This window comes from Siphateles boraxobius, unplaced genomic scaffold, assembly GCF_051911475.1.
Source record: "Siphateles boraxobius isolate OS27281-9 unplaced genomic scaffold, OSU_SipBor_1 19, whole genome shotgun sequence".
In the NCBI taxonomy this organism is placed as follows: Eukaryota; Metazoa; Chordata; class Actinopteri; order Cypriniformes; family Leuciscidae; genus Siphateles; species Siphateles boraxobius.
Window position 1 is genome coordinate 32,038,069 of NW_027508799.1, and position 101,932 is coordinate 32,140,000.

The 101,932-nt window shown below is 39.8% G+C and overlaps 2 protein-coding genes across 6 annotated transcripts; both read left to right on the plus strand.

The window, feature by feature from the left end:
- The first annotated feature begins 4,652 nt into the window (after window positions 1–4,652).
- mdfic (MyoD family inhibitor domain containing) lies at window positions 4,653–34,528 on the plus strand. Of its 5 annotated transcripts, none has more exons than XR_013205402.1 (6): window positions 4,653–4,969; window positions 5,236–5,392; window positions 7,237–7,371; window positions 24,007–24,300; window positions 30,759–31,080; window positions 31,690–34,528. XR_013205402.1 is itself a non-coding variant. In XM_077235029.1 (5 exons), exons 2-5 carry the CDS (start codon window positions 5,302–5,304, stop codon window positions 31,007–31,009), a joined length of 771 nt encoding a protein of 256 aa, XP_077091144.1. In that variant the 5' UTR covers window positions 4,653–4,969; window positions 5,236–5,301; the 3' UTR covers window positions 31,010–34,528. The 5 variants fall into 5 exon arrangements, 1 of the variants encoding a protein (XP_077091144.1); XR_013205404.1 differs by having other exon boundaries at window positions 4,679–4,969; window positions 31,686–34,528; XR_013205403.1 differs by having other exon boundaries at window positions 4,679–4,969; window positions 31,694–34,528.
- Window positions 34,529–49,686: 15,158 nt separating this feature from the next.
- LOC143742257 (uncharacterized) lies at window positions 49,687–87,860 on the plus strand. The gene is made up of 11 exons (XM_077235030.1): window positions 49,687–49,780; window positions 56,254–56,349; window positions 57,833–57,992; window positions 58,389–58,425; window positions 60,441–60,542; window positions 66,431–66,480; window positions 66,544–66,629; window positions 72,108–72,188; window positions 78,126–78,231; window positions 87,501–87,615; window positions 87,761–87,860. The coding sequence occupies exons 5-10, from the start codon at window positions 60,507–60,509 to the stop codon at window positions 87,610–87,612; spliced, it is 471 nt and encodes a 156-aa protein (XP_077091145.1). The 5' UTR covers window positions 49,687–49,780; window positions 56,254–56,349; window positions 57,833–57,992; window positions 58,389–58,425; window positions 60,441–60,506; the 3' UTR covers window positions 87,613–87,615; window positions 87,761–87,860.
- Window positions 87,861–101,932: the final 14,072 nt, after the last annotated feature.

Consider the following 101,932-nt stretch of genomic DNA (forward strand, 5'->3'; position numbering starts at 1 on the left):
ATGATTGATAAACAAGGTTTGTTACTACCATAATTAATATAATTATGCATAACTATGCATAATGCATAGTTTATTGCACTAAATATGTGCAAAGTGACAGCACGCTTGTGATGTGTTCGCCAAGCATTCACATTTGCTTATGTGCATAGAGCATTTTTCTACTCGTAGGGACTATTCACAGAACACATTTTTGCATTTAAAAACACGATCACAGGGCAGTGGGTGTTTTTTTATGTTCTTTTAACTTGAGCGCTGCATTTTTTGAATTCTATATCTTGAGTGAGACACTGCAAAAGACGTGAGATGCTTACACAGAAAAGCAATGGAAAAGCAGTGCAAAATATCATTATGAAGTCATTGTGAAGTAAAGCTGCATGTGTGCAAGTTGAGAGTGTTTTTGATTCACATTTTGAAGTATAGAGTTTTATTAGGATTTGATTCTGCATGAACTTGCTAAAATAAATTACTTAAAGTATAAATGTTAAATGGGATAATGTGTACTGATAAATCTGGTCCAGTAAGGTCAGGAATGTGTATTAAGAAAGTAAATGGGATGGTTTTAGATTTCTTTACAGACTTTACAGAAAGTGTATCTTCCTTTCCAAGATTTCTCTCTTTAAATATACATGAACACCCACGTCCTTAAAAGTAAACCTGCGGTATTGCGACAGACTGGATAATTTGACATATATTTTAGGTTGTTAGTTCATACTTTGATCACAAGTTATTTTGCAGCTGTTCACGTGTACGGCTGCGCGACTGCACGCTCCGGTCTTCCCAGCAGACACTGCGATGGCCTTTTACTTCACAATATGTTATTAGTTATCTAATAACTCCCAGGCCCAGAGAAAACAACATTCCTTTTATTTGAAAGATACATATTTATGAACGTGAAACATGTCAGTGTGGACATTTGCTACTGATTATACCTGCATATTTCAGAGGTTGAACAGTTCCTTCCAGATGTGCATTAGTGTATATAAGCCGCCCCACTGTTCTCGGCCTCTGACTCTCTCTCTCTTTCTCTCACCGTGCTATAAATGATGTTTGTTTTCATTTCTATCAAAGCAATTACACATCGTTAATCACGAGGCCTGTTGTTTTAATGAGTTTATTTATCCGTGCCACCTTCGCGCTGCCCTGATAATGTCCCTTGACTTAGCACGACTGAAACAACTTCTCCCTGCTGATAAAACAGACGACAAGTGCCGTTAGCATGTTGATCAGAGAGTGAGCTAAAAAAGAAGTATGAATCTGAAAAGAAATCGTCAAAAATAACCCAAACGCCATTAATCATCCAGGTCGCCAGGGTTCGTCCAGTTTTCATGGTCCGCTTGAGAAGTAGGGGGGCTTTCTCTCGGCTTCAAAGAGGGACTTATTAAGTTTTTTATATTCAGCTGAGACTGCTGCAAGCTTTCTTTGAAGATTTGATCAGTTACTGATGTGCATTGTGGCTGCGCCGTGGTTCAAAGTGACACCTTTCTTTTGCTGGCCATTAAAGTCGAGATGGGAAAAGAATCAGTAAGTCTCCCATTTTTATTCCAATCACAGACCCCAAGAATAAGCTCATTAGTGCTAATTACAGGTTTCCTATTCCACCACGTTTCCTTCTACCCATTTGGTGTGAAATTTTAATTCCATAACAAAAACCAAATGGTAAGAACACAGAGAGCCGAGTCGCGGCGCTCCACAAGGGGCCTTCTGCGCCTTTTTGTTAGCTACAGGTAACCCTCCCTCCCTGCCCGCTCGCCTGCTTCCAGCAATTTGTTCTCCTTGATGAATAACAGGTATAATTGAGTGGCACAGTTTTCTCTGCAAAGCCAATCTAGAAGTTGAGGAAATCGCCAACTTCAAAGTGGGTACCTTACATCGACACTGAAGAGACTTCAGTAGGCGGATCTCTGAGCGAATGCATATCACTTCTCGTACTCGTAGGATCTCTGAGTTATTCATATGCTAATTACTTTGCAGTGTGAGAATTACTCAAAGAACAATTTTAAGTTGGCTTGGGTCAGTGTAGCTTCCTAAAAAATGGTCAAGTTTAGAATTCTTGTTTGTTTTTCCTTGCTGATTGTTCCTCCTCTACGCCTGCTGTGATAGCCCAAATATTTACTACATCACGGTAGGTGGCTTTTTGTCAGCAATGTTGTTGTGGTGACAGGCGGTTTTCTTGCATGCATGCACTGTGAACCCCAGCGTTCGGTGGGACTCCATCGAGCGGGATTACCCAGGGTGATTTGGCAGTGTTTCAGCATCAGGCATCCTGCCACACAAACAGATGAAGTCAATAGAGACGTTTCCCCTTTCCTCTGAAATGTGACTCTGACAGATGCTTTGCTGACACAACAGTGACACGACATGACGGCTTCACGCACTCTCTGTGACTTCAGTTACTTATTCCGGCTCAGAAGCGCATGATTTACCACAAGATAAATGTTTGTCAGCGGTGTCACCATGGAATACACAGGAAATCATAGAACCACTGTCCCGTGTGAACAAAACACAATGAAATATTTAAATGGTAATGTCTGGTTTTGCCTTTCAGGAACTACACAGGTTCCAAAAGGTAGTTTTCACAGTAAATGCCACAGAAGAATCATTCTTGGTTCCAAAAGAACTTCTTTTTCTAAGTGTGAAGAACATTTTAATAATCTAAAGAACCTTTTCTTCTATAAAGAACCTTTTGTGCGATGGAAAGCCTCCATGGATGTTAAAGGTTATTCATGGAAACATAGAGTGTTTTACTTTCTTTTGATATATTAAATGAATTGTTCGCACCCAAAAAATAAAATTCTGCCATTATTTTATCATGTCTCAAGGCAGTACGGTGCATCTTTCCATCATGAAAGATTATGAAAGTAGTCCTTATAACTTAGATTTGGAGAATATTGTAAGGAAATAACGATTTCACATTCATCTTCTGTTTCTCAGACGATTATATGCTTAAGTCAAATTGAATACTTTCTTGGTTTACATAATGACATTATTTTACAGTCAACTATTCCTTAAAAATAGTTGCAACTTTTAAAGTAATAACTTTGAAAGCAAGGGTCAACTAAGCCCTGCTGATACCGAGTTTTACCTTTAGTGCCGGGTCTCAAAGAGCACCAGTATCAGAGTAATCACTGTCTAAGGGGCGCAAAGGCCGAAAGTTATTACCAATCAGTGGGGTAATAGATTCAACACTTATAAATGGAGAATGCAGCATTTCTTCACAGCGAGGAGGGTCTTTGCAAGATGGATTAGGTGGGGTTTGTGAGTTCAACATTGACACAGATTCATCGTAAATCATTATGCCACAGACCTAGAGTGATTTCTGTATTAGGAGCAGAAAATGGAGTTCACCCAGTCAATGAGGAGGGCATATTTCACATCAATCACTTCCATGCTCATAGGCTTTATCCACCAGCAAGGCCACCACGAGAATGGACTGAATCAGTTGAGCACTCTTTGTGTATGTATGCGTGCAGATTTCAGACAGCTGAAAATGTAAAGAGTTTAAAGACACTGAGTAAGCATTGATGCAATCGCAGAAGAAAGTATATATATAACTAATTCATATGAATTGGGCGGTTAAGTACAAATGTTCTGAAGAGACATGATCACTTCTTTATATGATGATCAGATTGAATTAAGGCTTTTATCCACATATAAACACTGATCAGAGAACATAAACAGAAATTCAACCGAAGTTGAGCACGAGAACAAACCTCTTGCTGAAGCTCAAAGTGCTGCGTAACATGGGAATGAACGTCATTGGTTCTTGCGGAAGCGTAAATATGCTGTGTAACACGAGAATGAACCTCATTGTCGCACTTAAAGCAAACATTTACTTCTGTTTAACTGATTGGTAAGTTGATGAATAAAATCATGTTCATCACATGGTCTCTTCAGAAAATTTATACTAAACTGCTCAATTCATGTGGGTTAGTTTCACAGTCTCTTTATGAACGTTTTGAAGAGTCAAAGTGGTTGTTGCGTAGCTGTCAATGCGGGACAGAAAGCTCTTAGATTTCATCAAAAAGATCTTCATTTGTGTTCTGAAGATGAACGAAAGTCTTAGGGTTTGGAACGACATGAGGGTGAGTAATTAATGACAGCATTTTATTTTTTTATTTTTGGGTGAACTATCCCTTTAAGTTTACAGACATTTCCCTTAACCATAAAACACAAGGCAATGTAATGCATAATAATAAAAAATGGCACACTGTGTATTTTCTGTGTGAACTTTTCTTTGAGTGTTGATTTATTAAAAATAGGCTACTGTTAATATTTACCATATATTTATCATAAATAAGGAGTCATTTTCATAAATGATTCGACCCAATAGAAAACTTTCCAATACAAGAAGCGATTTATGCATGTAGGCACGCTATGTAGGCATAGGCCCTATTTATTAATTTGATAGCAGGCAATTGCCGAGGCTGGTAATATTTTTCATAGCAAAAAAAAAAAAAAACGAAATCAAGAAGTTTCAATGTTATAAATATTTAGTCTAGCTACATCAACAACTGACGCTTTCAAAAGCACATTTTTGGGAACAACAGAAGTCAATCTGACGTGGTCCTTCAGATCGCTAGGTAAACAACACCCCTGCATGTCTGAGAGACAGACATACTCTTTTATAAACAGTCTCACTTCACGAACAATTCACACAGTCTCCGCTGGAACAGCTGAATGTGTGCATGCAGCTGGTTGTGATCATCGGAATCCGGATGTGATGAAAATGTTTCAGCTCAAAGTTTCTCCAGGAGCAGGAGCTCGAGCGCGCGGGACTCTCGCGCACAAACTCATTATCCAACGTCTACTTGACAGGGATTTTTTGTACTATTTTGGGGGAGGTATCTGATAGTTTTTACGGAGTTTTGATTCTAAGCAGGGTATTAAGGAAACTTTTCCTAACGGCACGCCGGTTTTGCCCGAAGAAAAGATGCGAATAAAGGAGTTGCTCAGTTGACATGTTTGAAAGGTAATCAAACAACTTTGAAATGATCTGTTACATGGTTGGCAAACAAATAATATTGATTTAACAAGTTGATAAGACATTTAGGAGTGTGTTTGCGACATTTTGAGTTCCGTTAGAGAAGAACAAACCTAAGAAAAACTTTCCACTGAGTTTTAAGACATTTCGCTGGATGACGTCACTACATAGGAAAGATATTGGTCGCGTTTGTTTACTTTGACGCAGTGAATCAGCGATTGATATTATAATAATATTTTGTTATTATCTTACAGGTTTGAGGGCTAATTGCGTGGGGCAGTGTTGTTTTTGGGTGTGTTTAGTATCTAAACATCTGGCTCATGTCCTCGGAGACTATTTTACCTCCGGAGGGGCCTGAAGGGCCAAAAAAGCAGCTTCGTGAGGAGACAACCCAACTTCTGTCAAAAAGAGGTAAGAGATTGATTTTCTATATGTGAGATTCGGATTCAGTTGTACCTTGGATGCACTGACTAATATGTGTTTAATGCATATTTTGTAGCATAAAATAGTTATTTGTATGTTTGTATTGGCTAGTAGTCGGATGGTCTATGAAAAAAGTGGGATTTTTTGCACAATAAAGCAACATAGAGGCTCTTCACTCTTGAGTTTTTATTTATATTAATGCCATGACTGACAGTATTGCTTGTGTGTGCCTCTGAACAATTAATAATATAGCTCAGTTTGATAATTTTAGGTCTTTGAAAACAGTTAGTCATTGCGCTTGACTTAAAACTGTGACATATCATCTGCAAAAATTTGACACTGATTTTGAATGTATAGCAAATATGTTTGCTGCATTTAAAATCTTTAGAGCAGGAAAGCAGGGATTTTTTAATTCTTTTTTAACATGTTAAATCTCTTGACCAAATCCACTGTGATTATTTCAGGCAATTGAAAATATTTGCTGAATGACCTTATTGGCAATCATTAATAATGTTGACTTTTTTGATTTATCTCCTGATTTTTACCTGGTGTCCCACCAGTAACTGACTTGCATAAATGGCAACTTGCAAACAGATTACCCATATGTATGTTGCGCCAGTAGGCATGATAATGTTTTCATTATTTTCCAATAAAGATTGAAGGAGCGCCTTGGTAACTATTAGCAGGAACCACTGCCAATTATAGTTTTTAATTAACTTTCTAGTTGCTTGTGAGATTATCACATGTAAAATAAGCTTGGCCCCCCTCTTCTTCTTTTTTTTTCTTAGCCACTGAACCGTTAGCCATCCTATTTATACCAAGCATCATTATAGCACTGTCAAAAAATGGCAAAGTAGGACAAAGTAAGCAATCACAGGCTCCGGTGACAAATGGATTTTTGTAGGGCCTTCAAAGTCTCTCCGTTAAGACTGGATTTCCCTCCCCGGGGACTGTGTATGCTTAGAGAATAGAGCAATTTATTTCAAACTGTAATCACTAAATACAGCGATGCATCACAAGGCTGCTGGTACTGTATGTGCATTTGAGGAGTCATGGCTGGAATAAAGGGTTTCCATTCATCAGCCTCAAGCCCAGATGAAGTGATATCAATCTCTGTATCTAGAGCTACTGTATTGTATTGATCTTGTCCCATAATACGCTGTAACGAGGGCTGTAGGAAAAAAAAACCTAACTAAACCAAACACTCTATGCTCGCCAAAAGTGAAAACAAGCTTCTGTTTGCTGAGTCACATGCTTTTTTCCCAGAATGCACTTGAGTGATGGAAAAGTACAGGTTTGTGCAACAGAACTGCTTTGACAATACTAAATAAATGAGCAGTTGCCTGCTGCCTCTGTACGTGTGTGGCCACATCGAGGGCCGCCACAAATAGCATGAATCTGAGAAGCGTACCGTCTCGTTTACTCTATGGAATTGGGAGCTGAATAAGTTTAAGTGCAGCGTTTAAATGTTGCCTATCTCTTTGTATGCCTATCAGGCAGGTTTTGCCCACATCCATTTTCCAATTTAGATGAATGCGCTCTTTATAGCTGTAAAAACCTTGGCAGGTGTTGTGTACCCGGGAGCAAAATCGAGAAAATGAGATCCAGAGTTCTGGCCTGGGCCTACCTGATCCGCCCACACGGTTCTGCAACTGTTCACCAAAGGAATCTGTTTTATCTGGCAAATTAGAGCTCGTCTTTCTGTTCTTGAGGCTTAGGCGAGTCAATATTGGCCTTTTGCATGCTTGGCTTCTGGCAGCTACGAAGTAACGCAAAACTCAGAGATTTAAAATACGACTCTTTTTTTTGTTCATTTTTTTTCTTTTGTCCAGATAAATGCAACAGCTGCTCTGATGAATCCTCAGATGCTACGGAAACATCCCAAACTCCGAGACCAGGAGATCACACTTCAGACGAGCAGGGACACATGACAGGGGAGAACCACACCCATGATGGTCTTGTTAGAAGTAAGTCCTGACAAATATGTTAATCATGTCTACAAACACGCTTGACATAATTGGCTAGACTCCAGTAACTTTTTTTTTTGTGCATATTTTTGGCAAATGTTGCCCGCAAGTTTCATCTTCACTCGACTGAGTATGAGACATAGCTTTCACTTTCTATAACTAATGCAGTGTAGCAGATACCATGTCGACAGAAAAAACGGTTCTCTTAACTGTTTTATCCAATCAGAATTTTTTTTTTTTTTTCAGTCAGTGATGTATATGTGAAATTGATCTGTTTCCATATAAAGCATTTCATTTGTTACCAGTCTATACTTTACCATAAACTTCAAAGATCCAATCTCATTTGGATTATCAACTGACATCAACCTTTGTCAGCATTTTCTACAATTCTGCCATACGGAAAACTGAAGCTTAGATCTGGAAAACACTGATGTGATTTTAAAACGTTTACTGAGAGGATAATTGATTTCATTATTTACTGGTGCGCTATAATCTTTGCCTTTGGGTGTAGCTTTGATTTGAGATTATGATAATGCGTAATCTATATGTACAGTATGTAAGCGCTTTGCTCTGTTATTTTTTTGGTAAGATAATGCTATAGGTGCAGTAGCACGGAGTCTTAAGCATTAGGTTTAGTGAAGTGTTGATTAAAAGAAAAAGTACTGGATTTGAACCAGCGTCTTTCTGTTGCAGTGAAGTTGTTACTTTCAGTTATTCTCCTGCCAAAGTCTTGAAAGCTTAGTGAGCAAGGATATCCCATTGAGGTTTGGCCTTGGTTGGCCTGGATCTGGAAAACACGGCTGAGCACTAGAATGTACTGAAATAGTATCTCTCTTACCTGGTAAAGCATGGAGTTGCATCATAGAGACTTTTCTTGTTCTGCTCATATGGGTTTATGTACCCTAAAAATGTTGAGCTTGATAACATCTTGGAGGTTGTTCCTCCGCATGTAAAATCAATGCTGGATCAGCTCAGTTGTTGAACTAAGTCAGGGCATTGTTTTAGGCAAGTTATGTCAAATGAATGAGGAGTGATGGAAAATCTCACTCATCACTACTAGGTCGGTTGGAAATAATTAGGGAAACAAAGATTTGAAACAAAGGATGTGTTTGGAAAATTCTCACCACTTGTTTTTGGAGGGGGAAAAAGTCCTGACACACCCACTTCCCACAGTCTGTTTGTGTAGAAATCTGGTGGACTGTGCAAGAAACTCTGAAGATGCAAGTTTGCCACAAAATAATTCTCCCCTATCAACTTTTTATTTAATACATTTATTCAGCTAGAAAACACATTCAATTGATCAAAAGTAACAGTAAAGACATTTATAATGTTACATTTCTATTTCAAATTAAAGGGTTAGTTCACCCAAAAATGAAAATTCTATTTACTCACCCTCATGTCTTTCCAAACCCTTAAGACCTTCGTTCGTCTTCGGAACACAAATTAAGATATATTTGATAAAATCCGAGAGCTTTCTGACTGCAACGTCATAACCACTTTCAAGACCCAGAAAGTTAGTAAAGACATTGTTAGTCCACGTGACTACTGTTGTTCAACCTTAATGTTACGAAGCGACGAGAATACTTTTTGTGCACAAAAATAACGACTTTATTCAACAATTTCTTCTCTTCCTTGTGAGTCTCCAACGCTGTTCACGTGAGCACTATGACGTCTGTGGTGCTTACGCAGGAGCCGGCCAATACGGAGTCCGCGTTCTGACGTAGAACCGGGAAGCGCTGGACTGTGTTTACAAAATTAACCTCGTCAGAGAAAGCTGAAATATCTGATTTACCAGCACATGAATAAGTTCTATTTTAAAATATATTAAAATAGAAAAAGGTTATTTTAAACTCTATTAATATTTCACCACAGTACTTTTTGTTCAAATAAATGCAGCCTTGGTGAGTATAATAGGCTTAAAAAATTTTACCGAACCGGAGTAGTTTGGTCCATATTTGACTTGTTTTAAATCTCAAATAATTATAAGTGATACTAGGATATCTACATACGGCTCTAGAATATGCGACTATACCATGTACAGTATAAGGGGCTGTCTGGACAAGTATGGATAGAGCAGGGCTGTAAGGCAGTGCACTAATTGGATTGGGAAGTATGATGTGATATTTAGAGTCTAGAGAGGGAAATCGATAGGAAATCAACTTGACTGGCCACTTTACTACAGTTTCTCTTTTTTATTATTTTTTATCATATTTCCATTTTAATTTGCTAGCAGAATTCACTGTCTAAAGATGAATCGCACTTATTCAGCACTGTCCGTTGACTTACATGGGCAGATAAAAATGGACTATGGTTGAATATACTCTGCTTGAGTTATCGGTGTCATTTTTAATCACATACTTCTCTATTAGGCTGCAAAAAGAGTCCAGTAGAGACACAAAGAACAAACGCATTGCACATTCAGTCTCATATGTGTGGGATGTGGCAAGTCTCACAGCTGAACGACAGAATAACTTGTTCTGGCCTGTAAGAATTTCAGGGTAATGATGTAATGATCAAGAGGTGTTTAATATTTCTCCTGAATATTTCACTTGAATGTTAGTCAGGTTTTATGTATATCATTCTGTACGATGACAACGCCTCTGCGTTATGTCTGGAATTTTTGTGCTCTCACTTAGGGGTTCAGGATCAGGTATTTATTGTTGACGTTCATAATTTAGCTTTGCTTTTAATCCTCAAAATCAAATCAGTGCCTTTATTTCGATCATTTTGGCCGGAAAGAGTTGATTGATTCAAGATGCTAATTTTTCAGAGCACGTGTTCCTCCGAAGCAAGAGCCCATTAGAACTCAGGAGTAATTTTCAAGTGATTACTTAGCCATGGGTCATCGAATCAAAACTTGAATAAATAGGGTGAAATGCTAGCGCAGGGGTTGATTAAAATGGCCATTGTGATTCTACCTCTGTGCTAATTATTTCCTCATTGTCTTGGTGTAGACATATTTCATATGTAAAAATTCCCAGCATTTCAATTAGCGTCCTCGCAAAGTGCCGAAGCCCTTTTAGAGCTCTGCAGATTTATGAGTGTAAAATTGATTTAAATTACCTCAGATAAGAGGTGATCTACACATCTGTGAGCTATAGGTTTAGCAAACCATTAGCATTTCTGATTGTACTCATTGACCATCAGCTCGGTGTTATTTCTTTCGCAGGGTGGGCATTGTGTGAAACGGCGCTTGGGGTTTGAACTATGCAAGGAATAATAGATTGGAAAGTGGAGTCTGTCTGTTAATAAGATGTAGATTTGAGGCCCACGCTTTGATTAACAGCACAGCGCTGCATCTTCGAGAGCGTGAAAGCTCCCGCTGCAGCAACCCCAACACAACGCTGCCTTTTCCAGCCAGAAAAGCACTTGAAATTAGAGTTGAGCGGGAGGGATTACTGGCCCTCTAACAGGGTTTTGGCTTCAACATTAAGGTTAAACCCCTTTTCTATTACAGTGATCTCTCGTGATGTGCTCCCATCCTGCCCTGCATGTTTGCAGGTTCACCGCACCTCTGCTAGGTCATTCCGTCAGGCCTCTGATCACTGGGGGGTGACCGGGGAGCAACCGATTGACTCCATTCAGACAGTGCTCCCTGCCACGGCTAAAATCAATATGGCCATCTCCCTTTAAAAAGCCTCTCAGAAACAAGCGAGCACCCCTGTCCTTAAGCCTGATTCCCGGGCTTAAGGTCTTGATTGGCACCCCGAAGACAGAGTCCAGTGACCCACAGCTGTCACATTAGTGCAGTTAATGCTGAGATTGAAACGGAGCAAATAAAGGAACCTTGTCCATAGATATATATTTTTTAATAAACTCTTCTGGCTGGCTGTAGTTGCCCCTGGAGTCCCTCTGTAAGGCCTCGTTCTTTAAGGCCTCCTCCAAGAGATGCCTGCTGCCTCTTGATCCTTATGCAAGGATTATTTTTCTGTGCTTGATGTATTTTTTTTTTTTTGAGATTGGTGGAATCATTGAGTCATCGATGTAACTGAAACAGAAAATGCACCCCCAGCCTCCTCACATCTGTGTTACTGGGGTTTTTTTTTGTTTGCAGTTGTCGGGAGGGAGGGAGGGAGGGTGGAGCACTCGACGTATAAAGTCTGGCAGCTCCCTCAGGCTCGGTCTGAGTCACGTCATAATTGATCTTTTGAGAAAATGTGGTAGCTGTGTAAAACGGCTAAATCTGTGCAAGATGTGCGTTTTATAACCGCGTTTGAGTAGAACTTCTGCGTTTATGGGATTCTTCCATTCCAGCGTGATGGAAACGGATGGAAGGGAAGGAGGTGCAGATATGGATTGCTTGAATGTTGTTTCAGGTTTCGAAACAAGGTAAAAGTATGAAAGCAACAACCGCAAGCTCCTGTAGCTCAATCAGTAGAGCATTGTGCTTGCAACGGCAACTTCATGGGTCCTATTTTCAGAGATAAGTTGTTTTGGATAAAAACGTCTGCCAAATTCATGCATATAAATGGAAACAAAAAATACCTTCATTCTAGGGATGGTCACAGTGGTTGACTAATTGATCATTTTGAATAGTTTATCCAGGTTATGTAGATCAAACTCTTAAAAAGTGCATCTTGATATGTTTCTATGTTGTGTTTGAGCACAAAATGTGCCTAATGTTGGAAATCCATTTGAAGTGTATGGTGAAATTTCTAATTAGTCAGTGTAATCCAAAAGCCAACTTAAAGGGATAGTTCACCCAAAAATGAAAATTCTGTCAGTATTTACTCACCCTCATGTTCTCCAACCCCGTAAGACCTTCGTTCATCTTCGGAACACGAATTAAGATATTTTTGATTAAATCTGAGAGCTGGATCACTCCTCCATAGGCTTCTAAGAGATTGACACTTGCCAGACCCGAAAAGTTATTAAAGACATTGTTAGCATAGTCCAAGTGACTACAGTGGCTTAATCTTAAGTTTATCAAGCGACGAGAATACTTTTTGTGCGCAAAAATAACGACTTTATTTTAACTATTAATTTCCTTCTCTGTGGGCCTCGAGTCAGTTTACTAGTATAATAGCGTAAGCTTCTGTGTTGTACGTCAAACGCATCACCCACATGACCAGCGTCGGCCAATAGTGAGCCTACGTGTGACGTAGCTCTACGCAATCACACTACGTGAACTGACTAGAAGCCCACAGAGAAGGAAATTAATAGTTGAAACAAAGTTGTTATTTTTGTTTGTTTTTGCGCACAAAAAGTATTCTCGTCATTTGATAAACTTAGGATTGAGCCACTGTAGTCACTATTAAGTGTATGTGCACATTGTAGTGGACAATTTTAACGATGTCTTAAATAACTTTTTGGGGCTGGCAAGTGTCAATCCCTTAGAAGCCTATGGAGGAGTGATCCAGCTCTCAGATTTAATCAAAAATATCTTAATTCGTGTTCCGAAGATGAACGAAGGTCTTGCGGGGTTGGAACAACATGAGGGTGAGTAAATACTGACAGAACTTTAATTTTTGGGTGAACTATCCCTTTAATGCGAAACATCCTTAATATTACTTAATCGATTAGGATCAATTTAAAAAAAAATGTAGTTTGGCATATCCCCACTTCAGATGGATTGTGTCTGCTCCACACTATCATAAGGTTTTCTGGTGAGTTTTAATGATTTTGATGGCTAGCATGCCACATACTGCAAATGCAGATTTGAAATAGGAGTATAATAGATGAAAAGCTTAAGCCTTTACAATCTCTCTCCTTGTCTTTGGAGTTGCCGGCTGCCTTATAAAATGTAATTAAGCAGAACAAGGTCCGAAGGGGTTATTTTTTTTCCCACTCAATCAGCAGCCAAATTACTAAATTTGAAATTAGTAAATCCTAGACGCCTGGCTCGGCTTGTCATTGTTACAGAGAGATGGAGTAAAAGAATAGCCGAGTGAGAGCGGGACAGACAGTGAATGACTGCGAAAGAGGGTAGCCCTGGAATATTAAACGCCTTCTCAGGTGTCACATCTCTACGGCAGGTTTCATTCGAACAGCCGAATTTAAATGATTGTCAGAAAGAATTAAAAGTGTGCTGTAGCACAAAAAAAGCTGAATAATAGTGACTACCTATTCATCTTCTGCTAGAAATGAGTATAAAATAAGATGTGAGCTACGGTGTCTCTCAGAAATTAGATATTGTAGGGTGCCAGCAAACCGGAGGAGGTGCTGTAATGGAGTTAAAATAGTTCTGGCATGTGACATTTGGGGCGGCTTGAAAGAACAGGGCAATTACTGTGATCAAGAGACACAGTAGTCTCAAATAAATGTATTAAAGACACAATTGGGTAAAAGTTTAAATAAGCTAACTAAAAAATGCACAACAGCTATGTATATTAAGACAATATCAAGAAAGTTCTGGGTGTACCAGACACCTTTGTGCAATTTGCACCTTTCGATTTACACTTTATTTGGTAGGTTCAGATTCATTTTATGTACATAATGGATCCAGCTCAGGCAATAGATCACCTAAGTGAAAATTTTAATTCTTTACTTCTCTTCTCGGGAAGTAAGACCTTGCCACAGAGTCGGAAGGTCAAGCAGTAAACGATTTCTAAAATGCTGAAGGTTTTTTTTTCTGTCACGGCCCCCTTTTTAATAATATTCATTCTACTTCCTTCCCTCCAACCAAATTCCCATGGTTTTGTTTCTATAAATATGGGGACATCATTTCAACTGAAAGAGTATATTGCTTTGCATTGAAAGGTGTAAGCTTGCCATAGGTGTTTGTTAGGAGAAATGCCACCCCGGGCTGTTTTGGGAGATGGTGGGAACTCTCCTGGTAGGTCAGTGCACATTTGCAAATTAGCATTTCAATCAGAGAGACTGGCCCACGGAGCATTAAACAGTTATTTGTGTTGCATTCATATTATATTCACAAAGCTAAACAAATTCAAATTCTGCAGCCCTAGCCTGGATTATTTTAAAATCTTTTTTATTAGGGGTTTTCAAAGAATGTTTTTATTTTTCTGTTATTTTTTGCTTAGTCTTTTATTCATAGTAATATTATTGAAAAATTTAAAAAGTAAATTAAAATATAAATGTAATTTATCATTTTCAAAATGTACTTTTGAAAGACATCCTTTATTCGTATATTGATGTCCATACACACACACACACACACACACACACACACACACACACACACACACACACACACACACACACACACACACACACACACACACATATATATATAAAATTACTCGTACTGTGTGTATACTGTGTAGGTTCAGTATGAGGTTCAAAATGAGCTGTCCACAGATTTTATAATTTGTAATAAAACGGTATCCATGTAACTTTTCCCCTACGTCAAGTAAACCTACAAAAGATCAAGCCGTTTAAAGAGAAATTTCCACTAACCTGACCATTTTAACTTAAAATAGCGGTTTTTCACCATCACAGTACTTTGCATATTTTCACCGGGCAACTCTTTTGTACAGGTAATGATTGTTAGCCATTAGCAGATGATGATAAGAAATGGATGGGGGCTGTTTAGCTGGATGACATGAGTTGACAAGTGAATTAATGCATGTTCCGTTTGATGGGCGTCCTAATGGGGCACAGCAAACAGCTCCACTCTCAGGATGAAATATTAAAAGGCCTCGAGCCGCAAAAATACAGGGACCTACTTTTCTGTCTTTCTTTCTTTCTCTCTCTCTCTCTCTCTCTCTCTCTCTCTCTCTCTCTCTCTCTCTCTCTCTCTCTCTCTCCGACATCTCTCCTGCTTGACCGAATTTTCGCCGTCTTGTTTATGCCGCTCCATGCCATTGACGTTCATACATATTCGTTCTTGGGAGGTCCGCCATGCTCTGCTTCCATGTCTTTGGGGTACAATTTCGAATTCTTCCAGCGGAGCTATTTTCTGTGACACCGAGGCAAAGGGGTGTTTATCCACAGTTTTACATAGAGAGCGACTCCACGGTGGCACGGCGTCTCTCCTGGGCGTCCCAGCCCGCCGTCCCCGCGTGGGGCGTGCGCCAAACGTGCGGTGACAAATGGCAATTATATTTGTGTGTTCTTCATGAATCCATCAAACACTGGCCTTTTAAAAATGCTCCCAGGATATTTGAGGCTGTCAGATCTAGGGGACCAAATTGGGATGCTGCTTAGACAGTCAAGAAGCACTCACCCCCTGTTTGCCTGTGATGTGTTTGACAGCGTGTGTAGAGGAATACCATGTATTATTCAACTACAAATGTACACTCTCAACAGTTGTTGATATGTTGGAAGCAGAGCGGTTAGAAGACCAATTTGAACTGTTTTCGTTTCCCCCCTCCTTCCATTCTGCACCATAACATGGTGTTTTAATGCGACCTGTCAGCTTGTGTACAATCACCATTTGCAAGACAATGCTTGTTTTTACGCTTAGTGTGGGTATTCAATTTTTATCACCTATCATGCCTTGTGTTGAAAGGCACATTTATATTTTATGGAGGGGTAACTTTTCTTTTGGGTTGCGTTGGCCTTTGGGCTTTCGTCAATGTGTACCAAATCCCCGCAACATTCTCTGTTCTGTTGTTCTGGCAATGTATTGCAAGATGCATGTGCAACGTGTTCCTTGACTGGGCCACTTTTGAGGCGGTCCAGCGAAGCAGAAGGCAAGTGGAGTGATGTGGTTAAAGATCAGGTCTGGTTCAAAACACTTCAAGGGGGGGGGGGGATCTAAACCATCACCGTTGTGCCCTAGAGCTGTGCGTAAGGTAGTTACTAAGCAGGCAGTGACAATGCAAAGCTATTGTATTGAGGATTTTGTGACTTTGAAGGCTGTTGTGCAAAAAAATTTAAAAAGTTGAATAATTTTTAATCTTACTGAAAATTCATGGAGTGGCGACTCCGGGAGTAACATCAGAACATTATTGAAACTGAGCTGCAAAAACTACTTGTTTTGAACTTCCACTACTTGCGCTCAGATTATTGTATCAACATTTTTACTTTAAGTTTGTATTTTAATTTTAGCTGGTTTTAGTAGTTTTATGCGCTTTTTTTCTTAGCGTATATTTATTTTTATATCAGCTTTAGTACTTAACGAAAACTAGAAATGTTGCCTAACTAACTAAAATAAGTTTTTCATCTAACATTTATATTCCACTTTATTTCAGCTTCATTTCAATTAACCAAAAACGTTTTTTAATTGGTTTTACTTAACAATAATAACATCACTGACCAACAAGCTTCTAGTCACCAGCCCTGAGCTTTGCTGACAACTACAATTTGTGGGATATACGATATTGTAAAATTTGCTCAAAATAATTTAATCATAATTAAACAAAGGTAGCCAATAGAGTATCCTCTTGACTCCTTACATGTGTTTGACAATTGGCCATGACCTGTTATTAATTGTTGTAATTTTATATTTGTGTCAGCATCCTCCCAGGGTGATATGATGTTATAAAGAGGTCTTTTGTTCACCAAAAGAACAAAGTAATTAAGAGAACTAATTTCATTGAGATTTCATTGGGAAATTCAGGCTCTCTACCTTACAATACACCAGACAAAATGCAGGGATCTCTGCAAAAAACAAGAATAATTTGAAAAAAAATCTTTTCAAAAAATGCAGGAAAATGATGAATAATTCAAAGGAGCCCAATAAACATGAAATGCATATCCTGAAAGAGAGTACAATAAGACTCCCAGCAGAGCTGAATGCACACTAGTGTCACTTTCTCACTTTGCCATCACTACTGTTGCATCATATAGAGCCTCTCGGTTCAGGCCATGACCAACTCCTCACGTTTGATTGGCTGACCAGCGGCAACATCAGCAGCCTATCGAGAGAGGCCCCGCCAGGATAGCCGTGGCCTTGGCGTATAAATATAGCTCGATAGGCTGATACAAACTGGTTTTCATCGCCGAAGCAAACCAGAGCGTGTTGTTCGCACGGCAAGATACACAGTACTCGTTCCCTCTGTAGAGAGAACCGAGGTTACGTTAGTAACCGAGTACGTTCTCTTACGAGAGTATCTCTCGTACTGCGTAATATCTTACACCATGGGGAACACAGTGTAACAAGCCATGCGTACCGGGATCCAACACCAAAGTCCCAAGGGCAGAAGTCCGGGGCTCATATAGTGCATAATCACCATAGACTCACAGAGAGTCAAGGAAGAGAGGCTAGAAGCGTCATTCCCTATAAATGGCATCCCACGGGAGCTAACCATATTAATAGTGCACCACGCAGCCAGGGTGAAAGCTTTCAGCCTGAACTGGGTGGCAGTACGGGTTTTTAACACCCATGGAGCTGTTCTATCGATCAGATATCTTGCAAGGTAATCCCGCTAGACCACGCCCACGATGAGGCCACGCCTCTCGTGGAGTGCGCTCTGACACCCAAAGGACATTGCAGGCCCTTAGAAGTGTACGCCAGCGCTATGGCATCGACTATCCATCTGGATAGGCTCTGTTTTGATGCGGCCAGTCCCCTGTTTTTAGAATGTCCGCCAAACAAAACAAAGAGCTGCTCAGTCTGTCTAAAAAACACACATGACACATGAGCTCTTAGTGCCCTGACGGGGCAAAGGAGACTCGCGTCCTTCTCCTCATTGTGAACCGGAAGGGCGGACAGGGTAATAACCTGGGCCCTGAATGTTGTGTTGAGGGATTTAGGCACGTACCAATGTCTTGGTTTGAGTATGACTTTTGAGTCTTTAGGCCCAAACTCCATACACAACGCGCTTACGAACGCGCTTGTAAGTCCCCTATGCGCTTCACTGAAGCGAGAGCCATAAGAAACACTGTTTTGAAAGACAGATGTTTCATGTCTGACAAATGAATTGGCTCGAATGGGGCACCTTTCATGGCTTCCAAAACCGTAGAAAGGTCCCACACAGGGACTGAGGGGGGTCTGGGAGGGTTCAGCCTCTGAGCTCCCCTGAGGAATCGCACGACCAGGTCGTTTTTCCCCAGTGACTGTCCAGATGTCGGTTTTGTAAACGCCGCTATGGCCGCCACATATACTTTGAGCGTGGATGGGGTTCTGCCCTTATCCAGCAGCTCTTGAAGGAAGGAGAGTACTTTTGTAACCCCACAGTCTACGGGTGAAAAGCCCTGAGCTTGACACCAGGCAGAGAACACAGACCATTTCGAGGAATAGAGCCGTCTAGTAGACGGGGCCTTAGCCTGCGTGATCGTGTTTAACACTCCCTCCGGCAGGTTAGCGAGTACCCGTTGATGGCCCATGCATGTAGGGACCTTAGATCCGGGCGAGGATGCCAGATCAAGCCCTTTGCCTGAGAGAGGAGGTCTTTCCACAACGGTATAGGCCACGGGGCAGTGATGGTCAGCTGCATCAGGACTGGGAACCAAGTCTGGTTTGTCCAGAGCGGAGTCACGAGCAGCACTGGGCATCCGTTTTCCCTGATTCGTTCCAACCACCTTCACACTCGAGGAAGTCCCCAGACTCACACCTGACTGATACCAGTCGGTTACTTTCCAAGGTTCCAGAGCTGAGACGCATTTTAGATCGACCTTGAGGCGAAACAGACCAGAGGTCCATGCCCGGGGTGGAACTCGCGCATTCAGCCACAACTGCAGTGGGCGCATGCGAATCAGACCCAGCTGGAGTACCGAAGATGCTGAGGCCATGAGGCCCAGCATTTTCTGAAACCTTTTGAGCGGGACTATAGAGCCGCGGCGGAAGGATTTCGCGGCACGCTGAATGTCAAGACCACGCTCCGGCGACAGACGTGCTGTCATGGACAGTGAGTCCAGCACTGTTCCCAGAAAAGAAATTTTCTGACTGGGAGACAGCGAAACCTTCGCCCAATTGACTGTGAGACCCAGATTCTCGAGATGCTCGAGTAATTTGATCCTGTGTTCTATGAGCTCTGAGTGTGATCAAGCTAGAATCAGCCAATCGTCCAAGTAGTTCAAAACTCGCATGCCCCAAAGTCTCAGAGGTGCGAGAGCCGCATCCATGCACGTCGTAAATGTACGGGGTGCCAGGGACAGGCCGAACGGTAGGACTGTGTATTGATATGCCTGGCCCTCGAAGGCAAATCTCAAGAATCGCCTGTGACGTGACGCTATTTGTATTTGGAAATAGGCGTCTTTCAGATCTATTGACATAACCCAGTCCTCCTGGCGAACTTGCGCGAGGATTTTCCTGGTTGTTAGCATTCTGAACTGGCGCTTCACAAGCACTCTGTTCACCTGTCGCAGATCTAGAATGTACCCGTCTTTTTCGGTACCAAAAAATATCTGCTGTATAGACCCCCTTCGCTCTGAGTCTGAGATAAAGGTTCTATGGCCCCTTTGCTCAGTAGTTTCGCTATTTCGGTTCGAAGTAGATGAGATACTTCGTTTTTTACCGTAGTTTCGACTCGCGCCGTGTAACGTTCGAGTGAACTGCAGCGAATAGCCTCTTTTTATAGTGTTCAGCACCCATTTTGATACCCCGGGAAGCTTTGCCCACGCATCTGCATGAATAGCTAGAGTTAGAATGAAATCTGGGCTCTGGCCGCGGCATAGCGGCGGCCGGAGAGCTCCGGTGTGCTGAGAAATAAACACTGTGTTTGCAGTGTACGAGGCGGGGGCGCGCCGATCACGGCGGGCAGCCTGGCCGTGCTCGACTTCTCTATGACAGATTGTGGAGAGAGGGCGAGCGGGACGAACCCCGTGGGGTTCAGCATGTCTGTGAGGGAATGTGGGCAGCGGACAGTGGGCACACTCACTGCACTGAGAACACCGTCGGCTTGCACTGACTGAATGTGTGCTGGTTTCGTTTTTGCAGAAACCGTGGGACACGCATTGTGTAGTGTTTGTGGGCACTGTGTCGTGGGCACATTCACTACATTTATTGCACAGTCGACATGAGTCGATTGTATTCGTGCTAGCCCTGTACTGTGGCGGGCTGTGTCTGTGTGTAGGAATGGACACTGAGACGTGGGCATTCTTACAACACTCATAACACCATCGGCCATGGCCGGAACACCAGAAAATACACTCTTTATTGGATTTATCTGGGTAGCCGTGAAAACGGCTTTTGTGTGCAGGCAAGCGGGCTGTAGAACCGGCTTGTTTACTGCGAAATACACTGGAACAGTCACATTGCTTGGAACTGAACGAGTGAAAATCCGGCCGCAGCGGGATTTGAACACCGTCGTTTTGCAAGGGAGGCTAGGAAGACTTTGAGACCTTGGGCTTAATCTCGATCCTTAGCCGGGGCCCGTGCTGAGGGGGGCGGGGTCCAGCAGAGCGAGAGCACGGTCTCTGGTCTCGGGCCTGGCGGCACTGAAAAGCGGCGGCGGGGGATGCAGGCTGCGGGCCGACGGCTGTTTTGAGCGACCTGCTGCGGAGATAGAGCGCTTCGGTAGGTAGTGCTTCATTGACTGTAATATCTTCTGAACCTTGAGGAATCTGTCCGCAAAATCTTTGACGGCAGATCTGAAGAGGCCAGCTGAGGAGATGGGCGCGTCGAGGAACACAGAGCGCTCCGATTCCATCATCTCAGACAACGTTAGCCATAGGTGTCTCTCAGCCACGGTGAGAGAAGCCATGTTCTGCCCAACGGCCTGTGCAGCAGATTTCGCAGCGCGTAGAGCCAGATCTGTTGCGCTCCTCATCTGCCACGCTGATCGCTTCCGGTCCTTCCTCGTCCATTTTACGGAGAAGGTCGGCTTGGAAGATCTGCAGTATAGCCATTGTGTGCAGCACTGACACAGCATGCCCGGCAGCGGTGTAAGCGCGACCGTGCATGGCTGACGTCACTCGGCAGGCTTTCGAGGGCAGCACCGTCTGAGCACGCCGTCCAGCAGAGGGCGGGCAGAGATGGGATGCTGCCGCTGCTTCCACTGGAGGAAGAGAAAGGTACCCTCTAGCTTTCGGACCGTCCACAGTGGAGAATGTTGCAGAGACAGAGGTACGCATCCTGGCTGAGAAGGGGGCGTTCCAAGACTTCGCGACTTCCTCGTGAAGCTCAGGAAGGAAAGGTGCGGGTCTAGACTGTGACGGGGCGTGGTCCTTCTTGAGGAAGCATCCGTCCAGCCGGTTGCATGCGGGCGGTTTGCAGTCGAGGCCGAGGTTGTCGACGGCTTGAGAGAGCAGACGCATCAACTCTGATTCAATGCCAGCCCATCTCCTAGAAGGCTTGCGGGCAGTGGGGGGGGAGGTCCACGGAGCTCGCCCAATCCTCACTGTCTGATGCCAGGATAGAACAGGCCTCGGCTGCTTCGTCGATCTCAATGGCGGAAGCGGCAGCAGACAGCGGCCGTTGTCCGTCGGTGAGCGACTCGAGCTATGCCGGCGAAGCTGGCGGGCGAACCGGTTTAGCTTTGGTGGGCAGGAGAAGGCTCGGGGGTGCGCACGGCGCTTCTTACGGCGCGTCACTACAGCGGGCAGAAGTGCGGGCTCCCCAGGATGCCAGGCGAGTCCTCAGAATCACCATAGGCATCATGTCACAGTGAGGGCATCCGCCGTCAACGAGCGCGAGAGCCACATGATCCTCACCCAGGCAGGAAACGCAGATCATGTGGCGGTTCCCGTCGCTGAGTGTGGCTCGACACGAGCCGCAGAAACTTGCCATTTTTAAAAAGACGCTTGCTCAGCATAGGTAAAAGGATATATATGCTGGAAAGCGTAGCAGGTACGGCGACTGAAGCCGGCGAGGTGAAGGCCACCGCCTTCAGGTTCAAGGCTCGTCCCGCAGAAGGCTTGTCTCAACGGCGCGGCTTCTCGCTCCGGATCAAGCGATGCGTGAGCTTCGCTGAAGAGATGAAAATCAGTTTGTATCAGCCTATCGAGCTATATTTATAGGCCAAGGCCACGCCTATCCTGGCAGGGCGTGACGTAATGGGGGCAAAGCGCCCCCATTGGATATGGCGTCACGCAGGGCCTCTCTCGATGTTGCTGCTGTTGCCGCTGGTCAGCCAATAGGCACAAGAGCCGTCTTGCCTATGTCTGCATGCTGCCGCAACGCGTTTTACATTGATTCAAAATTAAGGATAATTTTTGGGTTCAATATCTTGTGGAAAAGATATACGTTTTCCCCATAGCGTAAGATATTACGCAGTACGAGAGTTACTCTCTAGAGAGAACTAGTTGCATTACGCACAGCCTCAAGGGATAACATGTTTACCGTTGTTTGGCAACACCGTCAGCATGTTAGCTTATAGCGCTATCAGTTTTCTACACTTACACAGTATGTTCAAATCGGACACGATTTCCCAGCTCTTCTCTTTGTCCATAGAAGACACATTATACAGGCAGTCGTTTCGTTGCCACTCTTCCACAAGCCATCTCTTCTGTCCAACAGAACCATAAAGCAGCTTGTTTCACAGTCGCCTTTTCTCGCATTCACCTCCATCTCCTTGCAAACTTGTTTCTCATTGGCTATTGTAAAAGTACTGATGTAATCGTAGTCATAATCATCCTGGTTTAAAATCCTAAATATCAAACATGTTTGATATTTTCGGGGCAGCCCGAGATGTGTCTGTGAGCAGATTGGGAGGTTTAAAGCCTGGGACACACCAAGCCGATGATCGGCTGTTGGGCAACATCGGACCGTTTTTGAGCGTCGGCTCAACATGTTGAATCGGCGTCTGGCCGTCTGTGAAAGAGGGAACTCTGATGGGCTGTTCAGCTTAGTGATAGAGTCAGTGCACGAGAAAAATAGCAAAACAGCGAGCAAAGAAGTCAAAACGGTACAGATAGAAGGCTCTGTTACGTCATCTTACCGGAGTGTTCCTTGGCGAATATCTCAATTTTAACGTGAGCGGAGTGGAATAAAGAAAGTGGTTAGCAGGATTGATATTCAAAACGGTAAGCACTCACTGCTTTTGTTTATGGTTTGTGTATCTGCAGCCTGCAGCGTCGGTTTCCCTTTTTGAATGACGAATCTAGATGAATATATCTGCAGAAATAGACAGTTGTCTCATTTACACGCAGGCGCAGAACGCGCATTCTAGCTTACAGTCGCCTGTAGTTCTCTCGTGTGTTCAAGTGCAGCTTTCCCCCCCGACGCAGGCGACTCGAGGCGACAACACAGTCGGCTTTCATCAGCACTAGTTCTTAGCCGTCGGTTTGGTGTGTCCCGGGCTTAAGATTTGGTCTGGAAGTGCCTCACATTAGGGCCAAACATCGTAGCCAACCAAGGTCCTGGAGAAGAATTTTTTTTTTCTCAGATTGTCGGTAGGGGTAAATTCGGATAAAACGCCTTTAGTAGTCTGAGCCAGCTTAAATGTGAATGGGTAATTGCATGTCCCCCAATCCCCTCCCCAATTCTTTCTTCCTTAAAATGACTTAAAAATATTGATAATTGGATGATTAATAAACCATAATCGTTAACTGGAATTGGAATAGGAGCCAGAATCTTTTTTTCAATTTTTACAGGGCATGATGTAACAACATGTGTCACTCGTACCGTTGTGTAAACTTGACGTTTAAAATGTGGTGAATATTTGCTAAACACACATTTTTCTTGGTTTGAAAATGTACTAAAATAAAACTTTTCCTGTTTTGCATTTTATATTTAAATAAATGCTATAAATTTTATTCATTTCGTCCAGGTTAGTAATAACGTCCAGACACCTTGAAGTCTTTCTGGTCGAAAACAGTTGATTATTCTGATTGAAATTCTGTCCGTCTCTCTCTCTCTCTCTCTCTCTCTCTCTCTCTCTCTCTCTCTCTCTCTCTCTCTCTGTGTAGCTCAACCTCAGCCTCTGCCCCATCCAGCAACGTCCCTGCAGAATGCCATTGATGGAGAGCCTGGCAGGCAGCAGAACGGTGTGCACACAGTGCTAAGTAATGGCCATGGCACGCCCCGCGGGGTCACACAACCTCCCTCCGCCTGCCACACCTCCGAGCCCAAGAAGCACCCATCGCCTGTCTCACACCGTGTGCAGAGAAAGCTTCGCTCTAGCCTGTCGGTGAACAGCAACAGCAGCAGAAGGAGCAAAAGCAGCTCGACGAGTTCCCATAAACCCGGCTCTACTCCAGAGGGTACATGACTTCACACACGCAAATATACACTCGCACACAAACTCGTATGTGCTTGCAGATTTCCTCTGTTGTGAATCTCTGGTCTTCCCCTCCCTCCGCTTAACAGCAACTAATCTGTGACTTTTCTGTTCTCTGTCCTGTAAATGCACTGCTTTATTTAATCTTTCATAACTCCTAACTAGATTGATCTCTTTATTTCTGTGGTGTTGTATTGTCTCGCAAATGGGTAGGAAAAACAGAAGGCCGATCTGAAAAAAGCAGCTTACACATTGTCAGGTGTGATGGTAAGGAGAGGGCAGTAATGAAGGAGATCGCTGGTGCATTAGTAATGGTCACCAAGGTGTGACCTTTTAACAAGACTGTGGAGAGCGGGGGTCTGCCATGTGTCAACCCCACCTCAGCAGGGTATCGCTAGCCTCTCTCACAGTGTCCTCTCATTAAGACCGGCTCTCTGCCTTGCTTCTGTGTACCAGCGCCACTTTCCTGGCTCACGTATTGCGTTTTCTTTACTGCGTGATGTTCAATCATGCTTGTCTGATACCATAACCCTTTAAATCAAGCAGAGTCTTGCACTCGCTGAGAACTTCAGATTCTCTATAAAGCAGTTTGTATGTTTTGTATGTTTCATACAAAATGCCCGGGCATTTAGCTAAATTAGAAAGGATAATTTGGGAATTATAATTCTCAAATTCATGGGATTCCACAAGTGACTTGGCCCAAATGTGTTTTCATGAAATAGCTTCAGGAAGTTTGGAAACAGGAAGTTAGAACTTGATAGATATATATGTGTGTGTGTGTGTATATATATATATATATATAATATATATGTATATGTATGTATAATTTTTTAAATTTTATTTTTATTTTATTCATTTATTTGTTAAAAATGTAATGCTCTATACAGAAAACATCATTGGTGTTTGCAGTTGCTACAATTGTTGGTTTAAAGGGATAGTTCGGCCAAAAATGATATTTAACCCATGCATTACTCACCCTCAAGCCGTTCGAGATGCATATGTCAATCTTGTTTCAGGCGAACACATTTCCAGTTATTTTAGAAAATGTCTTAGACCCTTCAGTGGATATAATGTGAAGCAACGGGGTCCACCTCCTTCAAGTCCCAAAATGTGCATACATCCTTCACAAAAGTAATCCATCCGGCTCCAGGGGGATAAACGAAGGCCTTCTGAGGGTAATCCGTGCGGTTTTGTCGTAAAAATATACATATTTAAAACTTTATAAATGAAAATATCTGACTTCCGGCAACGATCGACGCGCGCCACGGGTGAAGGAAGCCGGGGTACGAGGTATGACGTAGTTTTGTTTTGCTCTGCTCTCTGGCTGCGCAGGCGCGTTCGTTCTACGTCACGACGGTTCCTACGCTACGTCATACCTCATACGCCGACTTCCATCACCCGTGAACGCGCATCGATCGTTTCCGGAAGTCAGATATTTTCATTTATAAAGTTTTATATATGTATATTTTTACAACAAAACCGCACGGATTACCCTCAGAAGGCCTTCGTTTATCCCCCTGGAGCCGGATGGACATTTTCTAAAATAACTGAAAATGTGTTCGTCTGAAACAAGATTGACATATGCATCTCGAACGGCTTGAGGGTGAGTAATGCATGGGTTAAATATCATTTTTGGCCGAACTATCCCTTAAGTAAGAGGGGATTTTCTTGTACTATATTAATTGGAAACGTTTTTATGCATTTATAAATAATCATTTGAATAATACAGCCTTGCATGCAGGATTTATTTAGTTGCTTGGTTTGTTGGTTAGTTTTATTTTAAGATTAATTTGCACAAAGGTAACCATAGGCCGGCACTTATTAGGGACACTTGATACTGTGTGTGAAAGAATGTGAACATTTTCCAACACTGGAAAGTTTTAATCAGATTTATCACTCAGGTGATTTGCGAGTAGGAGCCTACTATGAGGTGGATGTAACAAACACTATCATCTCCCTACGGATTTAACGGAAATGTGTATCTTAAAAGGCGTCATAGTTTTCACATCTTAATTGGAGAGGGGGGGGTTGCGTGAACAGTTCAATAAGTCTGTCTCATTACAGCTTGTGTGCGTGCGTGTGTTATTTGTAGAACTGTGTTTTGAATCAATATGTTCTCTCTCAAGTAGTAATTTCCCCCTGGAAAACAGCAAGCTGTTGTGTTTTAATGTTTACACGGATTACCATAATCTGTTTGCCTGTGAAATTAGCCTCTAAACAGCCTGGGAAGCTGAAGAATAAAGCTTTACAAGATCTCTGCTCAGGGGATTGTGATTCCTCGTGTTCTTGGCTGCCGTCGCAAGCTGCGATAACAGCAACCCCAGCAGAAAACCAACTAATTGAGAGATCTTTTGTTCCGGTGCGGGTGGGTTAGGACCTTGAGTGATGGCGTGTTTGTGATTGTGTTGTGTTGCAAGTACGCAGTAGTCTAAAATCCCTCTGACAAATTCAATTAAGGCTGCGGGATGTACGGTGAAAGCTAGCGCGGTCATTAGCGTTGCATCGTAATGGCATGTTTTTCCCATCTTTGCAGATACCCCAGCGTATCCAGAGTTCTCTTTCAGAAAGTTTACAGCACTCACTTCCTTATTGACTGCAAATTAACTGCTCAATGCCAACTTTTTTTTATTTTATTTTATCTCCCTCTCATTTGGTCTCTAAAGCTGCAATGAACAACCCATGCGCACCAGTCAGTCTTTCTTCATTTGAACGTTCCTGCACCGCTCACTTGTTTTATGTCACGCTGCCTTTCTTTTTGATGTTAGCCTTTGGAGTTTTCCGGATGTCTCAAACTATTTCCTCCAAGGCGTTGGGGCTGTTTTTGGCCTCGCAGAATCTGGGCATACTCCGCCCGGGCTGACATTAAACATGAACCCTCTCATTTGGGCGATGCCGGTTTTTGTGGCTGAGATAAGGCAGCCTTTCTCCTGTGCACATTACACAGACTCTCATTCCTTAAGATTCACACTAATCGCTGCTGATAAATTATACATCCAAGGGAATTCATTATGTACTGTTGCTTTTAAATCCGTTTCTAGAAAGAAATTGTTAGTTAAAAAAAGGGCAAGAAAAATAGAGCGAAAGAATCGGTGTGTGGACACGTGTAATTTTTTACACTTGTTTAAAAGGATGACCGAAAACAAATCATTATTAAATGAATTGGTAATCATGTAGCAAGTATGCGTTTTTGATTAGCATGTATTATATATGAGTACTTTAAGCAGATGAATTAAGCAAACAGTTGATGTAGCTGATGTAGTCGGTACAGGCGAAATCTAAAAGTACGCCCGTTTGACCTTTCAGAAAGCTGATGTTTTAAGCCTTTGGTGGGCCTGCATGCAAACTTGTTTCATGTTCAAACACTGTCCAGGCTGCACAGCACCACCGCTGGTCAGCTTCACCGCCTACAAAAAAATCACTTTGATCAAACAAACATGAACATCCAGTGGTCTTCAGGCCTCGTCCTTGGGTCCCCCCCCCCCCCCCCCCTTCCCCACCACCAGAGCCCCAATCAAACCCAGCAATCCCTCTGACAGCTCACCCTGGACTGATGAAAGCCATGCAAATTTACATTTTAAACTGATAACGATACACACCACATTGCAGTGATTTCTCCAATGCACCGCGGTTTGGGTTCTACAGTTGATTAGAGGTCCGAGCGGCACGTCCGGCTGGAAGGGGTTCACTGTTATTCTCTACGGCACTGTTTATGCAGGAGCACAGTGTGAGCGCCATGCCGATTATTGAAGCTTAGTTTGAGTGAAAAATGTCCTCTTTTCACGATGGTCATGTTTGTTATAGTTGCATTTCTTTCTGTAATAGATTTTGTAATCCTTGTATCTATTAGCACACTGCAGTCTGGTTGTATTCTATTAATTAAATATGAGTTGTATGTATCATATTGCACTTTACTGAGCGATTTGAGGATTCAGCTCTTGATAAGTCAATTATCTACCAGAATTTAGCTTGATGTAATATTTCCATGCACAAACAGGTTACTTTTGGTTTGGTTATGCTAATATTAATTTGATTTATTTGATTGATTTATTTGCATTTAAATATCTCAACCGATGGCTGAACAGTAGTCTGACAAATAATTTTATTTTAATAATTTATTTCGCTATAATTTCAGGTCTTTTATTGTTTTAATACTGATGCTTTTGGCATACAGCTCATGAAAACCCAAAATTCCTATCTCAAAAAATTAGCATATCATGAAAAGGGTCTCTAAACGAGCTATTAACCTAATCATCAAAATCAACTAATTAACTCTAAACACCTGCGAAAGATTCCTGAGGCTTTTAAAAACTCCCAGCCTGTTTCATAACTCAAAACCGCAATCATGGGTAAGACTGCCGACCTGACTGCTGTCCAGAAGGCCATCATTGACACCCTCAAGCAAGAGGGTAAGACACAGAAAGAAATTTCTGAACAAATAAGCTGTTCCCAGAGTGCTGTATCAAGGCACCTCAGTGGGAAGTCTGTGGGAAGGAAAAAGTGTGGCAAAAAACGCTGCACAACGAGAAGAGGTGACCGGACCCTGAGGAAGATTGTGGAGAAGGACCGATTCCAGACCTTGGGGGATCTGCGGAAGCAGTGGACTGAGTCTGGAGTAGAAACATCCAGAGCCACCGTGCACAGGCGTGTGCAGGAAATGGGCTACAGGTGCCGCATTCCCCAGGTCAAGCCACTTTTGAACCAGAAACAGCGGCAGAAGCGCCTGACCTGGCCTACAGAGAAGCAGCACTGGACTGTTGCTCAGTGGTCCAAAGTACTTTTTTCGGATGAAAGCAAATTTTACGTGTCATTCAGAAATCAAGGTGCCAGAGTCTGGAGGAAGACTGGGGAGAAGGAAATGCCAAAATGCCTGAAGTCCAGTGTCAAGTACCCACAGTCAGTGATGGTCTGGGGTGCCATGTCAGCTGCTGGTGTTGGTCCACTGTGTTTTATCAAGGGCAGGGTCAATGCAGCTAGCTATCAGGAGATTTTGGAGCACTTCATGCTTCCATCTGCTGAAAAGCTTTATGGAGTTGAAGATTTCATTTTTCAGCACGACCTGGCACCTGCTCACAGTGCCAAAACCACTGGTAAATGGTTTAGTGACCATGGTATTACTGTGCTCAATTGGCCTGCCAACTCTCCTGACCTGAACCCCATAGAGAATCTGTGGGATATTGTGAAGAGAAAGTTGAGAGACGCAAGACCCAACACTCTGGATGAGCTTAAGGGCCGCTATCGAAGCATCCTGGGCCTCCATAACACCTCAGCAGTGCCACAGGCTGATTGCCTCCATGCCACGCCGCATTGAAGCAGTCATTTCTGCAAAAGGATTCCCGACCAAGTATTGAGTGCATAACTGAACATAATTATTTGAAGGTTGACTTTTTTTTGTATTAAAAACACTTCTTTTATTGGTCGGATGAAATATGCTAATTTTTTGAGATTCATGAGCTATATGCCAAAATCATCAGTATTAAAACAATAAAATACCTGAAATATTTCAGTTGGTGTGCAATGAATCTAAAATATATGAAAGTTTAATTTTTATCATTACAAAATAATGAACTTTATCACAATATGCTAATTTTTTGAGAAGGACCTGTATATACATATATATATATATATATATATATATATATATATATATATATATATATAAATAGAGAGAGAGAGAAAGATATCAATGTAGATAACAGATTACCTGTTGTCCTGTCAATGCTATTGTAAAACTGTGTATCCATGTCACCTTAAACAACTGTAATTTGGCATCGTATGTGGCGTACCTGCGAGAGGAAGGTTAAATGTTAATCAGAGATAAGAGAAACGACAGCATTAACACGCCAATTTGCTGGTGAAAATGTTGGACGCTGTTAATCAGCTTTACGTGACCGACCCTGTGCTTTTGCATGATAATAACCCCATTATTCACAAAGCTACTAATCAACCCAAAAGTGGAATTTGTTCCTTTTGAATTTCTCTGATTCCTCTTTTACTCTCACCGCTGCTGAACCACCGTCTAACCCACACACACACACACACACACACACACACACACACACACACACACACACACACACACACACACACACACACACACGCACGGACGCGCGCTCATATAGACAAACGTACGCTATCTTGTCAGCCAGTATGATCAAAACAAACAAATAAAATGTTGTAAAACACATAGACTATATAAATATTTAAAAGTTTGTTTCTATTATTTTTATATATTTCATATTAAGCTAAATTTTGTTTTTAAGCCTAAATTTGATTTTAAAGGTGAAGTGCGTAATGTTTGAGCCACTGGCAACATCAAACAAAATAGCAAAAATGATCACACAAAAAAAGTGACACTACTTTTTATACTTCAAAATCATTTTGTATGTTTATTCAATGTTTTTGTTTTGTTTTGTTCTGCCTGCTGCAATTCTCTGAGAGCAGACTGCTGTGTCCACTGCATCCTGGCCTGCCTGTTTTGTGAATTTGTCACTCTGTGCAATATGGTGGTGGCTCAGGCCTCGTGCGGCACCTGCACGTCTGAAGCCTGCTGCTGCTGCTGCTGCACAGACGACCTGGGAGATGACTGCAACTGCCCCTGTGACATGGACTGTGGCATTATGGATGCGTGCTGTGAGTCCTCGGACTGCCTGGAGATCTGCATGGAGTGCTGCGGGATCTGTTTCCCAACATAAAAGCCCAGATGCATGCAGGCGACAGCCAGGATCAATGTTGAGCAGGAGTGAGAGAGTGAGAGAGTGAGAGAGTGAGAGAGTGAGTGAGAGAGAGAGTGAGTGAGAGAGAGAGAGAGTGAGTGAGTGAGTGAGTGAGTGAGTGAGTGAGTGAGTGAGTGAGTGAGTGAGTGAGTGAGTGAGTGAGTGAGTGAGTGAGTGAGTGAGTGAGTGAGTGAGTGAGTGAGTGAGTGAGTGAGTGAGTGAGTGAGTGAGTGAGTGAGTGAGTGAGTGAGTGAGTGAGTGAGTGAGTGAGTGAGTGAGTGAGTGAGTGAGTGAGTGAGTGAGTGAGTGAGTGAGTGAGTGAGTGAGTGAGTGAGTGAGTGAGTGAGTGAGTGAGTGAGTGAGTGAGTGAGTGAGTGAGTGAGTGAGTGAGTGAGTGAGTGAGTGAGTGAGTGAGTGAGTGAGTGAGTGAGTGAGTGAGTGAGTGAGTGAGTGAGTGAGTGAGTGAGTGAGTGAGTGAGTGAGTGAGTGAGTGAGTGAGTGAGTGAGTGAGTGAGTGAGTGAGTGAGTGAGTGAGTGAGTGAGTGAGTGAGTGAGTGAGTGAGTGAGTGAGTGAGTGAGTGAGTGAGTGAGTGAGTGAGTGAGTGAGTGAGTGAGTGAGTGAGTGAGTGAGTGAGTGAGTGAGTGAGTGAGTGAGTGAGTGAGTGAGTGAGTGAGTGAGTGAGTGAGTGAGTGAGTGAGTGAGTGAGTGAGTGAGTGAGTGAGTGAGTGAGTGAGTGAGTGAGTGAGTGAGTGAGTGAGTGAGTGAGTGAGTGAGTGAGTGAGTGAGTGAGTGAGTGAGTGAGTGAGTGAGTGAGTGTTACCCCTTTTCCACCAAAAAAGAACGGGTTCGGAACTGGTGCTGGTTCAAAGTTGGTTCGGAGTTGGTTCAACTTGCGAACCTCCTCAGAACCTGTTTGTTTTTCCACTTCTAGAGCGCCCAGCGAACGACGTCGTTACGTCACTGTGTACGTCGCTTTACGTCTCAGCTAGAAACGCTTGCAAGTACAACATTACTTTGGGATTATCTCTAACTCGTGAACCAAGAAGGCTTTAAAAACAATTGAAATATGTAAGTCTTTTAATCTTTTCCTTTGATATGTAATCTTTTCTGATTAGTTATGTACACCTGTCTTGTCTTTTTTCTCTCCGTTTATTTGTTCTATTTTGTGACTGTTTTCTTCTTTGCTTACATAATGTTTTCAATAAATTTTTTTAAAAAAAAGCTAGAAACGCTTGCGCCAACTTCAAGCATAACAATTACAATGGCGGACTACATCGTGTTTCTGCAAATGTTTCTCCTGGCTTTGCGGTCAGAAAAGATGTTTAGGACACATCTAAACCCGCCCCCAGCCCCCGACGTAAGCATGACGTGGTAAAAGAACGGTTCTCTGGTTCTAGTCCAGCAAAGAGTTGGTGCCGCTTTGGAACCAGTTTTCCTGGCCGAGAACCGGTTCTTTGGCTGTCGAAACACAAAGAACTGGTTCGCGCGCAGGCACCGGCTCCGAACCGGCTCTCAAAACGCTTTGGTGGAAAAGGGGTATGAGAGAGTGAGTGTGAGAGAGAGAGTGAGTGAGAGAGAGTGAGTGAGTGAGAGAGAGAGTGAGTGAGAGAGAGTGAGAGAGAGAGTGAGTGTGAGAGAGAGAGTGAGTGTGAGAGAGTGAGTGAGTGAGTGAGTGAGTGAGTGAGTGAGTGAGTGAGTGAGTGAGTGAGTGAGTGAGAGTGAGAGTGAGAGTGAGAGTGAGAGTGAGAGTGAGAGTGTGAGTGTGAGTGTGAGTGAGAGAGTGTGAGTGAGAGAGAGTGAGTGTGAGTGAGAGAGAGAGAGAGTGAGAGCTACTGTGTTCTTTTCACACTTGTGAAAAATCTGTTCCTGAGCTCAAAATGATCATAAAGGTCATACAAAAGGACAAAAATACATTATGTACTTCACATATCCTCGTAGACTAAAAGTGCACAAAAGCATGTTCAGCGCTTTATATTCAATGCTTTAATGTATCAGAGCTTGTTCTATTGACTGTTTTAACTAAATTTCATCTCTTTGCAGAGGTTTTGTACATTGTTTCTTTTGTTTCCAAAGACATTTCACTCTTTATAATTTTAAAACTTGCAGATGGTGGAATTAAAACAGTAGACGTCACATGACTTGATGTCGCACTGCACATCACTGTAATTTGAGTGGAAACCGCTTTCACACTGTCAGAGGTCAAGTCTTTGTGGGTGTTAAGTGGAATTGTTATTTTGAACTGTTTCTGAAAACAGAGAGGGCTGTTTAAATGATAGCCAATTTTGTAAGTCTTTATTTAAACTGTCTACTGTAGCTCATTTAATTAAATGTCCCGAAGTTCTTGAAACGACATTAGCAGTTAGCTTGCTGGTGATTTAAAGATACACAAAAGAACTGGATACACAGAATAGTGTAGAATACAGATGCAGAAATTCACTTTATGCATCTTGCGAATTACGTGTAAACTTGACTTTGTTTTTCTTTTATTAAGCCTCTGCTAAATATACTCTATAAAAGCATCTTTTTGCTTTAGTTACATTGTTATATGTAGTTCAGATTGCATTGTCTGAGACCTTCTTGTGAATTGTACAAAGCTGGCATTTGTCGGCATTACGTAAGCTTATGTTAGCATCATAACATTAACACAGTTGTTTTTTGTTCAAAGTGCGTAAAGCCTTCGGTACATCGTGTGTATGTGATTCGTCTGACTCATCTCGTCAAAACTGCTTACGGCATACTTGCCAAACTGGACTTCAGAAACACAGTGTGACAGAACTGACCTGAAACATTCAACTGAACCCGGTTCAAAACAAACAACTTTACCTCTACAGACTTTACCTCTCCAGAAAGTGTGTGTCTTTTGACGAGACCCACTTTAAGACCAAACTGACTAGGACTGACTCTCTAACACTGAAAATCTGGAAAAAAGTGTAGTTGATTTAAGATACTATAGAAGTTTGTTGTTACTGTAAAAGCTTATTAAATGAATCAAACGCATTTTAAAAGTAAACAAACTAAAACTCAAGTCATTTTCTTGAGATTTTCAAATTAATTTGAATGAAAATGCACATAAATACATTGATACAAAATATATACATTGACAAATACAATGAGGTACAAACTGAGAAAAATAAACTAATTAAAAATTAGACCGTTTTAGAGACCGGTGTTTAAATTTAATTGCAAATCTGTAGCTATTTGCAATGTCAGAGGACCAGACAAAGATGTAATAGTCTATAAAAAAATCATGCTTTCCACATTCAAAAATGCAGGTTCCATGATTATGAAACATTGAAAAAAGGAATGTGAATAGAGCTTAGCAAATTAGTATTTTTATCTGTCCAGCATACTTTAACCAGCACAGTTTGATGTTTTTATGTTTCTTCTTTGTCCTCAAATCACTTTTTAAATATCTGCATTATGTACCAAGCGTTGTTTTGTTAATGGACCATCAACATTACAATTTTCTAAAAATAAAATCTTAAACTGAAGACTAAGACATCTGTACCTGTTTTGTGATGCAGAATTGTGTGATTATTAACTGAAAATCGTCTACATGGGTGTTTTTTTTCCCCTCAGAAAGCCGCCCGTGGTCTGAATGTTTATCAGGTGCATGTCATGCATCAGTGCAGCTGGGCTGTTTCCCATCGCATTCAGGCATGCGGTAATTGACTCACCTGTACAAGGTTCAGAGATGGATATAATGTAAATCGTTAGCATCATAGTCGGCGTATCAAATTGTAACGTCTCCAGAGAGATTTTGAAGATTTGTGATAGATTCAGGACGGTATTTCACACTGAATTAAAGGTTGGAGGATTTGTACGTTATATTAAATTGGCTGAGGAGTTTTGGAAGGTGACTGATAATGCTTCCAAAAGACGTGACTTTGTCCCCTTTTGTCAATTTACAGAATTGTTTCCCTTTCGTCAGTTATATAATATACCATAATTATTTGCAATTAAACTTTTCTTGGATCATTTTAAATAAGTAGTATTGGCCCTGGGTAAAAATAACCTTCGCTTTTGCTAACATTTAATTTGTGTGCATATTTATGTTTATATTTACGCTACTGTTAATTCTGGTAAGATTTTTTTTATGTTTTTGAAAGAAGTCTCTGTCTTTCTTTGATCAAAAATTCAGGTAAACCATAATATTACAGTATATTACAGTGGCACACTAATATTACAGTTGGGTTTAATGGGTTTAAAAAAATAATTTATTCAAGTGATGGAAAAGCTGAATTTTCAGCAGCCATTACTCCAGTTTTCAATGTCATCCAGAAATCATTCTGATGCTGATTTGGTGGTCAACAATATTTCTTTTTATTATCAATGTTGAAAACTAATATTTCTGGGAAAAACGTGATAATTTTTTCATGATTATTTGATGAATAGAAAGTTCAAAAGAACATCATTTATTTTAGTTAGATTTTATATTTAGATCAATTTAATTTGACTTTTCTGAATGAAAGTATTTCTTTCTTGAATTAAATCTTACTGGCCCCAAACTTTTGAGCAGTAGTGTATATACTGGACATTTTATTATTATATTAGCCATCAGCCACCTTGCTTTCTAGATATTGAAATCTGCCTTTGATAAAACTCATTCTCTAAACAATCTCACATAGGGATACATCAGGAACATGCATAAGTCAGGAGGAACCTGTGCCTTTCCCTCTGGATGGTGGTCTTCCCTGACCTTTGACAAACCTTTGTCCCTGTTAACCTCTCAATTAACCTCGACACCACCCCACCTGTGCTGCCTTCTGTTCCCCCCCCCACAACCTGCTGCCTCCCCCTCACTTCCTTCTGTCGTTTCTGCCCAGATACCGCCTGCCAGAAAATTACCATCTTATTTCACTAATGGCATTGCTGGAAATATTGGAAGTCGTCTCTAATCACATGGGAGATTTTTTTTTCTTTTCTTTCTCCATATTCTTCCACTTTTTTTCTTGTTCAGAAAGAGGGGGAGTTGAGAAGTCCAGGTAAGTGTGCAGTGACCTTTTCACAAAGTCACCCACCTCTTCTCCTTTTAATCAAACCCCCTCTGTTCCTCGCTGTGCCACTGCTTGTAATGTCACAATTAAGGTGGCTCCATTGTTTCTGTTTTCAGGCTGGAGAGACGTAGCGCTTCTTGGACCCTGGGTCATTTCTCTTGCAATATTAAATAAGTCATTAGAGACCCGTGACCACCACCCCCACCTTAGATTGTGGAAAATGACTATCTGCTGTTACCCGCCACCTTATGTAGCACATATTCAAAGTTCGAGTTGCATCGGGCTTGCATCATAAGAGGACACAAATATGCGGTTTGATTTGTGCAAGTGTGTATTATGATACTGAATGATAAAGAACAAAGATAAAGGGGACATATTGTGCCCTTTTTTACAGTCTTGATTTTGTTTTTAGGGTTTACTATAATAAGTTTTCATGCTTGAATGTTCCAAAAACACTATTTTTCACATATTTTACATTGCAGCATCTCTGTTTAGTTTCTGTTTCTATGAATCCCCTCCTTCTGAAAAGCACAGCGTGCTCTGATTGGTCGGCTGGATGAGTGTGTTGTGATTGGTCAACAGTTTTGAGTGTGCTTGGGAAATGTCACTCCCCTTTCCATAACCGCGAGTTTTAACACACTATTACCTCAACTAGGCCTCGTCCCTTTTCTCAGTGTATGCCGTGGGCGGGAATTATTTGAATGTGTAATATTGTGACGTGTTTGTTGCCAGAAAAAAACTCAAGACTACAATCGAGGCGTTTCAGGAAGTTCAGAAACGGTGTGCACTGATATAGAGAATAACTCTCTTTGAGGTGACTTTGTGCTTTGTAACTTTGCAGACATTTTTCATGCTCAAACAGCAACATTACACACTAAAGAAAGTTGAAAATGTACACCAGTATAATATGAAGTTTATCCCCTTTGAAGATGATAATTACTGGCACCTGGCCCTCAGCTAACCCAACATTATGGCTTCTTAAGTGCTAATAATGACATGAGGACTGTAGATCCAAGGCAGTGCATCATTCTTCTGATGTTTTCCATTTCTTTAACGTTCACAGGCACTTTGTGGACCAAATCCACCCCTTGTCTTGAAGTCAAGCACTTCCGTTCATCGCTAGAGCCATATGCATAATGTGCCTTCCTGCCCTTTTTAAACATCAGAGTCAATGAGGGGTTTGAGTGGACAGTCTTTCAGATATTTGAGTTTGAAAGGTATATCTGTCAGTCAGGTAAGTAAAGGCAAGACGTGGAAGACACGGACGGGGACAAATAGAGTTCAAGAATTGTCACTCTCAATTAATCTCCTCAGGTCCTGTCCCCATTAAAACCCTAACACATGGGGGATGCTTTACAATGCAAATGGCCTCATTACCTAGCCACACTTAATTGACTGTGACAATGGCTGGGGATGTTTTGCATTCAATATTTTTGTTTTCTTATAATTTTGCTCAAGATTTAGATCTTGAATTTGCTGATCAAAATGGTTGTTTACTGAAATACAGTTGAGAACTGGCAAAAAATGAATGGCAATATGAAAAGCTACTATTTTATGTAGCGGGAGATAGTTTATTCTAAGTCTTTTGTGTATTATTTCAGGGATGATGTGGAAAAAGCATCTATTTTCTAACCTACGACAATCACCTCACGGCAAACAGCTTGTCATATTGTGCATTTGTCTTCCTTTTTGGAATTTTGTTCTTAAAAAATCGTATTATGTGTAAAATAGACACGGTGAATGAAATGTAAATGATTTGCAGGTTTGTATTTTGTATTTCAGCTCTGCCTCATTGTACTCACACCTTAAATATTTAAAGACCCCCTCCATAAAACCTTTGCTGCTTTACAAGGGCACCGCATGCTGTTTAATCTCGCTTTACCTGCAGGCGAAGCAACAGCAATGTAACGACAGCAAGCGGTAGTTAGCGAGATCAGGAAAACAAGCCCCTAGCCACAGACCGGCATGAAGTGGTTCAAAGTTTCTACGGTTTGTCTTTTTGAAGTCGAACGCTGACAACACCGGCTTTGGATTTAAAATGAAAGAGACACATTGAGACATATTTTGAACAAATGTCTTAACTTTTCATAAGCATTTTTTCAACTTTTTCAACCGTGTATCAAGACTATGGGATTGCCTGTGGGTTCCCTGTGAACGTAAATGACTGGGCTTGTCTTGCCTATTAGTGAGGCATTAAAGTTCTGCACCTTCAACTTTTTTTCTGCGCCCCCTAAATGCATTGAACCATGGGAGAGGCAAATTGAGTTTGACGCGTGGTCCGGAAATGCCTGTTTACTTGCTTGTCCGCAGTCCTTGAGTTATAAATTGGATGTCACCTTTGCTACTTGTCATTCTTTGATATGGATGTGTTGTGGGAACCAAAGCAGGGAGTTGATTGTTTGCTCTTAACATCACTTAAATGAAAGGCCTTAGTAGCTTGTAGCCATTCTCCATGATTGGCTGTTTTGTTTACCATGATGCTTTGAGCTTGTGTATTGCGATTCAACCGCTGCTACAATCCACAGGGTTTGGCGGTAATTAGGTTAAGAAAAAACATGCTATCGGTTTTCTTCTGGCCTTTTAAAATGCATGTCTGAACTTGCTGCATACTTTGCTATTTATGGTTTTGTCAATCAGCCGTGGCAGGCATGGTTTATGAAAGATAAACAGTTTAATCACTTTGTTTTTTCAGTCTGATATCTTGTGGTAAGAGTCAGTGGCATGTCAAATCTGGTTAGCATATTTACTGAAGCCTTTCAGTGTGAAGTTCTGATGCTATTTTGGCACTGAAATTAAAAATTGATGATTAGAGTATGCAAGTATGAATCTCACGAAACCTCTATTTAACCCCCAAATCAACTGAGAAAATAAATTGTATATTTTGTTTAAAAAAAAAAAAAGCCTATTTTACAACCATTAAAAATTTTACATTGTGAAATGTATTTTCATGAAGGTTTCTCCAAGGTTCTCATTGCTATAATTACCTATATCAGGTTTATTATAGTTAACAGAAAGTAAAACTAAAACCATATAGAAAAACCTTTTTGTTGGTTTAAAATAACATTTCTCATTTTCTTTTAGTTTAACTTGTACTAATTTGTATATGGTCTAAAACAACTAAAACTAAAAATTAATACAAACTATATAGACATTAAAAAAACAACTGAAAACCAAAACAATTACAAAACACAACTAAATTACTAATATTTTAACTAAAATTAAGAGTAGAATGAATATATATATATATATATATATATATATATATATATATATATATATATAAATGAATATATATATATATATATATATATATAGAATGAATATATATATATATATATATATATATATATATATATATATATAAATGAATATATATATATATATATATATATATATATATATATATATATATATATATACACATATATTATAACTTTGTTTAAAAAATGTAATAAATAAATAATTTCTTAAAAATACATTGTTTATTTATTATTGTTATTGTTATTTTTTGCTTAGGAGTGAACCTGGGGCCTGGACATGTTTTCATGCGATCCACCCTAATATTAGAAGCCTCTTCTCATTGAGTTTGTTTGAATGACATAAGAGGCTTCATTTGTAGAATAGCAAACAAACATTTCATATTTTTCAATGGTATTCTTTAAATAAACCAACAAAACATCTTCCAATCTTTGACCAGCTTAATTACATCTATGATGAGCAACTAAAGCACCAAAACTAATTCATCTAATTTTTTTTTTCCCGGGAGCGCTATACATCATCAGTCAGAACAAGGTTAGATTATGAAAGCGATTAAATCTGTTTGCTGCTGTAATTACACCATTACATATACTCTTGATTTGTTTGTCAGGCTCCTCAGACAATAGCTACACCTGTTTATGTCTCTGTTATACTTGTTTATTCACAATATAGAGGCAACCTGTCAGTCTGACAGGTAGGATTTGTTGCATTGAAGTAGCAGCGTGGTGTTTATGCCTGAATCTGATCGTTGCATCCCTGGGTAACGCAAGGGAATACAGGGAAACATCACAGGTGTGTGAAATGTGCACCTGCAGCCTTCTCTCGCAGGGATAACTGCTTGTGCCCCGACGCCGTAACCACCTCTTATAATAGCTGCACATCCTGTGGTCTTTCTTGTAAATCTGCCACCCCGACCTAGACTTGTTCATTCATTCAAATAATCTCCATCTTCATTCCACTGTGCTCTCAGTACTTCTGCATTACTGAATATGATCTATTTCTTGCATTATTATGTTATTTCAGGTCAAACTTATGTGGATGCAGTAAATTGCAGAATAAAAGGTTTAATGTCAGATTCTGCTATGTTCTGAGCAAAAGGTTAAGGAAGGACTGGAATACTGCCCTGGAAGAAAACGTGCCTTGCACAATATTGGAGCGATTGTAGCTTCTCTTTCCCCATCTCAGTTCCTCTTCTAAGAATCGAAAGTGACTAACAAAGAGAAATACTCCACTGCCTGAGGAATATTCATGATCTTGCTTCCAGGTTAAAAATGTATATGCAAATTTACTACATTAGAGCATGCACAGGTTGTTAATAAATTAGCACGTGGCAGAAATAATTCTGCTTAGCGAGATGAATCTCTGTGCAAGCTGTCAGCTGTCGCATTGTTCTGGATAGAATGTGACGCTGAGACAGCAACGCAGCCAGTGAACTGTGATGTTTTAGTGTACCGGCTCCTAAATCTCAGGGCACTGGCAAAAATTGTGTCTTTTGTGTGTGTGTGTGTGTGTGTTAGCGTGAAAGGGATCGTGTTGGTGTGCGTGCATTCGTGAGTGTTTTAAAGCTCAGGATTTATGAAGTAGGACAGACAAAGCCAGTATAATATTACATCTCTTTGGAATGAAATGATGCATAATTTATTCCATCTCAAAAGGAAATATCCGCCTTTTTCTCATCTCTTAAATTACGGATATGAATTTGGTAGCGCCGCGACTGGACCATCTTCTGTGAATTTACTGTCGCCATTTCCTGAAAATGATGCGATATACCTGATTGCTATTATTATTTTTGTAACTGCCTAGGAAGTCAATGAGCAGTTATACGTCTACCCAGAGGGAAATTGTATTATTCAGTGGTTGCTTTGTCATAGGATTTTAGTTATGTTTTAATATCAAATTGGTCTTAGATGTTTCTATTTGTAGCAATGTTCGATGTTGTGGGAAGAAGGAGGCAAGGACCGGCGAACATTCAAAGACTTTAATACAATAAATGAAACAAATACAAAACGAAAGTAAAGTAAAAGACAGCAGCCCCTCACGGACGACTGCTGTCACATATAAAAACAACACACATCCAGGCCTGGCCTATCTCGATCTTCACTGCCGTCGCTCCTCGTGAGAGATACGAGACCGGTGCGTCACGCATGTGTGACTCATTATCAGTCACGCCACCGGCCCCGTCCAGCTCGCCACAGTATTGCTTACAGGAAACTTTTTAAGTAACAACTTAAGTATTTTTATTGTTTTTCCTGGAGAGAAATTAGTGTAAATGCAGAGCAAACAGAGACTTACTGTCAGTCTGCTGCTTCTCAGATGTTTCTGAATAGAAATTAGCTAAATGAGACATTTATTGACATATAGAAAAAGTTAATACCTATAGCATTTATTGTGGATGGCGAGAAAATTTGAGAAATGTTTGTTTAAATTGAGATCTGAATTTTGATTGCACACTTTTGTGTCTTAGCAAATTTAACTACAGTTTCAGACCATTGTTAAGAAGTGAAGTGACATGAATGCCAAGCGGTAACCCATACCCTGAATTTGTCTTCTGTATTTAACCCATCCAAGTTAGTTCACACACACACACACACACACACACACACACACACACACACACACAAACACACACTGCAAACGTTGTTGTGGGAGCGATTGGAGGTTAGTTGCATTTCTCAAGAGCACCTCAAGTCATTTTCTGCTGGTATTGAGAATCGAATCTGCGACCTTCGGATTACAAGTCCGACTCTCTAACCCAGTGGTCTTCACTATTTTTTTCATGAGAGCCGCACTGATAGAGACAAAGTCAGTAGGAGAGCCATTTTTACAGGAAAGTATAAAAAGTTACATCCAGTCATAAATACCATGTCTGTTTATTAATATGTCACCCCTGAACATTCAACATTCAATATGCAATGCAATAAATAATTTTTTTTAATGATTTACCAGTCAAATTTGTAACTGAGACAAGATGATTTCCCTTAATGACAAAAAAAGCAGGATTTCCAGAATAGATTCATCCAAGAATGACATTAAGTTATTTTTTTCTACATTAGCCCCTCATGTATCTAATCATCCAAGAGCACATGCGGCGTTAAGAGCTGGAAATAACATAACTGGCAACTCCGCAGGGACAGGATATGTTTAGATGCACAACTTTTGTTTCAATCGGTCTGAATTCATTGTGATTGATTAATCTGAATGTATTGTAGTTTACATGAATGCTTAACATCGTGATATGATGCATGATCAGGGTGATGTGCACATTTATAAGTCAAAAGATTCAAATTTGGAATAGGTTTTTTGACATTCGCACACTGCACAAATATACAAAGTTTCCCGCTGTTGTCTCGTAATAACCATTTTCCTACATTGGTTCTTTATTTGTTTTAAACAGCAGACTTAATATCAAATTCTGGTCATAATTTGGAGACTATGATGAACCGTTATGCCGTGCTGTTTGTATTGATCACGCAGTAAAAATGCCCAAAATCAGTCGTCTGTGGATGAGAATCTGAAACAAGGACTGGTGAGCCGTTGTCCTGCTTCACTTCACAGATACGGAGTGAAAGGAGAATTATAGAATGACGTGACACTCGTTTATACGACACTTTATTCATCAGAAGAACAGCGCGTTCAGCGCGACGGACGGCGTCCTTTCAGTTTTGGTTTTCAATCGATCAAGTGAACATGTTCTCTCGATAAACCACCCCTTTCAATCCGATCAAAATTGTTTGAAAATAGAGCTGACACTTTGAGTTTTTAATGGGTTATGTTATAGTCCAACTTCTTTTTAAATGTTTTTATGAAATATCTGTAGTGACTGCTTGATCATATCACTGTATTATTTACGGCCATGCGAGCCACAAATGAAAGCTTGGCGAGCCGCATGCGGCTCGCGAGCCGCGCAATGAGTAACACTGCTCTAACCATTAGGCTACAACCGAGAGGAGAATCATCTTTTGCTTTCATTACTGTCTAAGATAAACAAATCTCATTTGTGATTTTTTTTTTCTTTCTTCTTCTTCCCTATATTATGTCTTTAGGTTCCCTCAGTCTTTCAAAGTGCAATCCAAGCAGGGTTACCTATGTGCCTGACCATACGGGAGTGTATCCGTGCGCATCTGCACCCACGTGTGCTTGCGTCAGCTCTTCGGGCCGCTAAGCCTGTGATTTTATGAGTATTTACATCTTGTTGTGCCAGCTGGTGTTGCGTGGCACTACTTCTCGCCCATCCCAGATTAGCATAGCGAGATCTGGAGAGCGCCGCAACCTGACATTCTATTTGTGATGCCCTAGTTGCAGTCGTGTAAGATGTCAAGTGACTCAAGCGAGTTTTAACAAGCTCCATTTGTTCAATTTCCTGTTTAAACATTCTGTACACATTGTAGCATATCCTTAAAGAGGCTGCCCTATCTTTTAATGAAGTCCCAGACTAATGTGCCACTTAATTGACTAATCAGGAGATTTTGTTTTCTCTAATTTACTGGAGAAACCAGCAGCACATAAGCTTTTTAATATCAATACTAGGAGAATGGGACAGTCACAGCTGCCGCAGAAATTGAAGTTGTCGCTAGGGAAGGGGGATGTTGGGCAGGGCTTTTTTTATGCCATGACAAAAAGTAGGAACTTGCTTGCTTATATCCATCAGGAGTTAGCTTTGTTTCCATGTTCTGAATGTTATGTATGCAACAATTTTTGAATAAAGCAGGATTTTATATCCAATGTTTTCCAAAAAAATGTATCCAAAAAATATTTTAGTTAATTAAATGTATATCAAATAATAAATAAATGTTCCAAAATCCAACTATTATCAAATAAAGCAGCATTTCCATCCCATGTAATTCAAGAAAAATTGTAATTTGGCCAAAAAAATAAAAAAGTATTTAAAAAAATATTAAATACAAATATCAAAAAAAATATTGCAAAACAATTTCCAAATAAAGCAGCATTTTTATCCCATGCGTTCAAGAAAACAAAATTTTCATTGGTAAAAAAACATGCCAATGTCCCAAATGTATTAAAAAATGCATTAAAAATACATCAAAAACCCAACACATGCACTGCGTCCGAATATACAGTATGTGAGCCGAGCAGTGTGTTCGAACTCATAGTATTCATAAAATGCTTGGATGACCTATACTTCCGGCAAGATTCTGAGGATGTGTATACGATGGACACTACCATCCGGTGAGTTTGTGTATAGTGAACGCCTTGGGTCACATCACCATGACGGATGTAGTACTTCTGAATTTCATTCATACTATAGACCTTATGCACCAGATAAACAAGCCCGCAGCCATCTTTAGAATACTGTCTTGGAACTTCTGTTTTTGCGGTCGCTCTGTTTATTTCTATGGAATCGCTGTCGAGGAGTAATTGGCTAGTGAAGTGGATTTACTTATTGTACAATTAAAGAAAGTTATCTTAAGCATTGTAATGTTTAAAGCAGAGCAAATGTCAGTAGACCGGGATTTTAAAACGGGCCGTTCATTCATAAAGACGTAAGATCGCAGTGAAAATACAAACCGGTAGACAAAAGACAACGAGCGCAGCGCTGAAAAGGAGCGGGGCTTTATACTGTCTATATAAAACATTCTTGTTAACGGTCGCAAAGTAAGTTTCAAATCAAATGTAGTATCCTACTATACAGTATGCGATTTCGGATGCAGGAATGGTTTGGTTTGCATGCACCCCTAAGACTCCCTAAGTAGTGCAAAAATGCAGACTGTAAACAATGTAATGTAATGAAGATCTAATTCCAAAGAAATGTTTTCTAGCATGTGCAACAGAATTTGTGGCATTAAATGATGTGTATCAATACCTTTAGGACATCAAAACTGGCTTGTATAGTGTTTGAAACTGTCCACAGATGCCTAATTTAGGACTTTTAGTGAGTCACAAGCAGATTGTGTTTTTGTGTGAGTGTTTATGGACAGCTAGCTTTGATTTCATGGTGACATGCCCCAGAAGAAGAAGAGTTTAACCTTAGATTGGAAAAAGGGTTTGTTCGGCTTCACAGTGTCAGGCTTCGACATGCTCGGATTCTGAGTGAATGGAAAAGTCCTGTCAGGAAGGTTGCTTTGAGGGCAGCAGATCTGAAAAGACTGTAAACAGTGACTCATCGGCATGTGCCAGGGAGAAAAGGAAGGAAGGCCGATCTCCTGTCCATGTCGTTCACGGGAAGTGCACTGTGGCCTGGACACAGACACACTCAGACCTCTGTTTAGACATGCACTCTGAAAATCATAGCCAAATACAGAGATTCAGGAGCCGTCCGTAGGCCAGACATGCTGTTTTGTGTGATTTTCAGAAGGGGTTTCCCTACTCAATTTTGCGTTCTCTCTTTCGTTTTCAGCACACAAAGACATTTTCTGTAGTGCATGAGATACGATGCATCCCAGTTCACGTGGTATCCATTATGCAAAATAAGACTTAGTGCATCTCATAATCATATTATGTCAAAAGTAACCAGATTCATACTTTTTCTGTATGTGCATTTTCTATTTTTCTTATGTTACTCACAGCTCTTTATGCTATAAAAGAGAAGTTTGTAGCTTAATTGTTCTGTTTCGATTCTTTCAGATGAATTCACTGTTTTGTTTTTTTCTTGTTGAATGTCCTATTTTGTCTGAAATATGTCATATAATGGAAGCAAAGCGGGATAACTGCTTTAGTGTTGACTTCTAAACCTAAAAGTTAAATGACTTGGATTAGCTAAATTTGAATGCTTGAACTCAAACAGAATGTGACTAGGGACTTATTATGTCTCACTACTGTTGCATTGTCTTACTATATTCAAAAGTATGCACTTCATCATCAGTGAAGTACATACTATTAGTTTGATTTGGAACACAGCCACGCTTAAAGCTTCAATAAATATAACAACGTATCAGGGTATAAAGTAAACACAGTCATTAAGACAGCAGTGCAAATACATCAGACATTTATTAGCATAAACACTTCAACGAATAATGCGTGCTATGAGGTAGACGCTTTTACACGGTATGCACCAAACATACTAGAAAAAAAACAAAATCCCTGGATAAATAATTAAATCTCTTGTGACAGCGCACAAAGATTCTGTGATACATTAATTGGGTGAAATTAGCATGAATTAAAGCAAATAAGTGTAACGTGTAATTTATTACTTTCTAAGCATACTTTTGCCGTGGAAGTCTCAGATTTCCCCCAAGATTGCTTTAACAGCGATAATGCATTTCTTAATTTACTCTGTGGAAAATCAATTTTTTCAGAGTTCATTAAGCACCAATATGTTACAATGCAGCTCCCCAGAGCACTCGGCTACAGAAAAACATTATGCAAATTGCTGCAAGCGCATTCTCAGTATGTAAATAGATACTAACACCAGTGTCAAGTCTCTATGGAAAGCTTTGTTAGTGAAGCCTTTTGTTTCACTGCTTTCTGTGATATTGCAGATGAAAATAGCTTTTGCCTCTTTGCTTTCGAGCAATATGTCTACAGGTTTTGCAGTTTGCCACATTCTTTGCTTCGATTTTGCATCTGTTCTGTCATTTTTGGCAGAGGTACTGAATTCCCTCGCTCACGTGGACTGTAATTGAAATATTCTGGTCTGTGCCGAGTGTCTGTCCATGCCAGCGAGGGGCCGTTGTCCAAAGACCACTCTGAGCAGCCAAACCTTGAGTAGAAAACCCCCTCTGTAAAACGTGGAAGTCCGTGTTTTAAAGCAGTAACGGGCCGCTGAGTGAGCCCACAGAGCTTTAATATGATCATCAGTTTACACTCAAATATGCTCTTTTCCATTCCATGGCCTTAATGTTTATGTACCCACATGAGAGTTTCATGGCACAAGCTCCATCTCTACCATTCTCTTGCTGTCTTCATTCATCTGTTTTTTTTCTAGATCTGTCATGTAGCTCTATTGAAATTTGCAGTCGAGAACAATGTCAAGGAGGTACCGTGAATGGTATCGGATGTTAATGTAATGTAATATTAGATTTAGTTACATGGTACTGAACAAATGCAGAATCTGAATAATGTTATTTTAACAAAATAAGAGGGATCATAACAAATTAATTTTTAATTAGTACTGTCCTGAACAATCTATTTCACATTATGTCCACTATACAAAATAATAGCTGCATTTATCAAAATGACCCAAATTTTGCATAAGCTTGATTCTTAATAGTGTGTGTCCTTACCTGGATAATCAATGACTATTCATTTTTTTATTTTATTTTTGGCGATAGTTGTTCATGAGTCCCTTGTTTGTTCTGATGAGTTACAGTACATAAACTGCCCACTGTTATTCAGAAAATCCTCCAGGTCCTGAAAAAAACCTTGGTTTTCCAGCCACTTTTGCTATATTTGAACCCATAATATTTAATGTATGTCTATATTATGTATATGCATATTGGTATATACATAAAGTTCATTATATTTATATATATATATATATATATATATACACCTGCGAAAGATTCCTGAGGCTTTTAAAAACTCCCAGCCTGTTTCATTACTCAACTGCAATCATGGGTAAGACTGCCGACCTGACTGCTGTCCAGAAGGCCATCATTGACACCCTCAAGCAAGAGGGTAAGACACAGAAAGAAATTTCTGAACAAATAGGCTGTTCCCAGAGTGCTGTATCAAGGCACCTCAGTGGGAAGTCTGTGGGAAGGAAAAAGTGTGGCAAAAAACGCTGCACAACGAGAAGAGGTGACCGGACCCTGAGGAAGATTGTGGAGAAGGACCGATTCCAGACCTTGGGCGACCTGCGGAAGCAGTGGACTGAGTCAGGAGTAGAAACATCCAGAGCCACCGTGCACAGGCGTGTGCAGGAAATGGGCTACAGGTACCGCATTCCCCAGGTCAAGCCACTTTTGAACCAGAAACAGCGGCAGAAGCGCCTGACCTGGCCTACAGAGAAGCAGCACTGGACTGTTGCTCAGTGGTCCAAAGTACTTTTTTCGGATGAAAGCAAATTTTGCATGTCATTCGGAAATCAAGGTGCCAGAGTCTGGAGGAAGACTGGGGAGAAGGAAATGCCTGAAGTCCAGTGTCAAGTACCCACAGTCAGTGATGGTCTGGGGTGCCATGTCAGCTGCTGGTGTTGGTCCACTGTGTTTTATCAAGGGCAGGGTCAATGCAGCTAGCTATCAGGAGATTTTGGAGCACTTCATGCTTCCATCTGCTGAAAAGCTTTATGGAGATGAAGATTTCATTTTTCAGCTCGACCTGGCACCTGCTCACAGTGCCAAAACCACTGGTAAATGGTTTACTGACCATGGTATTACTGTGCTCAATTGGCCTGCCAACTCTCCTGACCTGAACCCCATAGAGAATCTGTGGGAAATTGTGAAGAGAAAGTTGAGAGACGCAAGACCGAACACTCTGGATGAGCTTAAGGCCGCCATCGAAGCATCCTGGGCCTCCATAACACCTCAGCAGTGCCACAGGCTGATTGCCTCCATGCCACGCCGCATTGAAGCAGTCATTTCTGCAAAAGGATTCCCGACCAAGTATTGAGTGCATAACTGAACATAATTATTTGAAGGTTGACTTTTTTTGTATTAAAAACACTTCTTTTATTAGTCGGATGAAATATGCTAATTTTTTGAGATAGGAATTTTGGGTTTTCATGAGCTGTATGCCCAAATCATCAGTATTAAAACAATTAAAGACCTGAAATATTTCAGTTGGTGTGCAATGAATCTAAAATATATGAAAGTTTAATTTTTATTATTACATTATGGAAAATAATGAACTTTATCACAATATGCTAATTTTTTGAGAAGGACCTGTATATATATATATATATATATATATTTAGATTTAAATATATCTATTTATTTGATTTATTTTCACAATTAGGCATGGAATTCCTTATATTATATTGACACACACTCACACACACGGACGGACGGACGGACAGACGGACGGACGTGTGCTAAAATTTGTGCATTAGTCGTGTGTGTGTATATATATACACACATACATATGCATGTATGTATGTATTTATGTGTAATATTAATAATTTATTATATATATAATTTTACTACTTTATTCTTTTTTTTACTTAGTCTGTATTAAGGTATTGAGAATTTATAAGAATTTATAATACATAATTAATAATTCTTAATTGTCCTGAAAATAATGTTTGAAATGTATTTTGGTGTGAAATATAACCTAGTCATTTTATATTATTTATTTATTCTGTATATATTTTTTTCAAACAAATCTATCTGAAAGTTTCACAATATGATCCATTTTATAATTCTAAAATATTTCTAGATTGTAATGTGTCTTCAGCAGCAGTGGCTCTAAACTGTGCTGCTATAGAATGATCCACCTCGACAATAATCATGTCTTTAACGTCACTTGTTTTTAAGTGCAGCATTATTATTATACAGAAATGAAGTTCCATCTCTGTTAAACCACCACCTGAGCACAATAGCATAAACCAGCTCTTCAGGACACATGCTGCATTAAATCTCAGAAGTACGTCCTGCAAAGGTCAGTGACTCCTCAATCTTAAGACTTCTATAGACCAACTCTGTGATTCATTCTTTGCATTTGCACATGTGCAAATTGGACCCATTCCAGCACTTCCTGTATTTTTCCCATTGTGATCAGTGCATTTTCAGTGAACTAGAATAACTGCCAAGAAAAACATGATTATGAGCCACACGAGTCATTGTGCATATTTTATCTAACTTGAAGAGAAAATAGCCCTGTTATTGTAGAGTGAGAATTGTAGTTTAATGCATGTATCCTGGCTAAAAAGTACCATGGTATTACCATAAAAGCAAAAGTATTATCTGATACCATTACTAAAGCATGTTGCTGCTAATAAGATGTCTATTGTACCAAAGTTTAAAATGGATGCCTGTAGGTTATTGTGGTTTTCTCTGCTGCCACCCATGTGCTCCTAAACATGAGGAAGTACCAATAGCCTAAAGGGGAAGAGAGAACCACATGCAACAGGAAAGAAGACATGCGTTCATCCTCTTTCTGTGCATCTCTGACATAATACCAGCTTTACTTTTTCTCTCTGCAACGGCTGTTTGTAGACTAGAGGAGCTGTGGATGAGTAATGTGTTTGCACTGTAATTGGAGAAATATTTGAATTTAGTCTCTTTTTCACTACCGCATCTACACACTATTGCTATTGTCCTTGTTTGAAATAATAGCAAAGTGGATGGTAGTAAATATTATGAAGTAACTAAAAACATATTAGATTAATCAAAACTCTTACTTTAGTTTCTTGAAAGTTGTCATCCTTTATCTTGATCAAACTATATGTATATTAAATATTTTCCTTCCAGTAGATGTCATATCAATTTATAAATGAAAAGGAGGTTGTAATGGACAGATGTATGGTCTGTTCATTTTGTCATGTTGCCTTAAGGTCTTAGATCCTGTTTAATTCACACAACCTATTTTCCAGAGTTTATGACCACTGGAAATTTGTGCAAAGTTTTTTCAGTGTTTTTGGCTGAACGGTACGTCATATTGAACAAGCTGTACTTTTATCCTAAAGTCTCATTTTCATTTGTCAAATTGAATATGGCATCTGCTCTGACTAAAGTCTAAGCATAATATTCACCACAGTGTTTGAATCTCTCCGGTCTCGCTATGTTGTTGGTACTATGGTGGCATCTATACCACATTTTAATAGATGTCCAATAAGTCCCACCAGACTAACTGAGGGGGAAAATGAGCAGCGAGGGTTAGACATGCAGGAGAAGTCTGCCATCACCTTGCCATGCTCCATTAAATGACTGTGTGTGTGTGTGTGTACTGGACCCCATCTGCAGTCGAGCAGCCCAATTGCCTCTCCCCTGACAGGTAGTCATGTGTCCAGAGTTGGGCTTTGGGAGTGTGAGATGAGTTTAAGCCCTTGGGCTAAAGACACTCAACCCAATGGGAGATCACAGAGCTCTCCAAAATCAGCAGTCTGGGTTTGGCACATCGTACTGGAACTATCGCTCGTGGCAGCTGTCCACATCAATATGACACGTAAACACACTGGCAAGATGCATGAATGTGATAACAAAACGGAGCCAAGAGTTTTGACCTATCAGGGATCAATCAACCGACAACCCAGGAAAAAAAAAAGTCTTGTTCTCCATTCCAGATTCGAATCTCCACACAATTGTATGCTTTGAAAGTGTTAGTTCACCCTAAAAATGAAATTTGTCACTCGCCCTTATGTCTCACCAAACCGGTCAAAAGTTTAGGGTCGATGTCATTTTTAAAAGTCTCTTCTGCTCAACAAGGCTGCATTTATTTGATCAAAAATACATTAAAAACAGTAATTTAAAATAACTGTTTTTATATTAATATATATATATATATGATGGCAAAGTCCATTTTCGAATGTTGGGACAATACCAGCAACACTTGCAAAATGGAGAGATCAAAATAGTCTGAAAATAGAGCTGAAAAGATATTGCTATTTATTTTGCCATCACGTTTCGGCACACATGCCTTCATCAGGGCTTAAAGATCACAGGTGTACAAAAGCTCATTTAATTTCAGACTTGTGAATATCCAATGAAAAAATCAGATGGTATGACACCCCAAACACATAAAATGTCAAGTGAGTGATCATATAACAGGCCCATAGCCTCTGTTCTTATGGTAAATTTCTAATCAACATGTTCATCAACAAAATAAAAGGTTGACAAAAGAAAAAAACAAACTTTATGTATATTAATATCTCTCAATGTTAATGTACAAAGATATCAACAATCACATACATATAACTTAATAAACATAAACAAAAACCCCACATAAATACATTTTTAGCAGCCAGTCTTCAGTCACACGATTCTTCAGAAATATGCAGATTTGGTGCTCAAGAAATTATTATTATTATTATTAATCAATTTTTTTCAGGATCTTCGATGAATAGAAACTAAGAACAACATTTATTTGAAATAGAAAACTTCTTTAACATTATACATGTCTTTACTGTCACTTTTGTAAAATGTAATGCATTTCTCCCGCTGCATTTCATTTTCTTTTAGTAGTTTAAGTGTTTTTCATCTTATGTTCTGTATCCCACTGAATTCTGGTGTTGTGTACAGATGTTAATTTTACCTCTTGCTTAAGTCTAAAGTGTTTGCATGCATCTCCACTGGGACAGAATTTGCCTGTCATGCTTGTTTATGTAATGTACCCTCAAATAAGAGCATTTTATTCCTCTAGGTGGTCCTTCCATTGTGTTCCTCATGCAACAGCTTGCCACTTTGATGGATCCACCTGAGAGATTCCTGTAAATGGGTCTTTCTCCCAACAGTCTCTCTGCTCTGGGCTTGTTTACTGACAAATGTCCCCATAGCAACAAAAAATAAACCAAGAAAAAAATGCACAAATTTACTGTGTATGAAGGTAAGGCAGGAACATTTATTCCTCTCGTTCGGATACACATGCTTGTGTTTTCTTAAATAAAATGTAAATACAGGCCTTCCTCGATGTCCCCGGCCCGCAGCTCTTGCTGTCTGGTTTGCCTAATTGCACTAGCAGTAGCCAGCATACTAATTGCACGGAGCCCCCTGTTGTCACAGCATTTACATGGGCTGCTTGATTCTGAATTTAATCTCCTTGAAGGGTTTGGATTTCATGCATGCTTTAAATTCAAACACCCCGTGGGACTTAATATAGCATAGAATGAGAGGACGAGGGGAAAAAATTTGATTAGTTTTGTTTGTTTGCAATTTGGTGGCACAAATTTACATTTAGGTGCAACTTGTTCGCTAATGTCTCTGAACACTGGCTTATTGTCAAAGGTGACAGCAGTCAAGCCATTAAAAAAGAAATAAATATATATATGTGTGTGTGTGTATATATATATATATATATATATATATATATATATATATATATATATATATATATATATATATATATACTGTATATATACACACTGAAATAGAAGAGAGGGTGTGCAGGTCTACCTTTAAGGCAGATGAGTTTATGCAGTACTCAGTCTGTGGCCTAGTCTGCTGTTTCACGTTTGATCCTAGGCTGTAGGAGCTCATGATACGGTGAGATATGAGACCACACGCCACAAAGCAATCAAAGACGGGCGGCTATTTCAGATTCGCCGAGGTTCAGTAGATTCCAGTTCAATACGACCGCCGAGACCACACATGACCGTATCGCTGAAATCACAACCGCAGCTCCTCAACCGAAGCAATTCCCATAGCGTCAAAAAACTCAGAGATAGTTGAGGCTGTAGTTTTCTGTTGAAGCTTTAATATTCTGTGGTTTTATTAATGGAAAACACTAAGCCAGCGAACCTTTAGGTGACCTAGTTGTCAAACACTAGCCCTCTGCTGAGACTTCCTGGTTTGATTCTTGTTTTTTTTTCAAGTCAAAATGTTTGTGTCTCGGACATGCCGTCGTATCAGTGTGCTTGCTCTCTTTCCCTCCCTTTTTTCCTCTCTCGCTCGCTCTGTGTCTGTCGAGGCAGACGGGGAAGGCTGACAGCAGTCTGGAGAGAGCTGTTTTAGACTCTCAGTGGGCCAGGCAACAGAAGAATAATGAAGCCATTGTGGCTGTGTCCAAATTCCTCACCCTGAAGCCCTTTCTAGAAGAATAGTGCCCAGTGTGTGGAGATTTACTCCACCGCAATACTCAGAGGACCAGAGGAGGCTCGGAGCTCCTATTCGGAGAGGGGATGTTGATGTTGGATGGCTCTGTTGAGGGTGTACGGCGGGGAAAAGAGGGAGTCGCCCCGTCAGGCAATATATATATATATATATATATAGCATACGTCTTATGTAAGACAGATGCAGTCTGGGATAAAACGTGCATGACAGCCGTGCAGAAACGGACACAGTGCCAGTTCCTGTGCTCTTAAATGCTTTCGGGTGACTTTCCCGGGTTCTGGATCAGGTTCTTTTGCGCTTGGTTCCAAATTTTTCCCCACCATCTCCCCCCTTCGTTTCACTGTCACCTCCCATTACGTGAGAACCAGAGAGCTCCCGTTGACTTCACCCTGAACCCAAGGAGCCGAGCACAGTCCGCAGAGGACCGCACCGCACCGCACGTCAGTGCTGACAGCTCCAAACTGAAATAGCTCCACTCATTAACTCGCGGAAAAAAGTGGCAGCGCTCAAAAGCAAGGCTTATTTATCAGCGTGCCATGCCATCTGCATGCCATATTGTGCTCTAAGATTTACAGCGCTGTCTCCTTGCCTCCCTTAGTTCAATAGATGCAGTTGGCAACTCAGCGGCGCTGATATCAACCCAATTATAAATATTTATAATCTGCACATTTAAAAAAAAAATACTGTCAATCACAAAGACAAGGCCAGCTAAGCTCAGAGTGTATCCGGGATGCAATTTGCATGCCACAGAACTTGTGATCCATTTTGTTTTTTTGTACTTTGCACACAAGGCGCTCTCTTCACAGATTAAATATAGAAGTTTTGTTCTCAGAGAGAGCCAAGCTTATTTTCCTCTTCTCTGCATGTTGTTGCTACGCTGATGGCGATTCATTATTGAGAGGGAAAACCATCGTAACTGAGCTCCGGTTTGTTATGTGCCCTTTTTTGCGTTCTTGTCATCTATTTTTTTTTGTCAATCAGTACAGAGTAATATCTCTTGTGTTCTAGCTCTCTTAGGGTGTGTGTTTGTTTGAGTAACAGTCCTCTGATGAAGGAAATTGTTTTGTGTGGCAGAATGAGAGACAGAATTTGTGATTGGAGTCTGAGATGCTCGAGTGCAAAGTGGCACAAGCACCAGATCTGTAAGTTCAAATGAAAAGCAAAGATTTGGATTTGTTCACTAAAAGTTCTGTTCTGAGTTTTCACTTTCTTAGCAAACTGAAACATTCCTCACACTTCTCCTATAGGCAAATATTTTTGTAAAAATATTATTATTATTATTTTAACTCGTGTTTTCCACAATATATTAAGCAGTACAACTGTTTGTAGTATATTGATAATAAAAAAATAAATATTTCTTTAGCACCAAATCAGCATATTAGAATGAGTACGGAAGGACACTGAAATTAAATGTAAGTGACACTGTTGTAATAATAATCTAATGACAGTTGAAGTAAAAAAGTAATGGCCAACGTTAATTTAAATTGTAATAGCATTTCTCAATATAACAGTTTTTACTGTATTTTTGATTAAATAAATGCAGTCTTGGTGAGCGAATATGTGACTTGTTTCAGAAACATTAAAAAAATCTTACTTAGCCCAAACTTTTTTTTGGTACATTTTCAGTGATTAGTCTGTACCATTTTGGAGTGGATGCCAGGTGTTGCTGAGGATTTGGGGATGTTACTAGGTTGTTGCTAGAGTGTTCTGTGGGGTTTCAGGTGGAGCCCACATCCAACTCTTTGTGAAATTATGACACCTGGATATAGCTTTTTATCATCAAGTCAGGTGAGAATTGTATGATCACTTAGAAAAGTAATAGCCTGATTTTAGTCATGTTTGTACAGCAGCTTAAGGTTTTTTCAAATCCCTAATAGTAGCATGATAGATACGTGCAAGTTTCTAAAACAATGGTGTCTGTTTATTATGTTGCTTTTACTCACCAAAACCAAGCGTGCAAACCGCAGACACGACCACTTTACTTCCACTCAAGAGTTCAACTTTATTAAGAGGCCAAAATTCACATGGTGAAGCTGCAGTGACTCTTGTTGTGTGGCATTCTCTGCTGATTTCATGCTTTGCTGATGGAAAATTAGGCCCCTGCGTATTGGCGTATGAAAAGAGAGGGAGGGATAGCTCCTGTTATCGCCTCAGGACACTCCACCCCGACAACAAGAAAACTAGAGCAAAGGAGGCAGAGGCGCTGCCTGCTAATACACTCTAAACAAGATGATGAGCGCTCACAATCCCCATGTGGAGCGTCTGCCGGCTTCAAAAATATCGGCAGTGTTTTTGTCTCTTTCTCTCGCGCTCTGCCTACTCATACAGTGTTGTAAACCATGGTTATGTGTCTGGCCTTTTAAACAGGCTCCAAACGCATCCCATGTCTCTGAGGTGATTTGACTGGCATGTGAAGAACTGAGGAGAAGACGGTTAAAGTATTTCAGCCGCACCGCTTTAAAGGTGTTTGGAGTCTCTGGGTGTTTTAAGGGTCTTAATGTTATGTCTCTGTATTATTTTGTTCTAAATTCATTTGGGTTTCATATATATAGTAGTTACTTTTGTGATTATACACCTTACATGATATACAATAGTTTTTTAAAGAACAGAAGCGATGCTTTCCTGCTACCTTTCCTGCAAACTCTTGGTCCGTAATCAAACACCAGTGACAGTCTTTTGTGTTGATTGTGAATGAGTCTCTGGTTTGTCCTGAGCAGAGAAGCCTTACACGATTCTTAAAAATCCTCTAGGTCATACTCTTTAGTTTCCCAGCATGCTCTGCACATTTGAGGTCGTTCCTCTGTGACTCAATGTTAAAATCGAGCTTTGTCACTCTCAGAACAACTGAGAAACGCGAAAGGATAAGCTTCAAAAAATGATAATTTGGGTAATTTCCATTATGATTTTATTTTCTGGACATTATTAAACAAAAAACATTTTTTTGATCTTAGACACCTTAGAGATTCTGCAAGAAACATGCAAATGTATTAGAAAAGTGTTTATTTGTGTATCTTGCTGTAATTTTTCTTCATTAGAAAATGATTCTTGTCTATTCCGTCAGTTTTTAAAAACAAGTAAAAATTACATTTACAGTAACAGATTCACATTTGAACTTCAGTAAAACGATATGTTATTGTGAATATTATTTTTACTTGTTCATCATTGTGTCAGTGTTTATTCGCTGACTTTAGCTAGCCTCTTTGCATGAAGAACAACATGGTGACAAAAAATGTTTGTCCGTTTAGGGCTACTGTAGAAACATGTCGGCGCTAAATAGCTATTTCAATGTAAGGGAAAAGCGGTGTATGCAAGTTAGATAGAAATGGTAGTAAAGACATAACTGTTCATTATGTAAGGTGTGATGTATGTATGATATTGCTTTTCTGTCAATAGATCCTCCTAAATATTACACTATGCACCTTTAATCAGGGATATAGTTTAGCATTGTTTGGTCTATTAAGATAAATAAAAACATGCACTGAAAAGTTATGTAGATGGTTGATTATTTTTGGAAGTATTTTTTTTCATAGATTAAAATAGCTTTTAAAATAGGCAAAATGGCAATATTAAAGCGGTTTAAAACATCTCCCCTTAAACCGCTATTGGTCTCAACTATTTAAATAAAGTATATGATTTAGCCTGAAAAAAAATTCAGTCAGAATAATTTTTTTCACTTTAATCCCTGTTTAATTCAAGACAACCTATATTTCAATGAAATTAAATATGGTAATATATCTAAGACAATTTAAATAATGTTATACTTTACAATGCTCAATTTACAATATAAACGGGCAAAAGTCATGTTTTTATTACTCGGATTGGTTTCAGCTTGTGGTGTCCTCAGTCTTTGCTTAAATGATGTCAGTCTTGTTCCTGTCAGGAGAATACTATACCTCACTAGCACTGATATTTACTGCCTACCCATCATCCTCTTTTCCTTTTACAGAGACTTCAGCTGTAAACTGTGTGTGTTCAGAGGTTAAAATGACCTCACCTCAAAATTACCTGAGAGATCAGTGACACAGAGAAGCAGCTGGGATTGTTCAGAGTCCTCTGCGCTGGAAACTTCATTTCATTGGCATGAACTGTGTGGCATCATTTTAACGGTAAGGTTCAGTTGACAGGGTTTTTGGTACAGTATGACCACTTATCATAAAAGTGGCCCATATGGCTTATACACTACATTCAGAGTCTTCTAAAGCCGTACGCTTTTTACACACAACAGGTCAAAATGTAAGTCATTAATCGCCTTAAATCTTCCATTCGAATCTCATTTGTGTTTGATGTGTTTTCAAGTGTTTTATAGCCAACCTGTAGAAGGGTTCAATATGTTAATTTAGTAAAAAATTACTTTTTCCTCACACAAAGACTTTGTAAGATTTGGAATTTTGTGCCAAATTTGTTTAGATGATTTTTATGATTCTTTTTTCTATTCTATTTGTCATTTTTTGGCGAAAACATAAACTTCTAAACATGGAACATTTCTGTTTTGTGTTCCACAGAAGAAAGAAAGAAATAAAGGTTTGGAGCAACATGAGGGTAAGTAAATGCTCACAATTTTCATTTATAGGTCAACTATTTTAAACTCTTAGCATCTGAGATCATCAGAACCTGTACATTTCAATAATGAATACAAGCTCACGTTAAAGCTCTCTGCATTCCGCTCCGCCTTTTAAAGTACACTCCTTGGCCGTGAGCATGGAAAGACTCTTTCAGCGCATCAAACTATTTAGTTGACGTTTGTTTTCAAGCTCTCAAATGCTTCGTTGTATGTACACCGTCCACACAGACATAAAAATTGGGCTTAGCCTCTTGATGGTAAATTATGCGAACAGTGCGTGAACCGCACTGTTGGAATGCAGAGGCCCGAAGTAAACTTTGTGATTATTTGTGATAATTCTGTTATTAATTACTCAGCAACGAGAATTATTTTTTTGCACAGAAAAACAAACAAATGTACCGACTTTATTGAAGAATTTCTTCTCTTCTGTGTCAGTTTCCTATGCTGTTGGCGTAGTAAACCCAATGCAGCACTTCCGGGTTCTACATCAGAACGCTGACGCCAATTGGCCGAAGCTGTTCACCAGAGCACCACGACACATGCATGTGATGCTGACACAGGAGCTGGCCAATACAAAATCTGCGTTCTGACCATAGACTGTAAAAAAATATGGACGTAGTGTCCATGACGTCACCCGTAGGTTTCTGAAGAACGTTTTTCAAGCCTAAAGTGGGCGGTGTCGGCCGTCGCCATCTTGGAAGCGCGTCACTCCCGATAAACGAAAATGGGAAAAAGGCGGGACATGGGTGGAGTTGAGGTGCCTGGATGCTGAAACTACACCCGCCTAGCTCGACGTGATCGACTTTGCTCAGGCCAAGGAGCTAATGTGCTACTGGCCTCGCGCTAAAGTGACGGCTGACTTGAAGAATTAACGTTAGGCCTAAAGCCAATAGTTAAAGTTCATATTTTTGCGCTTTGAAATACTATAATAGTTAAAAGACATAACTAACCGTGAGACTATGTGTATTGTGATGCATTATTATTCTCATGCAGTAACTTACAATATTTGCTCTGGGACGAAGAGAGGGACGAAGAGAAAGCACTTACACCTGCAGGATTTAATCTGACGGTACTTTTTATTGAACACTAAAAAAAGTTAAATAAGCATATTATAGACTATCTGTTCCTTAAGATCAACGGTACCGCAGAACAAGTGTGGCCTCTAGCTCTTAGACGTTTTTAAATCTGAACTCCAAAAAGCAAAGAAATTGTCAGACATCCATGAGTGCATGTTCACAGAGGAAAACAACTGAAGAACAGCGCTGGTTGTTCTCTCGATACTCGACAACGACCGAATCCAACGGCGTGGGCGGAGGTATCGTGTATTAAATTGTATGAAATAATCCCGAAAAAAGTACAAACACGGCAGAGATGGCAAGTTCAGCAGCTTGAATCAGCTGAGGTGACATGATGGATAACAGAGAGCAGACAAACGGCAAGAGACAGCAGCGGCAATCCACCTGTCACTCAAGTGGCCACGCCCTTGATTATACAGCATTTTAATGCTTAATATAATTTAAACGGATGAGTTCTAAAAAAAATTCACCCCCCTCACAGTTGTCATGAAGGTCACAACTAGCTGTATAGACCAAAACAACTTAAGACACCAGGCTGTAAACACATTTTTTCTGCGGTAAAGTTGGGCATTTTAACATGGGGAGATACAGATTTGACTCACTTTTGCTGCCAGCCTCAAGCGGCCAGGTGATGAATTGCAGTTTAATTCACTTCGTGTTGGTTTCAAGAGAGAGACAGGGAGGTTGCCGCTTGGTTCTGACGTAGAACCTGAAGCGTTGCAGTGTGTTTATCACGCCAACAGCATAGGAAACTAACACAGAAGAGAATAAATTCTTCAATAAAGTCATTATTTTTGTTAGTTTTTTGCGCACACAAAAATTATTCTCGTCGTCAACATTCTAACATGAAGGTTGAACCACTGGAGTCACATGGACTGTATTATAACGATGTCTTTACTACCTTTCTGGGCCTTGAGATTCTTCATTGCGTTGCTGTCTATTAGGGGGTTAGAAAGCTCTCGGATTTAATTTGGGTTCCGAAGATGAACGAGAGTCTTACGGGTTTGGAGAACATGAGGGTGAGTAATTAATGACAGAATTTTCATTTTTGGGTGAACTATCCCTTTATGCACAAAATGCACGGAGAATGTAGTTTAAAAGGACTTTTGAAGGTGTGCAGAGATATCCTAACCTTAAAGGCAGGTTTTTCTTAATTACTATGACCTTACAACTCTTACCGCCCCACAACCATAAAACAACCAGCCCTTTTCCTGTGATAGTTAAGCCTTCAGTCAATTTTTTAGCACATGTGAGTGTGTGGATGCTCGTCCTCCTCATATCACACACCGCTGCCCTCCCAGCACCGTCCGCCGTACCCGCACAGGAGCGACGGAGTAGAGACAGTGATAGAATTAAAAGAGTGCAGCAGCGGCCTGTCACACTGCCTCAGTCTGTCAGTACTCCATCTCTCTCTGTCCTGGAGGCCATTATAAGCCTCGAACAGGACACCATCTCGACCCACCCCCTCCCGGACCCTCGCCGTCAGTATTCTCAGGGACCAGAGGAGACGAATAATGACGACTGGTGTGATAGAGCCTCTTACTCTCCGGGTATCTCACCTCCAAGCTGTTCATTTGTACATTGATGGTGGGATCTGAGGAAGAGGGACTCAATCATTCTCCTCGCCACTGATTTACCCTCACCGTTCTGAATTTACTCTTACCGGGGGGTGAATTATACTCCCGCTCTCACACACACTCGCGCATGCACACGGCACTTGATTTCTGACTAGGAGCGCAGGTGATTTGCATCCAGCAATCTTTCCATTATACACCACTTGGTCACAAAATTGAAATTCAATTTGATTACATGTTTTTACAGTGGATTGCCTCTTGGGATATTAGCATAGTGGTTTTTCATCAATGTGTTGTGAACTTATATCATTTTCCTTTTTTTTTTTTTTTTTGACTTGATTTTTTTTATTAGTATTGAAGTTAGTTCTATATATAAAATATGTGCAGATTGGAAATATATACACCTAAATTAAAATAAAATAAAAATATAAACATAAATAACCGAACACACATTTTTATAATAGTTTGTAGTGAACAATCCCATTCCGAAGTCTTTTTAAAATTTCAATTTAAATCTTCAAATCACATGAGAATAGGACTTTTTGAAAAAGTCTGTTTTGAAATGGAAATAAATTTAAACTAAGTATAGGCTGTTGTACGAAATGAGAACGCTCCCCAAAAAAGTTCCTTGCTTTTCACTGAAAAGTCAAGTTTTTAACAATTGCGAAATAGTTCTTTCTTAATAGATCTCCATTCATTTTTAAATGAGTTGATTAGCCAGCACAATGTCAGTGGATTCAGGGGCCTATTACACATTTATGACAGTAAATTACTGTACATTTACAATCCAAATGAAATTTCATGAGAGTTGATATTGGAAAAAAAGCCCTGTGTGTACCTCCTCTTGATTTTGTGTGTCTGCAAATGCATCACATCAGCGCCCCCTGTGGTCAGTGGTGTAACTGCAATGGGGGATGGTGTTGAGCCAGTCTCTGGAACTCTTCCTAACTGAGAGCTGCTGTATTTTAAGGAAGTGCTAATTTACATCTATGGGAATTCAGTGTGCTGTATTGCATGTTCATTAAATATGTTCAAACATTACAGAGATAATTTAATGAGGAGGCCACCTCAGCCTAAAGATCTGTAGGAACGGATTCTGTTTGAGTATAAGCAGGTACATTGAATCCTCTCTCTGGAAGTTCAAGTTGGGCTGCACAGGGATCCACCTTTTCCATTCCTCCCAGAGTGTCCTTATCTTTTGGCTTCCTTCGCTTTCCATATATCCGTTTAGCAAATGAACAGTGAGAGGCATTAACATAATCAGGGGCAACTTTTTCTTGTAATGCGATCTTTAAGGAGAGACCAGGAACGGGGCAGCCTCACGCTTGTGCTGCTCGTCCCACAGCTCTCTGCCCCTAAATTATTCATCATCCAATCAATCATCTTCTCTTTGTTTTGGACCCCAGTGCAGGAGATGAAACGGCAGACTGCCAGAGCTGTTTTTCTTCATCTGAGGTCTGGAAAACATGATCTAGTCAGATTACCCTCACCCCCAAAACACACAGCTCTAGTACCCACGTGCTTTCAGGAAATACACAAACACACACGCACGCACACACGCACACACACACACACGCAAACAGACACCCTTGAGTCTTGCATCTGTATACATACCTAGTATATGGACATACTGTAGACACCTCACACTACTTCCATTGCAGAAAAACACATACTTGGTTTTATTATTGTTATTTATATTATTATTATTATTAATAGGTTTTTTTTCGGGTATTTTATGTATAATTTTATTTATTGCATTTTATTTAATTTTTTTATTTATGTATTATAGGCTTTCGTAAGATGGTATTTTTGTTTGCAGTTTTTAGTTAATTTGTTAATTTATGAATTTAACTTTATTAATTTTATTTTAGTGGGCTTTTGAGGCCATTTTGAAACTATTTTAGAGAGATACTGTGAGGAAGAGACATTAAATTGTTGGGAAGAGTTCAGAAAACATCACAGGCTTCTTGAACCCGCATCACCCATGAGAGTACCAGAGCTACAACATTTCAAAAGCTTTCATGTTACCTATATGCCATGGCTCTGACATATCTTGTCTTTCTGAACTGTGAAACCCCAAATTCATTGCATCTAAATGCATGTAAAACAACAATTAGGTTTCAATTGTTTGCGCTGCTTTGTGACTGGAACTCTTTTTTAAAAATATATTATTATTATTATTATTATTATTATTATTATTATTATAAATTGAATCTGGTTATATGATACTTTTACTCTTATATCTTCGATTCCCAAAACATATATATAACAACAACACAAATTTATTGAAATCTTGACCAGCTTGCCTGTTTATTAGCAGTTATGATAATGCATTCTGCCTTGTTCTTGTTCTTCTCGGCCTTTTCAGCAGCTCTGCAGTAAACATGGCTTTTTCAAACACTCTCACCAGCGGCTGGGTGAACACAAGCACGCTTTTGTTTATTAGTTGCGTATCAGCTTGCGTCTCCATCCCTGCGTTACATCCCCAGCCTCTTTTCTCGCCTCTCCATGCAGAGCTTTGATGGACATGTCGTCACACGGCGTAATAAAAGCAGCGAGGCTGTATGATCTATCAGCTGTAAAACAGAGGCCCGCTTAACACATCCAACAGGGGCCCGTCTGCGTCTTAAGCCTGTGTGGGAGTGGAGCACTAATAGGGGGAAATGTCTTGGACAACTGATTTGAAGATACTTGGTTCAGAGCGCGGCAGGTGACGCGGTGTCTCCCTTTTTGATGTGGCACAACACAGAGTCGCGTCGACTGATAGCTTCAAAACGCACAAGAGTGAGACCTTACTCTGCCTCCTGCTAGTGCGACATCAGAGGAGCTGACATCTATTATGGTATGGAAAGACAAGTGTTTGAAACGAAATTCAAGTGTGCGTGGAAGTGTCAGGATTTACTACAGTCCCCAGCATTTTTTTTTTCTCATTTTCTCTCTTTCTCTCTCCTGCACGCATACCCTCCTCCTGCAATCCTTTTTTTTATTTTTTTTATTTTCTTTAATAAGGTGGTTTAAACCAAGCATGTCTATATGAACTCCGCAGGAGAAAGCATGAAAGGGTGCTGCCAGCCCATGATGAAAATATTTTTAAGTCGAAAAACCCGGTCAGTTCCTACTGACTGGAGACGGCAGGGGAAATGGAAAAACAGCAGACTCTTTCATGATGCTTTTGTTGGAAACAAGTTTATTTTCATATAGTGAGAGATCATGAAAAAAAAAATCTTAATAAGGAAAAGTTCTTTCTAAACTTTATTTGATATAGTTTGTTATTTTTAATAACTGGTAATTATTAATAAAATATTTTGGCTATTTATAGTATTATTATTTTGTAATTTTTTATTATTTTACTATATAATTTTTAACTAAATTATTATTATTATTTTTTGAAGAAAATGTACCTGTGCCAAACCTGTCTGTGAGATTGGGACATTGTTGCTAGGGTGTTCTGAATGTTTATAAAGGCGTTGCTAGGTGGTTTCAAAGTGGTTGTTAGGTGGCCCAAGTCAAAAGACCCGACCCTTACGTTTCTATGACATTCTCCTCCCTAAATATGGCTCGGATTCTTTTTTGATGCAAGCATAAGAGATTTTTTTTCTGCCAGTGAAAAATAATAAATTGTGAATCATAAGATATTGTTAATCTTTGTAGCACTAATTAGTTACGTGTCAAAGTTTTATACTTAAGGTTAATATTTGCCTTAACAAGCACTGCTAGAAAGATTAAAATTTTTACTAACCATATTTTAAGCTGTTAACCTTTGTTTCAACAGTGATTACCTGAATATCTTTCATTCGGCAAACCCCAACACACACGAGCATACACACTTCAGTTGAGGAATGGACTTTCGAGGTGAAATATTGCACGAGGGAATGGTATCGAGTGAGCCGGACGTCTGGAGGCAGATAAATAGTGTCGTCTGGCGGTTAGGACACATCAGCCGTAAACAGTACCGGCAGCCATAAAAAGACGAACAGCTTTATTTCCCTAGTCCTTGCAGACACATCAGTGAGACGGACACGGTGCTCGGAGTAAATAAAACAAGCTGACTGGCAGGGCGGTTAGACTGGGATCGCTCCGGGTCCCATAATAATGCCCCGTAGGGCTCACGTCAAGACAGTCCAGTGGGACTGAGCCAGTGATTTTACCTCCCTGTTTGGCACTCACCAACTAAACCAGTATTTTCACACAACAATCAAATTGCATTTACTTTAATAGTACTGCAGTACACCAATAGTACTTCCAGTACGGGAGTATGCTTGGATGATAACATAACAAATTTATAAAATGCATAATTCTGGATTTATCTGGATTTTTTTTTTATTGGATGACCAATAAAAAATCAATTGTCAATTTAAAATCAATTGTCAAATAACCAATATAACCACACTATTAACTGCCCATTAGTTCATACTATGAACCAGTATATCACAGTTAATTAAGATTTTTTTTTATACAATCTAATTATAATAATAAGACACCAAAAGATTCCATGTTTAATAATTACATGTTATAATTATAATTAGATTGTAAAATAATGTGAATAATAATGTAATTATTTATTAAACTCTGGGTCTTTTGTCATTGTTGCTTATTATAGTGATTTTACCAGTTTAAGAGGGTTTTTGGCTCTGCTTCACAGTGTGCATAACACCCGTTTACCATGGTAAAATCACTACAATACACTGCCTGTCTTTGCATATTTTTTTAGTAGAGGATAATTATTGTGCATTGTCGTTGTTTTTGTATTTAAAATATAAGAATTCTATTGAAAGAACAAGGTCTTGAGCGATTCCTTAGTCAGATGTAGGGTAAAATTAATAAGCGTAAAAAAATACTCCTGTACATTTTATGGTAAACCCATTTAGCACTGAGACCCATGATTGAGTGAACAGATGAGTGTTGATTTAATATTTCTTGATGTTTATATTAATTAGGATTTAATTGTCAAAAATATTTAGCTCAGACATGTAAGTTGGACACAAACGAGAAAAATTTAGCAGCCCTTGCATTATTCCAGTTTCATCAACCTCGTTTTAATTAACCTCTTTGAATAATTAACCACACATTATTATCAAATGAAGCAAATAATTGAGGTGCTGGCTCAATTTGTAATTTGACAATTTTCTACCATTTTAATTCATGTGTTTCCCACTTTGAAATGAAGGAAAAACATTTTACAGTAATGACCTTAATGAAACGGGATTGCTGAGATGGAATAACAGGGACTGTAGTCATTGAGCATAGACAGACTGGTCAATGCCTTGAGGAGTTCTCCATCTCACTGTGTGTGTGTGTGTGTGTGTGTGTGTGTATTTCTCTCTCTCTCTCAGGAGGAGCTGATAGGGCTCAGGGGAACTCTGGAGAATCTCTACACAGCCCAGTATGGGGAACAGCCTTTCATTACAGTATAGAGGAACTGTGTCAGAGCGACTCTCTCCTCCAGTTTGCAGGCAGCGCACCCGTCCACTGGTCTGCTAGGCAAATCCTCTCAAAGCATCTTGGGACTAGGATTACAGAGATATTATGAAGGTACCGTTCCCCTCTGTGCCCTCGAAGTGTTGACTTCCTCTTTGTGTCCGGCTAGCTGTGCAAAGCCATGGCATTTAGATTTCTTTGGTATAGAGCAGACTCCATATGGCTGGATTGACCCCGGTGTCAGATCTCAGCTGGTTGTAACACAGGTGCTCTTTCCCCTCCCGCTCTCGTTCTCTCTGTCTTTATGTAGGAGGGTGACTGTGGCCTCGCTCCAAGATGCTTCATCATGGGTCTCGCTGGGCTCTCGCTCGTTCGGGCAGACGTTTAACTGCCACGCAAAACTGAACGCTTCACTGCTTCTTCAATCATTCATGTGACAGTTAGCAGCCAATGGTGGCTAATGATTTTCTGTCATGTTTGGCGCGCGGCGTAACCACGTATTAGATATCGGCGACGGATGGACACATCAACTACTAAAATGGCTCCATTCCTAGGGCCATGAAAAGACACAGCTGTCCCAAAATGGATGAAATATTCTGCCGGCCGCACCTGCATGCGTACAGTTTGATTTTTATTAGTCACCTGCTCAGGGATCTTTTTTTCCCAAGCTCTTTTTAATATTTTTTTCTTTTTTTTAGAGTGCACTCCCTGTTGGAAAAACTAAGTTATACTAACTTAATGTGGTCAAACTGTGTCTTGGAACACAGTTAAAGTCAGAAATGACATTTGCAACCCATTTTACTTCCGTAATGTGTCATATTTCAGAATGAAACAGAATATTCAATGTGAAAAGCGTTCCTCACCAGAATGGAGCCAGAACTGAATATGAGTTCATAATGTCACATTTTGAAACGCCACCGGCTTCCACTTTTTAAGAGACTTTTTGTCTGGGATGTGGAGGCTGAAGGAAAAGTTCACTTAAGAGCGTCTCAATAATGATGCAAAAATGTATTTGCTCTACTGCATTAACTATTGGCAAGATTGTAGATCCGCTGCATCACTTAGTAGCCCTTAGTTAACATTATTTTTCCCATCCCAGAAAGGAAAGTCAAAAGTCATTTGAAGCAAGTTTCAAAATGAATAAATTGGACACAGTAAGACCAGGAACGTGTGTTTAGAAAGTAAGTGGAGTCATTTTGTTGTCATATTATTAACTAAACAGCTTTATCCAGTTAGCTGTCTGCTAACTCTAACCAGACTGACCAAGATTGAAGAGATAAAAGATTTTATTTCATCACAAAGCCAGCAATATTCATTGCCAGGTGTATTAGAAAGCTAGACTAGGAAGCTGTTGATTTTAGTTTTTAGTAGTGCTGTCTAATCGATTAATCGTGATTAATCACATCTAACATAAAAGTTTGTGTTTGCATAATATGTTATTACATATTAAATGTATATATACTGTATATATGTCTGTGTATATTGACTTTATACACACACATATATTTATACACATATACTGTATACGTGTGTATATGTACAAATACACAGACATACACATGATATATGTGAATTTAATAATATATGTACACAAATATTATGTTAAAACAAACTTTTATGTTAGATGCGATTAATCACATTTAATCGATTTGACATCACTAGGTTTATGTTTTATTTGTAATTTATTTGGAGAAAATACTGTATATCATTTTGATATCAGCCATTGATATCTTCAGCCAATAATCAGTGTATCATGATCAGCTTGAATTTTAATATCAGTGCATCCTTTGCCAAGATGGTCTTCTAGGTCACCTCGGCCATATCCGCTAGGAGTCGAGCTAATGACCAGCTAGAGATTTATTTTTCCTTTTTTCGTTTGGGTTTTAAATCGGTAATAAGATACCATCACCCAAGAAAATAGGTCGAAAAGTTCCACAGACTTGGTCAGCATCTCGGGAAATGAATTGTGGCGATTTTTTTTTCTCTCTCTCCAACGGACGCTGCTTTTCTCCAAAAGTTTATTCCCTCTCAGGATGTGTCAATTTACGCCAGAGAGAAACTCATGCACCTGGAAATCCGGAAGCTGCATTGATGTCTCCTGTATACCTTATTCATGGCAACATATGTCGGGCCAGGCTTTCCCTACACATCAACATCGTTTTCTGGGCGCGCGTCTCTGCAGGCACCCTGCCACTCGAGTGCCACAAGTATTTATTATTCAAACAACTGTGTTCCTGTATTCTGTTTTTTGGAGCAGAGGAGGAGCAGAGGTCTGTGTTTGGTGTTTTGGACATGCTCAGCTACCTTCTCCATCAGTGACAGCTCCACATCAAACCTGTCCCTGCCAGACTCCCCACCCCCACCCTATTAGCCCCACAGCTATGAGTTACTCTGCTGTGCACACCAAAACTTCTGTTGTGCTACACTTCTTTCATTATACACACAATTAAATGGAGAGTATGATCCTATTTTGGGAATGTTCTTGCTTTGTTTTCTTGCTAAGAAAAGAAATTAGTGTTTTATATCTGTGCGTCTTTAAGAGAAAAAACAATATCCAGAGGTTGGCGTGTTGCGTTAGAAGAATAAAATAACAGTTCTTTCTTGGGTAAAAAAAAGTGTCACTCACTCAAGCAATTTCTTGGTTTCACTTTTTCCTGCATGTACACACACGCGCACACACACACACACACACACACAAACACACATATTCACAGAGTAAAGCCGTCTTTGAGGAAAAGCCTTCCTCTCTATATCTGCGGCTCCTTCCTGTGCTGACAAAAACTAGCTTCACTTTGCATACAATATTCATGCCGTGTCTGAAAAATGAGGCTTGAAGGTCTGGTCATCTGAAAGACCGGGCAATCAGCGATTGTCTCTGGTCCTTATAAAAAAGAATCGTTCCTCTCCGTGCGAGGAGACGGCTGTGAATGGAGTTTTTTTGATGAGTGACACCCTCAGTCATACTGTTGCGTTTTATGCGTGCTGCTCATTAATAAAGAAACACCCCAGAGAGGGCAACGGGGGAGAAACTCTGTCAGCGGAGCGTGTGTGCACGTAACTTTTTTGTCTTTTGAAATGTCAGGTGCAATTTCTGCTCTGTGATCTTCTGAAAGCAATGCTCGGTCCCGCAGTCGTGTAGCTGTTTACCGTCTCTGCTTTTTTTTTGACTCCTGTCAGTTTTCGTAACGAGGTGACATGTTTGTGGGATAGATGAGGCAATGGAAAGAAAGGGTGTGAAAATACTTTAAGCATACCTCCAGGGGTGTAGGAAAAATAAATCTTTAATGTATACACAGCTAACCAGTGATCAAAGGCCTTGGTGTGGTTACTAGTAACAAACAGATATGATGGATATCATTTGGGCCTTAGATCCTTAGATTGGCATTACAAAACAGATATTATAAAACATTTTTTTTTTTAAATAACAATGCAATAAAAATGTATATTAATATATAATTCATGTATATATATTAGTACTGACAATCAATTTTTTTAATCAGATTAATCACACTTTTGTTGTGTGATTAATCAAGATTGATCACACACTTATTGCCATTTGATTTTGTTTAACAAATTAATTTTGTTGTCATTTGCTATATCCAGTAAAGTAAACAATCAGATTGAAGGGCAATCCTCAAAAACCAAGGACCCTTGGAGACTCTGAAAGGACACAAAATAACCAAATTATATAAGGAGTCCATATAATTCTATTATATAATACATTTATGCACACGAAGCACCCATGAAAAAAAAATTTACAGAAAAAAAAGAACAACAACAAAGAGCATGTTTTCCTTTTAGATGAGTCAAGCTGTTATACCGAACAGGACCATATGGAAACAGCAAAAATACTCCTAAATCAATCGCTTTAACTCTGACCGCATAAACCCACGATTAATAAACACAGCAACGTACACATGACGAATCAAACATTATCCTGAGTGTGTGTGGAAACAAGGTGAATGAACTGAAATGTACATAAATGCAGCGTGTGATCAGTGATCCAGAGCGCACATACACGGTTTGTTGTTTGTGCATCAATATAACGCGCTTACTGTATGTTTTGGACTGTTTGTTTGTTTGTTTGTTTGAATTTGATTACTGGATCACTGAAAACTTTCCCAGAGTTTTACGACTTAAAATGGTCTGATGAGCAACAAACAGATAAGCAGAATCGGGTTAAAGTGTTAGAATGGACATTTCCTCCTACTAGGGTTACAGGTGCTTGTAGATGCTCAGTGTGATACTGACTAACTCCTGACTTCTAAGATCATCTAAATTCCGTTTAATGACGCAGCTTCACGTATTATAATGGTATAATTTTATATATACTATATATATATATATATATATATATATATATATATATATACTATATATATATATATATATATATATATATTTTTTTTTTTTTTTTTTCAATCATGACCGTCCTCAGAATAGTTATAGCATGTTTCTAAATATGGCAATGTATTATCCTGTAGCAGATCTAGGCATGTGGAGCTGGGGGAGGTGGAGGGTCTCAGAGGAACTCTGAGCGCTGCAGGACCAGCTTACATCAAACAATGAACCAGACTATTTAAATGCTGAGCTAGCAATCTTTTTGGCTGCAGGATCAGCAGAGGCCAATCAGTTTCATATACAATAATAAAATGGTAATATGCAATTAACTTTGATTAATATAATTAATTAATCTGCACATGTAATTGTTTTTCTTATTAGTTTACAGTCCCAATAATTTCATTTTTTCTTCCAAAATGCTACAATTATTATTTGTTCCAGATTTGTCATGTATGTGCATGCTTCTGTTAGTGTGTAACCATTTGCTGAACAAGGTAGTATTCTGCATTTTTTTAAGTATAAATGTTATCAACAGATGCTTTGATGTTATACAAGAATACACATGCATCTCTTAACAAGAATGCAGATTCACTCCTGCATACAAAATACATTTCTGCACTCAGCTAAAGGAAAAGTCATTTAAACCTGTTAGCTTTTAGTGAGCATATTAAATGTGTCAACTTGTAAGTAAAACGCTGTAAATGCTTACAATATTCATGTTTCTCTATTTGTCAACCAACACTTCATCACAAATTCATTACAAAAGCCTCTCAAATGCCTGCAGTGGGAATGCTCTGTACAGCGCATTTATTTTTGAAAAGACATCATCCATTATGGTTCATCATTGGAGATTTGCTTTCGCTTTCAAAACGAGATAAATATTTTTCTATCATAAATTCTTTAAGCTCGTAAGCCACGAAAAAATAAAAGCTACCTGCTCTTCTGCACAGTAATTTTGCATTTAAAAAACACTAATGGACTTGTATGTCAGTTCGTTTACTGAATAATTAACAGCAGCATCGTGTGCACAATGCGCAGCCATACATTATTGATCCCTTGGTTGTTTTTGACTTCTGGGTTTTTATTTCAATTAATAAACACTCTGTGGTTGGAATACACACACACACACACACACACACACACACACACACACACACACACACACACACACCTTTAAGAATTATGGTATGCATATATGGTGTGCATATTAATATATTTATTAATTGTATTTTCTCTCTCTCATTTTTTCAGAACATCGAAGGCTGAAAACATTAGGAAGAGCCTTGGAGGCTGCAGACAGAGTGAGTTGTGATGCTCATATGGGTGATACAGGTTAGATTTCTCCTGATCGCATTCATTCCTGTAACTTTCAGCTATATCTCAGATATGCCTTCCCAAAAACCCATTCTGTAGGGTCAGTACACAAAACTAGAGTGACCGTAATCAATCTCATCTGAAGTGTAGAAACAGGGCCAGTGTGGCCTTATCACCCAAGGTACTATTACTGAAGTTTAGCTAACTAGAATCATAAATGTTTATCATCAAAATGGAGGAAAAAGTCACTTTTCAAGGTGAGTTTCACCTCTACAGGCACGGCGGGGAGGGTCAACACCACACCTAAACCCTTCACACTAGTAAACTTCATTAACCTATAGGCCATGTGTTGGAATACTGATGCAAAAAGCAGCTTGTTGTATAGATGTAGAAACAGGAGGGTCGTTAGGCTGTTTTAGAAGAGCTTTTGTTTCTGAGACGGTAGTGTTGCTATGGAAAGGAAAGGAGGCCCCAGTAGTGATTTACCAGCTTATAGTCTGCGTCTCAAGGGCATTTACATTATCAATTAATGGAATATTTAAATACTTAGCTTATGGAAATGTGGCTGACTGAAATGGCTATCCATACCTCTCAGCAGAGGCTGTAATTACATTTTCAGAACGTTTCAGTGAGAGCAGGCCAGTGGAAGAGAGCTCTCAGTAAGTCACCTGACCAACCCTGAGAAGTCACACTGGAGCTCACAATTGGATAATACTGCAGTCACCAGCTTCTCAAGCCATACAGGTATATGGAGCACAGCAAGTGAGCTTGTTTGAGGATTTCATCTATACAACCGAGGTCTGCAGAAGAACTGAATGCACAACACTTTGGACCACACTAGCTGCGTCCCAATTAAGAGGCTGCATCCTTCGAAGGACGCTGACTTAAAAGGCCACAAAGGTCGGAACAAGCTTTGTTAATCGGGACGGTCTAGCCTTTGTAGGATTGTTTTTGTCACTTATACTGTGGCAACTCCCGTTGATGAGTGGCAGTAATGTTTGTACTGGACTTTTATTAAACTGTCTGAAAAGAAAACGGGGTTCACAAACTGTCTAAATATTCACCATGGTCCATTTATCCATACGATTGCATCTTAGCAAGATATGTCAACATTTAAACTGCTTTAAACTTTTTTAAAACATTTACATTTTTATCATCAGATATTTGAGTAAGTTAAAACCAAATACTTGCGTATTTCTGTAAGGGTAATTCTACAATTTCTCTAAAAAAAAAACTAAAAAAAAACATCCTGTCGGTACTGGTGCGCAATAAATTCTGGGATAGGCAAGGTCGCGAAGGATCCATCTGCACAGGAAACGAAGGACTCATTTGAAGGCCGCATTTGAAGTAGCCTTGGAATTGGGACAGCCTTCGTCGTGCCACGGGGACACAGTCGGCCTTTCGAATGCAGCCTCTGAATTGGGACGCAGATTGGAAAAAAGTTGCCTGTTCTGATGAGTCTCAACTTCAGCTGCGACATTTAAATGTTAGGGTCAGAATTTGGGCGTAAACAACATGAAAGCATGGATCCGTCCAGGCTACTGGTGGTGCAATGGGAAATTTTCTTGGCACACTTTGGGCACCTTAGTACCAATTGAACATTTTTTTATTGTTGCTGACCATGTCCATCCCTTTATGACAACAGTGTACATATCTTCTGATAGCTACTTCCAGCAGGATAACGTGCCATGTCACAAAGCTCATATCATCTCAATCTGGTTTCTTGAACATGACAATGAGTTCACTAAACTCAAATGGCCTCCACAGATCTCAGTTCAATAGAGCAGCTTTGGGATGTGGTGGATCAGGAGATTATCATGGATGGGCAGTCGACAAATTGCAACTGCGTGAAGCTATCATGTCAACATGGACCAAAATCTCTAAGGAATATTTCCAGCACCTTGTTGAATCTGTGCTATGAAGAATTAAGGTAGTTCTGAAGACAAAAGAGGGTCCAACCTGGTACTAGCAAAGGTGTACCTAATAAAGTGGCCATTGATTGTGGCCTTTGATTGTAAATCTGACAGTAGTTGATGGGATGAAATGGATAAACCTGGGACCAGATGTGAACTTGATTTGAACCCGCATCTCCCACATGTGCACCTCATAGCAATGTGCTAAACATAAGGCCATGACCCTCAAGAATGGTTCATCACGGAGCCATTGGAGGATGTACTTACACCTCATTTAAGGTTTGAGCTATCTGGTATACTAATGGCTGGTGTCTGTGGAAAACACCAAGCAGAAGGCGTGCAACACATTTAATTTGCCTTGTTTAGTGAGGAAAATCCAGCAAATGTGTTTCTTTTTCTGCTCCCCAAATGGTCTGGCACTGAGACAAAGACATCGTATTCCTCATGCACAGTTAACCTTTTCATTAAACTACATTGCATAATTATCGCAAGAAGCCCCAGCATCCTCTATTGTTGTTTAATTAGCCAGTTAATGTTGTTAGTCTGTGCTGCAAACCATTCATTTGTCTTGCTTAAGGAGCCTCTCTTGCCGTAACGGGGAGGAAATTGAGTTTGTTATTTATTGTGAACAGAGACAAAGTGACGGTTATTAAATTTTAATAAGCTCCAGTTTACACTGCTGAGTTGTTGATGACAGCGAAGGCTTTATTACAGGACGGCGCTAACCACCAGTAAGCAATGAACTGGTTTGCACACTGTGATGCAAGCTTCCTACCTTTTCCACGGAAATAGGACTTCCTTTCTTTCTTTATAAGTAAGTTATCCTGTGAGAAGACATGGTGCGCTATATGTGAAGTTGCAGTCATGTATTGATCCTGGTAATATTCCTTAGCACTTAACCTTTACACTAGCTGGACGGGATATGAAGTCCCTTATTGAATGTGTACTTTTATGCCTTCCTCTTGTGACGGCCCTAATCGATACGCTCTGCTTCATTAGTTAGCAGAGCTCTCAGTTTTCTCTCCTTCAAAGCTGAAATGTATCTACGTATGGCAAAAAGGGGAAACCAGGTGCTTGTTAGACCAGGAGTTCTTTGTCAGTCCTGTTACTGGCGTACAATAGTAAATCAATACTTACCTTGTTTGGTGCTAGATTTAAGATTATATTTAGTATGAATAATAATATTACTTCTTTAGCTTGGGGCTATTTTAATCCTATGTATTTTTAGAAAATAAACTCATAATACGTTTATGTTCTTCTTTTCAGTCATCAACAGAGATACAAACTAATTTAATTTCTACCACATCACGGTGGAAATGACAGTTGAGTGTCAGCTGTAATTTACTTAAAATGTATCATTTTCATACAGTAAAACTTGCAATGGTATATTTCACTGTATATATTATCAGTTTGATGTTCAGAATGGCAAAAATAAAAATGTTAGTTCTAGTAGTAGTAAAATCTACAGCGTCAGTAGTTGATGAAACCAAAAAATACTTTACACCTCTCGGATAAAGTTTTTTTTCTGTGCGGTTCTGTTTTTATTTTCATTCCCCTTAGCTGTTTTCTTTTTGGATTCACGCGATTAATCACCCTCAAACCCGCATCTGTTCCTCTGCACACCTTCACCTGAAATTCTGCATTCGGAGTCCCCGAATTACATCCATCTTCCCTGTGCAATTGGTTGACACATTATCTCATTAAAATTTACAAAGAAAACTCCTTCTCTTTATCTGCAATAATCTAATTAGCATGAGGCAGATGGTTTAATAAGCGATATCTGCGCCGTTTAGCCTCCCAGACGCCCAGGTGGAGAGCCAGGGAGACTCCTCTGGATGCCTCCTCTCTCCCTGCCTGTGAATGGCTCTCCTGGGCTCATATTATTGCTTCCTCTGCCTGAGGGTCGCAGCGCTCGTTGCTCTCCAGATATGAATACAGAAGAAGAAGCTGAGGGAATCAAACAAGATAGAACCCTAATTATTTTGCTTATTAACCAAGCCTAACTAGTTAACAGATGTTCGGAGGTTTGCACAGCAAATTAATGCATTCTTTCCTTCTATTTTTTCTTAATTTTATATTGTTTTTCTCATCTACGTGGTTATCAGGGATAATAGCATTTGCCCCCGGGTGAAGATCAATATCATATTATGCAATCGGCTTGTCGTCGCCATGTGAGTCTCCTCGCCGTGTGAGTCTATCAGACGTGACTGGGAAGAGTAGAAGGGCGCAGAGATCGAGGAAGGCCGTCATTAAGAAGAGGAAAAAGTCCAGTGACCAGATTACATTACAACCATGTTTTTTCCCCACTTCTGACAGTTCTACCAGCTGATAATGAGGCGACGAACCCACTGTCCAGACATGAACGCTCAGATGAAGTCCGGCCGACAGCTCAGCCGTAGCCACTACATCCTGAATCTAGGCAAATAGGAGCTGGACAGGCTTTCGCTTCAGTACTGAAGCGGAGGGAAAGATCCGCTTAATTACCTCCCCAACTTTGAGTTGAGGTCTTCTTACTGACCGGCTGAGAGGAACCGTAATAAGAGCGGATTTAGAATAAAAAGATGTGCCCATCTACAAAGGCAGAAGGCAGAATCGGGCTCAGATTGATGGCTGGAAATGGTGGGGAGGTCAAGGCGAACCCGTGAAGCATCACCCCAGTGAAGGATATGGCAATACGGCCCAGCAGAGTCAGAGTCATAGGTGGTCTGCTTCCCAGTTCGCCCAAAACCCGAGATGTGCTCATAAGCAACACAAATGGAGCTGCTCCATGCGTCTACACACTGAAAAGACCTTAACGGCCCCCATTAACACGGATCAAAGAAGAGGTCTTATGGAAGGCAGCTGTAGAGTTACTCTAAAGCTGAAAGTTACTGGGTAAACCAATTTTCTTTCTACCGAAAAGGAGGAGCTTTCTTTATCTTTTACCATTCAGAACAAACTAACCTAAATCTCAGCCTTAAGCCTTTTGTCTATATTAATAAATAGTTCTTCCAAAATGTCTTTCAATAATGTGTCAATAAATAATAAATGCACATTTATTCAATTGGCCATTGATTTATTTATTGACATTTTATTATGTATTGAAAGTTATGTTGGCATATACAGTATATACAAGTAATAACTTTCTGAGCAGTGTTTAAAAGCACCCCAGATTCCGTATATATTCACGTTTTATGGTCAAATCCACCTAAAAATTTATTTTGTTGTCCAGAAGATACTGTAACCATTTGTGGTTTAGTTTTAATGCTGGTAGAGAAAAAAACATTTTAATATTGAAGAAAATTAACGCTTCACCTTATGAAGTCATTTTATTATATTTTAGAAATTTAGCCCTCGCAAATCTGGTGAAACAAGTACGCCCCATCACTACCTGGATTTGGTATCCAAAGTTTTTGTAATACTAACTTCTCGTTTCTAGATTGTTTGCTAATGTGACCTCTGTCCTCATATGATCTGAACAACATGCCAATTTAAACAGTCTGTGAACTAATCAGCCTCAGAAACACTTTCAAAGGAAATTGATTATTTCTGAAAGAAAACATGAAATTAGTCCTGCACTTCTTGCCTTAGGTTAGAGATTAGAAATCATGCTTATACTATCTAGTTCAACCCAGTACCAGCTCGCTCCGAGAGGAAGGACTCCAGAAGTTAATTACACTCAGCTGTGAATTGAAACAATATCTAATTGCGCGCTGGATTAATTACCAGCATCTGTGGTGTGCATGCATAAACAAGAGCCCTCATAAATAACAGCAGGTACATCTACATCTACACAGATGGGAATTCTACAGCAGAGCCCTCAGTTTACTCGGAAAACACGCTACTACTGTACTATTTGTTAGGCAAGACAAAATCTTTGGCCTAAAATCTTAATAAGGGTACTTTCTGGTTATTTACCAATAATCAAGATGGTTTATCGTGGTATTAATATTCGTCTTCGGTGACACAAGTGGTTAGCTGAGTAAAAGTCTTAAAGTGTCTCCAGTGACCACTTCTGCTAATGTGTGTGTGTGTGTGTGTGTGTGTGTATATATACCAACAGTGGTCCAAGGAGGAAAAAACCACAGCCGTGTACGTGTGCGCCATTTACCTGGGGAAGTGATGCACTGTGGGATGACAGCAAGCTGGAGGAGGAAGTGTAATGCCCTGTGAGTGTGAACTTTTTTTTTTTCAAGTTTTGCTTTTTATGTGGTCCAAATGTCTCTCTTTCCAGATGTCCACATAAAGACAGTAAGAGTTTAGAGTAGAGATTAGTTTTAACAGTTAGTTAGTCTATACTAATTATAATTAACCTAATTTAAGAACTATGGATCGTATTCGTTTTTTCTTCTGCAACTATGTTGGGTCTCTTATTCAGAGAGATCATCCCCTCCTGGGCGTGTTTACATACAACACTCTTCAGTTTAAAGGCATTTGCATAGCCAAATCCCTCCTCATATTATAAATGTAATTAAATCTCTTAACACAGAGGCAACCTCCGAATGTTTTCGCTGCTGAAGCACTTTTTCTCCTGCTGTTTTACAATCAATTAAAATGAAGGAGATTCACAGTCATCGCTGAAGCGCTCTGATCACCATCAGCTGCGAGTTTATGATGTGCACAAGACAGTCGCAATTAATGCGTAACCGCAGGTGTTCTGCGCCTGAGGCCGCCTCGGGAGGATCATATCTAACTTTGTGCGGACCTCAGTCAGAACTAAGACTTTGCACGCGTCAGGTTTGCATTAAGAATATTAATGCCCATATTAATTTTGTATTGACCTTTCTTAGCCAGCTTCATCCTGCAGTCCAAACAGAGAAAGAGGCAGTTTTAATTCCCCGGCTTGAAGGCAGAGAGCCGTCGGCTAATGAAAAAAGGCAGTCAAACAGAGCTGCTCACACAACATATTAAAATAGCAAGATCAATAGTCCACTCTATGATTACAGCCAAACATTCCCATATTCCCAAACAGCCGGCAGGGAAAAGTACAGCCCTTTCTGTTGGATGCCAGCAAATGAAATCAATTGCACCACTTTAAGCACAGGCATTGAAAGTAATAGATTTTAAATATTTGTGATGTCTCCAGTGAGTGTTTTGTTTGGGATGTCTATTTTAGGATACTCTTACTGCAGATATGTGCACATTGCACAACATTCTCAGCAACATTCAAAAAGCTTGTGGCCTCATGTCATTACGATAAAGTGAGTTCCTCAACTTTATGGTCATTTTACTGTGAAATCGCACACCATCTCTTCAATTTCTCAAGAATTTTTTTTGGTCCATGACCCATTTTTGAGGTCCCAAAATGTTTGCAACCCCACTGCACTAGTTTTAAAGTATTAAGCTAAACTCTGTAGCATCTCGGTTATATTCTTAAGATTAACACAATTTGCCATTTTAATATCATTTGTATTAAATCCGGCTGGTATTCTGCCATGAAAATATAATATACAGTTCTCACAGACCCCAGAGTTAAGAGCGAACTCATTAAATCGATGCCTCTCAGGTGAATGAACACTTCACAAAGTTCATTACTTCATCAGTTTGCAGGATTCACATACGCTGGATGATGTGTTTGGTCGCAAAATAAACTTCAGCAGCGACAGAGGGGACGAAAGGAGACGCGTTAAGACTTATGTTGTGTTTTTCTAAAGTCGACTTTCTGTGTAAAGATCACTCAGGAGAAATTACATTTCTGCTTTGATTTAATTAAAGCTAAATATTGGCCAATCGTCAACGGCCGGCCTGGCGGATGCTTGACACTATAATTATCTCCTGAGGTACTTTGTCTTAAAGGCTGCGCTCGAGCGTGAAACCAATTCCAGTGTTCACTCATCAGGGGCCACGTCGCTCGGTTCTGTTTGCTTACTGCTTCTTTAAATCGTTTCTGAATTGCGCCATTGGATCAAGCAGGACCGCTTTGTGACTCACATTGGCCGGGGAATTACAGCCACGCTGCTGTTAATGAAGAAAATAATTTAGTCTGTTTGGTGGTCTAGTAGATGGAACTTTGGAGAGCAAATTATTATGAGGCTTTAAAAGGCCTACTTTCTAGAGCGCAACTAAACAAAACGGCATTCGCAACACATTTTGCTTTGTCAATTTAATGTATTTGTGATAAAAATCTAGGACGATTATATATAAATAGAACTTGGCCATGAGTAATTTATTCTATGAATAAAAGTCTCTGCTAAAAGAGTGATGACCGAGATTGACCATGTGATCTCAAAATGGCGGCCTCCATGAGGTGATCCACTAAAATTAAACTCCTTTTATTTGGCCACTGATGCTCAATTATTTCTACATTCAACACATTTTGTCTGTATACCTTTAAGAAAATTAATTTCAGGGTCAACTTTAATTTCAGAGAGACTGAGAAGCCTGTGATTTGCACTCAGAAGAGTAGACAGATGCAAATGTTAGCAGATGTGGCCTCCCAGACCAGAAGTATTGTATTGCGGTGATGTAACTTGTAGACACTGCAATATGTTGCTTTTGATGGCACAGCAGAGTGTTACGACAAGCCGAGAGTATCCACCCATACATGTTCTATACTTTTTGTCATTGACTTATCTACTCCCTCTCTCTTCCCTCCTCGTTCCTTCTTTCTTTTCTTGAATTATTCAACAATGTCACAGCAGTGACCTGTCCCTTGTCAGCACTACCTGCAGTACCTGCAACTCTGAGGCTGTGGTGATGTGAGGTCTGTCTCTCTTTCTTTGCTTTCTCTCTCTCTCCTGGCTGTAATTTGTGTCGGTGACAGCAGGTTGATGACTGAGCGGCAGCATATGTTTGTGTGTGTGTGTGTGTGTGCACAAAAGGCCTCCTAACACACATTTTCTCTCTCTCGCTGGCGTGTCACTGTGAGAAGCCTGGAGGAGACAGGCCGCGGGTTTTTTAACCCGGCGCTCTGCCGTTCACAGCTGCGACTTGTCACATTAGTCAACTCAAATTTTAAGAAAATCAATTCCAAAGTTTAATTCGCTCGACTCCCATGCCTGTTCTCCCTCCGTACCTTGGCCGTGGCGCCCCCCGCTACCCCCCAGCACCTCATGAAACAGACTCCCAAGGGGCACAAGTCATCAATCTTAAATCACGTCCTCAAAACTAATGGCGAAGCTCTGTGCCGGGCCTGCTAAATTGAATTATTAGTGGATTGACAAAAAACTGCTGGGATTATTTTAGGGACAGGCAGTGAGAGGCTTAATGACAGGAAGTGGGGGGTGGGGTGGGGGGGGGGGGGGGGGGGGGCTTGGTGGAGGGAAAGGGAGAATGTGGCCAGAGTGAAGTAGGAAGAGAAATGATTCAGAAGGGTCTTCCTCCTGCAAATCATCTTCTTCAGCTGCGGCATGTTCACCTCTGCAAGCTGCCAGTCTTTGGCTACAAATGCACTCTCTGTGAGGATGCGAACACAGACGCTTATAAGCTACGCAAGCAAGAGTGCATTGCCTTTTCAACGCCGCCATTAGGGGCGCTGAAGCGTGCGTTAGATTGTCCTTTTACAGTCAGTTTTCTCTTTCAGGTCAACCGCTATCAACGGTTTGAAGACACTTTAATCCTATAAAGCCTACTGTATCATATTTGATATGCACATTTTTAAGGCCTCCAAATTATCAACACGATCAAAACTTGGCTATGTTGTGCACAATCTAAAGTCCCCATGAATTCAAAATGGACAATTCTCTTTTTTTTGTGGAATATTGTAGTATTTATTGTAAACGATTTATCCGTGCACATCTTTGTTTTTATTCATGCGCCCTCCTAATCTTCCTCTCCCTCTTGCTGCGACATCGCTTCTCTTCTGTGATAACGTGTTTACTGGTGCGAGGGCAGGACAACCTGTCACTCACATGAGGTGAGATCGACCAATAACAAACCACAACCATCCAGTGAATTCCTGATGAACAAAATCAAGTCCCGCTCTACTTTTTTCTTGTACAAGATGCCGTTTCACTCTGATATACGTCACAATAGGAAAGAAAAGACTATTGCAACTTCTGTTTCATGCCGACCTATAACTAACTTGTATTGTTAGTAAAATTTCTAGATGAACACTTACTATACTAAAGCAACTTCATTTATTTAACTATCCATACATTGTTCCATTTAAAAGAATGTGTTTGGTTTATTTTACATATATTGGGCTTTACAGGGTTAAAGTTAAACTGTCGACATTTGTAACTAACTACCATTTGAAGGAAACTTTATTGGCGCTTTAAGCAGTTTGTAGCCACATTAGTAAAACAAAATGTGAAAAACATTTTTTATCTTAAGATCTTTTCTTCTCTTTGTTGTCTCTTTAGATTTTTCTTGCCTTTGACTGAGTGCTAACTTCACTACATCAGCTTTTTTTTATCTCTGGAGAAACTGCTAAATTTTGTGGTTGAAAGATGCTGAAAGTCACACAAAAAGTTAGAGTTTGAAACACACACTGAATTTGTAAGCGCAGTTACTGAATCTCAACTTTCTTACTTACTGGATATTTATGATAGTGTGTAAAGATACACATTTACAAAAGAGTTCAAAAACGTAATTCTTCATGAAAAGCTGGTGATTCCCATCACAACCTGATGTGAGTGGCCGTGTAAACTGATATTTAAAGATGTATTTTCATGGGGTTTTCCCTCCACCGGGTCTTGTGTTGTATATAAGCGCTACAGCTGTGCTCATGATGGTGATGGATGAAAGTTGCTCTCTCCCAGAGCGCGGCACTGAATTAAATTGAAAGGTACTGTTGATTCCCCCCGTTACCGCCTCAGAATCAAGTTTGTTAGAAATTGATTTAAGCCAAGGGGGTCTTTGTGGAAAGAAGGAGGCAGCGATTTCCTCTTGATGGGAAGGGATGATTAGATTTGTTTTGTCTCTCTTTTTTTTCCTTTGCTGGTGTCAGCAAATCACATCAGCTCTCTCCCTTGTCAACACATGCTCCTTGTTGAGCAGTCAAAGCTAATTTGCAGATGTGCCACTTGTTATTTTGCGCCTTGCTACTCGTTTCCCTTTTTCTTGTCTATCCTCCAAGATATTTTGACACTAAACGTTGACTTATCCTTTGCCACCATTAAAGCTTAGCTGTATATTGTGTGATTTGTGTAGAAACTTCAACTGTTTAGCCTAGATGAGGAGTTGGGAAGCTTTTAAAGGTTGGTTGTCATACTTTCTACCTTTTGTACAAGATGGTTTCCTATGGGAAAACTGAGCTTCTGACTCGTCATTCATCACCGGTGGTGCCGGTATGTTTTGCAGTCTCCAATGGCAGGAGTCTATCTCCGTATCATCCATCTTCAGGCTAAAGTCTCACCTCAGCACTGCAATTAAACCTCAACCTCTCGTGCTTAATAAACAAGCAGGGCATGTTAAATCAGATCAAATTTAGAAACAGTGAAGGTTATTGCATCTTCAGCTGTTTAATTCAATTCAAAGAAGGTTTAACTTTGGCCCCACAAGGTGTCAGTCAACGTGTCATCGGGGTTCCCCTAAGCCGCCCCGGGACGGTCCTGTTTTGAAGACTTCAGTCCTTCCCATCACAGCGACGGGGACTGAAAGAGACTAGCCTCGTAAACCTTCATGTCTGTGCCGTCCACAAGAGATTTGTCAATACACTGAGCCATATAGGTTCTGGCAGGCTTTCTTCAGGGAAGGCATTTGCCTTGAAGTACTGTCTTTTCTCATCTTCAATGTCAGCCCGCGGGCTGGAAGACAACATATGTTCTCTTCATGTCCACCAGACAAGGCCCCACCAGTCATATGACACATTATTGAGTTTAAACGCATCACATATTTCAGCTTTCTTCACTGCTACGAGAACAGATGGCCCAAATTACCATCGCAGAGATACTTTGACAAACATGCACTGTCCCGGCACCGGAATGACAAAATCATTAATTGGTCTCTGGTACGTTGGTGATTTTTCGCACAGCGTGAAGGCCTGTCTCAAACTCACAGATGTAAAAGATTAATCTGTTGCCTTCAGGTAGGTGAGATGAAAATCAATGCCCGCGATGACGACTCCTCACTGTTTGGAGTTGCTCTCCTCTTTAAACACAAGAGGAAAGCACTTCCTCTTCCTCCTGGGAAAGTCTTTTTTTTGTCCTTGAAGAGAGTCAGTGATGGTGACCCCTCTGGCTGTTGTAATTATGACAATTTGAGGAATGGCCTGCAACTATCAGTGATTTCCTCCCATTTACTCAATGTAGAATTTAATTGATTTTACCACCCAAGATGCCTACTAAATATAATCATATTCTAAATTCTACCCTTTCTCCATGAAGAAATATTATTTTCCACTCTTTCCGCTTGCATTTTGGCTGCTCTAAAACTACAACTTATTATTATTATTATTATTAATAGTTTATCAATATGATTTAATTATATAAGACTAGTACTAGTTAATTAAACCGTTTAGTCATCATCATGCAAAAGTATTTGATTGCAGAATGACATGATTGACTATTCAGAATCAAGTATTCCAGAGAGTTATTTTATAATGTTTATTGTTATTTTAAAGTGTTACCCAAGTATTTCATAGTAAGTTAACCTATGTGTATGAAAACGCAGTTCATTTTTTAATATTCAGTCAAGTATTTCAATGCAGCCATAACCCGGAGTCCCACGTTGAGAGCTATAATCTTGCTGCGCTCTGGATGTGTGGAGTCCTTGTTAATGTTAAACAGAGATTAGCCCTTTCATTTGCCATACAGCTCAGTTCTCGCCCCCTCGTCTCCTCTGCCCCCTTCAAGTATTCAAAATTAATACTACCCTCAGCTCCGAGGCCACTGTCTGATATTAACAAAGTAATAAAGAGAATGAATTTTTTAAAGCATATATTCGTAGAGGGTTAATATTAGACTGTTATCATCGAGAGGTCAAGTGATGTGGGGAATTTTGCTGTCAGTTGTAGGGGCTCTGCAATTTTGATAGCTTAGTCGTTATTCGTTTAACTTTATTTTATATGCCTTAATATATGGCGTGTAGGTGAGAAGTCTTTTTTTTTTGCAATGAGCTTTTTTATGGTTTGTAGTTATTTTAACCACCGTTTGGGGAATAGTTTGCACTGCTTAAATGGGTAAATAGCTAATTATGGATAAATGTTAGGGTTTTTTGGTCATTGAACACAAACATTATTACCCCTTCTAGTTAGAAAGATGTGATGCCATCTCTCCTTATCCTCCATCTACCTCTTCAACGTCTCAGTTGCTCTCACTTCTTTTTGGTTGTCGTCTCTCTCCATTAATCTTTCTGAAAGGCCTGATATCATCCATCTCCCCAGTCGGCTATTCCCGAAGGGTAAATTACTCCAGAGGCCCGCGTGGCCCCGCTCTGTATCAGGTTGACCCACGTCTTGTTTGCCATTTTGTGTACGCCGCTGTTTATTTAACAAGGAGCATAGTGAGAGGGCCTTCCAGAGACGGTCCTTTGATAGTAACTTTGACACCCGAGCTGAATAATAACCCTCATTATGGAGTGGCTGACAGCTCCTGAAAGAGCTGATTTATGAATATGCTGGGGGCTGAAGCCTGCTCGCTCTCCACGGCTCCGCCAGCATCTTGGGCCGCCACCGTCCCTGTGCTTCCACCTTCCTCTCCTTTTCCCCTTTTTGTGCTCGAGATTACAGGCACGTTATGTCAGGAGACTGTAGGCCAGTCTGAGAACTGAAATCAACGGTAGTTGTCCATTGAGACTAAGAACTAAACCTATTACCTCTGTTTTGATTAAAAAGAAGGTAGGTCGGTATATGGATGGATGGATGGATGGGTAGATGGGGTAGGTAGGTGGTTAGGTGGATGGATGGATAGCTAATCTTCAAATCTTTTGTTAAAACTTGCTCTAAAACAATTAAAACTAAAACTTGCTTCTAAAACAATTTTCCTTTTCAGACGACATCTTCAAGCCCTCCAATTTTCAATCCCTCCCTCTGAACATGTCATGCGCAGGCCAATTCTGATGATCCAGTCAATTCCTGATGGATAAAATGCCATATTCTTTTTTTTCTTGGATACTCTCTGAAATACATCACATTAAAGTAAAATGGTTTGCAAAGTGTTACATATTTGACTTTAAAGTTGATTAAAGTTAAACTTTACTATGCATTAATGCTGTAAATTGTAAGTCAGTTCATGAAAAAAAACTGTTCAAGTAAAAAAAAAAACGCAACACTTGCAACTAGTTCTTTTTATTTTTCGGATAGTTGTTCATGAAATTTTAAACCCACCCATGAGCCTTATATATATTAACCTTTTTTAAATATAGCCCATATCAAAGCTTGCCTAAATAAAAGATGAGATATACACTATACTTCTCTTTTTTTTGACACCCCAGCAGAATCAATTAAGCAGGAAAGGGAATAGGGATCTCTGGGAAGACTGCGGGTTTGGAGAGGCCTTGAGCCCGAGCTTTGGACACCGTGGAGGTGGGATATCCAGTGGATATGCATAAACGGGCTGGGGAGGATGAAAGCTGTTCAGCAGATAAAGCCATAGCAGCCTGTCGGAATCCTGCCACGCCAGCCCTGATTTATGACCATCTCAGTCAGACTCCCTACCAAATCCACCCGCTGCCTTTTTCTTGAGTGGAGATGCCCATGTTTGAGCCGATAGCACAACTACGCATACGCACGAGGTGAAGACAAATCGCTCACAGGACTGGTACCGTTAGACTGTCAATTTTGTCCTAACCCTAACCCTTTGAGAAGAAAGACTGTTTCCAAATGTTGTATATAAATCTACTGTTTACATTGAATAAGTCAATGATAGTGGATTTTCATGCTAAGTTGTTTCATATTCGTTTACTGCCTGTTTGGTTACCACAGCACCTATAAGCCAATGCTGGGTGAATTAAGAAAATTTACTAGCCATAAATGTCTTTTGATAAATTAATCATTAAAATAAATTATTTATTAGAATTATATGTTAATACATTTCTGCAGACATTAAACTGTATTTTGCATTATTTTAATTCATTAAATGAAATATTTTATTATTTTTATTTTATTCAGAAGAAATCTACTCTGTTTGCCAGTTGGTCGGTAACTTTATTAGGAACAGCTATATTTTATTTACCCGCCAAAACCTTTACTTTGACAAGTGTTAGTTTGAATACACTTGCTTTAGATATTCTATGTCCATTACAATACTCGTTGGCTACAGATAGCAGAGAGTGACAAAACATTATGTGATTGTTCCACAGTTTTGTTTTAATCTTAAAGTTTAAATGTGAATAAGCTGTTCTTGTTTTCCTTCTCTGTCAATCTACTCTCCCATAAATACTGTATGAAAACCAAGAAGTGCACAAAAACTTAATTGACACCAAAGCTGAAACATGATGCATGATTAGCAGCAAGGCCCACTCTGAGCCAAAAGCATCTCTAGAGCATTAATGCTTTATTATTTGGTGCTGATTTCATGTCATTAGTGTAATAATGATGTGTATATGTCTTCCTCAGGGACATGGTCTGGTTCTTCACACTGAACCTGAGGACACAGCCGATGTCTCTGAGTAGCACTCTGATGTTTCCAGCTCTTCTTCTCTCGCACAACATTAAAAAGTCTGGATAAAAGGTAAGGAATAGGCTTTATTAACTTTAAATATGCATGATGTTTCTGAGAAAAGTGCAGTACGCCATCGAGAAACGTCCAAAAGCTTGACTACTTATTTCTTATTTTTTCTCTCTCCTGCTCAAAAATGGTAAATAATTGAAAACAGAGAAGGGAAGGAAAGAGGGGAAAAGACACTAAGATTCTGACACACTCTGCATAAACATCTCCTTATTAGTGACCCTAGATGCCCAGGGAGAATCCGCGACACACACACACACACACACACACACACACACACACACACACACACACACACACACACACACACACACACACACACACACACACACACACACACACACACACACACACACACACACACACACACACACACACACACAGACACACACACAGACACACACACGCACACACACAAACACACTGTTGCACTGAAGCACCCTGCTGAGAGCCCAGATGACTGAGGTCCATCTTCTTAACCTCTTCTGGTCTTTCACTGGTGACACGATTAACTGTAAGGTCCGAGAGTCATTGCAAAAATGGCAGTGTTTCTTTATGAATGTTTTGTCAGGTAACCTAAAATTGCTTTTATTTTTTTGTGTTATTCAACCTGACTATATGGTTACACCAAGTCATTATAAGGTTGTTGTTTTTTGTTGTTGTTGAAAGAAATTAATATTTTTATTCAGCAAGGATGCATTAAATTGATCAAAAGTGACAGTGAAGACAAGACGTTCTGTTCATCAAAAAAATCTTGAAAAAGAAATCATGGTTATCCCTTCATCCACAAAAATATTAACAGCACAACTGTTTTATATAATAATAAATGTTTATTGAACAGCAAATCAGCATATAAGAATGATTTCTGAAGGATCATGTGACACTGAAGACTGAAAATGAATAATAAAATGAATAAATAACATTTAGCAATCAACATTTATTAATAAAATATATTAAAATATAAATCAGTTAAGTTGCAGTAAAATTTGATCAAATAAATGCATTACAAAATGTTTTTCTTTAATGCAATAATATATATATATATATATAAATCTTCTTTTTTTTTTTGCATAACTCTTACATTTCATTACATACAAATACATAAAGTATTTAGTATAGCTGAAATGGTGCATGGTGCATTGACCAATCAGAATCTATTTTACAAGAAGTATTGAGAAACACTGATCTGTGATTATGTGTTTATTGATTTATACTTAACCTGTAAAGCTGGAGAGGAAGGGCTCTAATAATTATTATTCAATGGCTAAAGATGCTAACATCATGAAAGAATCGCCATGTCTTTGAAATCAATTTTAATTGGTTGTCTGAATATTGCAGTGTCATGCGATTCGATCATGGTGCCTCTTTATGAATGTATACCATACATTACATTAAAAGATTTAAGACATTCAGAGTCTAACATTTTTAAGGGCTTATGATATTTGTTATTTTATTGACCTAATTTGACATATTAAATCAAAAGTCTTAAAGGAATGTTCTGGCTATTAACAGCATTTGTGGCATAATGCTGACTATCACAGAACACATTTTCAACTCATTTTTAATGAAAAATGAAAAATCATTGTGACAGTAAGGCTTTTATAATGGAAGTACATGGGGACAGGTGATAAAAACTTTTTTTAAACTGTTAACTTGTATTAAACCTTGCTCATTCTTTTAAGGTCATAGTTACATCTCATCTTTTTTTTTTTCATCATAACATTGTGAAAACATTTGTTTGCGTTGTCTCGACTGAACTTCTGTTCCCTGAAAGTGTCATGTTCATTCGTCTAATTTAACATGGCGTCTACTCTGACAGTCCATACTTACTAAACGAAATGGAAGAACTTGAATTGACCTTATAATTGTGACACTGTAATGATTCACAAAACACATCTCTACTCAGTACAACAAACCCTTTGTAATAGTTGTTATAGTTGTTCTTAATCTTTACCTGTGATGGTAGTCTTTCTTCATCCCTTCATCCCGCTCTCCTCTTCATTGAAAGTGTCAGGTCAAATGGATAAACAGCATGTATTTACCCATCATCACGATACTGTCAAACGTGACTCTGCACTAGCGCTCGCTGGGGTATTTATGACTCTCATTCACTGTCTTCTATTTATTATTACCTGCGTTGCCTTTATTATCTCATGGCTTCTCACTAGCCGGTGATACATGGACCCTCCTCTGAATTTTAATTTCAGAAACGTGTGATTATTCCTGGCAGGGCGCTGTAAGAGGACGTCCTTCATGGCTCTCTCTCAGTGATGGATTAACACCCGGCCGGTTAATGAATGGCCCTCATAAGTTGTTAATGCTGGTTTAAGGTGCAATTTCTATTAATTTTCTAGCCAGCGTGACTCGCGTTTTCTCTTATTCAACACTTTTTTTTTGCAGCATTTCTTCTGCAGTTTGTTTAAAAAGAACAGCTTTAAAGGGTAATCATATTAAAAAAAGAAAAAAGTCTTTAAAATATCAACTTGAACAACTTGAAGTGTATAGAAGCATTATTTTATATTATATATCTTTGTGGGTGTGTAAAGCCATTTTGAGTTTTTTTTCTCAGTTTTTAACATGTAATTGTACTACTTAGCACGTCACATCTTTTTTTCTTAATTTTTCTTTGATTTTGTATTATCTTAAATTAAACATTGCAATTTTTGCATTTTAATTAATACCATCAATCCATCCATCCATCCATCCATCCATCCATCAAGACGTGTGTTAACCAATCAAGCAAGACGTGTGTTAACCATTCAAGCAAGACGTGTGTTAACCAATAAGCCATGGCTCCTACTTATAGAAGCATTATCAAAATGATCAAATCTTTATTTTGTAGGGTCCATTTCATACCGTATCTATGCAGAGCTTGCATTCGCGCTCTTTACTAGCTGTTCAGCGCTCCGCCGTGCATTTTATTGGCAGAGGCTGTAATCTTCGGATCCCCACAACAACCCCGACACATATGTAAGCCGTCATCCTCCGAGCCCGGCCTAAATTACTGCATAGCAGGCTAAGCTAAAAGCTCCAGTTAGAATACGGCATGCTTCAAAAAGCCCACGCTGGATGGCTAAATTAGCGAGCGGCTGCGTTGGAGCGCGGGTAGGGGGATGCGGTGCCTTCCCGCTCCACTGGGTAGATTATTCTCAGGTATCAGGAGCCAAGAAAGAGGATTATTTCAGTGCAAATAGAGTTGTCAGTTTAGAAACTCCAGATGCAATCATTTCCATCTTGGGATAGTTATGGGATCAGAAGTGGGGTTTGTGTTGAAAAGCTGGCGTGGGATGAGCTATCACTCTCTAATGAAGGATTTTACAGACAGAGGGTGAGCAAAGTGTCAGCTAGAGTTCTCTCCTGATCCACACCTTTTTTCCCTCTCCCGGTTTTAATGGCAACGGGCCTGTCTGACCTAGTGGTAATTTTATGTTTTGTCTCTTAGAGGGTTAAAAGTGTCAGGAAAGTGGGTACCATTGACCTTTGACCTTGTTCACAGAGCTGCTCGAAATAAAGAAAGGGCTCTTTATTATGGCCTTGCGGTGGCCACTTCCACTCCGGACTGGAGTATCAGTTCTTATCATGCACACCAGAGAGAGGTGAGGGTGTCCGCACAGTGCGCAAGTCATTTTTAGTGAGATTTTCATGATGAGTGCATAAATTGGCAATAAAAAAAGTGAATTGTTAGGAGACAGTGAAAGTTGAAGGAACACCCTGCTATGCAGTTATGGTGTTGCTGGGTGGTTTCATACCAGTCTTGCATATCCAGAGCGTCAGACTGACGGCTTTGATTAATTTATTCTGTAAATGTGTTTCCATCGTAGTTTCTGCGCATGTTTTCTTATCCGATAATTTTTTTTATCCACCTCCATTGAGCGCACAAATTTTTTATGCACATGTTTAGAATTTATGCACATCTTGGCATTTCAATCCAGCGTTTTTTTATGTTGTGCAATATCCAAAAATACACATAAAAATAGGTTGATGGAAAGATGGCTATTGTGAATTCAACCAATCAGATGACGGCTTTGAAACTCCTGAAGTTTTTCCTTATACATTAGACATTCAGCTAACTGTCCGTGGGCGTCTGAGATTAATTTCTTATTGGTCCCAGTTAATAGATGACCACAAATTTAGGCCTATATTATTTTCTGGTCACTAGATATTGTTATTGGACTTTTTGCCTTTTTAATCAGTGAAAACTGTATGTCTGATAACTTAAATAAACAGTTCCTCACCTTTTCTCAAGGTATCATTCATATCTCAAGCAGTGCTGGATTTGCTACACTGGTAAGTGCGCTAGTTAGTATTTGGTGTGTTACTGTACACCACATGAATACAGTAGCTGTAAAATGGGTCTTGTATTGTCTATAATTATTATGAATCAAATGCTGGACTGTCTTATTTCATAGTTTAGTATTTAGCATTTATTCCCTCTGGTATGTGTGACACGTGAGGGGGTTCCTGCCAAACGCGGTGGCTGGATATGTCGCACTGGGGTGTGCAAGCTTGGAAAAGGTCACACATTTGAAGGGATGGCCATTATGTTGGTGTCACTGCATGATGATGTATCGTCGGAGCCGGGCTCTACCTGACACACGGCGAGCACGAATATGATTTCAGAGAGCATTAAAAATTCAACAGCCTGACCTAATTACGTTGTAATATTCAGATGAAGGGCTGCACATCACACCGGGAGCTTGCTTTTGGAATCCATTTCTAATTTTATTTAGTTTGATTCGTCAATAGCTGGGATTGTAATGTCTGACGCGATGCAGTGCTTTAATTGTGGAATTACATTGTTTGTTTATACCTTCAACTCTAGTACCTTGTACTATATGCTATTAATATGCAAATCCCCTTTTCCCCAGATGCCATGTCCATGCTGATGTTTTGATTTATCAAGAGTGGGGTAAGCTGTGCCACTTTTTATGCGAGTTGTCCATTAAGAGGACACTAATATGCCTTAATAGATTTCAGGATGTTTGCTTTAAAATCAAATTAGAAGAAAGCATATATAACTGTAACTTGCCCAACATTAGGGGTACATTAGGGATGTTTTTCAGTCTCCATTAGTGCAACAATTGTCAACATTTTGAAATTGTATTAGTGATATTAATAGTATTTCCTTTGAGTGACAGATTTTATGCCAAAGCATCTAACACACTTAAACAAATCTTTCCCAGAATATGACGTGTGGGTTAAAGAAGTCATTCCTTTTCCTTAGCCAAATAATGGAGGTGTATTGCATTTTTAGACCTGGTTAATTTCCTTTGACATAATTAATTTGACCTTTCATGTAGAAAATTTGCTTTGAAATGCAAAATGATTTTGTTTACTTTCCTTGTGAGACAAATTGTGCATTAAAGGAGTGACACATCTATACCACACCACAAAAAATACTTCTTAATTACTTTTTAATTACTTTTTTTGAAAATATCCAAAAATCAAAAACAAGATAAATATACTTGAAGCTTGTTTTCATAGATTAGATTTGAAAAATAATTTGTTTTAACGAACTGCCACATTTCCCCCCTTGTTTTTACTTAAAACAAGTGAAACATTTTATTTATTAAAGGTGCATCGTATGCAGTGTTGCTCTTCAAGTACATTTTCAAGGTTTTTTAGGTATTTTAAATGCAAAATTAGATCATTCTCATTAAAAAATAACAGTTTTTGCAGTGCACTGATACATCTTACCCCTCTCCCCTAGTGTTTGGACCGTAAAGTCCTTCACTTAGCATGTGTGGTGTGTAAAACGTCAGGTGGAAATCCTTATTTACAGCGTCTGACTTGCTTTAGGCCCACAGTCTCTGCTAAAGACGCAATGAAGCTGGGATCACACTCAAGATAAACACTATCTCTAAACACAGGCAGTCTTAGAGAAAAGCGCTGCATTTCCTTGCATTGTTCTAGAGTTAAATCAATTCCCTGCGGCATTCAACTCCCTTTTCTTACCCCACTGATCAGGCCCGGTTACAAACAGCTATCATTTGCATGAGAAAAAAAGAAACCTCAAATGGAGAGAGTGGCGTATTATCAATATTACAAAGTGTTGCAGGTAGCTCCACTGAAGTCAACGAGGAGCCCGGCTTTTCATGTCTGTGCGCATTGATTTAATGCTACTTAAAACGAATTGCAGATCAATTGGATTACCGAGAGGCAGATTTAATGAGCCGCACACCGCAAAGGATGTTTGTGGCCCCCCGTCATCTCAGCAAGAGAGACTCATTCTCTGGGAATAGTTTCTAGTAAATAACGTCTTGAGTGGCGGTCATAACAATGGCGAAAACTTTGTGAAAGACTTAGTTTACTATGGTATTCTATGATATACCTTGTGATACCACAGTGTTATCATTGTTTTAACATGGTATAATGATAATACCCTAATGTTTAGACATGTACCATAGTATTACCATGGTATTCTATGAAATCACTTTATTATGTTGTTGTTTTTTTTAACATGATACTGTGTTTTTATCATGATTGTTTGGAAATGTATAATTATATATGACTATCGCATTTTGGTCATATACCATGGTACTGCCATAGTATTCTTCGAAATACTTTGGAGAGTAGGGCACAACCTAACACATTTTGGTTTTGGCTCAATTATTAAAAAAATAATTAAGTTAGATTCATCTTTCTTTTTACACAAGCAACATACACATCTCTGCTACAAATGAACACTTAAAGTTTTTTTCTAGGACCTACCATTTTCGTACAGTTGCACTGAAAGTGACAGAAGTCTAAGTGTTACAACTTACCCCATATGCGGGGTTAATTGTAACAGACAGAGGGGTTAGTTGTAACACTTGTGTGAAACACACATCATTCAGTCTATTGTATCTGTATAGTTTGATATTGTTTGTGCATCTGTATAGATAGATATCCATACATCTATCCCTAATCCAATCATCTTTCTGTTATGGATCAATATCATGGATAGAGATATAGGAAAGGGCTGCACAGTTTTGCAATAAATAAGTAAATAAATAAAATCATCAAATATTGTAATTGCAATTGAATTACATTTGTGTGTGGCAGCTGCATGTAAAATTATTATTATTAATAGTAATAATAACAGTAAAAATAATAAAAACAAGCTTAAAATAAAATTTTAAATGGTTTATTGCATTAAAAACAGGCTAAACAAGTGATCAATGCATAGTAAACTAAAAAAAAAAAAATTCCAACATTGTTTGTGAAAGTCCGACAAAGTTAAATATATAAATAAATACTCAAACATGAAACGTTGTGTGGCTCCCGCTTTCATTTGATTATCATTGTACACTTGGCGGCTTAGTTGTAACACTGTGCTACAACTAACCCCGCTGTGTAAAAAATATTTTAAGCCTAGCTAACAGTTCCTAGGAGTTGCTGACATGTTTCAAAACGGTGCTATGTTTTAGCCAACAAGACAGTGATTAGTGTCGGATAAAGTTAGATTTGGTGACGTACACACCACACTCAGAAACCGAAAAAAACCTATGATGAAAAAATTTACTTGCATGGTGTCAAAACACTCTTTGTCCAGTATCTTCACGAAATCTTATCAAAACTTTCCACAAATTCGCAGGAGAGCGTCTTCTGGTAGCAGGAGAAAAAGAGCGGAAACACAACCTGCTTGATCCTGACTAACTATGTAAAAGGTCCGCGTTACATTTAACCCCGCGTTAGGTTGTGCCCTGCGCTCCCCTACTATACGTAGTTATTCCAAGTTTTTTTTAACATGTACTATGGTAAAACAAGGGATTTTTGGACATACACTCTGACTCTTAAAAAGAAAGGTTCTTTATTTGCAACAATGGTTCCATGAAGAGCCTTTTAACGTCCATGGAACTTTTCTATTGCCAAAGATTATTTAGATGTTCTTCACACTAAGAAAAAATATATATTTTAAGAACTGTACACTGATATGTTTTTTGAGACGCCCAAAAAATTGTTCTTTGGCATTGCTTTGAGAACTTTTTATTTTTAAAAGTGTAGCTAGATCATGAAATACCTATATTCATATTCTATGGTGTGGTACTACCATGGTATTCCTTTAAATCTGTTTAAAATAGCACCCTAAAAAGTACTTTGGTAGTACCATGGTGCCATACTGTATACACCATTGCACTGAAACTGTTTCTCCATTTTGTTTTTTTTGGTACTTTTCTCCAATTTTCCATATAAATACCATGATATATGAATATATAACAATCAGTCAGTACCATGTATTTATAAAAGTACAATGGAACCTTGGATATCTGATATATTATCATCGCTGTGCCATGGTGAACTCTTGAATTGAAGGTTCCCAGTTCTGTGCCAGGTCCGCAGTGAGTAAAATCGGTCTATATTTATACAAGTTATTTTGTAAGTGATGTAATGCCCAACCTCATATGTCTTTATCCCCTTTTTTGTTTCCCTGCCAACTTTCCATTTCAATCCTCTCTCCGCAATACCAACCGTCACAGACCGGGTTCATCTTGATACTGGCATAAACTCCCTCTGTTTGACGGGCATGTTTTGAGTGGCTCAATACCATCATAGCGAGGGATGTAAAATAAATATTTATCCTTGGCTGCTGATCCGCACCTGGGATCAATAAGGCTTTTTCTCTGTGCTAATCAGATTGCCTCAGGATCATATAATTACTGTTTAATATCCGATTACAGTGAACAGAGGGAGAACGCCTGGCTGCCAGCTCATGATTCCCCGCTCTGTCATTGGAGCGGTGTTTATATCCGCGCGTCCGACCGCAGGACAGCAGGCACTCTCACGGGCCGCCCGACGCCTCGGGTTCACTCAGCAGCCGCTGTCTTCCAGTTTGACATGGAGGCGCACTCAAAATTTAGATCAGATTCCTGTTTAGAATCTGTGGAACATTAAGATGGAAATGTTAAGTGTAGCGAAACGATGAATTGTGGAAGGGCTCGGCTTAAAGTGAAGTTTAATTTGCTTCTTTGGATGTGTTTTAAAGAGTTTGTGTTTATCTATTACTTAATTTTTTACTCAATTCATCGAGGGTGTCTTGCTTTAAAGGTCCCATTGACTTTCTGAAGTTTTATTTTAAGTTTTGATGTCCTTAAGAATGTATATTTGCGGTAGAAGTATCAAAAACCATCTCAATATATTTGTACAGCTCCTTTCTCAGGAGCTCTGCCAAGAACAGGTCGATTTTGGCCTGTCTACCTAATATTCATGAGCCTCTATTCTGATTGGCCTGTTGTTTTCTAAGTGACCCACCATTGGTGACTGAATAGTTCTGACATCACATTTATACGGAAGTCACAACAGCTTGTGAAAATGCACAGTTGCTTCATGCAGGCTGTGTGCATTTGTCTGTGGATCAACTGTTTTGAAACTTATATGGTAGTTTCATAGCCCCTAGACCTGGAAATTTCAGTTTTGACAAAATGGGACCTTTTAAGTTTTAGTTTTGCTTCACAACAGAACTCCTGTTTACACTCAAGTTTCCCATTAGTTCCTCACCTGTTTGTTAGTGATTCAAACATTATTTCACCTCAAACAGATGTGACCTCAGCTCGCCTGACCCCACAGCCACCAACGCACGTGACCTTCAGACGAAGTGCATTTGTCCACCTGAGGAGAAGTCACGCTGCGCAGGCACCAGTTCGGTTCTTGGAAATCTCGCCACATCAAGATTCAATCACACACAAGCACCATCCAGGCACCCACCTCCACCCCCTTGTTGACTTGATTAAGGTGAGTGGGATCGCTTCAAAACCTTCACACACTCGCGCACACACACAGGAGAGGCTCATAAGTCTGATTTCAAAGATCCGTAATTGGGAAAGGATATTTTAGACCTGGTGTGGAGCCCCGTTCTTGTATTGTTTCCTGATTTAAATGCTCACGGGGAACGATTATGGTATGAGGGTCCATTTAAAGAACAACTCTGCACTGAAGATGAAGAAACGGCATCAACAGCCATGTCGTACCCTGCCATTACCGCTTCGGTTGCCTACTCCTATCCTGCTATTTGATCCCATTAAAAAAGCTTACTAGAAGGACTGCAATTCATTCAGACGTATTGTATGTGGTAATGTACACTATTAAGTACTAGTATATTGAAACAAACCTTTGATTAAATGTATTTGAATCACAAAGAAACAGCAAGAATCCTCCCTTGCCTTTGTTAATGAGGGCCTCATTGTGCTACCTGTGCTCACCGACTTTTGTGCCTGTGGTTTCAAGAGGCCTTTCTACGCAGTTCTACTCTAATATTAAATCAAATCAACTTGGTGAGGGAAAAAAAGGCTTTTGTTCACATTTGAATAATTTGTACATATTGTTAGTTATATTGGCTGATCCCATAACAATGTGAGGCAAGAAAGGACGATATTTTTTCCCAGTATAATTGGCATTAAAATGATGGCTGCGATTGAATAGTTAGTTTTTATTTAGGTTTACTTTAGGTGTATAATTTGTTTGTTCATCATGCATTCATGCAATTCATTATGCTAGTTTGTGTTTGCGATGTTATTCGGATACGGGAACACAAACAAACGAAAACAAACTTGAACCGAGCACACTCGCTGCTGCATTTGCATTTGTGGCGTAAACTGAAAAGCTTCGCAAGTAAACATGCATTCAAAAGGGTACAAAAACAAGACTTTTAAACACTCGAGCACCTTAAATACACAATACAAAGGCATTGCTCAGCCATACCGAGAAAGGCGTGCAAATCTATGTAAGTATCATACTGTTTGCATAATAGATTAGAAATTAGCATTTTTGTTCATTTTCCATGTATGCACAGTGCCCTGGAAGAAAAACGCTCCATGCATATCAGATCAGCCAGCCTTCCATTTTGCGCAGTATATTATTTGACAATCTAAAATGTGTAATTTGCATGAAATTGCTTAATTAAAACACAGTCACTTGGGGTATTAATTTCTTTGTCTGCCGACGGAGTGCGGCACAGGCAGATGTAAAGGGCTGTCACAGAGGGATGTCAGGGAGAAAGAGGGGGGACACCACGTCTTGGCTTGAGGAGGGTTACGATGCCTGCCTGCTCTGGGCGCACTTGGTAAACGGAGGACCCTTCTCCGGCAGATCCAAAGGGGAGGATTCTCGGGCGATGGAGGAGGAGGGCAGCTGGCAGCGTGCCATCGGCTCGTGAGATTGGAGAGTTGGCCAGATCAAGCACCTCGTGCTGTATACATAGACACGCTTTTGCGATGGGAAACACACTAGGCTGTAATATATCCATGTATCATGACTTTTTATATGTATTTTTGTATGGTTGTTTTGCATTGAAAACTAAATCATTTTTAAAGCAAAACCTAGATTTCTTATTTTAAAGCTCGAGAGACTCAATAGAGCACTTTTTTTTATTTTGGATATCAACTGAGATTTTCCAGCAAAACTTTATTCCAGTGGTTCACTTTAGACATTGTACTAACCATATTGTAACTTTGTAACTACGTGTCAATTTATTCAACTAACCCTAACCTAACAGTTTACAAACAGTCTACTACAGTCTTCTAATACTCTAATGAGGGTTAGTTGACATTTAGTTGCAAAGTTACTTATAGTTAGTTGAGTGTCTAAAGTGGACCAACGAGATAGTGTAACTGATTTTTCTCTTTAAATTCTGCAGAAAATTAAATTTGACACAGTTGACAAAATTGTTGACATACAGTAAAATAAGTAGCTGAAACATTTATGGCCAGTATAACCGAGATCATTTTATGATAAATGTTTAAGTTCATATTACAATTGCTTGCAAATCTGAGCACAGTTTAAGAAATTGTTGAATCTCTTTTAAGTAAATATATCTTGATTTAAGGATGTTTATATATTTCTACTGGAACACAAGTCAAAAATACTGAGGAAGAACACTTTTAAAAAAAAGAAAAACCCAATTCACTCCCAAAAAAAGTAATTTAAACAGATCAAATAAATTAATTAGAATTAATAAATAAATTGAAATATAAAATACATATTTGAAGATTTTAAATATTTTAAAAATGGCATTATTTCTGTTCTTTAGAGAAAAAATATTTTCAAATGATCTCATCTGTGTCTAGGAGAAACAACTGAGATGTTAAAGAGATCACATTTATGATTTTATTTGAAACTGAATCTGACATTCATGTACATGTTGTCATATTATTAAGCACATTGGTATACAAATGTATAATGTTCTGGCAAAACCTTATGGCAAATGTTTTAATTGTAGAAAAGAATAAGAGTAAAATGGCTGTTTTTGGAACAGAATCTGACATGCACATACACACTAAAGAAATCAACCACTCAAATACATGCTCTTAAAGACTGAAAGCTTATTGATAGATCATGACGCATCAGATGTGTGCCATTTCTAGTTTGTGAAGTGTCACTGTAAGTCTCACACTGTACCCTTTTGTCTTAAATATCAAAGCCAACACGGGCACGTTAACATTTGAATATTTTCCAGTTCTTCATAAGGGGAGATCGTACAATAGGGGGGGGGGGAGGGCTCGTTGTAGTGAAGTAGCACATATCAAAATGAAAGAGCCCTTTCTCTCTCTCTCTCTCTCTCTCTCTCTCTCTCTCTCTCTCTCTCTCTCTCTCTCTCTCTCTCTCTCTCTCTCTCTCTCCCTCTCTCTCTCTCTTTCTCTCTCTTATTCTCTCTCTCTCTCACATCAGTGACTGCCTGTGAAGGGCTTCCAAATCACAGTCCTTGTACCATTCAGCACATACAAAAGGGCTGTGTGAGCCTGAGCAGGCAAGGCCTAATTAAAATCCTTTAACAGAGAGAGAAAGAGCGGGGCACATGGAGCTGGGCTGGGATTGTAAAGGAGGCTGTCAGTGAGTTGGGACGTCGACAGCCACACGCAGACTCTGTGACAGCTCTCCAGAGCAGCGAACACATACGCCATTTGCTCACAGGGCCTTAATTGGGTCTTTGATGTCCCTTAGAAAGGTGGCAGAGAGATGGAAATGTTATCGTCGCCCACTTTCATAATGCTTGCCAGCTTAGATTGTTTACGATTTACAAAAGATGTGCTTCTCTTTTTTTCACCTGCCTCTTTCTCTCTTTCTAATAGTGATGGGTCAGGATGCTCGATTAGTGAGGTCAACAAGTGGGTTTGTCTTTCCCCCCTTTGTTTTTAGAGATTTAATTTTAATATTATTATTATCTGTTACAAAAACAATTTTCCTTTATTTTTAGCTAGTACATTATTGCTAAATGTAACAACAACAATAATAATAATTCAAATTATTACGATATGGCATTATAATTATTATTGCTGCTACTACTACTACTACTACTTTTATTATTGTTATAATTATTATATAACAATTTCATCTATGATTACTTTTAGCTAAAATATTGAAAAATTATTGCAGCAAAAACAGTAATAATAATAATAGTAGTAATAGTAGTAATAATAATGTTGTCATTGCAGTTATTTTCTATTATTTATTTATTTTAAATGCGGGGGGATGAATTGTGATACTTCTCAGAAAGTGTTTTGCTGCGTCTGTAAACTCATCAAAGCACTTTTGCGGGCTGTGAATGGTCCAAAAACGCGTTCGACCTGCGTAATGGACACTAAATCAGCTTAATTATGCAGTACGTCCATAAGTAGACTACATGCGACCCATTGACAAGCCGTTGTTAAAAATATGTTGCACATCCCTACTTCCAATGTCATTACTCCGTTAGCTCGCATTTTAACTCCTGTCAGGGTCGTGGCATCTGTAACTTCCACTCCGTGCTTAATTCTCACCCCATAAATTTGCAGCCATTGCAGTGGGGTAAAAAAACGAACGTGTGTATGTGTGTGTTTAAGCTTGGAAGGCTAGAGAGGGGCAAGTCCCTGCTGCCACCGCTGATCAAATGAAACAACAAGGGCAACGGCAGCTAATGCGGGGAGCTGTTTAGTGCAGCGCTGCCTTTTGAAATGATGATGATAATGGATTCAGTCCGCTCATTAATGGAGTCCGAGTGCTCGTTAGAGTGAACAAACAAGCCAGCCTGTCAGCACTGGAAATGCCAAGTGCCGGCAACTGTCTCCGTTTTATGTGAGGACACAGCGTTCTCGCCATTTACCCACCTACTCCACCCCCAACATCAAAGACGGTGGCGGGTACCACCGCGACTCACCAGCCACACCACCCTCAGAGGCGGCTCGGGCGAACAGGGTCACCGGGTCAAGAGGGATGAAATCCATTCCCTCGCTTTTGGCTCCGTCCTCACATAAGTGGAGAGTTTTGAGCCAGTGTGTTCGCTCATACAAGCAGTAACTAATGGGAGTTTCTTTTTATTTAAAGCTCATATGTGTCTTTTTTTTTTGTTTGCAGCCCGAGATTGGCTCAC

Coding starts and splice junctions, on each gene's coding strand:
- mdfic (XM_077235029.1), top strand. CDS start 5,302: ATGTCCTCGGAGACTATTTTACCTCCGGAGGGGCCTGAAGGGCCAAAA. Junction 5,393..7,236: donor CCAACTTCTGTCAAAAAGAG/GTAAGAGATTGA, acceptor TCTTTTGTCCAG/ATAAATGCAACAGCTGCTCT. Junction 24,301..30,758: donor ACCCGGCTCTACTCCAGAGG/GTACATGACTTC, acceptor CTCTGAGAGCAG/ACTGCTGTGTCCACTGCATC.
- LOC143742257 (XM_077235030.1), top strand. CDS start 60,507: ATGAACGAGAGTCTTACGGGTTTGGAGAACATGAGG. Junction 66,481..66,543: donor GAGAATCTCTACACAGCCCA/GTATGGGGAACA, acceptor TCTCTCCTCCAG/TTTGCAGGCAGCGCACCCGT. Junction 72,189..78,125: donor TGCTCATATGGGTGATACAG/GTTAGATTTCTC, acceptor ATATACCAACAG/TGGTCCAAGGAGGAAAAAAC.